The sequence below is a fragment of the Hylobates moloch genome, unplaced genomic scaffold (genome assembly GCF_009828535.3).
Source record: "Hylobates moloch isolate HMO894 unplaced genomic scaffold, HMol_V3 SCAFFOLD_22, whole genome shotgun sequence".
In the NCBI taxonomy this organism is placed as follows: domain Eukaryota; kingdom Metazoa; phylum Chordata; class Mammalia; order Primates; family Hylobatidae; genus Hylobates; species Hylobates moloch.
This window is the reverse complement of record NW_026652297.1, coordinates 30,215,417-30,359,595: the sequence shown is the minus strand read 5'-3', so window position 1 is coordinate 30,359,595 and position 144,179 is coordinate 30,215,417. Positions and strand designations below refer to the sequence as shown.

Below are 144,179 nucleotides of genomic sequence, written 5' to 3'. Positions count from 1 at the left end.
AGCTCCATGAGACTATGTCCATCTTATTCACTGCTATATCCACAGCACCTAGTTAGTGGCTGGCACTTATCTGATGAAGTAATACACTTGGGAATACTTGTATTATAGATGGTTCTTGAATCCACGGGCTTCAAAGAATGTACGATACAAAAAGACAAAGTAGACTAGGGCAAAACTCTGGGAAATAGCAACATTTAGAGGGCACAAAAAGAGGAGTCTAAAAAGGTAACTGAAGGCTGGGGATGGTGGCTCATGCCTGTAATCCCAGCACTTTGGAAGGCCGAGGCAGGCAGAACACCTAAAGTCAGAAGTTCAAGACCAGCTTGACCAACGTGGTTGAAACCCCGTCTCTACAAAAATACAAAAATTTGCCAGGCATGATGGCAGGTGCCTGTAATCCCAGATACTCAGGATGCAGAGGCAGGAGAATCACTTGAACCTGAGAGGTGGAGGTTGTAGTGAGCTGAGATCGTGCCATTGCAATTTAGGCTGGGCAACAGAGTAAGACTCCATCTTGAAAAACATAAAAATAAAAAAAAAGAAAAAGGTAACTGAGAATGCACAATTAGAGAAGCAGAAGAGAGGCTAGGCATGGTAACTCACACTGTAATCCCAACACTTTGGGAGGCCAAGGCAGGAGGATGGCTTGAGGCCAGGAGTTCCAGGATGCAGTGAGTTATGAATGTGCCACTGCTCTCCAGCCTGGGTGACACAGCAAGACCCTGTCTAAAAAGAAAGAATATAAGAAAAAGGATAATTTAATGTTGATTTTCCTGACTAGGTAGTAGTGGAAACCAAAACCCAGGTGGAGGAATTCACTTGGAAGAGGAAGGGAAGCAAAAGGTAGAATGGGGAGAAGACAGTGGAAAGGCAGAAACACAAGATTAATGGCGCTCTCCCCGAAGATTTCCAGTTTCTTTTTTATGAAATTGGAAGTAAAATCATCTGCTGAGATGAAGAGTGAGGCAACTGGATAGAAAGCTTTATTCATCCGATAAATATTTACTGCGCCGAGCACTATTTCGAGTACATAGAATTCAGTAATGGACAAAGCAGACAAAGGCCCCTGCCACTGTGGAGCTCGTATCCCAAGGTGGGAAGACAAATAATCTACAATGAATATGATAAGCAAGTGAATTACATAGAATGCTAGAAGGTTGTGAGTACTTTGAGCGAATAGAGGGTGAAGGGAATGAAGAGCTCTGGTGGGGAGGATGTAGAGGGAAGGCTGCAATGTCAAATGACAAGGTAAAGAGAGGCTTCATGTGTAAGCAAATATTTGAAGATGGTGGAGGAGTCAGCCAGATGGCTATCTGGAGAAAGTATTTGAGGAGGAAGGAATAGCCAGCACAAAAGTCCTCAGGTGAGAGCGTATTGGATATTGTGTAAGTTTCCTATTGCTGATGCAGCAAATTACTGTCAACTTTGTCCTTGAAAACAACACAAATTTATTCTCCTATTAAGTTCTGGAAGCCAAAAGTTCACAAGGTTAAAGTTGAGGTGTCATCAATGCTGGACTTTTTGTGGAGGCTGCAGGGGACAATCTGTTTCTTTGCCTCTTCCAGCTTGGAGAGGCTGCCTGCAATTCCTGGCTCACGGCCCCTCCTTGTACCACTCCAACCTCTTGCTTCCATTCTCACACCTGCTACTTCCTCTTCCATAGTCCAGTCTCCCTTGGTCTTCCCCTTATTGGAACACTTACATTAGTGCTTATCAGGCCAATCCAGCATAATCTCCCTATCTCAAAACCAGGTCCTTCATTTAATCATATCTGCACAAAGTCCCTTTTGACACATGAGGTAATATTCACCGGCTCCAGGGATTAGGTCCTGAATATATTTGAGAACCACTCTTCAGTCTACCACAGCTCATCTCCTGAACCTTAAAGATTCACAACCAGCCAATATGCAAAATACATTCACCTCTTCCCAACATCTCAATGAATTATGGCATCAATTCAAAGACCAAAATTTCATCTAAACTTTATCTGTTCAAAAATCTCAAATGTCATTATTTAAATCAAGGCTGGTAACATTGAGGTCAAGGTATGATATGAGCTGTGTCTCTCAGACCATTTGATATTTCCTGCTTAACCACTGAATTATTTTTGTTTACTTCAACCCTCAGCAAAAATAATACTATATATTTGTACAATACCTAACACAATTTTAAGCATGGTCATATCCATGACCTACTTTGATTCATATAGCATTGTGATATAGGGAGGGTATTATTAATAGTCCTGATTTACCAAGTGCAGATATTTGGCCCAGAAAGAATTGAGTGACTTATACAACGTCACCTGTAAGGTGTTAAAAGAGTGGAGCAGAAGTCAGGTCTCCTGTCTCCTAATCTAGTGTTTATTTTACATTTTAGTTTTTAGTTATTTATATATATTTTACAGAATATCCCATCCTGGGCAACATAACAAAAAAATTAAAAAATTTTTCTCTACAAAAAAATTTTAAAAATTAGCCAGGTGTGGTGGCACATGCCTATAATCCCAGGCTACTTGGGAGGCTGAGACAGGAGAATAAGCTTGAGCCTAGGAATTTAAGGCTGCAGGGAGCTATGATCACACCACTGCACTCCAGCCTGGGTGACAGAAAAAAAAAAAAAGAATATCAAGTTTATAAGATACTTTATTAAATATTTAAATCATCTAACTCACGTATAGGTAAGACTCTGGGTATGATCAATCCTTGTGCAAAATCCTCTCCATCTATGGACCTGTGAAATTAGAAAACAAATTATCTGCTCTGCAAATACAATGATGGAACAGGATGCCAGTTGCAGCTATTCCCATTCAAAGCAGGACAAAATGAAAGGAAAAAATATCACTGGTCCTAAACAATCCTGAAATCCAGCAAGGCAAACTCCATTAGTTTTCAAGGCTAGTGAATAATTCTCTGTGGCCAGAAGCTCCACCCTCTGGGCCCAAGGTTCTACCTTCTGGGCCATCCTTCCTTTTTCAGAAAAGATCGTATTTGTTTGTGGCTGAGAAGTTTTATCAACTTGTTCAGCCTGTAGAATAATGGGAGTTCTACAGCTTTCTTTCATTCGGTCCTCTGTTTCAGCCCTCTCTTTCAATTCAGTGTTTCTGCTGTTATAAATTCTCAAAAGCCTTGTGGGTCTACTATGTATATCATGGAAATCCACTCCATTAGACCAAAGACTCCTTCATGGCTTTCACCTGATAATCTCATCATTATTCCTGCCTTCCGCTGAGATGGCTAAGGGGACCTATGAATCATATGCCTAATCTCTTCAGAGTCCTCTTTATGACTGAATATTCTGAATTTTCATCCACTCCAGGCACTAGCAAAAAGCTGTCCAGCCACACCCTTGGCCTTCTTCCAGAGCACAGCTTTCCTGACAGTGAATCTCATTTTAGCATCTTTTGCAATCTGGATAGGCTGAGGGTTTCCTAAATCCTGAAGTCCTGTTCCTTTTTGATTAACAGTTCTTAATTAGCTGGGCATGGTTGTGCATGCCTGTAGTCCCAGCTACTTGGGAGGCTGAGGCAGAAGAATCTCTTCAACCCAGGAGGTGGAGGTTGCATTGAGCCAAGATCATGCCATTGCACTCCAGCCTGGGCGACAAAGTGAGATTCCGTCTCAAAACAAAACAACAACAACAATAAAAACAGTTCTTCCCTCAATTGATCTCTTTCCTCTCACATTTTACTATAAGCAGCAAAAAGAAACCAGGCTATGCTTTCAACACCCTGCTTGGAAATTTCCTCAGCTAAATGTCCAAATACATTGTTTAAAAGTTCTGCTTTCCATATACCTGTAGAACACAATTCAGCTCAGCATTTTGGCCACTATCTAACAAAGATCTCCTTTCCTCCTGTTTTCAAAAATATATTCCCTGTTTCATTCTGGGTCTTCACAGTTAGCATATTTTTTTTGTTTCTTAATTATTATTTTTCTTTTTAAAAAATTATTCGTCTTTACTTCAAGACAGTAGGTTAACGTCTTTAATGTCCATACTTCTACAAACCATCTGTTTGACAATTTAGGTAACCTCTAAGACAATTTAGGCCTTCTCTCGTGTGATCCCCACTTCCTTCTGACCCCTCAGAGAGTCTTTTAACATCCATATTTCTCCTAAGAGTCTGTAAGGCAATTTAGACTTTTTAATTTATTTTTTCTTTTTTAGAGACAGGGTCTCTCTCTGTCACCCAAGCTGGTGTGTAGTGGCGCAATCATGGCTCATTGCAGCCTTGAACTCCTGGGTTGAAAGAATCCTTCTACCTTAGCCTCCTAACATGTTGGGATCACAGGTGTGAGCCACCACACCCGGCCCCAATTTAGACTTTTTCAATCATGCTTCTCAGAGTTCTTCCAGCCTCTCATTAACTGCCCAATTCTAAAGCCACTTTCACATGTTTAAGTATTTGTTACAGTAGCACTTCACTTTCAGGTACAAAAATCTATGTTGGGGTTCAATCAGAGAAACAGCATCAGTGGGAGATATATATTAAGAAATTTGTTGCAAGGAATTAGCATATGTGATTGTGAAGGCTGCTAGGAAAGTCCAATATTTGTAAGGCAGGCCAACAGGAAGGGCAGGCTAGAATTCTGATGTATGAGCTGAAGCTCTAGTTTGCAGAAAAGCCTCAGTTCTGCTCGTTAGGCCTTTCAACTGACTGAAGCAGGCCTGTTAAGATTAGCTGGAGGCTGGGTGTGATGGCTCACACCTGTAATCCCAGCACTTTGGGAGGCTGAGGCAGGCAGATCACCTGAGGTCAGGAGCTCCAGACCAGCCTAGCCAACATGGTGAAAACCCATCTCTACTAAAAGTACAAAAATTATTTGGGTGTGGTGTTGTGCACGCCTGTAATCCCAGCTACTCAGGAGGCTGAGACATGAGAATCACTTGAACCTAGGAGGCAGAGGTTGCAGTGAGCCAAGATCCCAAGATCACGCCACTGCACTCCAGCCTGGGCAACAGAGAGAGACTCTGTCTCAAAAAAAAAAAAAAAGAAAAAAAGATTATCTGGAATTATCTGCCTTACTTAAAGTCAGCTGATTATGGGCTTTAATTACATCTACAAAATACCTTCGTAACAACACCTAGGTTAGTGTTTGATGGAATAACTAGAGACTGTAGCATAGTCAAGTTGTCACACAAACTGACCATCACAGATCCATTCTAGATTTAGCAGGGAGGCCAGTGAGGCTGGACAGGTGTGAGTAACTGTGACAGCAATAGGAGGTGGGGTCAGAGAAACAATGGAGGGCCTGCAATGTAGGGTGTTGTAGGCCATTGAGGAGAATGAAAAAGGTTTGAAATCATTAATTCAGAGAATTCAGCCCTGTTAGGGCTGAAAAAAATATAAATCTAGAGTCTACCAATCTATATGATAATGCTATTTTCTTTAGAAATTCAGTAGTCCAAGTTTAAGCAAGATGAAGTCAGATACTCAAATTGACCTATAATCCTAGTGCTTTGGAACGTCAATCCAGGTTTTTTTAGGGAGGATATAACAACAACAACAAAAAAGGAAATGTGAGCAAAGAAGTTAATTGGCAAGTGTGTTAGTCTGTTCTCATGCTGCTAATAAAGATATACCTGAGACTCGGTAATTTATAAAGAAAAAGAGGTTTAATGGATTCAGTTCCACATGGCTGGCGAGGCCTCCCAATCATGGTGGAAGGTGAAAGATACGTCTTACATGGCAGCAGGCAAGAGAGAGAATGAGACCCAAGTGAAAGGGGAAACCCCTTATAAATCTATCAGATCTTGTGAGACTTGTTCACAACCTCGAGAACACTATGGGGGAAACCACCACTATCATTCAATTATCTCCCCCCAGGTCCTTCCCACAACATGTGGGAATTAGGAGAGCTAATGTTCAAGATGAGATTTCTGTGGGGACATAGCCCAACCATATCAGCAAGAGAAATGTGGAAACAATGAATCAAAAAGCCTAAGTTGGGTAGAAAATAAGGTGAAGACTGGATAGGGAAGAGCTTAGCCTCAAGGGATTAAGGGTCAATAACAATAGACCACAGGGTCAAGAAACATGTGGGACAGGCGTGAGTGCATGAGGGAGCTGCAACATTAAGAGGCCCTGTTTGATGGAGGGCATGTCTACACTTATTGTTTTGGTGATGGACAGTTATGTGTTATGATAAAGTACATGGTATGTTTGTGAAAAGGGTTGCTGGGGACCAGCAGAGATAATGTCACAGTGATGAGCAGGACTTAGAGTGGAAGGTAGGAGCCGGAGCCCCATGCCAGTGACTTCCCTAAATGAAGGATATTTTTCAGGCCGACGTGGGTGGCTGTAACAGGAGGGAGAGACCTATGGCAAAAACTGGAGGAAAGCAGAGATTTTCTGCCCACCTTCGGGCATGCATGGAGTGAGAAAATGAAAAGGACCCATTTGAGATGGCTCCTGGGAGGAAGCAGTGTCCAGAGGAGCCAGCCCGGTTTCAGCTCAGGCCTGGCAACAGAGGAGCCTTCAGTGAAAAGGTTGAGGATGCTGAGAATCTGTTTACTATGGGACCAGTGGAAGGCTTGGAAAGAGAGCAGTGAGAAGGTGAGTCGGAGAAAAGCAAGCAGAGAGCTAGAAGCAGAGAGAAAGTGGTAACCAAGGGTAACAGGGAAGGGGAGGCATGATGGACTCGGTGGTGGTGGGTTTTCTAAAGGGCCATGTCACAGCAGCCTCCTGTTGAGTGAGCACAGGGACACTCAGGCCTGGAGTCTTGCAGAGCCTGGATGGATTCCACTGGCAGGAGAGGACTAGTCTGCAGGATAAGTAGATTCTAACCTCACTAGAAGAGAACAGCAATCATCAAAGCTGAAGACAGGGGTCTCAGTCAGCAGCACCATACGGTTCTGCATGGTAGAATGTAAGGATATGTGGAACCCCTCATGCCTGTAATCCCAGTATTTTGGGAGGCTGATGCTGGAGGATTACTTGAGCCAGGAGTTTGAGGCTAGCCTGAGCAACATAGTGAGACCCCATCTCTACAAAAATTTTAAAGAAATAGTCAGGCATGATGCTGCATGCCTGTAGTCCCAACTACTTGGGAGGATGGGGCAGGAGGATCACTTGACCCCGGGAGGTCGAGGCTGCAGTGAGCTATGATTGTACCACTGCATTCCAGCCTGGGCGACAGAGCAAGACGCTGTCTCAAAATAAAATAAGATGTAGAACCCCATATATAAGGCTGACTACTTGGAAATGATATTGTGGGTCCCTCAAGGGTGAAGGTCAATGAAAAAAAACAGTCCCAGTAGATAAACTATGGGACAAAGCCATATTTATAAATACACATGTATATTTTTATACTTCTGTTTGGATGCTATCAATACTAGCATATAAATGAAAGTTGAAGCTATGAATATCTAGGAGGAAAAGTGCCATCCAGGGATGTCATGTAGAATAACAATAATAATAGCAAGTATTTATTGAGCATTTCCTCCATGACAGTCATTGATCTGGCACTTGACATGTATTAACTCAGTTAATCAAACAATTCTATGAGTAGGTATTGATATTTTGCCCATTCAGATGATGCTGCAAAATTTATAAATGATGGTGCTAGGGTTGAAATCCAAAGCCCACATTCTTAATGCCAATCTTATACTACCAAAAAAGGTAAGAAAATTGAGGATATAACCCTGGAAAACATCAATAACTAAGAATACACTGCCGGCCAGATGTGATGGCTCACACCTGTAATCCCAACACTTTGAGAGTCCAAGGTGGGCAGATCCCTCAAGCCCAGGAGTTTGAGATGAGCCTGGGCAACATGGCGAAACTTTGTCTCCACAAAAAAAAAAAAAAAAATTTAGCCGGGCATGGTAGCACACACCCATAATCCCAGCTACTCGGGAGGCTGAAGTGGGAGGATCACCTGAGCCTGGGGAGGTTGAGGCTGCAGTGAAACATGATTCCACCTCTCCACTCCAGCCTGGGCAACAGAGTGACACTCTGTCTCAAAAGATAATAATAATAATAATACTGCAGATGAAATGTAGAAGTGTACATGATTGGGCTACATATCTAATGGATCCTAAATATCGTATTGAAAGTTCATTTTATGATAAGTTCCTGACAGTATCTTGTTTTCTTGCTTTTTTTCTTTTCGACACAGTCTCTCTCTGTCGCCCAGGCTGGAGTGCAGTGGTGCCATCTCGGCTCACACTGCAAGCTCCGCCTCCCGGGTTCACGCCATTCTCCTGCCTCAGCCTCCCAAGTAGCTGGGACTACAGGTGCCCACCACCACGCCCGGCTAATTTTTTGTATTTTTAGTAGATACAGGGTTTCACTGTGTTAGCCAGGATGGTCTCGATCTCCTGACCTCGTGATCCGCCCGCCTCGGCCTCCCAAATTGCTGGGATTACAGGCATGAGCCGCTGCATCTGGCCGTTTTCTTGCTTTTGAGTCTTGTTTTTTTTTTTTTTAAAAAAAAAAAAAAAAAATGGGTTCAATTTGGTTGGGTTTCAATTAATGAAAGTTTTGTTGTATCTGCTTAATGGGTTAATAAAAGCAACTTTAGCACTGGGAAAACTTCCTCTGGTCTTTCTGCATTCCCACAAGAAACTTTTATTTAAAAAATAATAATCACCATAATAATAATTTTTCTTGTTTTCCAAAGTGGACTCCTTGGACTCTACTGACTAGAGCAGTTACTGACGAAGGATCAGAGGTGAATTTTAGTTCTCCTGGGTTATGAACAGTGACATGGGACTTAAGAAAAACCTTCATCCAATTTTTTTCCAAATTAAATCAAGAGCATTGATAATTAGTTTCTATCAAAGACATCTAGAGGGAAATGAAAGAACAGAAAAAGCCATAAGCTGCCTTTACTTGTTCATTAATATTTGCTCCCAAATGCAGGTCAAATAAACCACACTCCCAGTTTTAAATGAGTCGCTTTAAAGTTGATGAATTATTTTTCTCTTTGGATTTATACCACCCGTTGTGGCTAATTATTCCCACTACATTCTCTTCTTCTACTTGAGGTTTTGGTCAAACAAAGAAAACAAAGCTCGGCTCCCTAGAAATTGAACTCCGTTTTGTTTTAAAATTTTCTCTTACTGCATATGCAATCCCATGTGGAATACTGAGATAACTGTTTTCACAATCAGCACTCCTGGCTCTAACAGTCAGTGAGGTCAACTGATTTTATGGCTTTCAGAATCTCCTAAACAGAAAAATGAGTTAGGAGGTTAAAGCCTGTAGGAGCTGCAAATGCACATTCGCCTGTAACCATCACTATGCTAATTTTTCTCAGTTGGGCTTCTTTTTACTCTACTGTGCCCCAGTTTGCTCATATGTAAGATAAGCATGGCCAGGCTTGGTGGCTCACACCTGTAATCCCAGCACTTTGGGAGGCCAAGGTAGGCAAATCACTTGAGGTCAGGAGTTCAAGACCAGCCTGGCCAATATGATGAAACCCCATCTCTACTAAAAATACAAATAAATTAGCCCGGTGTGGTGGTGCACACCTGTAGTCCCAGCTACTGAGGCAGAAGAATCTCTTGAACTCAGGAGGCAGAGGTTGCAGTGAGCCAAGATTGTGCCACTGCACTCCAGACTGGGGACAGGGCGAAACTCCATCTCAAAACAAAACAAAACAATACAAAAGAACACTGTAGCAGAGACAGCTAGCTGGCCACTAAAATTCATGCTTCCCCTCCCCTAGTGCAGAGTTATTGCTGAGAAGTAACTGTTCGGCCAAGAACATCTCCTCACCCCCACTGTATCCAAGTGGAACCATACAACTAGTTGTCACCAGTAGAAAGTGGATGGAGTTTTGTAGCCCTAACTCTTCAGAGAGCAGGTGTTCACTCCCACCAGCCCAATTGTCCCATAGAACTGATGCTTATGGTTCCTTTTGAACAAACAGAAATTGACCCTTCCAGTCTTAACATTTGAAAAAGTTACATTGATTTTACCTGAGTTCCTTTCATATGAAACCCACTATCAGGCCTCCCAGATAGTAGCAAAGAGTTGAAACGTAGCAGATCACTGCCTCTGGACAATGAGATGCTAGATCATCCTTCATGACTGCCTAAGCAACCACCTGCTTCCTGTTGACTGACTCCTTTTCCTTACCTCTCCCTAATTCTTGTTTTCCTGCGTGTACTATGTTTCTTCCCTGCTATACAAACCCCTGATTTTAGTTGGGCAAGGAGATGGTTTGAGACTGATCTGCCATCTCCTCCTCTGTAGCACCCAATTAAAGCCTTCTTCCCTAGCAATGCTTGTTGTCTCAGTGATTGGATTTCTGTGCAGTGAGCAATAGGAACTAGACTGAACTCCACCATTTTGGTAACAGTAACAGAGACTAGATTTACCATCACACATGAACACCAAAACACCAGATTATATATATGAAGTGATGATTCTCAAGAAAACAAAGAGTGGGTGATGCCTGCCTGATGGAAAACAAATGAGATGAGCCTTGTGTTAGCCCAAACTTATTGCCTGGAGAAGGTTTCTGATCTTCAGCATGGGGAGGGGGAATCCAGGAAGATCCCTGTCCTCCCCTTGAATTCAGGAAATGGAGCTGGAAGTCTGGGAAAGCCAAAGCAGTTAGAGTTCACAGAGCAGAGTACCAGAGAAGTGAGAGCTGCAAAGAGAGTGAACTCTGGAGACCTGCAGAGGGTCCCCATTGAGTATTCAGATGAATATTGTGTGAGTAAACTACCTGAGCTTAGGACATGAGCCACTCAAAAGGATTAGAGGGAACAATACCCAGAGCATACACAAGGCCAGAAATAATGATCTTCTGATATGGTTTGGATCTGTGTCCCCACCCAAATCTTGTGTCAAACTCTAATCCCCAGTGTTGGAGGTGGGGCCTGGTGGGGGTGATTAAATCGTGAGGGTGGAGTTCTCATGAATGATTTAGCACCATCCTCTTGGTGCTGTTCTCATAATAGTGAGTTATCACATGATCTGGTCACTTTAAAGTGTGTAGCACCTTTCCCCTCACTCTCTTTCTTGCACCTGCTCCTGCCATGTAAGACTCACCTTCTGCCATGTTTGTAAATTTCCTGAGGCCTCCCCAGAAATCAAGCAGTTACCAGCATCATGCTTCCTGTATAACCTGCAAAACTATGAGCCAATTAAACCTCTTTCCTTTATAAATTACCCAGTCTCAGCTGGGCACAGTGGCTCACACCTATAATCCCACATTTTGGGAGGCTGAGGCAGGAGGATTGCTTGAGCTTGGGAGTTCAAGACCAGCCTGGGCAACATGGTGAAACCCCGTCTCTACAAAGAATACAAAAATAAGCCAGGCATGCGCCTGTAGTCCCAGCTACTAGGGAGATTGAGGAGGGAGGATCCCTTGAGTATAGGAGGCAGAGACTCCTGGCGTAACACAAAGTAATGTAAAATTCAAAAATGTCTGGCATCCAATAAAAAGTTGTAAGGCATGCAAAGTAGAAATATACAAGCAATAATGAGGAGAAAAGACTATTAAAACTGACTCATAACTGACATAGATGCTAGTATCAGTAGAGAGGGTGTACTGGGTCCCCCAGCAGTGCCGACCCACCGGCACTGCACTCGATTTCTCACCGGACCTTAGCTGCCTCCCCGCGGGCAGGGCTGGGGATCTGCAGCCCGCCATGCCTGAGCCTCCCACTCCCTCCATGGGCTCCTGTGCGGCCCGAGCCTCCCCGACGAGCGCCACCCCCTGCTCCACAGCACCCAGTCCCATCGACCACCCAAGGGCTGAGGAGTGCGAGCGCACGACGTGGGACTGGCAGGCAGCTCCACCTGCAGCCCTGGTGCGGGATCCACTGGGTGAAGCCAGCTGGGCTCCTGAGTCTGGTGGAGATGTGGAGAACCTTTATGTCTAGCTCAGGGATTGTAAATACACCAATCAGCACCCTGTGCCTAGCTCGAGGTTCGTGAGTGCACCAATCGACACTCTGTGTCTGGCTGCTCTGGTGGGGCCTTGGAGAACCTTTGTGTTGATACTCTAACTGATCTGATGGGGACGTGGAGAACTTCTATGTCTAGCTCAGGGATGGTAAACGCACCAATCAGCGCCCTGTCAGAACAGACCACTCAGCTCTACCAATCAGCAGGACGTGGGTGGGGCCAGATAAGAGAATAAAAGCAGGCTGCCAGAGCCAGCAGTGACAATCCGCTTGGGTCCCCTTCCACACTGTAGGAGCTTTGTTCTTTCGCTCTTTGCAATAAATCTTGCTACTGCTCACTCTTTGGGTCCACACTGCCTTTATGAGCTGTAACACTCACCGCGAAGGTCTGCAGCTTCACTCCTGAAGCCAACGAGACCACGAGCCCACCGGGAGGAACGAACAACTCCAGATGCGCCGCCTTAAGAGCTGTAACACTCACCGTGAAGGTCTGCAGCTTCACTCCTGAGCCAGCGAGACCACGAACCCACCAGAAGGAAGAAACTCCGAACACATCCGAACATTAGAAGGAACAAACTCCGGACACGCCGCCTTTAGAACTGTAACACTCACCACGAGGGTCTGCGGCTTCATTCTTGAAGTCAGTGAGACCAAGAACCCACCAATTCCAGACACACTTCCATTCCTTAGATTTCCAGGACTTTAAGAAGGTGGTAGATGAGAAGATGGGGGAAACGTATCTTGCCCTAGTATAACCACCTAAACTTCATGAGTAGTTGGATAACTCTCCTTAATAAATATTAATAAAAAGTACTTTAAGAATCAATTGAAATAAGAACATACCTTCATCCAGGGAAATAACTCCCTCAGTCATTGGAAGCTACGCCCAGATAGCATTCAAAACTCAGCCTTGGCCTTGGTTATCTGAAGCAGCACTTTCTCTGTTATCCCTTTGATTAAGAAGGTCCCCTCACTACCTACAGGCATTTGAGGTATACCCTTATCTGGCCAACCTCACCTCCCATTACTTCTAAAGGGAACCCTAATGAGACTGATTCTGTCTCAGATCCCTCAAATATACTAGGCTACTTTCCAACTGTCAAGGTTTTTCTTGAGTTGATCGCCCTGTCTGAAATTTTCATTTTTCTCTCTCTTCCCAAATTCTCTGAATTGTTTTTGTTTTGAGAGATGATTCGTGCTCTGTTACTCAGACTAGAGTGCAGTGGCATGATCATAGCTCACTGAAGCCTCAAACTGTTGGTCTCAAGTGCTCCTCCCACCTCAGCCTCCAGGACTTCAAGAAGGGAGTGGGTGAGAAGAAGGGGGAAACAGTGTTGGGATTACGGACATGAGCCACTGCACCCAGCACAAATTCCTTAGACGCTTTTTTTTTTTTTTGAGATGGAGTCTTGCTCTGTTGCCCAGGCTGGAGTGCAGTGGTGCCATCTCAGCTCACCACAAGCTCCACCTCTGGGGTTCACACCATTCTCCTGCCTCAGCCTCGTGAGTACAGTCACCTGCCACCAAGCCCAGATAAATTTTTTGTATTTTTAGTAGAGACAGGGTTTCACCATGTTAGCCAGGATGGTCTCGATCTCCTGACCTCATGATCCACCTGCCTTGGCCTCCCAAAGTGCTGGGATTACACGCGTGAACCAACGTACCCGGCCTCCTTAGACTCTTAAAAGCCCTAGCTTGTCCACGTCCTCCCTCTAGGCGTTGACTGTTGGCACCACACATTTTACTATTTATTCACATGATCCCACTTGATCATCACCTTATTGAAGAGAAAGACTACAATATCCTCAGTGAATCAGAAGGACTAATTTTCTTTTTTTCTTTTTTTTTTTTAAGATGGTGTTTTGCTCTTGTTGCCCAAGCTGGAGTGCAGTGGCATGATCTCAGCTCATTGCAACCTCTGCCTCTTGGGTTCTAGCAATTCTCCTGCCTCAGCCTCCTGAGTAGCTGGGATTACAGGCATGCGCCATCAAGCTCGGCTAATTTTTTGTATTTTTAGTAGAAACAGGGTTTCACCATATTAGCCAGGCTGGTCTCGAACTTCTGACCTCAGGTGATCTGCCCACCTAGGTCTCCCAAAATGCTGGGATTACAAGCGTGAGCCACCACGCCCAGCCAGAAGGACTAATTTTTATATCCCCGGTGCTTATCATAATTCCTGTCATATCGTAGTCCTTAATATTTGCTAGTCAAATAATGATTATTTAACTTTTAAATAGAAAGTGTCTTGGAGGAAAACATAGTGTGGTAAGAACAAACTTGGTTCTAAACAGTTCTGTTGCAGCCTCAAATTATAAAACTTCCCAAGTCAAGCATGGTGGCCTGTGCGTGTAGTCCCAGCTACTTGGGAGGCTGATGGGGGAGGACTGCTTGAACCCAGGAGTTTGAGGCTGCAGGGAGCTGTGATCCCATCACTGCACTCCAGCCTGGGCAACACAGCGAGACCCTATCTCTAAAAAAACTGATAAATCAGCCAGGCGCGGTGGCTCATGCCAGTAATCCCAGCACGTTGGGAGGCCGAGGCGGGTGGATCACGAGGTCAGGAGATCGAGACCATCCTGGCCAACACAGTGAAACCTCGTCTCTACTAAAAAAAATACAAAAAATTAGCTGGGCGTGGTGGTGGGCACCTGTAGTCAAAGCTACTTGGGAGGTTGAGGCAGGAGAATGGCGTGAACCCGGGAGGTGGAGCTTGCAGTGAGCTGAGATTGTGCCACTGCACTCCAGCCTGGGCAACAGAGCAAGCCTCTGTCTCAAAAAAACAAAACAAAACAAAACAAAACAAAACAAAACTGATAAATCAGGCCAGTCACAGTGGCTCACGCCTGAAATCCCAGCACTTTGGGAGGCTGAGGCAGGCAGATCACTTGAGGTCAGGAGTTCAAAACCAGCCTGGGCAACATGGCAAAACTCTGTCTCTACTAAAAATACAAAAATTAGCCAGGTGTGGTGGCATGCACCTGTAGTCCCAGCTACGCGGGGGGCTGAGGCAGGAGAATCACTTGAACCCAGGAGACAGAGGTTGCAGTGAGCCAAGATTGTGCCACTGCACACCAGGGGTGACAGAGTGAGACCCTGTCTAGAAAAAAACACACATACACACAGAAAATGAAACAAAAAATTGATAAATTAGTAAAAAGTTTTAAACCTCCCAAACCTTAGTTTCCTTCTGGACAACACAGGCACACAACCTCACCATGTATACCACACCCAAACACATACATATTTGTCGCCTTTACTATGGAATGCCCTTACAAGGCCATGTGATAAGTGCAAAGCAACTCTATATTTTTGCAGAAGAGTTGGTGGACTTGCACTGATATGGCAAAGAGAGAGATGGCCATGGAGGAAAGGGACAGGTCAAAAGGGAGAATCGAGTCTGGGGGAAAGGTTTTCAATAATGCAGCACGGCTTCATTGAAAAGAACTGGATCCGTTCTGGTGCTCCAGGAAGGAGACGCCAGGATAAAATTAGCAGTTTCCGAGATTTATCCGAGAAATACCGTGAAGGGTAAAAGAGACAGGGAGCAGGAGGAGGCAGGGAGAGGCTTCTGACATCTGTGAAAAGAGTGACGAGGGGAAGGAGGTTTGGACAGGAAGGGCCTCAGGCTGCAATGCCGGGGGAAAGACAGCATCAGAGACAGCTCCCTGGGGGACATGGCATCTAATGCAAGACCTGATGGACAACTTAGAGGCTGGCCGCTGGCAGGGGCAGGGTGTGGCAGCAGGAAGCAGACAGCAGAGCAGCAGTCCTAAAGGAAGGAACGGTGTCCCATGGCCAGGTGACAAAAGAGATTGCGGCCAGGAATTGAAAAAAAGATTAGTAAGGATGAAGTGCAAGCAACTTGGAGTGCGAGAGCCTGCCATGTTCCAGGTACAATCAACATCCTGTGTCAGGTAAAAGATACGTGCAAATGCTAGTTTGGGGAGAGAGGTAGGCAGGACCACGTTATGCTGGGCCCTGTGAGCCATGTTCAGGAGTCTTGACCTCTGGACTGGGGACAAAGGGAGCCCCTTTGCAGGCTGTGAGCAGAGCAACAAAGATGACCCAAACATCCCTGGCCTTGGTAGCCTCTCCGATGTAGTGGCAGGGTGGAGAGGGTGGCTAGAGGCTGGGTGTCCTTCCCTAGAGCACAGATGAGTGACGTGGGACACATCAGCTCCAGCGTCGGTACAAACCTCAGGTACACACCGGGCCTCACTTCTGCTTAGCCCCTACTTAGGCTGCCACTCTCTTAAATGTTGGTGACCTCCAGTAGCTCTGGCACCACTCTCCTCCCTAGAACAGAAGCTGCCATCTCCATGATGGTATTGAAAGTGGAGGAGTAAGGACAGAAAGGTTGCTTTCCCCTGCGACACTTCATCTTCAGTGTGGATAGGGTCTTTTAAGCCTCCAGCTCAGCTAAGACCAGGTGGTGACTGTCATCAAAGCCATGCTTGGCCGGGCGCGGTGGCTCACGCCTGTAATCCCAGCACTTTGGGAGGTTGAGGCAGGTGGATCATGAGGTCAGGAGATCGAAACCATCTTGGTTAACACGATGAAACCTTGTCTCTACTAAAAATGCAAAAAAATTAGCCGAGTATGGTGGCGGGCGCCTGTAATCCCAGCTACTCAGGAGGCTGAGGCAGGAGAATGGCATGAACCCAGGAGGCGGAGCTTGCAGTGAGCCGAGATAGCGCCACTGCAGGCCGGCCTGGGCGGAAGAGCAAGACTCTGTCTCAAAAAAAAAAAAAAAAAAAGCCATACTAATGCACTGAGGATAACAGAAGGGTGCTCCGACACAGACGGAGTTAGAACAGGTGCTGTAGGTAGCTGTGCTCCAAATCCACAGGCTGACCTGTCCTCAGTGATCGCTACACGCCCAGCAGCCAGCCGGGCTCACAGTCTGTTGAACTGGGCCGGCCATCTCCTCTCCCACCTGTGGAGCTAGAGGGACCTCTGGCATCCCTCCTTCCCATGGAGACTCATGTCCTCAATTCCCCATCTCCTTTGCTCCCCAGTACCATTCACATCTTCCTTTTTTACCCTTGGATCTGTCCCCTTGCTGGGTGATTGATCATAGTTAGGAATTTTCACCCTTAGGGAAAACTCTGCCACACACGTGTCTCACTCAATTTTTAGTTTCTTTTTATTTTTTATTTTTGGCTGGAGTGCAGTGGTGTGATCTTGGCTCACTGCAACCTCTCCCTCCCGAGTTCAAGCAATTCTCCTGCCTCAGCCTCCCGAGTAGCCGGGATTACAGGCACCCGCCACCATGCCCGGCTAATTTTTGTATTTTTAGTAGAGATAGTGTTTCACCATGTTGACCAGGCTGCTCTCGAACTCCTGACCTTCAGTGATCCGCTAGCCTTGGCCTCCCAAAGTGCTTGGATTACAGGTGTGAGCCACTGTGCCTGGCCATGTGTTTCACTCTAATCTCCCCCTGCCTGTAGGAGCCAGGTAATCCACTCCCAGTACGCTGTTGATGGGCTGCATCCCTGCACCTGCAATAACATTCCTGTGGGGCTTCGAAGGTTGAGTGTTGAGTGCCCAGTCTGGGTCATCTCAGGTTCCCCCTGCCACCAGCGTGATCTGGGCTTGCCCCAGTCGTGGACTGAGGAATGGCTTTATCAAGAACCACTATCAGTTTTGGCAAGAGGACTATCTAAATCCATGTATAAGGAAAAAATTTTCCCTAATAAAAAAAATAATCTCTGGAGATACAACTTTGCCTACAAAGAAGAAAGCATAGCTTATCTTCTTAGAACCTTTAGTTTGTTTGAAAACTATCCTTTCCAAGAAGACAAGGATTGTTAGACTACATATGCAAAACCAACTTTCCACTGAGCTGGTCTTCCCACAATCAAGAAATATTTGTCCTGAAGTTCTTTCAAGACTCCATCTTTTAAATTAATTTTTTCATCAAAGTTTCCAAGATCCCAAGACTAATTCTTTGCCAGGGCTCAAGTTCACAGTATCTATACTTGTCTTTTCCCAACTTACACTGCAGCAGCGTGTGCAAAAAGGAAATATTTCTAAACCAGCAGTCTAAGATGGGAAACTGCCCACCCACAGCAATCCCGAGGGATCACAGCCTGTATCGTATTATATGATACACACGCGCACACTCACACACACACATAGATAATATAATATGATAAACACATATTATACATAATCTACAATATAGCACACCATGAATGTTTATCCCTGACTTATAAACAGTTGAAATATTAACACCCCGTGCCTATGAATGGCTGCCTGGCCTATGTCCCTGTTCTCCTAAGACATCACCCCAAAGTCCTTGCTCTTAATAGTAACATTAGGGTCCCCCTACACAACATTTATAACAGCAGATAAAATAGGAATTTAACAGCTACAGGTGAACCTATACCATTTGAATGAAAGCATCCTTGAACCTATACACATATTAATACTAGAGATATGTGGTAATTACCTGCATTCCACATTGTAAATAGTTTCTGGGGAACATCCATTTTGTGTTCTTTCATTTTATTATTATTATCATTATTTTGAGACAGTCTCACTCTGTCGCCCAGGATGGAGTGCAGTGACGCAATCTCGGCTCACTGCAACCTCTGCTTCCCAGGTTCAAGCGATTCTCGTGCCTCAGCCTCCCTAATAGCTGGCACTGCAGGCTCCATTTTGTGTTCTAAGTGACTAACTTTCAACACGACCCTTACGTCCTTTAATATGCTTGCAATATACTGTATCCTGTAACAGTCCAAAAAATGTTTTATCTCTATACTTTCTTGTGACATAAATAGCAGGCAGATTGCTAGCTCCATTTTACAGATGAAAAATGTGGGGCTTAGAGAGCAAATGAAACAAAACAAACTCTCCAGAGGCCCAGAACAGAGTTTTCTTCTGCTAAGCAACCCTGTCTCGCCAGCACAAACCAATCTTCCAGATAAATAAATAAGAACCAGAAGAGAGAAAAGGGGAGCAAACCTTGCCCAGAAGACAGCATGTCATCTCCATCGCCCAGCCCTGCAGACTCTGGAGTTTTAACATTTATTCATAAATGTAGAAGCCTGCTTTGGCCAGTTGGTATGGTCAGTGACTGTGCTACGACAGAGGAAGAAGAGAAACACAAAACTCAAAAGGATGTTTTGACTGTGCTATGCTTCTATCAATCAACCAAGAACTTCCTTGCTGGAAATGAAGTATCCAAACTCCTAAATTTTCCCTCCTGTGTCCCAACCCTGCCAGCTCTGGGGAGAGGCTACCATGTGCTTGGGACAATTTGCCTCGTATCCCCCCTCACTGGGCTACGCTGAGTTAGAACTCCCTAACTTCTACCCTGCTCCATTCCATTATTTCTTAATAATGCACTCCAGGCGTTCTGTTTCAGGCTAGTATTTACACGGCTATGAGGGTTAGAACCAGGCCCAGCTATTACCAGTGAATGCGGTGACATTAATATGAGTAAATGCAGGAAAAGGGATGAAATAAAACATATCCTATTGAAGGAAATGAGCGCTCCTTAAGAAAGGAAAACACACATAGGAAAAGACACGGGCATATCAGAATACAAATAGGGCCCTTGGGAACAGTGGATTCCACAGGCATGATGTTATTGAAGTATTTGATACTAGAGTAAGCACCTGCAGATATGAATTACATCCTTGTTCAGACCACTAACATTAGAGTACTGACATCTCAGGAAGCGCCTATGTTATATTTCAAATCCCCCTGCCTGCTGCATAAATATCCAATAAATCAATCAGTGATAAAGGACGCTAGCTAAAAGGCTTATAAAGCTGAACAAGCTGCCTCTCCCTCCTTAGAGAGACTGCCACCCTTAATTTACTGGGGGTTTCCCTAGTCACTCACATCTCCAGCCTTTGGACACAGAGAAGGTGAGATGGGGGATTAACACCTTCAGTGCTGGGTTGGGGGAAGAGCAACAGGTTGGCCATCTGGGGATGTTTCCCCAAAGTGGGCATCAGCTTTGAGGGGGCAGATAGAATTTCCTGGTGTCTTTCAGGAATTACGAACATCCACCCTCCTCACCACCTTCTTAACGTGGTTGCCATATTTATGAAATGAAAGAAAAACATTTCTTTCTCTTTGAGGAGAGACAGAATCGTGGGCCGTGTTCATTTTATTTGGTCATAATAACGTGTCTTTTATATATATTAAAGGCAGGTTTTCTAATAATTGTTTCGTAAGTGGAAAATCAGAGGCATAATAGAAATCTTCATGACTTTCCCAAGTAAATAAGAAACAACATGAAATCTCTAGTCAAACATAGTCAAACAGAATGGGTGATTAAAATATTGATCTGTGACTGCACTCCAGCCTGGGCGACAGAACGAGACTCCGTCTCAAAAAAACAAAACAAAACAAAACAAAAAAAAAACATTGATCTGTGACACATTTAAAAAAAAAAACAAGAAAGAAAATGTGGCAACTCTAATAATGGTTATCTGTGGGTAGCAGAATTGGGGGAGTTTTGACTTCTTTCCTGCATTTCCCAAATATTCTACAACACTATTGTGTGGGGGGTTAATTTTATGTGTTAACTTCGGAAGGCCCCAGAGTGCCCAGATATTTGGTTAAACATTATTCTGGGAGTGTCTGTGAAGGTGTTTTTGGATGTGATTAACATGTGAATGGGTAGGCGGAGGAAAGCAGGTTGCCCTCATTCAGTTCAGTTGAAGGCCTGAATAGAAGAAAAAGCCTGGGTAAGAAGGAGTCTCTCCACCTCAACATCTTCAAGCTGGGACATCAATCTTCTCCTCCCTTCAGATTCACGTTGGAACGTGCACCATCGGCTCTTATGGGTCTCCACTTGCCAACTACAGATGTTGGAAATTCTCAGTGTCCATAATCATGTAAACTAATTCCTTATAATAAATCTCTTCATATGTTCATATCTCCTGTTGTTTCTATTTCTCTGGAATCCATGGCATGCAGTTGTGTTCCATGTTCATTTTATTTGCTTATAATAACAGTACATTTTATATATTCAAGGCAGTTTTCTAATAATTGTTTTGTAAGTGGAAAATCAGAGGCATATGGAAATATTTGTGACTTTCCCACAACTAGTTTTGCATTTACATACTTACTACCAACTTTATTTCTATAGTTAGAAAATCATTTTTAGGCTGGGCACAGTAGCCCCACCAGTAACCCTAGCACTTTGGAAAGCTGAGGTGAAGGATTGCTTAAGCCTGGGAGTTTGAGACCAGCCTGGGCAACATAGCAAGACCCAGTCTCTACAAAAAAACAAACAAACAAAATAGCCAGGTATGGTGGAACATGCCTGTGGTCCCAGGTACTTGGGAGGCTGAGGTGGGAGGATTGTTTGAGCCCAGGAGGTCAAGGCGGCTGTGAGCCGTGATCGCACCACTGCACTTCAGCCTGGGTGACAGAGTGAAACCCTGTCTCAAGAAAAGAAAAAGAAAATAATTTTTTAAAATTACCTACACAAATTTAAGAAGAACCATGTACTATGCAAAGAAAATCTGACAGAATTAATCCCACTGCAAACATTCATATTTCATTTCAGGTTTAATTTTGATATTTATTGTTACTGCATAAATCTTAAAGCACCTGGAGAGTATTAACCTAAATATTATTTACAAAACATCACTCAAAGCTTTTACTAGTTTTGGGAGCATATTTTTTGTGTTTAAAAGTTTTGCATTGGATATGAAATCAGTTTTAATTATATACCAACATTATTTTTCTTTAGTGATTTTTAAATCAATAATAACAAAAGTCTTAGCTTTGTTCTGAAAACAGGTGGGTTTCAACAAAAATTTATGCACACTGCATGGTAGTAAGCTGCATGGACAATAAAAATGACAATAATGAACATCTGTTTTAGGCCTACCAAGTATTGTATTAATTATTATCTTATCAATTATTTAATGATTATCTTATTTAGAGAACCTCTCGTGTCTCAGGTACATCAGCTCCATTTTACAGTGGAGGAAGCGGCAGAGGGCAGAGGTTCCGTGACTAGCCAAAGGTTATCTGGGCTAGCAGGTAGCAGCACTTCAATCCAGGCCTCTACTTCTAAATCTTAAGCTCTCTCCTATGGTGTGTGACTGGTCCCCCTGCCTGAAGAGCTTGCTGTCAAGATGAGATGAATATGCAGGAAACACAGAAGAGCACATGATGAAGCATTAAATCTGAGTGGTATTTTTATCGACTTTCATCAATTATAGCAAGTCTCATCTGACTTGCTCCATTTTGAAAACTCAAGTTCAAAGTTGGGAAATAACTCACCCACGTAGTTAGTGGCAGCTCCAGAAAGAGAATCCTGGACTGATGGCTTATGTTCCAAATGAGGCAGAAACACAGACAGAGCTGCAGCCCAAGACGCTGTGTTGTGAGGAGGGCCAAGCAAAGGCCGTCCCTGGCTCTGCCCAGATGTTCGGGAACAACAGAATGTAATGATTCAGGGGGGAAAAGCTTTTGTTTGATTGTTGACTTTTATTAAGCCTTTATGAAATCAGTGATTCTCTTCAGAGTCCTCAGCACCATTGGGTTTTTTTTTTCTACATAGAATGCCAAGAACCGGATGTTCTTTAATAAATAACTTCTTACTCAGGATCATGCAGAATGGGACTGAGGGAGGGGAAGGGAAGGAGGATGGTGGGAAGAGTGGGGAACGATCAGGAAGGGAGAGAAAAAGCAGCAAAGAAGGAAAAGAAAAAGAGAAAAAAATATCAGTTTTTTTGCCCAATTCAAATTTGTGTTTATTATAATTAGCCACTTTTCATGAGAATCTCCTAAGGGTCAGGGTCTATCCTAGGTGCTTAACTTACATTATTTAAGTCTCACAATAAAACCTTGAAAGGTAGGCGCTGTTGTTATTTCAGACAATGAATTTTAAATTAACTTGCTCAGGTCACACAGTTAAGTGGTGGAGCTGGGATCCCAATCAGTCTGACCCCAGATCCCAAGTGCTGAACCTCTATAGAGAACTGTTTCCCCATTCAGGCTCCAAATATTCCCAGGTGCTCTCTCAACTTGGCCAAACAATCCTAATTGGTGGCTTCTAAGTTACTTGGAGTTCTTGCTTTTTTTTTTTTTTTTTTTTTTTTTTGATGGAGTCTTGCTCTGTCACCCAGGCTGGAGTGCAGTGGCACCAGCTTGACTCACTGCAACCTCCACCTCCTGGGTTCAAGTGATTCACCTGCCTCAGCCTCCTGGGTAGCTGTGACTACAGGCGCATACCACGCCCAGCGAATTTTTCTATTTTTTTAGTAGAGATGGGGTTTCACCATGTTGGCCAGGCTGGCCTTGAACTCCTGTCCACAAATTGTCCACCCGCCTCGGCCTCCCAAAGTGCTGGATTACAGGTGGGAACCACCACGCCTGGCCGTAGTTCTTTAACTATTAAAGTGCATCATCTAGAATTAAGATTATTTTCCCATTGAATTTTAATGCAACTGATAGCCAAGGCCACTGATTCAAGCACAGGATTTTATTTAAGTAGAATTAATGCTGGTTCTAAAAGGGATCTGCTAGAATTCTTCGGTACTAAAAATCTCTAGGATTTTTTATATAGATATAAATATATCTAGGAAGGGATAGACATAAAAATATCTAGGAAAGGATCTTGCACCCCAACGCATTATGTTGTGTTTGTTGTTCTCTTTGCTTAGGCAGAAGACAATGGAGCCAGGCTACATTTAGCTGGGACATAAGAAAACAAGTTGACATCTCTCGATTGCTCCTAGAATCTCGGAGCAGAGCCAGATGCTTGAACACAGATGACATGTCCTGGTTCTAAAGCGAAGTTTAACCATCCAAGCTGTTAACAATATCCTCAGCATTTCCTGGGAAAATAAACCTTCGTTTTAAAAATAAACCTGACTAAAGGTATCTGAAGACAAAAGGCTTGGTTCCCAGCCAGCAGCAAAATGTGCAAAAGGATTACAATTGTTTTGAAATGAAGTTCTGAAGAGCGCTTCAGAATTAGAAAGAACCGTGAAAACCAAACCCCTGCAGCTCAGGCCACAGAAGTACGTGACAGTTTAGTGGCAATGAGCACACACTTACTCAGGAGCCCCAGTAGAGCTGATTCTTGTTTTCCTTAAATAGTTTTCTCTCTTTTTTTTAATTGAGATGGAGTCTCGCTCTGTCGCCAAGGCTGGAGTGCAATGGCGCGATCTCGGCTTACCGCAATCTCTGCCGCCCAGGTTCAAGCGATTCTCCTGCCTCAAGCCTCCTGAGTAGCTGGGATTACAGGCACCCTCCACCACTCCCGGCTAATTTTTGTATTTTTAGTAGAGATGGGGCTACCCCACGTAGGCCAGGCTGGTCTTGAACTCCTGACCTCAGGTGATCCGCCCACCTCGCCCTCCCAAAGTGCTGGGATTATGGCATGAGCCACCGTGCCCAACCAGTTTTCTCATTTTTATAGCAGAATGTGGTTGCCAATCTATTAGGCAAGAAAGGGCACCATTTTTACTAGAGTGAATTGGGTTCAAATCCCAGTTCACCACTTCACTGAAGTCCTCTGGGCAGTTTACTAACTTCCTTGAGTCTTAGTTGCTATGTTCTGCAAAGTGGAGCTACTAATCTGCTGCTTCACTGGGCTGTTGAGAGAAGTCAACAGAATATTTTTCAGATAATATTATATGCACTATGCTGGGCACATAATATGCATTCAGTAAACTTTACTTTGATCGTAATGTGAATTTGAGTTAGAGAAACACCGTGGAACTGCTTCAAGTACTTTCACTGTAATAACTGCAATAATTACAATACCTTAAATAAGTAATCAGCTTAAGCAGGTCATCTCTTATTTTTAGGAAATATACACTGAAGTTTTTTTGTTTTGTTTTGTTTTGAGACTCACTGTGTTGCCCAGGCTGGAGTACAGTGATGGGATCTCAGCTCACTGCAACCTCTGCCTCTGAGTTCAAGTGATTCTTCTGCCTCAGCAAGTAGCTGGGATTACAGGCATGTGGAACCATGCATGGCTAATTTTTGTAGTTTTAGTAGAGATGGGGTTTCACCATGTTGCCCAGGCTGGTCTTGAACTCCTGACCTCAAGTGATCTGCTTGCCTCAATCTTCCAAAATGCTGGGATTACAGGCTTGAGCCACCATGCCCAGCCTGAAGTATTTAGGGGTAAAAAGGTATCATGTCTACAACTTTACTTAAATTGTTCAGAAAAATCCATATATCTAGCTAGATATGTGGAGAGAAAGAGAGAAAGCAAATAAAGTAAAATGCTAATATTTGGGGAATCTTTTTGTACTATTCCTGTAACTTTTCTTGAAGGATAAAATTATGTCAAAATAAGAGGTAAAAAATTAATGTAACCTTATTGCATTCCTGTCACATACCAAATACCGAACAAGGAACTTTACATACATTATCACCACATAATTCAACACCCACAATAATTGTAAGAGAAAAATACTACGACTATCCTCATTTTACAGATGTGACAATTGAGGTTCAGGGAAGTTAAATAAATTAGCAAACACCACAGTAACTGAGGCACTGAGATTTACACTTAGGTCTAACTTAAGATCCCACACTCTCAACTCACAGAAGTCCCATTGGTTACTATTTCAAAAGGATTAAGCAGGAAGTCCCAGCCAGAGGAATCAGGCAAGAGAAAGAAATAAAACACATCCAAATAGGAAAAGAAGAGGTCACACTATCTCTCTTCACAGAGGCAAATCAAGAATGCAATCCCATTTCCAATAGCCACACACACAAAATAGAGTCTCTATGAATACATCTAACCAAGTAGGTGAAAGATCTCTACAAGGAGAACTTAAAAACACTGCTGAAAGAAATCACAGATGACACAAACAAATGGAAAAATTCCATGCTCATGGATTAAAAGAATCAATATCATTAAAGTGGCCACACTACCCAAAACAATATACAGATTCAACACTATTCCTATCAAACTACCATTGTTATTTTTCACAGAACTAGAAAAGGCTATTCTAAAATTCACATGGAACCAAAAAAGAGCCCGAATAGTCAAAGCAATCCTAAGCAAAAAGAATAAAGTGGGAGGCATCACATCACCCAACTTCAATCTATACTATATATAAGGTTACAGTAACCCAAATAGCATGGTACTGGTACAAAAACAGACACATAGACCACTGGAACAGAGTAGAGAACCCCGAAATAAAGCTGCATGCCTATGGTCATCTGATCTTCAATAAAGTTGACAGAAATAAGCAATGGAGAAAGGACTTCCTACTCAATAAATGGTGCTGGGATAGCTGGCCAGCCATAGGCAGAAGAATGAAACTGGAACCCTACTTTTCACTGTATACAAAAATTAACTCAAGATGGATTAAAGATTTAAATGTAAGATCTCAAACTATAAGAATCCTAGAAGAAAACTTACAAAACACCATTCTAGACATCAGCCTTGGCAAAGAATTTATAACAAAGCCCTCAAAAGCAATTACAAAAATGGACAAGTGGGACCTAATCAAACTAAAGAGCTTCTGTACAGCAAAAGAAACTATCAACAGAGTAAACAACCAACCTACAGAATGGGAAAAAAAATTCACAAACCATGCATCCAACAAAGGTCTCATATCCAGAATCTATAAAGAACTTTTATTATACTTTAAGTTCTGGGGAACATGTGCAGACGTGCAGTTTTGTTACATAGGTATCCATGTGCCATGGTGGTTTGCTGCACCCATCAACCTGTCATCTACATTAGGTATTTTTCCTAATGCTATCCCTCCCCTAGCCCCCCAACCCCTGACAGGCCCCAGTGTGTGATGTTCCCCTCCCTATGTCCATGTGTTCTCATTGTTCAACTACTACTTCTGAGTGAGAACATGTGGTGTTTGGTTTTCTATTCTTGTGTTAATTTGCTGAGAATGACGGTTTCCAGCTTCATCCATGTCCTGGCGAAGGACATGAACTCATCCTTTTTTATGGCTGCATAGTATTCCATGGTGTATATATGCCACATTTTCTTTATCCAGTCTATCACTGATGGGCATTTGGGTTGGTTCCAAGTCTTCGCTATTGTGAACAGTGCCACAATAAACATACATGTGCATGTGTCTTTATAGTAGAATGATTTATAATCCTTTGGGTGTATAGCCAGTAATGAGATTGCTGGGTCAAATGGTATTTCTAGTTCTAGATCCTTGAGGGGTCGCCACACTGTCTTCCACAACCGTTGACCTAATTTACACTCCCACCAACAGTGTAAAAGTGTTCCTATTTCTCCACATCTTCTCCAGCATCTGTTCTTTCCTGACTTTTTAATGATCGCCATTCTAACTGGCAAGAGATGGTATCTCATTGTGGTTTTGATTTGCATTTCTCTAATGACCAGTGATGATGAGCTTTTCTTCATATATTTGTTGGCCGCATAAATGTCTTCTCTTGAGAAATGCCTGTTCATATCCTTTGCCCACTTTTTGATGTGGTTGTTTGTTTTATTCTTGTAAATTTGTTTAAGTTCCTTGTAGATTTTGGATATTAGCCCTTTGTCAGATGGATAGATCGCAAAAATTTTCTCCCCTTCTATAAGTTGCCTGTTCACTCTGATGGTAGTTTCTTTTGCTGTGCAGAAGCTCAGTAGATCCCATTTGTTAATTTTGGCTTTTGTTGCCATTGCTTTTGGTGTTTTAGTCATGAAGTCTTTGCCCATGCCTATGTCCTGAATGGTATAGCCTAGGTTTTCTTCTAGGGTTTTTATGGTTTTAGGTCTTACGTTTAAGTATTTAATACATCTTGAGTTAATTTTTGTATAAGGTATAAGGAAGGGGTCCAGTTTCAGTTTTCTGCATATGGCTAGCCAGTTTTCCCAACACCATTTATTAAATACTATTTATTAAATAGGGAATCCTTTCCCCATTGCTTGTTTTTGTCAGGTTTGTCAAAGATCAGCTGGTTGTAGATAAGTGGTGTTATTTCTGAAGCCTCTGTTCTGTTCTATTGGTCTATATATCTGTTTTGGTTACTGTATGTTACCTGATGTTTTAGTTACTGTAGCCTTGTAGTATAGTTTGAAGTCAGGTAGCATGATGCCTCCAGCTTTGTTCTTTTTGCTTAGGATTGTGTTGGCTATGAGGGCTGCTTTTTGGTTCCATATGAAATTTAAAGTAGTTTTTTCTAATTCTGTGAAGAAAGTCAATGGTAGCTTGATGGGGATAGCATTGAATCTATCTATAAATTACTTTGGGCAGTATGGCCATTTTCGTGATATTGATTCTTCCTATCCATGAGCATGGAATGTTTTTCCATTTGTTTGTGTCCTCTCTTATTTCCTTGAGCAGTGGTTTGTAGTTCTCCTTGAAGAGGTCCTTCACATCCCTTGTAAGTTGTATTCCTAGGTATTTTATTCTCTTTGTAGCAGTTGTAAATGGGAGTTCACTCATGATTTGGCTCTCTATCTATTATTGGTGTATAGGAATGCTTGTGATTTTTGTACATTGATTTTGTATCCTGAGACTTTGCTGAAGTTGCTTATCAGCTTAGGAAGATTTTGGGGTATTCCTAAATATACAATCATGTCATGGGGTTTCCTAAATATACAATCATGTCATCTGCAAACAGACACAATTTGACTTCCTCTGTTCCTATTTGAATACGCTTTATTTATTTCTCTTGCCCGATCGCCCTGGCCAGAACTTCCAATACTATGTTGAATAGGAGCTGTGAGAGAGGGTGGTTTTCAAAGGGAATGCTTGTCTTGTGGTGGTTTTCAAAGGGAATGCTTCCAGCTTTTGCCCATTCAGTATGATATTGGCTGTGGGTTCGTCACAAATAGCTCTTTATTATTTTGAGATATGTCCCATCAATACCTAGTTTATTGTGAGTTTTTAGCATGAAGGGTGTTAAATTTTATCAAAGGCCTTTTCTGCATCTGTTGAGATAATCATGTGATTTTTGTCATTGGATTTTATGTGATGTTTATGTGATGGATTATGTTTATTGATTTGGATATGTTGAACCAGGCTTGCAACCCAGGGATGAAGCCGATTTGGTGGATAAGCTTTTTAATGTGCTGCTGGATTTGGTTTGCCAGTATTTTATTGAGGATTTTCGCATCGGTGTTCATCAGGAAAACTGGCCTGAAATTTTTTTTTTTTTTTTTTTTTTTGAGATGGAGTCTTGTTCTGTTGCCCAGGCTGGAGTGCAGTGGCGTGATCTCGGCTCACTGTAAGCTCCACTTCCCGGGTTCACTCCATTCTCCTGCCTCAGCGTCCCGAGTAGCTGGGACTACAGGCGCACACCGCCACGTCCAGCTAATTTTTTGTATTTTTAGTAGAGATGGGGTTTCACCATGTTAGCCAGGGTGGTCTTGATCCCCTGACCTTGTAATCCTCCGGCCTTGGCCTCCCAAAGTGCTGGGATTACAGGCGTGAGCCACCGCACCTGGCCACCTGAAATTCTTTTGTTGTTGTGTCTCTGCCAGGTTTTGGTATCAAGATGATGCTGGCCTCATAAAATGAGTTGGGGAGGAGTCTCTCTTTTTCTATTGTTTGGAACAGTTTCAGAAGGAATGGTACCAGCTCCTCTTTGTACTTCTGGTAGAATTCGGCTGGGAATCTGTCTAGTTCTGGGCTTTTTTGTTTTTTTTTTTTTTGGTTGGTAGGCTATTAATTACTGCCTCAACTTCAGAACTTGTTATTGGTCTATTCAGTGATTTGACGTCTTCCTGGTTTAGTCTTGGAAGGTTGTATACGTACAGGAATTTATCCATTTCTTCTAGATTTTCTAGTTTATTTGAGTAGAGGTGTTTATAGTATTCTCTGATGGTAGTTTGTATTTCTGTGGGATCAGTGGTAATATCCCCTGTATCTTTTTTATTGTGTCTATTTGATTCTTCTCTATTTTCTTCCTTATTAGTCTGGCTAGCAGTCTATCTATTTTGTTAATCTTTTCAAAAAACCAGCTCCTGGATTCATAGATTTTTTTGAAGGTTTTTTTTGGTCTCTATCTCCTTCAATTCTGCTCTAAGTTATTTCTTGTCTCCTGGTAGCTTTTGAATTTGTTTGCTCTTGCTTCTCTAGTTCTTTTTTTTTTTTTTTTTTGAGATGGTGTCTTGCTCTGTCACCCAGGCTGGAGGGCAGTGGCGTGGTCTCGGTTCACTGCAAGCTCTGCCTCCCGAGTTCTCACTATTCTCCTGCCTCAGCCTCCTGAGTAGCTGGGACTACAGGCACCCGCCACCACGACCAGCTAATTTTTTGTATTTTTAGTAGAGACGGGGTTTCACCATGTTAGCCAGGATGGTCTCAATCTCCTGACCTCGTGATCTGCCCACCTCAGCCTCCCAAAGTGCTGGGATTACAGGTGTGAGCCACTGTGCCTGGACTCCTTCTCTAGTTCTTTTAATTGTGATGTTAGGGTGTCAATTTGAGATCTTTCCTGCCTTCTCTTGTGGGCATTTAGTGCTATTTCTGCCTTAATTTCATGATCCGCCCACCTCAGCCTCCCAAAGTGCTGGGATTACAGGTGTGAGCCACTGCGCCTGGCCTCCTTCTCTAGTTCTTTTGTGATTTAGGGTGTCAATTTTAGATCTTTCCTGCCTTCTCCTGTGGGCATTTAGTGCTATTTCTGCCTTTATTTCATTATTTACCCAGTAGTCATTCAGGAGCAGGTTGTTCAGTTTCCATGTAGTTGTGCAGTTTTGAGTAAATTTCTTAATCCTGAGTTCTAATTTGATTGCACTGTGGTCTGAGAGACTGTTTGTTACGATTTCCATTCTTTTGCATTTGCTGAGGAGTGTTTTACTTCCAATTATATGGTCAATTTTAGAATAAGTGTGAGGTGATTATGAGAAGAATGTATATTCTGTTTATTTGGGGTGGAGAGTTCTGTAGATGTCTATTAGGTCTGCTTGGTCCAGAGCTGAGTTCAAGTCCTGAATAGTCTTGTTAATTTTCTGTCTCGTTGATCTGTCTAATATTGACAGTGGGGTGTTAAAGTCTCCCACTATTATTGTGTGGGAGTCTAAGTTTCTTTGTAGGTCTCTAAGAATTTGCTATGTGAATCTGGGTGCTCCTATATTGGGTGCATATATATTTAGGATAGTTAGCTCTTCCTGTTGCATTGATCCCTTTACCACTAGGTAATGCCCTTCTTTGTCTTTTTTTTTATCTTTGTTGGTTTAAAGTCTCTTTTATCAGAGACTAGGATTGCAACCCCTGCTTCTTTTTATTTTTTGCTTTCCATTTCCTTGGTAAATATTCCTCCATCCCTTTATTTTGAGCCTATGTGTGTCTCTTCACGTGAGATGGGTCTCCTGAATACAGCACACTGATGGGTCTTGACTCTTTATCCAATTTCCCAGTCTGTGTCTTTTAATTGGGGCATTTAGCCTGTTCACATTTAAGGTTAATATTGTTATGTGTGAATTTGATCTGGTCATTATCATGCTACCTGGTTGTTTTGACCATTAGTTAATGCAGTTTCTTCATAGTATTGATGGTCTGTACAATTTGGTATGTTTTTGCAGTGGTTGGTACCAGTTTTTCTTTTCCATATTTAGTGCTTCCTTCAGGAGCTCTTGTAAGGCAGGCCTGGTGGTGACAAAATCTCTCAGCATCTGCTTTTCTGTAAAGGATTTTATTTATCCTTTGCTTATGAAGCTTAGTTTGGCTGCATATGAAATTCTGGGTTGAAAATTCTTTTCTTTATGAATGTTGAATATTGGCCCCCATTCTCTTCTGGCTTGCAGGGTTTCTGCAGGGAGATCTGCTGTTAGTCTGATGGGCTTCCCTTTGTGGGTAACCCGACCTTTCTCTCTGGCTGTCCTTAATATTTTTTCCTTCATTTTGACCTTGGCGAATCTGATGATTATGTGTCTTGGGGTTGCTCTTCTTGAGGAGTATCTTTGTGGTGTTCTCTGTGTTTCCTGAATTTGAATGTTGGCCTGTCTTGCTAGGCTGGGGAAGTTTTCCTGTATAACATCCTGAAGAGTGTTTTCCAACTTGGTTCCATTCTCCTCGTCACTTTCAGGTACAATCAAACGTAGGTTTGGTCTTCACATAGCCCCGTATTTCTTGAAGGCTTTTCTCATTTCCTTTAATTCTTTTTCTCTAATCTTGTCTTCATGCTTTATTTCATTAAGTTGATCTTTAATCTCTGATATCCTTTCTTCCACTTGATCAATTTGGCTATTGATATTTGTGTACGCTTTGTGAAGTTCTCATGCTGTATTTTTCATCTCCATCAGGTCATTTATGTTCCTCTCTAAACTGGCTATTCCAGTTAGCAATTCCTCTAACCTTTTTCAAGGTCCTTAGCTTCCTTGCATTGGGTTAGAACATGCTTCTTCAGTTTGGAGGAGTTTGTTATTAGCCACCTTCTGAAGCCTACTTCTCTCAATTTGTCAAACTCATTCTCTGTCTAATTTTGTTCCCTTGCTGTAGAGGACCTGTAATTCTTTGGAGGAGAAGAGGCATTCTGGTTTTTGGAATTTTCAGCCTTTTTGCGCTGGTTTTTCCTCATTGTCGTGGATTTATCTACCTTTGGTCTTTTATGTTGGTGACCTTCAGACGGGGTTTTTGAGTGGATGTTCTTTTTGTTGATGTTGATGCTATTCCTTTCTGTTTGTTAGTTTTCCTTCTAACAGTCAGGCCCCTCTGCTGCAGGTCTGCTGGAGTTTGCTTGATATCCACTCCAGACACTGTTTGCCTGGGTATCACCAGCAGAAGTTGCAGAACAGCAAAGATTGCTGCCTGTTCCTTCCTCTGGAAACTTGGTCCCAGAGGGCCACCTGCCAGATGCCGCCTGGAGTGCTCCTGTATGAAGTGTCTGCTGACGCCTGCTGGGAGGTGTCTCCCAGTCAGGATGAATGGGGGTCAGGGACCCACTTGAGAAGGCAGTCTGTCCCTTAGTAGAGCTTGAGTGCTGTGCTGGGAGATCTGCTGCTCTCCTCAGAGCTGGCAGGCAGGAACATTTAAGTCTGCTGAAGCTGCATCCACAGCCACCTGTTTCCCCAGGCGCTCTGTCCCACGGAGATGGGAGTTTTATTTATAAGCCCCTGATGGGGCTGCTGCCTTTCTTTCAGAGATGCCCTGCCCAGAGAGGAGGAATCTACAGAGGCAGTCTGGCTACAGTGGCTTTGCAGCACTAGGGTGGGCTCCACCCAGTTTGAACTTCGAGGCAGCTTTGTTTAAACTGTGAGGGGAAAACCACCTATTCAATCCTCAGTAATGGTGGACACCCATCCCCCCACCAAGCTCCAGCATCCCAGGTTGACTTCGGACTGCTGTGCTCCAGCGAGAATTTCAAGCCAGTAGATCTTAGCTTGCTGGGCTCTGTAGGGGTGGGATCTGCTGAGCAAGACCACTTGGCTCCCTGGCTTCAGCCCTCTTTCCAGGTGAGTGAACGGTTCTATCTCGCTGGCATTCCAGGCACCACTGGGGTACAAAAAAAAGAACTCCTGCAGCTAGCTTGGTGTCTGCCCAAAAGGCTGCCCAGTTTTGTGCTTGAAACCCAGGGCCCTGGTGGTATAGGCACCTGAGGGAATCTCCTGGTCTGCAGGTTGTGAAGACCATGGGAAAAGCATAGTATCTGGGCCTGAGTGCACCGTTCCTCATGGCACAGTCCCTCACTGCTTCCTTTGGCTAGGGGAAGGTCTACAACCCCTTGCACTTCCTAAGTGAGGCAACGCCACACCCTGCTTCGGTTCACCCTCCATGGGCTGCATCCACTGTCTAACCAGTCCCAGTGGGATGAACCTCAGTTGGAAATGCAGAAATCACCCACCTTCTGCATTGCTCTCACTCAGAGCTGTAGACTGGAGCTGTTCCTATTCAGCCATCTTGCCAGCCATCACATCATTTTGTAATTTTTTTTTTTTTTTTTTTTTTGAGACGGAGTCTCGCTCTGTCACCCAGGCTGGAGTGCAGTGGCGCAATCTCGGCTCACTGCAAGCTCCACCTCCTGGGTTCACGCCATTCTCCTGCCTCAGCCTCTCCGAGTAGCTGGGACTACAGGTGTCCGCCACTACGCCCGGCTAATTTTATTTTTTTTTGTATTTTTAGTAGAGACGGGGTTTCACCGTGGTCTTGATCTCCTGACCTCGTGATCCGCCCGCCTCAGCCTCCCAAAGTGCTGGGATTACAAGTGTGAGCCACCGCGCCCAGCTATTTTGTAATTTTATATAATGGCCAAGTACTGCAAATCCAAACTACAAGTACAAAACAAGATATCTTGAAATTTTATAATTTGATGTTTTACTGTCACGGGAACATTTGCAAGTGAAATGGGGTATAAGTGAAATAAAAGTTTTTTATTCATTTATTTTATATGTTTACATTTATTTATTCTATTTATTCTATTTATTTATTTATTTATTTATTTATTTATTTATTTATTTATTTATTTATTTATTTTGAGATGGAGTCTCGCTCTGTTGCCCAGGCTGGAGTGTTTGTTTGTTTGTTTATTTATTTATTTACTTTGAGATGGAGTCTCGCTCTATTGCCCAGGCTGGAGTGCAGTGGTGTGATCTCAGCTCACTGGAAGCTCCTCCCCCTGGGTTCACACCATTCTCCTGCATCAGTCTCCTGAGTAACTGGGACCACAGGTGCCCACCACCACACCCAGCTAATTTTTTGTATTTTTAGTGGAGACGGGGTTTCACCGTGTTAACCAGGATGGTCTCAATCTCTAGATCGAGAAACCCCGTCTCTACTAAAAATACAAAAAAAAAAAAAAGAGCCAGGCTCAAACCATCTTCCCACCTCAGCCTCCAGAATAGCTAGGACTACAGGTGCATGCCACCATGCCCAGCTAATTTTTGTATTTTTTTCATAGAGATAGGATCTCACTATGTTGTCCAAGCTGGTCTTGAGCTCCTAGGCTCAAGTGATACTCCTGCCTTGGCCTCCCAAAGTGTTGGGATTACAGGTGTGAACCACCACACTCAGCCAAGATACATTTTTTAAATCATTGATTCTTTGGAAAACCTATTGGGGAAAGGAGGGTAGCTTTCCCTAGGTTTGGAAGTTAACTCCTACAGGAGGAGATTCCCATTCTCTCCCCAAAATTTCTTTGTAGAACTAGAGCAGGGAGCTGGAGAAATCCCTTAACAAGTCTCACAACTTCAGCATACCAACTACAATTATGTTCTACTCACCACTGGTAATTAGTTATCACTTAATAAACATTTCTTTTGGCGCTTGCTGTCCTAAGCCCCCAACACAGGACCTGTGCCAGTTTCCCCGCCAGACCTCCCAACAGAAATGCCAATAGCTTCCCAGAGTACAGACCTGTCTCTTCCTGGAATTAAGGTGCCCAGGATGGAGGGAGGGCTGTTAAACTCGGATTATCCCTACAACTGTCCTAAGAACAGGGTAAGACTTTCTGACAGAAGCTGTTCTTTTACCAGACTCTAGAGAGAACTTCCTGGCAATCTTCTTGTCATTTGCTGACACACACACCTGACCTCTCCTGCCAAGCCATAGGTAGACATACTTTGGGTGTGAAACTGATTTAATAGTCCCATAGACTAAACATAGAAATTGACCCTTCTGGTCTTATTTTTTGAGATGGAGTCTCACTCTGTCACCCAGGCTGCAGCAGTGGCATAATCTCAGCTCACTGCAACCTCCGCCTCCCGGGTTCAAGAGATTCTCCTGCCTCAGCTTCCTGAGCAGCTGGGATTACAGGTGTGTGCCACCATGCCCAGCTAATTTTTGTACTTTTAGTAGAGACGGGGTTTCACCATGTTGGCCAGGCTGGTCTCAAACTCCTGATGTCAGGTGATCCACCCACCTCATCTTCCCAAAGTGCTGGGATTACAGGTGTGAGCCACTGGGCCCAGCCAACCCTTCTGGTCTCAAAGCTTAAAACATGCATTTGTTTTATCTGAGTTTCTTCCTTAGGAAGTGACCTTCAGGTTTCTCAAAAAAGTATCAAAGAAGTGAAACTCATCAGATCACCACATCTACACAATGAGATGCTGGACCCCTCATTCATCCTGATTGCTTCCTTGCCCCTCCCTAGTTCCTGTTTTCTTACATATTGTTTCATTTCTTCCCAGCTATATAAACTCTTAGTTTTAGCTGGTCAGGGAGATGGATTTGAGACTGAGCTCCCATCTCCTTGGCTGTAGCACCCGATTAAAGCCTTCTTCCTTGGCAACAATCATCTCCGTGATTGGCTTTTAGTGCAGTGAGTAGCAGGACCTAGACTCAACCCCTGATGTTTTGGTAACATGGTGAAAAGATCCATGGATGGTATTTGATTTCCACGGCTAGGGACAAGTTAGAACAAGGCTATGGATAGGCTGATGTAAATTTTTAGCCAAAACTAGTGTATTCAATAGAGGATGACACAAAAAATGACCTTGCTAGATCCATATAACCTCCTCACAATGTGATCAAGACAAATCTAAATTAGGAGTAAGGAGTGCAGTGGGCTCTGCAGTAGTTGACATGTGTGTACTAATGGGATGGATTCCTTTGGAAGAAATGCAGGATGAGGCTATGGCTTAAGGACAGGAGAGTGACTGGAAGGGGAAACACATCCCTCCAATGGAGCCAAGACATGGTCATTGTATCTCCAATCACGTGGCGAGGGCGGCTCTCCATTTCTGAGGACATTGGCACGTCTTGCACAGAGCTCTTATCTTTCTGGATGAGACTCGATTCTCCTCTTTCACAGCCTCCAAATCATTGCCTCTCCAGGTAAAGCATTTTCATCAAAGGAGAATCAACTTGAGGGGAAGACAGACTCCTAATTCCAGCTCAGCCACTGACCAGCTCTGAGACCTTGGGCAGGTCACATGACCTCTTAAAAGTCTCAGCTTCCAGCTGGGTGTAGTGCCTCATGCCTTTAGTCCCACTTTGGAAGGCTGAGGCAGAATTGTTTGAGGGCAGGAGTTTGAGATCAGCCTGGGCAACATAGCAAGACCCACATCTCTACAAAAAGTTTTAAAAAGCTAGCTGGCTATGGTGGCACATGCCTGTAGTCCTAGCTACCTCGGAGGCTGAGGTAGGAGGAATATTTGAGTCCAGGAGTTTAAGGCTACAGTGAGCTATGATCCTGCCACTGCACTCCAGCCTGGGCAACAGAGTGAGACCCTGTCTCTTAAAAAAAAAAAAAAGTCTCAGCTCCTTATCAGTAATGTGGGTGTGATAATGAAGTCACATAAAATGAGGACATGTGGAAGAACACCTGCTGCAGTGATGACATTGTGGATGAACAACACAATGGAATATTTTTCATCTTTTGGTTACCCTGTGATCAAGGGAATAGGTATCTATAGCAAGGCATAGGATGCTGGTCTGATGAAAACAAACACAGAATATCTGTGTTATTTTCATAGAGGTCCCATAAAGGAGGCATTACTAATATTCCCATTTTACAGATGAAGTAACTGAGGCTCATACTTTTGTGGTTTTAAGCACATTACTTTTAAAAACTGATTTTGAAATAATGATGGATTCACGGGAAATTGCAAAAAACAGCAGAGGCCCCGTGTACCCTTCATCCAATTTCCTCGCTCATTGCACCTCCCTTGACTAGAGTCCAACAGGGGCTTTCCATTTCCTCACCTGCACACCTCAGAAAAGGAGCTGGCCTCCCGGAGGCTGACTCAGGGGCCTGGTTGGAGCCACTGGAGGGCTTTTATTAGGACAGAGGAATAGATTTCAGTGAGCTGGGGAGCTGTGCTAATATTCCCATTTGAGACTTGTAAGACAAGACAACGCTGAGACTGGCTAACATTGTGAGAATGCTCCTGCCTCCACGAAGGAAATCAGCCCTACCAATTCAACGATCCTGCCAAAGGAGACAGCAAACTCGCCCCCCGGCCCTTCAATCTGTTAGCCAGGCGCTGGACACCGGCAAGCTGCCAGTCACTAGATGGGCATTTGGTGATGAAAGTTTCGTCACTTTCATTGCTTAGTCCCTCCTGCTTCTCAGCTCTTCCCTCCAAGTGACCACTATCCGCTGCCAGCAGACGCATACAGCCAGTTCTCCTGGGTCTCTTCTCCACTCCAGCTTGTGAACTTGGAAAAGCAAACAGCTCCCACATTTCTTACTGCACTGTTTATTTGATGGGCGTTATTTCATCAGTCATTAACATCTTTCTCTGAGAACCAGTTCCCAAGAAAGAGGAACTCGAGCCTCTTCTCCAGCATGGATGCTGCATAAGGAGCCATGCCATCTGCAAGACCTTGGTGATCCCTTCCAAACATTCGACAAGTGTTGCCCCTTTCCTGATGGCCGTGATACCCCAGTAGCCCCCTTCCCTTCTCCCTACTCATTTGGGGGTCGGGGGACACCCTTTTGCGGCTGCTGCGTTCTAACCTGCCCCGGGGTCTGGTGTCCTGCCCCGGCTCCTGAAACCGCGGAAGGGAGGGTAATGGCAAAAAACAAAGAATACTTGTATTCCTTAAAAAAATAAAGAAGAAATGTTCTCTTTGACCCCCAGTAAAACAAAAACCCTTACAGAAAAAAGCACCCTGCTCGGCTGCAAGAAGGTGAAAGTTTAAATGTGGACAGAGTAGTAATATATAAGCAGTTTCTTAGTTTTCTGATGGGAATACTTAACAACCTAAGTATGTTTCCCCAAGAGGTCATCTATTATATTTTGTCCAATTTCTTCCTCCAAGAACTGAATCAATTCATGATGTAATGCCCAAGGGAGAACAATCTTCTGGAAACAGAGTATCTTTCTGGGGACAAGGTTGAGGAAAACATCTTAATATTGTTACAGCTTTTGGCCCTGTGGAAACAGGCTTTGCTTGTGGATGGTAGAGTGAGAGGGAAAGGCAGGAAAAGTCAAAGGGACACACGCCTCACAAGTGCTGGGATATGGCTAGGATTGTTATCTTCTCTTGGAGAAATATAGGGTAGAAATCCACCCAGACATTTATAGGACAGCTCTAGGGCACTGGGCACAAACCTTAGGGACTGAACTGAGAATGCTCCTTAGACAGAGTGCTGACACTGGAAGGCAGACACAGTGCTGACCTTCTAGGCTATTCACTTTTTTAGAGACAGCATCTTGCTGTCTTGCCCAGGCTGGAGTGCAGTCGTGCAATCATAGCTCACTGCAGCATCCAATTCCCGGGCTCAGGGATCCTTCTGCCTCAGCCTCCCGAGTTTCTGGAACTACAGGAGTGTGCCATCACATCTGGTCTATTTTTGTATTTTTAGTGGAGATGAAATTTTGCCATGTTGCCCAGGCTGGTCTCAAACTCCTGCCTCAGCCTCTCAAATTGCTGGGATTAAGACAGGCATGAGCCACTATGCCTGGCTGACTTCTGCTTTAAGCAGTGCTGCTTCTGTCTTCTTCCTGCCCCCAACCCCTCCCACACCCCAAATATGAAAAGAACATGTATGTCAACATTCATCATTCAGTTAATTTTAAGAAAACAGATGCAACTTTGGATTATTTGAGATTCTGGATGGCTTCAAAACTCTGTTGTGGGTCACTTTCACTGGATCCCCAACTAGAATTTGAAAGACCAGCCAACAAGAATCCAAATGGCCTGACATCCTCAAGCATGGGAAGGGGAGACAGCTGCAAGTTGGAGGTGGCGGCTGAGGCAGGGAAATAAACCACAAGCTGAGGGTCAGAGGTCTCCAGCCTTTCCCAGCGTGGCCATGGCCCGCTCCTCCAAGCACTTCCCTCTGGCTCATTCATAAAAATGGAAGCAATAGCACATCTCCCTCTGTGCTTCCAGAAGCAGGAAGATCTGACAATACCTTAGAAGGATGTTTTATATGTTTACTGTAGTGTGAATTGCACACACACACAAAAAAAGGCGGGGGGAGATAAAGTCTAGATTAAGCGTTATAAGGGGGGTGGGATATTTATTTAAAGGAAAGCCGGTTGTTTCTGTCTCTGAGGGGAAAGAAAGCCACAGTGGGACTTGTTTAAGAGTCTCCAATTTGACTGGAGAAGGTAAATTGTTTTTAAATCCGAAAATTTTATTTAGGTTTAAAGGGATCCCTTCAGCTGTCACAAGGTTAAAAAATAGTAAGGCAGAACTTGGATAAACCAAAGTGTTCAATTAGTCCTTTTACCCAAAGAAAGAACTCTATGGCCTACCACATTTAAGTTTGAAGACTAAGAACTTAAAGCAACATTTACAAGTTGAAAAGGGACCTGCTTTTCCCCCCAAGACTCTAGTGCCTCCTCCCTCACATTTACATTCGCCTCTTGACAGCCTGAGCCACGGATCTTGGCAATACCCACGTACCCACTCATGACAAACTACAAAACACTCAACACGCACTGCTTGAAACTCTTTATATGCCCAGGATGTACCGTCAGGCTGGTTTACGGGAATATCATTGGACCTCACAGTGCTTGGGAAGAGGTTATCTTTCCACTGCCATGCAGTGCTTCTGAGATGCAAGACGTGGGCCATTTCATCTGCTGTGTTTATTAGATGGAAAAAAGTAGAAGCCAACAGAATTTCCAGTTATTTCCACTCACACAGGTGTCTAATATTGTTCAGCAAAACTTCAATGAAGGCTAGAATTTTATATTTCAACGGGATGACCAACGGTGAAGTCTTTGCTACCATTATGCGAGGCGGGCTGCCTGGCTTACAATTTGTTTCCCGTATTTCTTGGTTAAGACACAAACCGAGAGCCAGCTGGTTATAGGCAACCATATGACCAATAATAAATATATTTTGTCAGGGTCATGAAGCACAATGGCACATTACAAAATGAATCATCTTGATGGTGCAGAATATGTTCTCCCCGCAGATCCAAAGCAGGGAATACTTAACAGCCTAAGTGAGGGGGGTTGGAGTCAGTAAACAACGCGGGGGGTTGCATCATAAAGGAGCCATTGATGCTTCCGAGAGTGGAGGCCTTGGGGACAGTAGAAGGCTCCTGTCAAGGGGGTTTTGGTGCATATTCGCTGTGTCTGATATTCCTAGAATTCTCAGATTCTTAGTGGTCTCTAAATGTTTAAATACTTAAATTCAAGCATTTATCACTCTTTGGGGACCTCGGTAGAATTTATTTACATTTGGAGTTACTATTATCAGAGAGTTCATTTAAAGAATATTCGCAAAAAGTAGTCTATTTAAAAGTATTACCACAAATGCAATTCCTTAAGACAAATCTCCAACTTTTAAGAAAGAATGCCACCTGCAAGCTGTAAATATGTGCATTAATTTTTCCCCATAGTATTTGCTTTGGCTGTGACCTATCCGAATACTCAGTTGAACAAGGGCTAAAAATTGTCAAACCGAATTCTTGCTTGAGAGCTGAACTCTTAACTACAGCCAGTTTGAGAGAAACACACATCCAGGTTTAGGGAATATGTTTTGTTTGTTTTGGCTATGACATAGGGCAGAACAGTTTCCATCCCTTCGAATGCATTCAAGAGAGTTTGAAATATTGCACAATAGAAGTCATTCATTATATCTGTCTCCTTTCCCTTCCAAAAACAAAAATGGCTGCCCAGTTCCAAATCTGCACAGGGGGCAGGAAGAAGGGAGGCAGAGGGTCACTGGAAATCACCCAAGACTAACACCAGGTTTTTCAGGTTTGAGTCAGGGAATACTTCTGCAATCTTCATTCCCAGCGTTTACTTAAAAAAGAAAAGACAAGACTGGCTGCTTTATTGATTATTGCTCTGTTGTGAACAATTAGAAAATGGACACACTGTATTTTGTACAAACGTTAGGCAGAAAATCTTACATTTTACTTTCGAGTGATTGGCATCCAAACTAAATGTACTTGAACTGAAAAAATCCCATTTTACTCATCTTCTCTATAACGTTTCAACTGTTTGACCCCCATTTTATACTGAAAAATTATTCCCATGTTTGAATCAGACACAGGGATGAACCTAATTTTGCAAGCACCTGCTACTTAGCAGTTATGTGATGTGAAAAAAGAAGAAATTATTGACATTTACTTCCTTGTTTACCAACAAGGACCTGGGATATCAGAACACTGGGAATGCAGTTTGCTTTTCAAAAGCAAAAGAAATGCCAGTATCAGATCACTGTATTTGACATTATAAAATATTATCAAAGTGGAAGAATTTTTAAAGCAAACTTTAAGACAGTGAATAAACCATGAGAATAAATTATTAGATATAGCAAATATGTTACCTTTAAATTCCGAGCTTAAAAATTCACAAACATACACTTAAGAATTTGCAACTTCAAAAACTTAAGATAATTTGACATTTCTTCAATTACATCTAAAACCAAAATGTCAGCTGTTTGCATCCCTGAAGGCAACTTATTATCACAGAACATAAATCAAGATAGTCAATTTGTATGCCTAGGATAAATGAGAAAAAAGACTTAGTCAGCTCTCCAGGTGGTCACCGGAAATTTTGTGATGAAATCCCAACTTACCCCTTAGAAAATGCAAACCTGTATTCTTCTTTAATATAAATGCTCATTTATTTTCTCTTTTCGTGTAAGAGATATAACGCTTAAAAAGTATCGAAAAAAAGTGGTTTCAGAAAATATTTGCTTCTCAATTGCCTAGAAATTTCTAAAAACCTTTCTAATATATCTTTAAGGTCATATCAAAATCAGGCTAAGTATGATCTTGGTTGAAGATGTGGAACAAAAATATGTATCAGTTGAAAGGCAGTAATTACTTATCTTCTCATTTAAGCTATGTTACTTGCAGTCTGTAACACAATTTCATAAACAGAAAAGCAGCAAAGAATATGCAAAAATGAACACACCTGCACAATATTAGACAAACTGGAAACTATTAGGCCACAGTACATTAGTAATTAACCATTCTAGAGCTAAGTCAAGGCTATGCAATAATCTTCAAATAAATTTAAGACACCCCAAAAGGGGGATGTACAATTATTTGCTGTAATTTAATCCCAATTCCACTCACTTGGTCTAGGACTCCAAACCCAGAGTGAAACCCTTTAGACACACTACAAAGACACCCAATAGTATGAGACAGAAATGCCTAAGCAATTGAGAACAGAGCAGGTTTCTTTAAAATTTTAGGTACAATTCACAACTTGTAGTCCAGTTTCAAATCCATGCTTTTCCAGATGTATTTATAGGTTAGAATTTAATGAAAGTTAAAAAATACTTAAAAGAAAAACATGAGATGAAGCCAGCCTGTATCACCTAGTCTGTTTAATGAATAATGAAATTATTGAATAATAATCAAAGGAGATTTGGAACGGGATGTGCCTTTTGGGTCCCCATTCCTCTAAAACTCCTATTAGTGAATTTGGCTCCAGCATCACTTATTCTGGAAAGAAACTAAACTTGCGTGATCTGAAAGTTGATACCCCCTGGAGGGCTGACAGGTCGGGGTATTTCTTTTTTTATCATACCCTGTATTGTAATTTTGTCCCCTTACAGAAAGAAAACTGAGCATCTTGAAAGTAATTATATTTAGAAATTAATGCCTGGCACATAGTAGTTGTTGAATAAATGGCTGGCAAATTATTTTATTAATGAGTCCATTATCTGCCTACCTAGAATGAGCTGGTGCAGGAAAATTTTCCTACATTAGGAAACAATTCTCAAATGCTAAGGTTACTGAATAAGGACAGTGACATTTATTATTTATTTATTTGAGAAAGGGTCTCGCTCTGTCACTCAGGCTGGAGTGCAGTGGCACGAACATGGCTCACTGTAGCCTCAACTTCCTGGGCTCTAACGATCCTCCCTACCTCAGCCTCCAGAGTAGCTGAAACCAACCATGCTCAGCTAATTTAAAATTTTTTTTTTTTTTTGTAGAGGTAGGGTCTTATCGTGTTGCCCAGGCTGGTCTCAAACTCCTGGGCTCAAGCCATCCTCCTGCCTTGGACTCCCAAAGTGCTGGGATTACAAGTGTAAGCCACCATGCCTGGCTAATTTTTATACTAAATCAAACTATAATACAAACTTCAATTTATGAAAATAAATGAGTCATGCTTATTAGACAATTTTTAGCAAATTGAATTCTGAACCTTATTTTAATTCACCTTTTCTTACTGCTATACAGAGTACAGTGTCCAGAGAGAATTACTTCTTGATGACTGAATCTTTCAGTAACTTAGCATCAAATTTTAAATCATAAACTATAGTAAACTAGTTTCTAGAGGACTAGGCTGAACGCAGAGGCACCCAGAGAAGTTAGCTTCCTCGTTGTTTCCTTCTCTGATAGCCTGCCATTGCTGGCTTCGCTTCTTGCACCCAAATGGTACTACAAGTCTGGGTATAACTGAATGCCCCAGACAGATGTGGCTGGTCAACCTTTTGCTTCTTCTGGCCTCCTCTCTACCCTCCAAAAAAACCCATAAACTATGATTTTAAAAAATCCAAAACTTTCTTATATAGTCACGGTGGCATGGTATTGGTAGAAAAATAGACATACAGATGAACAGAATAATGTCCAGAAATAGATCTACACATATAAGGTCAAATAATTTTAACAGAGGTGCTGATGTAATTCAATGAGAAATGGTTAATCTTTTCAACAAATGGTGTTGAATGATTTCCATTAAAAATAAATAACCCACCTTCATCTTACACAAGAAAATTAATGTGGATCTAACACTTAAGTGAGAGCTAAAACTATACAACTGGAAGAACACACAGGGGAAAATCTTTGTGCCTTTGAGTTAGGCAAAGATTTCTTAGCTAGGACACAAAAAGCATGAACCATTAAAGTAAAAACAAGGTAAACTGGACTTCATCAAAATGAAAATCTATTCTTCAAAAGACATTGCTAAGCAAACAAAAAGACAAGCCACAGAATGGGAAAAAATATCTTAAGAGACATATCCAACAAAGGATGTGTATCCAAATGTACAGATTCTTTTAACTCAATAATAGTAAGACAGTAACAGCAACAACAAACATGGGCAAGAAATTTGGATAGACATCGCAACAAGGAAGATATAAAGATGGCAAATAAGCATAGGAAAGATGTTCAATATCATTAGTCATTAAAGAAATAAATCAAAACCCATGAGAAACTACTGCACACATCCTAGAATGGCTAAAATGAAAAAAGGCTAACAATACCAGAGGCTGGTGAAGATGTGGAACAAAACAACGTGTTGCCAGTGGAAATGCAAAATCATGCAGCCACTATGGAAAAGTTTGGCAGTTTCCTAAAAAGGTAAACATATATTAATACTACCACCATACAGTCCAGGAACCCTACCACTAGATATTTATGCAAGATAAATTAAAACATGTGACTATAAAAAAGGATCCATATGTGAATGGTTACAGCAGCTTTATTCATAACAGCCCCAAACCAGAAATAATCCAAATATCCATCAAGTGATAAACTGATAAACAAGTTTTGGTACATCTATCAAATGGAATAAACAAGTATCAGCAATAAACAAGTATCAACTACTTACGGCATGCAAGCATGGGGGAATCTCAAAAGCATTATGCTAAGCTAAAGACACAAAGGGGTATATATTGTATGATCTCATTTGTATGACATTCTGGAGAAGACAGAACTGTTAACACTAGAAATCAGCTGAGCAGTTGTGAAGACCTGGGGTTGGCAGGTAGAAAATTGACTACAAAGAGGTAGGAGGAATTTTGGGGTAACAGAAATGTCCTATTACTTGATTGTGGCACTGGTTACATGGCTGTATAAATTTGCCAAAATTCTGGATGCTTTAAAAATGCGAACTTCACTGTGGGTTAATTATACCTCAATAAACTTGACTTTGAAAGGTAGCTCTTTCAATCTAAAGCATGAACCAGGTATAATTAATCATTCTGTCCTCCATATGCCAGATCTAAGGCCCACCCTCAATTCTGCAGCTTAAGTGGAAGTAGAGGCAGTAGTGACAGAAGATGGAAGCAAAATGGCATTAAGTAGTAGGAAGAGAAAATGAGAGGGAGAAAGAAGGCAAGGATGCCAAAATATGTGTAAGGGGAATGTGCCAGTTAAGATCCACAGAAGAGAACGTAATCATTTTAATTTCAAGGAATTTATCTTACAGATATTTTCAACAAGCCCAATATGGCTTTGTATTTGCTACATTTACTGCTATAATTGCAAAAGCTGGAGATAACTGACATTCATCCATTAGTAAAGAGATGACCACCTTCATTACAGATGTTCAAGGTATATGAGGGGGTTAAGTGCCGGGCGCGGTGGCTCACGCTTGTAATCCCAGCACTTTGGGAGGCCGAGGCGGGCGGATCACGAGGTCAGGAGATCGAAACCACGGTGAAACCCCGTCTCTACTAAAAATACAAAAAATTAGCCGGGCATGGTGGCGGGCGCCTGTAGTCTGAGCTACTCGGAGAGGCTGAGGCAGGAGAATGGCGTGAACCCGGGAGGCGGAGCTTGCAGTGAGCCGAGACTGCGCCACTGCACTCCAGCCTGGGGGACAGAGCGAGACTCCGCCTCAAAAAAAAAAAAAAAAGACTGAAGTAGCAGCACTAGGGCTGTCCATAAAAAGACTAAAGGATACTCCTGGCATTTTGTTGAATTAAAAAACCAAGTGGCAGAATGGCACATATGGTGATCCTGTTAGAAAACAACAAAACCATGCACACATGTTTATACGGGAAAGGTCTGAAAGGTGCATGCCAGGTGTTAAGTGCTTGCAGAGAGAGCTGCAGAGAGGAGGGTGTGGCTGGATGACACCTGTGTGGAATGGAAGATAGATGCCATATTTCCATTTTTAAATTCTGTACAGTTCTGTGTTTTTCAACTGATACATACTACTTACGTAAGAAAAATGAGTAAAAATAGAGGGCCACACAGGCAACAGCCATTAGGTTATGCACAGAGAAGGAAAAACTTCAGAGGTTGTGCTGCCATCTTCTGGAACAAACAAGAATCTACAGGAACAGAAACACGATGGAAGAACGTCAAGGGTTAGTTACCTAAGTGAAAAACCACGGCAGGAAAAAAAACCATTTTGAAGCCAAGCTTTTGATTTAACCATGAATGAAAACAAATTGGAAAACAACAACAACAAAAAACAAAACAAAAAACAAGAATGACCAACTACAGAAATTATTAATGTTTTACACATCTTGTACAAATGAGACCTGGTAGATAAAACTGCATCTAACTTGCATTGATTTTTTTTTGGAAAAATGCCTATTTGTTATTGACAAATGTCAACAAAATGTTTACAGTGAAACATTTTGAAACTAACGGTGTGTTTACATTTTTAACTGCTGCTAGAAAAAGAGAACATTTCACATTTGAAAAACCATGCCCAAATCACAGATTGGAAATGTTTCCCTCATTCTCATTAGCACTTTTTGAGAAATAAAACAAAGCATGTGAAATTTTAAAAATTAAAATACAATTGAGATCATATATCATCACAGAAAACAGGGAGTGAAATAACAATCAATAGTTGTTGGTCTTCATATTAGACAAGGTAGAAATGCAAAACAATTTTATTAGGTTTCTGAAAGTTTTCTTTTAAAATCAGCAAAACGAAAAAGCTTCAAAGAAGCTAATTCATTCATTTTTTGGGGGGTAGGGGGAGTGGTGAGCTTGTTTTTAGTGGTAGCAATTTGCCAACCACACCAAACTAGAAATGGAAAAAAAAAAATCTATAAATAATTTACATGTAAAGATAAAAGAATTTTAAAAACAATCCACCCTTGAGCAGAAGAAATTGGGGATCACTTTGAGTGTTAATGTAAAATACATTAGTCTTTAGCAGCGGGAGTTCCAGACCTGCCGGTGCCAAGAAGGTAACAAATAGTCTCTATGTAAGAAGGGGGAAATGGGTGCCCAGCGGGAGCTTTCTTCCCTGCTGTGTTATTTATAGAGAGCTCTATTTGTTAACATGTTTCTGCTATCATGGAGAGGGAGAGTTTAATGATTTAAAGGATTTCAAAGACAATTGTTTAATGATATAATGATTTATGTGCATTCATAAATTCCAGATATATAGCAATGTAGTTTTTCAAACTGCTATCACCAAAACAGCCATAGGAGATGTTGCAAAAGCTAGAGAAACCAAGTCAAGTGCCACATATTATATAAAAAAAAAAAAAAAAAAGACCCGCTGGAAAACTCAGCGTTAAGAAATCAGTGACCTACTGCCACACTTCAGGTTAGCAAACTAATTTTATCAGTGAGTTTTTGGTTTTCAAAACTTTTAATGGAAAACTGTGAATTAAGTCCCAAACTGCCTGTGACTAATTAGAATAGTCTGAGAGCCCAGTCTTTAACTGAGCTGCTATATTTTCACAAAAAAAAAAAAAAAAAAAATCCTCCCCGCCAACACACAACAAAATATATAGGAATCTTGTTTAAAGGAATGAATAGTTTCACATCAGAGTTATTTCTAAATTATATATTCATTTATAATGATGAATTTGTAAGATTGTGGTTATTGAAAGAATTTTCTGAAATTTCTTGTTTAGGATTTAACCTATTAAAATAAAAATCTCATTTGAGACAGATAAAACAAGCCATCAAATCTTCTCTTAAATTTAACCAAAAGGAAAACAAGTTTTGTAATTTCAACTTTTGTTACTTAAATTTATAGCCAGGTTTCTTTTTCTAAAGAAAAATACATATCTCACCTGCTTTAAGTCTTCAAGTTTATATTTCCTTCAGTTTTCATAAAGTTCTATTAGCTCTATCAATTTATCTTTTGTGGGGGGAAAAAAAGAAAAACAAACAAACAAGAAACAAACCTATTATCCAGATAAAATCAGCCAATTCTAAAAGATGCTTCTAATAACACAGTCTAAAACTTCAGTGGTAAATATATACTTAAAAATATATATGCTAAAAAAAAGTCTAAAAATTGAGACATGTCTTCTTGGGCCTAAAAATAACCCTTTTAGCAAAGTAGTAATAAAGCATTTACTCTCTGGCGGAAGAAGAATATATTTAATAGAATGTTTTCTATCTGAATGATGAAGAAATTTATTTCTACATAAAAGTAGGTTCAACTCATTGAGTTTATTAGGAACTTTTGAAACACCGAGGTTGAACAGAGAATGGGAACTAGACAGATCATTTCAGCATGGATGGTTACTTTCCCTCTTGCCACAGGCTGTGCAGGAAATGTCAACTACTGCTTTCTTTCTCCATTATGTTCAATGCTTTCCAAGGCAGTCAGAGAGCTCTCTCCCTTACCATTAAGAGAGGATCTTCTCCGGTAGCCTTTGAACTGGGAAGTGGCTTTAGTATTTGAAAGTGTAGATATACAAAAGCTCTTCCTCCTCTTAGCAGGTTCATGGGAAGAACCAGAAGCAGGGCCCTGGCTATTTTCTGGATCTGAGACGGGAGGTGCCATCTGCGGTTTTTGTCTGGAGGACACAGTTTCTTTTCTGGGAGACATACTTTCAAATCCACTGCTGTCAAATGTACATATTGTTCTTCTTTTGGCTTTTTGGGAAGTGGAAGGAAGTGGAAGTGAAATCCATACAAGCCCTTCGTTTTCTAAATCCTTCTGTAGCCTTGTGCTGCGTCGCACTTTGGTTTCACTATTTCTCCTCTGAAAGGTTTGCTCAATGGCATCAGACAAATCTTTAAACAGTTCAGAATTTTCTAAACTACTTTCTACAGAGCTGCCCACACTGGAGGATGGTGTGTGATTTCCATTGTTTTCCAAACGTAAACTTTGACCATCAGAATAACACATGGAGCGTCTTCTATCTTTCCTGTCTCTGCAACTCACAACACTGCTACTTTCCATGGGTTTTCTTCCCAAATCCTCACTTTGGCTTTTAGATTCCTTCATATTTTCAATTAAGACATCTCTTAAACAATGACAGTCTTTCTGTGAATTAGGCATTAAATGACTGCATTGCAATTTTCCTTCTGCAGCTCCTAAGAGGTCATCCTTTCTTTCACACTTTATGTTTAGATCTGGTGAAATTTTAAAGATTTGACAAAGGTTTTCTGCATTTTGACCAGCAGTAGAAAATTCTTGACCCTGCTGCAGGGTAAGAGCAGGTTTGGGACTATCTGATGCCACACGTTCTTCAGTTACAGAAGCACAAGAAACAGGACTGTCAGTTCCAGGTTTTGGTTCATTTTCACTTTCTGACTTATTTTTTGCTTTTGGAATATTTTTATTTTCATTAATGTTCATTATATTTGTGTTTGGATCTTCATCAGAAGTAGCATTGCCAAGCGATGAGGAACTTTTTATATAAGAGCAGAATTCAGACACATCATATTTATCAAAGTCTTGACGCATATGCAAATCTGGGTCATGAGGCAAAAGATCCTTTCTTCTCACTGGATGTTTAGGAGCCTTCACTTCTTCCAGTTTGCCATTTGAGTTGAAATAACCTATGGGCATGTAAATAGGTTTAAATCTAATTAAAAAGTAACAATGGGAATGAACTTTACATTTATTAAATTATCAGGTGACCTGTTTTGTTTTCGTGTTTTAAGCGTTCACAAGACCCACAAATGTTACACTGTACTTGCCCATCTGTCATTATCCTCCTCCTCTTTTAGTTCTCCCACGATCCACAGGTTAAGAAAATAGGTACTCAATGCATGAATTAATAAAGCATATAACCTCAAACTATGAAAATGAGAATGACATCTGAAACTGCTTCCTCCATTCTAACATCCTTCCCATGCTACAAGGTCCATGAGCATGAGGCAGCAACATTTCCCTGAAAATGAATGACCGCAAATGGGCAACATTATGCTTCTGAAACTTTCTACCAATGTATCCTCCAAAACAGGGGAGGGAAAATTTGGAATTCTGGGGTATTTGAGGACTTATGAGCTAAAACAGCATGCCTAAAGACACTCAGGTCTCATGCCCTTTGTTAAAAATTACTATAAAGTGCAATGTACTCTCAAACAGAACCAGGTTTGTTTCAGTGTTATAAAAATCGATCCTTAATTCCTCAGCCTTTGACTAAATATCCTCCAGGAAGATATGCATGGGTAGTCTTTCATGTGTTTCTGGCACATCAGAGGTGGTGAAACCATCATCAGATTGGTAAGTAACACAGCCCACATGACTTCAGGCTTTAAGAGTTCTAAATCTTAGAACTAACTATTAGATGCTATCTTTTTTGATACCTCAGATGATGTTTTTAAGTGGCCAGTCAAATGAATAAAGTGTTTCAAACAAAATAAAAACTAAAAGATGTATAAAACATAAGGTGAGCCCAAAGTCTAAAAAAAAATGTTTCCATTTAAAAATATATCCATGATTAAGGTACTTAAAATCATGTCACTTTAAGCTAGAGATTAAACAGGTCAGTGTCCACTCAGTGCCAACCAATGTCAGTTGGGCTCTTTAGACAGCTTTAAAAATTGATATTTATGGCTGGGCACAGTGGCTCACGCCTGTAATCCCAGCACTTTGGGAGGCCGAGGCAGGTGGATTACCTGAGGTCAGGAGCTTGAGACCAGCCTGGCCAACATGCTGAAACCCCATCTCTACTAAAAATACAAAATTAGCCAGGCACGGTGGCGCGTGCTTGTAGTCCCAGCTACCTGGGAGGCTGAGGCAGGAGAATTGCTGGAACCCAGGAGGTGGAGGTTGCAGTGAGCCAAGATTGAGCCACTGCACTCCAGCCTAGGCGACAGAGTGAGACTCCATCTCAAAAAACAAACTAACAAACAAACAGATACGTGTTTCGCATAAAATCCAACATACTAGAGAAGGAAGGTAAAGGAGATACAGGGAGAGAGGAAAGGAAAAAGAGAAAGAGAAGATAAAGGAAGGAAGGAGCTGAATTGCTTTAAACCCACGTAGCAGGTGATACCACTGGTTACAGAAAAAAATGCTTTAGGTACTTTAAAAAACAAATTCTCTAATAGGATGCAACATGGAAAATTTTACTACAGTCACTGTTTAAACATCTTTTGAAAAACTCCTGTTAAGAACTAGAGATGTAATGAAAATAAGACTTAGTTTCCACTCTCAAGGAGACTGAAGTTTTAGGGAGCAGGGGAACATACAAAATAGTTCATCATAAAACCAGGTGATGGAAGTATGTTGCAGAGTATTCCTGGAAAAACAGACAGTACAGCAAAATCTTGGAAGATAAGCAACATTAGGTCAGATTAAAAAGAGGTAGAGTGGTGGATGCCCTGTCACAACACAGCCTGTGAGAAAGCATGGCAGGAGAAGAGTGTGAGCCAGGGCGTGTGTGACAGAGGGGTGGCTGTTTATTTAAACACCTGTGCTATCGTAATGTTAAGCAGGACGCAGAAGCCAAGAGTCTATGGTGGCATATACCTCATTCATCCTCAAGTCTATTATCAATCTTGTATGGTTTACCGCAAATAGGAGGCAGGCTATAAATATCTGATGATTGACAAAGGTAGCCATTTAAAAAATGCTTCTACACAAATCAACACCAAATGGACATACATTATCATTTTCAGGCAAGACAGCGTGGCTCATGCCTGTAATCTCAGTACTTTGGGAGGTTGAGGCTGGAAGATTGCTTGAGCCCAAGAGTTCGAGACCAGCCTGGGCAACACAGGGACACCCCATCTCTACTAAAAATTAAAAAAAAAAAAAAAAAAAAGGCTTATTATTTTCAGCAAGATTCAGTCCATTTAAAATTTGGGCATTAGAAACCAGAAACAATTCCAATCCATTTTTTATCTATCCCATATATCGACTGACTTGATAATAAAATAACTTTCAAGGTAATCAAGCTCAATTTATATGTATTATTTTTAGAAAACACTCAGTAGTGCCAACTCTAACAAAACATCATTGTCCTTAACTCATATAAGGTATACATATTACTGAATCATCACCTCGTTGACTTTTTTTGTTTCTTTTTTTTTTAAGAGATGGGGTCTTTCTATGTTGCCCAGGCTGGCCTCAAACTCCTGAACTCAAGCAATCCTTCTGCCTTAGGCTCCTAAATGGTTGGGATCCCAGGCGGGTTCCCCAGCTCTCGATCACTTTCAACGATGGACTACACCACCAAATGGAATTTATTTTCACAAAATTAACAGGATGCACAGACATAATTACTGATATTATATGCAAAATCTTGTGTCTCAGTTTTCCTGGGGAAAGGATCCAGAATTTCCATCAGATTCTGAAAAGGGTCTAAGCCACCTACAAGTTACAAGTGACTGTTTTCTCCACTTGAAATCCTCATGGTAATGTGAGGAAACATTGCTTTTAAATTTACATACTCTTTACATAGTGAATGGGAAAAAAGTGAAAAAAGTAAAATAGCAACGAAGAGGGTGAAGAGAAAAGATAAAATATAACTACCAGGAAAAGGTCAGGATACCTGAAACCAGTCTTCGGATGCTCGGAACTGAAGGTGTCATCTCAGAGACTTCAGGCAGCTCGGGAATAGGACTGAGGAGGGGCTTCTTAGAAGCAATGTCTCTTTCCCCATATAAGGATTTCTGAACACTTTTCTTTCCCTTTCCTTTCTTCTTTCTGCAACTTTTTAAAACCTGAGAAAATGCATTAAAACATTGCAATTGAGAAAGATGTAGCACCATGTAAAATTTTGACCCTTTAACTAGTTATTTTTATTTTATTCTTTTTGAGACAAGGTCTCACTCTGTCATCCAGGCTGTAGTGCAGTGGCACGATCTCGGCTCACTGCAACTTCTGCCCTGGGCTCAAGCAAGCCTCCCATCTCAGCCTCCCAAGTAGCTGGGACCACAGGTGCACACCACCAGGACCGGCTTTTTATTTTGTATTTTTGGTAGAGATGAGGTCTCACCACGTTGCCCAGGCTTGTCTCAAATTCCTGAGCTCAAGCGATCCTCCTGCCTTGGCCTCCCAAAGTGCTGGGATTACAAGTGTGAGCCACGACGCCCAGTCTGACCCTTCAACTTCTATAATATCTTTAATTATTGTTTATATAGTGCTTTATTGAATAGTTAACTTTTATATTTCATTTAAAATTGTAACCATCTAAATCGAGGGTAGGAAGTCAGGTAACTTCCACAAAGTCAAATAAACTACAAAGCAGGATTCAGTTTATAAATTGCATGGTAGCTTTCTACATTTCCACAAGGCACTTGCCAAAACAAGGGCTGGATAAATGAAAAAATATATGAGATGCTTTAGAACTGCATGGATATAATGTCATGAGATATTTGTAAGAAGCACAGAGTTATGATGACTCAGGATTAACCTAGTGTGAGTTATATACTGCAAGCTGTGGGAGACTGCTTTATGCTCCCAGGTTTGGATGAAGAAACAGTAGGTGTGTATGAAAAATATGAAGAAAACACAAAGCTAGCTGAATCTGCAGATCCAAACAACAGATGACTTAATCAAGATTCGGTCAAACAAAATGGATTTTAACAAGCACAAGCAGAAGATGGAAGACAAAGGTCTGACATTAATTGATGGAAAATGTAGGTTTCCATAAAAATTAAAAGTTGCTTAATAATGTCCAGAATGGAGTATTACATTCAATTCTGAGTACTATATGAGCAACTAAGAAATAATGTTTTATGTTTTTTAAAAAGTTTCATATGGAAAAGACTTCGGGGAAATGCTGTACTGAAATACTAGAAAGACAGACTGTTATGGGCGAAAGGAATGAAATATATTCAATGTGACAATGTTGAAGAGAACCAGAACTTAGGGCCAACAGAAAACATATTAACAACACAGGCCAGGTGCGGTGGCTCACGCCTGTAATCCCAGCACTTTGGGAGGCCGAGGTGGGCAGATCACGAGGTCAGGAGATCGAGACCATCCTGGCCAACATGGTGAAACCCATCTCTACTAAAAATACAAAAATTAACTGGGCATGGTGGCGTGCACCTGTAGTCCCAGCTACTCAAGAGGCTGAGGCAGGGGAATTGCATGAACCGGGTAGGCAGAGGTTGCAGTGAGCTGAAATCGCCGCCACTGCACTCCAGCCTGGCGACAGCGAGACTCTGTCTCAAAAACAACAACAACAACAACAACAACAAAGAAAAACACAAACATCCAGAAAGTGGAATTCATTCACACATTTATTGAGACTGCTGTGTGCCAGGTAATAACTTGCCAGGTGTGGGATCTGGAAGAAAGAGGATGTGTTCTTCAAGGAGCTGCTGGTGTAAAGTAAACGAGTTACCATACACACGCACCATGACAGGCTGTGTGAACTGTGAAGATGGGTACCCGGCCTGCAGGAGGTGTTCAAGATCGGCTCCACGGAAAATGTCATGTCTAAGTCAAATCTCAAACAATCAAGGGCTGTTTTGGCCTATTATAGGGGCGATGCAGAAAGGCTTTTCAAAGAGAAGGGAATGCCATGTGCATGAATTCAAAGTGAGACAGCACAGCACAGGTGCAGGGCTGCATGCAGCAAGACACGGCCCATGGATCCATGCAGGAGTGGCAGGAGCAGAGCCCTTGTCACAGTGACTTGAATGAAAGCAATGAAGGCTCACTGCATGGTGACTTTGAGAGTGTCAACATTTGATCTTAAATTTAAGAAAGGTCATTTGGGTGACAGCACAGAATATATAGGTGAAACTAATGGTGAGATTCAAGAGTACAGAAATGGCACAAAACTATGTGCTCCTTGAGAAATCTATAGATATCCTGTGAAAACAAAACATTCCACAGAAAAATAATTTTAGAACTGTACAAGATGAATGTTCCTCCTGGTGATTTACAGTGTACATTTAACATGAAATTCTATGAGAAGTCCACAGTATAAATAATCTCTATACACATTAGGAAAATGCTGGGTTAAGTATTTTTCCAGTAAATATTTTCTTGTAGAACATCTGTTGACATTCCGTGGAACAGTTGGGGAAATGCTGGCTTGGTCAATGAACCCGAAAGCCAAAAGAAAAGAAAAATCTTAACTTGAGGCTCACAGATAAGTTGCAAAAAATAAATCAAAAAAAAAATTGGCCTCTGGTGGCAGATACTTTGCGTTAAAGTCTTGACTCTGTTACTTAACTGTTTTACAACCCTGGGCAAGTCAACTTTCTGTACCTCATTCTCCTCTGCAAAATAGAAATCACAACAGCACACTCCACATAAAGCTGTGGGGAGTATTAAATGAGTTGACATGTGATACAGCTGGTTAATGTAGGGCCTGACCCATGGTAAAAGCTATCTTGTTCTTTCAAATTCTTTTCCATTACTTGAGAGTTAATATGAGGAAAAATATTAAAACTTTATTTTTTTTTAGCCAGGCATGGTGGCACACACATGTAGTCCTAGCTCCTCAGGAGGCTGAGGCGGGAGGACTGCTTGAACACAGGAGGTTGAGGCTGCAGTGAGTTATGATCGCACCATTGCACTCCAGCCTGGGCAACAGAGTGACCCTTTTTAAAAAATAGAAAAAAAAATTTTAATTGACAAAAATTTAATATATGTATGGCATACAACACCATGTTTTGATATATGTATGCACTGTGGAATGATTAAATCAAGCTAATGAGCATATCCATTACCTCATATACTTTTAATTTTTAATATTAAATTACGTTATTAGTATTATTGTAGGGCACAGACCCAGTGTGGTCAGTTAATACACTATGGGCAATGCCACCAGATTATAATCGCCAGAATAGCTTCTGATATATGGGTTAAAAAAAAAAAAGATACCCTCTTTACATGATTTTGGAAATCATGTCCCTGGATCTACAACAGTGCCAAGCACACAGTGGCTACTCCACAAATAATGAATGAATGAATGGTCAAAGAAGTACACTTAAGCTTACATAAAATTTGCTCAACATGATTGAAAGACTAAATTTCTGTTTTTTCATGGTCATGGGCCAAGAGAAGTATATTACCACCCCCCCAAAAAAAAGACAACAATTAAAGCACCTCAGGTCTGTCTGTCCTGAAAATGTATCTGGCAGAGCTGATCTTAGTCATGAGAAGATTTCACCAGCAAAGGCCACAAACTTATCAAAATCTGAATTCACCACAGTACAAAAGCCTTGCTGATAGTATAATAACAGAAGAAGTGGTATATGCTTGGAACCCCTGGGGGAAACCATTTGATCAAGAAATGGTTAGGGTGGATTATGGCTTAGAATAGCCCAAGAACAACTGAAGGGATTGTCCGTAAAGCAATTCTGTTTACTCCAAAATCACTGATTCCTCTTCTCACACAGTGAAAGAGGTCAGGAAGCAGAAGTAAATGTTTATCTTTTGTCTTATTTGCATAATTAAGACTTCTTTAAATTATTTTCAGAGAATAGCTTTAAAATTTTTTTAAAATAATTCAGGCCAGCACGGTGGCTCATGCCCTTAATCCCAACACTTTGGGATGCCGAGGTGGGTGGGTTGCTTGAGCTCAGGTATTCGAGACAAGCCTGGGCAACATGACAAAACCCTGTCTCTACCAAAAACACAAAAATTAGCTGGGTGTGGTGGTGGGCCCTGTACTCCTAGCTACTAGGGAAGCTTGAGGCAGGAGAATCACTTGAGCCTGGGAGGCGGAGGCTGCAGTGAGCTGAGATCGAGCCACTGCACTCCACCTGGGTGACAGAGAGACTCTGTCTCAAAAAAAAAAAAAAACAAAACAAACAAAAACCATTCATGGACATGGCAACAAATCACACCACACAAGAAAGGTTACAGTGATCAAGCACACACTTGCCTGCCCCTGGTGCTTACTTATCTGCTGGCTCCACTTTTAGCTCTTGCAGTTAGCTCCCTCTCTCTGATAAAGGGCTCATACTGCTATATTTTTAACTTTTCATAATGGAAAATTTTAAACACCCAAAAAGTACAGAACCCCATGTATCCATCAGCTAACTTCAACAATTACTAGCCTATAGAAATCATGATTCATTTATACTCCCCTAACCCCAGATTATTTTAAAGCAAATCCCAGACGTTACATCATTTCATCTGAAAATCCTGCAGTGTCTTGAAGAGTTAAAGGTTCTTTTTCTATTAGAGACAATTACAAATATGGTTCAACAATAAAAAGAACTACTGATATACGTAACAACCTGGACAAATCTCCAGAGAATTATGCTGAGCGAAAAACCCAGTGCCCGAGTTACACAGTACATGACTCCATTTGGGTAACCTTTTTGAAATGACAAAACTGTAGGAATGGAGAAAGATTAGTAGTTGCCAGGGGATGAGGCGGGGTTATGGGGTGGGGTTAGGGGTAGGAAATGGATGTAGCTACAAAGGGCCATGGGAGAGCTGTCTATCTCGGCTGTATCAATATCTTGGCTGCAACACTGAACTATGGTTTTGCAAGATGTCACAATTGGGGGAAACTAGGTAAAGGGTACTTGGGATCTCTCTGCATTACTTCTTAGAAGAGTGTGTGTATCCAAAATGATCGCAAAACTTAAAATGTACACCAGGGATAGAGGCTCATGCCTGTAATCCCAGCACTTTGGGAGGCCTGGGGGGGCAGATTACCTGAAGACAGGGGTTTGAGACCGGCCAGGCCAACATAGTGAAACCCCGTCTCTACTAAAAATACAAAAATTAGCTGAGCATGGTGGTGCACACCTGTAGTCCCAGCTACTTGGGAGGCCCAGGCAGAAGAATCACTTGAACCCGGGAGGAGGAGGTTGCAGTGAGCCAAGATCGTGCCACTGCACTCCAGCCTGGGCGACAGAGCGAGACTCCATTCCAACAAAACAAAAAACAAAACAAAACAAAACATAATTCAACAAAACACAAAAACCATGATGGCAATTTTCCCTAGCATCTCCTCAAAGTTCAAATTTCTCCCTTGGCCCATAATTTTTTTCCTAAAACAATTGTTCTAATCAGGACCCCAATAAGATCTCCACACATACCATTTGATTCATGTCTTTTAGTCTCTTTTATTCTATGGCTCCTTCTTTCACTCCCCTTGACATTTATTTGGTGAGTACATTGAGGCATCTTTCCTATAGAATTAGCCAAGTCCTAGATTTGGCTCACTATAGTAGGTGAATCTATGTTCCTGCATGTCCTATAAATTGCTAATTAGATCTAGAAGCTTGATTAGATTCAGTTTTGATGGACAAATTTGAATACAATTGTATAACCAACAAATTAAAAATTGCATATAGTATGGTGGATGAGAGGTTTTGACAGATGTATACATTGGGACATGATTAAACTAACATATCCACCACTTCACATAATTATTTTATGGTAAGAACACTCACAATGTCATCTCTTAGCAATTTTCACATATACATTATTACTTCCTAGTCACCGTGCTGTACAACAGATATCCAGAACTTCCTCATCCTAACTGAAACTTTGTACCCTTGAACCAACATCTCATCCCCCACCACTCAAGCCACTAGCCCCCTGACAACCACCATTCTATTCTTAGCTTCTGTGAGTTTTCTTTTCTTTTTTTTTTTTTTTTTAAAAAAAGATTCCACATGTTAAGAAAGATCTTGTCTCTCTGTGCCTGGGCTCTTTTACTTAACATAACGCCCTTAAGGTCCTTCTATGCTGTCAAAATGACAGGATTTCTTTAAGGCTGAATAGCATTTTTTTGTGTGTGTACACACATATTTTTTCTTTGTCCATTCATCTGCTGATGGATACTTAGCTTGAGTCCATAATTTGGTTATCGCTCTTTGATATACTGATTTCATTTCCTTTGGATACATACCCAGAAGTGGGATTTGCTGGATCATATGTTAGTTCTATTTTTAATTTTTTGAGGAACCCCCGTACTGTTTCCCATAATGGCTTGTGAAGATGGATTATTTGGAGTTACCATGTCATAAACAACTAGAGTCTAGAGACCAGGGGAAAAAAAGCACTTGGGACTCTAAGACTAAACTTAACTACCACCATCACTCACCAGAGTTTACCAGCTCCCCAAAATTTTGCTTAGGGCCAGTGAGTTTTCTTTCTAAATAATATGTAATATTTCTCTTTCTACTAAAAACCCCAACTTTCTTTGTTCTTAGGACATATCAAAGACCACCTCGGTCTGTGTGTATGCCCCAAACTGCAATTACGTTTTCCCAAATACAACACTTTGTTTAGAGATTCAGTTCTATATTTTTAGTTGACTTTGCCAATCAAAACAGGCTGTAGCAATTAACATTCCTATCAACAGTGTACAAAGGGTTCCCTTTTCTCCATATCCTCTCCAACACTTGTAATCTTTCATCTGTTTGATAATAGCCAGTGATATCTCATTGTGGTTTTAATTTGCATTTCCCTGATGATTAGTGATGTTAGCCATTTGCGTGCCTTTTGAGAAATGTCTATTCTGGACCTTTGCCCATTTTTAAATTGGTGTGTTCTTGCTATTGAGCTGTTTTGAGTTTCTTATATATTTTGGCTATTAACCCTTTATCAGATGTGTGGTTTGTAGTTGTAACATCTTCTCCCATTCTATAGGGTGTTTCTTTCCTCTGTTGATTGTTCCTATGTCACATCAGCCTATTATCAAACGTTTTAGCAGCTTTGTTGAGCATTTCTTTTATTAGCTGAAATTCTTCTATAAACAACTTTTCCCTTATCAACTATTTGTTTACCTGAAATAGAGCTCAAATTTTATTTTCCTGTTAACAGAAAAATGAATGGGTATCCTAGCAAGCTTCTAAAGTGTCCATCACTTAAAAAAAAGTAATAAACTTATGTGTTATTTCATGATTGTACTTCCACGCTTTGCAATGCTGATGGGCACATTTGGTCAGTGGAAGTCCCTTCAAGATGGTTTTGTGTCTTTTAACATGACACCAGTAGTTTTTTTTAGCATCCTTCCTTGTACTCTGGTACAGACCCAACCAGGTTCACTTTTTAAATTTGTTGTTGTAAATCCGAAAGCAGCCATTTTACCAAGGGACCTTAACCCCTTTTAACTGGTATGTCTAATGACAATCTATGCACCAGGGATCTCATGAATTTTAAGCTGGATAGAGATGGACAATTCTTTTAAATGGAAAATGAGTTTCTACTCTTATTTCCAATTCAAATTTAGTCTTACAAAGTTTTAAATTTGTTGAATTTAAAAATTTATCTTTTGTCTCTTAGTGAACATCTTCTTAGGAAAAAATTGCTTATTTGCTTTATTCTAAATTTGGTGCTTCTATTGAGTATTTCATACCGTTTATAATTTCTTTGCAGTTATTTTTGTCCTTAAGATTTATCCCCCTTATAGGGCCAGGCGCAGTGGCTCTCGCCTGTAATCCCAGCACTTTGGGAGGCCAAGGTGGGCAGATCACGAGGTCAGCAAATCGAGACCATCCTGGCTAACATGGTGAAACCCAGTCTCTACTAAAAAATAAAAAATAAAAATTTAGCCAGGCATGGTGGCGGGTGCCTGTAGTCCTAGCTACTCAGGAGGCTGAGGCAGGAGAATGGCATGAACCCGGGAGGCAGGGTTTGCAGTGAGCCGAGATCACGCCACTGTACTCTAGCCTGGGTGACAGAGTGAGACTCGGTCTCAAAAAAAACAACAACAAGATTTATCCCCCTTATATTCAAATTTCTAGGTTTGAAAAAATTCTTAATGAGGTTAAGCCACCAACTTGACGTAGTAAGATTAATTTGTCAAATTTTGCTTTCACTTTTTAGAGATTGTTCTCTTTCTACTAGTTTTAATTTTGTTTCATAGTCAGGTAAAACATTTAAATGGTCTCACAATCAAAACTGAAAAATAGTAGACACTTAACAAAGTCTAGCTTGCATTCACATTCTCTCCTGTCTCCTCCCTTCTCCCTATAGCCAGTTTTTTATTTCTCTTTGGTTTATTCTTCAATTTAAAAATCAAAACTATATGTGTGTGTGTACTCTACTTTCTTAGACAAAGGGTAATGTATTCGTTTGTAAGGCTACTGTAATAAAATGTCACAAACTAGGTAGTTCAAACAACAGAAACTAATTTTCTCCCAGTTCTGGAGGCTGGCAGTGTAAGACCAGGGTGTTGGCAGGGCTGGTGTCTCTTGGGGCCTCTCTCCTTGGCCTTCAGATGGCCACCTTCTTGCTGTGTCCTCACATGGTCATTTCTCAATGCACACGCGTCCCTGGTGTCCCTATGTAGGTCCGAATTTCCTCCTCTTATAAGAACACCAGTCAGAGTGGATTAGGACCCACCCTATGGATCTCATTTTAACTTAATAACTATTTTGAAGACCAAATCTCCAAATACAGTCACATTCTGAGATCCTGGGAGTTAGGACTTCAATATATAAATTTGGGAGGGGACACAATTCAGTGGTTGACCACATATATTGTTTTATAACATGCTTTTTTCATTTTAACAATAAACACAGTCATCCCTTAGTATCTGTAGGGGAATTGGTTCCAGGACCTCCTGTGGATATCAAAAATCTGCAGATACTCAAGTCCCCGACATAAAATGGCACAGTATTTGCATACAGCCTATGCAAACTTCCTTTTACAGCATTATACTGTAAAAATACAGCATAATAACTATGCTTTAAAGCATCTCTAGATGACTTAACACTGAATACAATATAAATGCTACATAGTTAATATGCTGTATTTTAAAATTTGTATTTTTTTAAATTATTGTATTATTGGGTTTTTCTGAATTTTTTTTTTTAATAATATATTAAGAAAATACAGATGGGGTTGTGCTATGTTGACCAGGCTGGTCTCACACTCCTGGCCTCAAGCAATCCTCCAATATCAGCCTCCCAAAGTGCTGAGATTACAGATGTGAGCCACCTCGCCCAGCCCTGAGTGTTTTTGATTCAACCAACCACAGATGCTGGACCAGAGTATATAGAGGGCCATCTGTGTCCCCTTGGCATCACTGCATAGAAGTGTATGGAAGTTCTCTTCACAACTTTTTACAGCTCCCTAATATTCGCTTTATGGAAACACCACAGTTTTTTCAACAAGTCTCATATTGATAAGCATATGGTTTGCTTTTAGTCTTTTGCTTTACAAAGAATGCTGCAATAAATAAACATATATTTTTGTATTTTGATCAGTGGATCTTTCAGATGGATTCCTAGAAATAGGCCTGTTGGGTCAAAGGATAAATGAGTATTTAATTTGGCCAGATACTGCCAAATACTCCTCCACAGAGGTCTGCTTTAGCAGAAAATGTGAGTGTGCCTGTTTGCCCCATAGCCTTACCACGTTGAGTATGCTGTCAACTTTCAGATTTTTGGTTATCTAAAAGGTGAGAAATGGCATCTCAATGCACGTTACAGCTGCAATTCTCTTATGATGAAGAAGTCTGAACATTTCCTTCCTGTGCTGAAGGTCATTTTCATTTCAGTTTTGTAAATGTTTTATTATCTTTTGAAGACTGTTCCTTTCTAAGTAACTTAGAAGCTCTTCAAATATTAGTGACATTAATCCTTGGTGTCTGATATGAGTTGCAAATACTTTTCCCAAGCTTGTCCTTTGTCTTTTAAATTTTCTTATGGGAATTTTTTTCCTTACGCATGCTCCATGATGTATGGTTCAAAAGATATCAAATTCACCAATCCTTTGCCCTGTTTCTGGTTTTTGAGTCACACTTTGGGAACTTTCTCCATTTCTGGTTTATAAAGGAATTTACTCTTGAGGATTCTAATGCTACTTCTGGTTGAGAACTGGCATTTAATCTAATTTTAGTTATCTGTCAATGTCTTGCTATGAAAGATGAAAAAACTGCTCATTTAAAACAAAACCTGCCTCTTTTCTATGTTAATTTTGGTTCTTCACTTGGTAAACATTGAACTTTTATATTCCTATTTCTTTTCATTAAATTTTAAAATATATATCTTGAATCTCTCATGATAATGATGATAATGACCACAAAGCTTACTATGGCCAGACACTGTTCTAAGAGTTGAGCATGCATGAATTCATTAAGATTCACGAGCTTCTAACATCCGTTTCCACCAGTTTTACAAACAAACAAACACACAAACAAAACAGGAGTCCAGAATTTTACCCAGCATTGCACTGGAGGGAGGAATGAACTCAGGATTTAAACCCAGGGGTCTGGTCCAGAGTCTGCACTCTTGCCAGCAACACCATTAGCCCCCTTGTTTCTACCTTTTTAACTCTCTTTTCACCTTCTGCTATTAACTACATTTTCCTATCATTAGATTGTTAATACTTACATTGTCCTGCACAACAACCAAGTTGTTAAAAGATTTGTCCTTAGTTGAAAACAAATAGCATCTATATTATTATGACTGCAAACATTTTTCACGGCTCTGCCAAGTACAGCTTTCATACTCTTTTCTTCTCCTCTGGGCCCCTTGAGGGAGATGATTCCTAGCACTATAAAATCTACTTTTCCTTATACTGCATTATTGCTTGAAATCACAGTAATGTTTGCTTCGTATTTATAACTTTTATATAGACTTTTATTTGAAATGGTATATAATTACCAGTTTTTTCGTATGTGACATACCTTTCATTCTTTCAATCACAGGTCTTTTCTGTTTTTTATCTCCGGCTCCTTCTCTCTGCTCAAATTTGGACGGGTTGCTCTTCTGGGCTGGCTGAACAGCTATAACCAGCAATTTCCCTTTGATTGTGCTCTTGTATTGTTAGATCCATTGTGTCCTGAATTCTTAAGCTTAGTTCCTCATTTTGCTAGAGTTTCTCCTCCAGTAGCATCCAGAGAAAAATAACTTTCTGGCTGGGCATGTTGGCTCACGCCTGTAATCCCAGCACTTTGGGAGGCTGGGGTGAGAGAAGTGATTGAGCCCAGGAAGAGTCTGAGACCAGCCTGGGTAACAAGGTGAGACCCCCCACCCCCCGCTGCTTCAAGAAAGTAAAAAAAATTAGCCAGCCGGGCGTGGTGGCTCACGCCTGTAATCCCAGCACTTTGGGGGGCCGAGGAAGGCAGATCATGAGGTCAGGAGTTTGAGACCAGCCTGGCCAACATAGTGAAACCCCATCTTTACTAAAAATACAAAAATTAGCCAGGCATGGTGGTGCGAGCCTGTAGTCCCAGCTAACTGGGAGGCTGAGGCAGGAGAATTGCTTGAACCCAAGAGGTGGAGGTTGTGGTGAGCCAAGATCATGCCACTGCACTACAGCCTGGGCAAGACAGCAAGACTTCATCTCAAAAGAAAACAACAACAACAACAACAAAAAAAACTAGCCAAGCGTGGTGGCGTGCACCTGTAGTCCCAGCTACTCAGGAGGCTGAGGTGGGAGGATCACTTGAGCCTGGGAGGTCAAGCATGCAGTGAGCAGTGACCACAGCACTGCACTAAAGCCTGGGTGAGAGTGAGACCTTCTCTCAAAAAAGAAAAGAAAAAAAGAAACACTCAAATGTCTTTTATTTTTTCCTTCACACTTAATTGAGACTTTGGCTGGGTGTAGAATACTCGGTTGAAATTTTCTTCTAAGCTTTAAATGAACTCTTGTATCATTTTGTAGCTTTCAGGCTATTGTTAGACCTGATGCCACTCTGGTTCTTATTTCTCTGTAGGAAAAGCCCTCTTTCCTCATTATCCTTATTGTTCAGTTTCACAGTTACAGGCCTACCCCCTGGCCCTTCTTCATTGTACCAGGCATTCAGTGGGCGCTTTTAACTTGAAGACTCCTTTCTTCAGTTCTAGGAAATCCTCTTCTTTTATTTGAATAATTTCTTCCATTCTATTTTTGGGAAATCCTCTTCTTTTATTTGGATGACTTCTCCCATTCTATTTTCTCCTTCTTTTTCCTAAGAGTCCTATGATGTCTCCTAGATTCTCTTGTTTCCAGTCTTTCTTTTGCTCTATCTTCTGGGAGACTTTCCTTAACTTTAATTCTTTTGTCCAACTACTAAATTTTATGTTTTGCAATTCCTTTTTCATAGTATCTCCTTACTTTTATGCAGATGATATTTTCTTAAATTGGAGTAGAGTATTTATGTATGTAAAATTTCCTTCTATTCCTTGAATAACCTATTTCTCTGAGGTCGGTTTTTAACCTTATTAACATTGGTCTTTTCTCTTTCATGCTATTTGTTCTATTCAATTGTCTTGTTTCTTATTTAAGATTGGGTAAGTTGGTATATAGGTTTCCTCTGCTTTCCAGCTCAGTCTCTTTCCTGCATGGAAATCCTACCTAGGAACTCGGCATGGGGCAGGGTGGGGCAGAATGCTGGAGTGTCAACTGTCAGGATTTGCATTAGGGCAGGAGCTGGCTGTCAAGATTGTGGGACTTTCCAAATGCCAGAATGAGGGCTTTAATCTAGATGACAACATCTGTTCTGAGCATCAGGGTGGGAGGGGGCTGGTGTGCCGACTGGTGCAAACTGTCCCACATATAGGACTTCAATTCATCTCTCTGTTTTTCAGTACCACCTCTCACTCTCACCATCCATCGTACCTGCCAATTCTGGGCCAGGGTCTCTTGGGATTCCCATGAACAGGCTGGCTCCCAGCTCCTCTCTAGCTCCCTCCTCGCACATTCTGAGCTGTAAATCTTTCCACCTTTTTTTATGTCAGCACGCTCCCATCTGCTTGGTCTTCTAGAAATTCATTGAAGGCTGTCGTCGGTTTCTCAATACCCCTCCTCATCCCTTTCCTCCTCTCATTGCTATTCTAAGTGTATTCCTTTTATTACCTAAATGGTATCAATTCAGCAAGGTCCTGGGAGGGATTGCAGTGAGTTAATGCTCAATCCTTTTTGTACTTTCTGGCCGTAATTTTATATGAATAGGTGTATATTCTTTGTAAGAGTGCTTTAAAATATATATACACAAATACGCGAAGGAAATCAATTTCTAACGTAATAAGTTGTATGTATATTTTTGAATTAATGGTTTTTTTTCAGCAAGATAATCTTTCATCATTTTATCGAGAGTGTGTGACCTTAAAAAAGGGAACTAAAGCAAGAAAACACCCAGTTCCTTCTGGATTTAATGACTTAAGTATATCTGCTATTCAACCAAGAAAAGCAGTCCTTTTTATTTCATGGAGGGGGAAGGAAGTTTATGGAATGTTTTGGGTGGGTGTATAGATTGATAAGTTTAGTTTTAGAAATGCTGATTATGACACAGCATGGTTAAAGACAGATGTCTAGTACGTAGTTGAACACAGATTTATAGATCAGGAAGTTTTGGTCTTCATATATGGTCATTGACCATGCTGTGTATGAAATTACCCAGAAAATAAACAATTTACAAGGGCAAAGAAGAGAATTCTGGAAAATAAAAACACTTAACAATGGGGGACAAACCTTAGGCAGAGACTGTACAGGAGTGTTCCATCATGTCAAATGCTAAGATGTCCATTAAGAACAGGACTGAAAAGTATGCAGTGGCTTTAGTATTAAAAATGAAGTGAAGCGGCAAAGTGGTGAAGAAGAAGGCCAGATGTCAGTGAATGTGTGGTAGTACTACCCCCAACTCCCGTGTGAGTGTCTCTAGGGGCTATGTCAGATGAAAGAGAGGATAACTCAGTCAGACTGGAAATTTTGCTGGATGGATGAGGTGGAAGGAAAAGGATCCAGAATTGAGATTCCTGACAAGAGTTGGAAATAGTTCACTCAGTTCAGGATGAAGAGGGAAACATGAACTTAAGGTATATCTGAAAGCTTAGCAGTAAAGAAGGAATTCCAGAGTAAGGGAGTGAGTAGACCGGGTGGACAGGAAGTTGGGGGTCAGAGAATGAGCACTACTACACGTGCGAAGGTGTTAGGCAGTAACAAGTTGTAAGAATGGCAGCAAGAGTGAGTAGGTGGCTTCGGAGTGTGGAGTCCAGATCACTGAGCTGGAGAAGGAAAAGGAACTGGGTTAAGGTGTTAAATTGGCTAACCACATCGACTGTAAGGGTATCTGAGACAACCACAAGTGTTAAGAAAGACTGAGAGCTAGTTTCTAAATTTTTCCTTAAATTTAAGGAAAAATTTGATTCAGCAACTGGAAGAAGAGAATCTACAAAGTAGCAAGCGGCACACTCATCCCTGCCTAAAAAAATCAGGATTCCCAATAGGGTAATATGTTGGGGTAGATTCAAAGATGAGAATTAATTTCAGGTTTGAGTGCCTACTAATTTACTGTGCAGGAAGTACGCAACACAAGAAGATGAAGAAGATGCAAAAGTGTCCCTTAGGTAATTCAGAGTTAAGTATATAACCTCCCCCACCCCATTCTACTCCACGATAAGATTACATTAATAATCTTGGTCCAAAGTCAACTGGAAAAAAATGTGTTTCTATATTTTCCTAATTATGCAATAAGGAAACATACCACTTCTACTTTTTATTATATCTTTAAACACCTGCTTACCTGATTCTTCTTAGGAAGTGCTCTCTTTGTACACTTTGTTTCTTGAGACTTCCTCCTATTAATTTTCTTTTCTTTACAAGGCTGAACTTCTGTATTCAATAAGTTGCAAACACTCTCTTCTACAACACTGACTGATTGCTATAAAGAAAGTGTAAAGTGAGGATACCATAAAGCACAAGCAATTACATGTTAATGTGCAGCTCTCACTCTTGTGCTTCCCAGGACGCTTCTACCACTTTAGATCCCATTTATTCTGAATTCACAAACCTTATTAAAAGCACTTTGATGAAAATTGGTGGAAATAGTAATTACCAATATCTGAACTATCAAATGCAGACCCAGAAGTATACATACATTACCCAATTATATTAGGGAAGAAAGAAAAAACAGCTTAAGAATTTGTTCATTTATTCATTCATCAACTACTCATTAAGAACCTACAATTTAGCACCTAACTACTGGGTTATGGGGAAAAAAATCATGAATTTTTAGATTATCTAGGTTTGAATCCTGGATTTAACATCCAACCCTGTAAGCCAAATACCCCATGAGAGCATATGTTTATACTTTATGATGTTATAAACAAAAATCCAAATTTTATCTAATTTAACAAACTAGCAAAAGACATGCATTCAATGGGAGTTACGCTTATATATAACTCCCAGTTGAAACCAAGTGTTAAAAAACAGACTGAAGCACAATTTAAAAAAGGTTATACCTATATCATTTTCTGGTTCTGTTAATTACATGCTGATCTTCTCCACTTTCACCTCAACGAAATTCATAAAATCATACAGATCCCAAACAAATTTCGTTAACTTCCATGTTAACACAGCTCTGAAAGTATCTTTTTAGATTTTTCTTCTAATAGAATTAAAATCAAATCAGAAACACACTATCACCTTATAGGTTACATGCTAGGTAGGATAAAGTATTAGTTTTTTTTTTTTTTTGAGACGGAGTCTCGCTTTGTCGCCCAGGCTGGAGTGCAGTGGCGCCATCTTGGCTCCCTGCAAGCTCCGCCTCCCGAGTTCACGCCATTCTCCTGCCTCAGCCTCCCTAGTAGCTGGAACTACAGGAGCCTATCACCACGTCCAGCTAATATTTTTTGTATTTTTAGTAGAGATGGGGTTTTACCGTGTTAGCCAGAATGGTCTCAATCTCCTGACCTCATGATCCGCCTGCCTTGGCCTCCCAAAGCGTTGGGATTACAGGCGTGAACCACGGTGCCTGGCCAAAGTATTAATTCTTAATGACACTGATTAAACTAAGATTTCACCCATTATCATTTGGCCATGAAAACAGAAAAGTATATTGCACGATTTAAAAACAAATACATTGTACCAAACACAAACACTTACATTTCTTCTGCTAGAAGTCCTTGTTATTCTACCAACTTTATGAGAGGATATTTTCTCATGGTTATTTGAAGAACTAAAGGTATCAGTGCCTGATAAACAAGACAAAAGCTGAATCAGGGTACGAAACCAAAAACTGTAACGTACATCTTCTTTTGTAAACGCTGTGTTTAGGATATCCACCTTTAATACCATATCTAAACAAAAAAAAGAGGAGCCAAGCAGCAGAAATTTTGAAATCCAATTTTTTTTTTTCATTTTAAAAAACTTTAAGCTTACTGGATACTCAGAAACTTTCACCACTTTCCCTGGTGATTGCTTAACATATTACCAAGCTAAGATAGCAGAATAAATCACATTACAATAAATGCATGTATTTTCATGAACGTCCATTTATTCCACAATACATTTTGTATAATGAAATCACAATAAAGGACATTAAGATAACCATGAAAATACTTGTTTTAAATTTTATTTAAAGTGTAGGATAGGAAAATTTTATCACTTTTTTTTTTGCAGATGGAGTCTCACTCTGTCATCCAGGCTGGAGTGCAGTGGTGCAATCTCAGCTCACTGCAACCTCCATCTCCCCGGTTCAAGTGATTCTCCTGCCTCAGCCTCTTGAGTAGCTGAGATTATAGGCACCCGCTACCATGCCTGGCTAATTTTTTTTTTTTTTTTGCATTTGCAGTAGAGACCAGGTTTCACCATGTTGGCCAGGCTGGTCCCGAACTCCTGACCTCAAGTGATCCGCCTGCCACAGCCTCCCAAAGTGCTGGGATTACAGGCATGAGCCACTGTGCCCGGCAGATGACTTTTAATGATATAAATGGAAGGTGGTATAATGTGTTTAAGGGTATGGGCTTTGGAATGTGATAGACTGTGGTTCACATTTTAGCTCTAACTTAGTAACGCATGGTTTGGAGTCTACTAGGTTTGGTTTGTGTCAACAAGAAGCCATTAAAGGGTTTCTGCCAGGGAAGACACCTGAAAAAAAGTGCCCGTCCCATGACATCTGCCAGCTAAGTCCTGGTTTGTCAGAAAAGCTGGGAGTAATCTGTTGCTTTGTCATAATCATAAAAAATCCAGAGACCTTGGAAAGCACATGTTCTAAAAATGCCACATTAATGTTGAGGAAAAAGTCTGGATATTTAAGAATGATCCTTACATCCAGATGTCAGTTCTGTAAACTGTGAACAGCAGTTTGTCATTGATACTTAAGAGTTGAGAGGCTAACTCCACTGCTTCTAGCAACTAGCAAAATGGGGATTCCATCTGAGGAAGTGAATTCTGGGTGATTATGAAGTATGAGGCTTGGAATGGAAGAGGCATAGATGAATAGCTTCATGTCAGCTTTCCAATACTGTTAGGTTTTTTTAAACCAAGTATATATTGTGGTAACAAATATGAAATTTTTAAAAGAAAATAAAAGTCAACATATACACATATAAAAAATGACATCTGTGATTTTAAGATAAACAAGGTACTACCTGAAAGGGTCTCAGAGATTGATGACTTATTAGGAGAACTCAGAACGGCAAATGATACTTGAAGTGGTTCTATGTTTTCCTAAACAAAGGAAAAAAGAGTAGAAGTTAGATATCTTTAAAGGCAGTGAATATATAATGTGCCCAAAAGAAGAGTAAGAATTTATTTTGGTAGGAGAAACTATAATAAGCATAAAGATGGGTAATCAGTAAAAGATTTTAAAAGTCAAAGCAAAACAAATATATTGAATAGAAAAATATATGTATATCATTTACCAATCATGTTTGTAATTAAATGTTTACTAACTGCAATCCATCAAACTACCAAGAAAATTTGTAAGTGAAAGTACACATAATGATCTGATGCTAAATTTCTAAGTCCTAGAAAGAAAATTTAAAAATTCATTCATAAACACAATCTAACATCATAATACTATTCAGGGAACTCCAGGGTAAGATGGCAATATAAATACAGACAGCAAATCTTTTCCACATAATTGCTGGTAAGATATTTATTAACTGTTCATTTTGCATAGACAACATGTGTCAGTTTGAAGAAATTCTCTTTTATTACCATTTTGCTCAGAGGTTTTGTTTTTTAAATGAGAAATGGATACTAGACTTTGTTAAATGATTTTTCTGCATCTACTCAGATGATCATATTTGTGTCTTAGTCTTTTAACAAGGCGAATTACACTGATTGTTTTTCAAACATTAAACAACTTTGCAGCCCAAGGCTAAATCTCACATGGTTATGATGTATTATCTTTTTATATATTGCTATGTTTACAAGAATACTGAACCGTAGTTTTCTTCTCTTGTAATGCCTGTCTGATTTTAGCACCAGGTTAATGCCGAAATCACAATGCTGACATCAATTAACCTACCCCTTCAATTTGTGGAAAAATATGTGTAGAATTAGTATTTTAACTTGCTCAAATGTTTGGTAGTATTCATCAGTAAAATCATCAAAAACTAGCCAGGCATGGTGATGTGTGCCCATAGTCCCAGCTACTCGGGAGGCTAAGATGGGAGGATATGGGAGGATAGCTTGAGCCTGGGAGGTTGAGGCTGCAGTGACCCAGGATCGCATCACTGCACTCCAGCTTGGGTGACAGAGTAAGACACTATCTCAAAAAAAAAAAAAAATCATCTATACCTAGAGTTTTCTTTGTGGGAAGGTTTTAACTAAAATTTAAATTTCTTAAGTTGATATACGGCTATTGAGGTAATTTGTTTCACCTTTAGAGAGTTTAGGTAGTTTGTGTCTTCCAAGGAATGTATCCAGTTTACCTAAGTTGTTAAATTCATTGGCATAAATCTGTTCAGTATGTACAAGGAGTCAGGGAAGTATTATTTGTAATGGGGAAAAACTCATAAAAACCTACATACAAAATAGATTAATTTAAACCATGGCATATCATTTAGTCTATCTCATTATTTCAAAGCATAGTTAATGCTCATGCAAAGCAGGTGAAGCCTGATGAAAATACAGGCAAGCTTGTTCCACGCTTTTCATACTTACAAGATTCTCCCCCTTGTCATCAAAATCTGGTTGAGGTAGTGGCTCAGCAACAGGTGACTGCTCAAGCAGCAGGGAACTGAGACCACTCAAGTCCTTTTTACAAACAGGTGTCCCTCCTTTACGCAATGGAGTATTTGCTGGCAAAGACTCATCAAACACTTCCGGGCTTAAGTCCTCTCCAAAAGTAACTCTCTTCCTCTTCCTCATTTTTAGAAAGGGCGGTGCTTCAAAATTTTCTTCATCTTCTATAATTAGATAATAAATGAGAGTAACTTAAAAATTAAGCTATATTTCTTATCTAAAAGGCATATACTAGAATCTTTTAGTGTGATCATATTCAGCTATTATTTGTATAATAGTAAAGCAAAGCTACAAAATAATTGTTGGTAGAGCAAATTCAAAATGGAGAAGATAAGCACATTTCCAATTAAAATATGGTAACAGATTTCCAAGTAAAAATTTGCATATCTTAAACATTTATAAAATTGAAATATAAATTTTCTTTACAAATTCCACCACTAAGTAAAAATGGATCCATGAAATGGACAGACCAATTCTGAGGCTCTCCAAGGAGATTCTATCCCTCTCAACTGTTCATTCACGTGTTATTTCAGAAGCACTAAGGCACTATAGATCATTGAAAATTTCATCTATTATACTAGTTTTATTAACAAGAAAATGATATCCTCAAGCTTAAAAACAAATATTAATTTCTTACCTGCTTCTTTATCTTTGCAACAGTTTGGGAGATTTGAGATTAAGCTCGGATGAGTCCCGTCATCATCACAGAGGTTGTTACAGTGTTCCTAAACAGAATAAACATCAATGAATAATTTTACATATAGAAATACACAGACGTCGTCATTAAGAACAGCAGTTTTGAAATTCTGTCAACTGCAGATAGATACTCCAGTATTAAAGATTACCTGTATTTTCAATAATTGTTCTGACTCAAAACCATGATATCAGGCACAAATCATAACTATGTCCCCTAGATACTACTTTAGAAAACAGAATTTTAGGGCAAAATTAAAGCACAGAAATCAATAAACGTGGGTCAAATTCATTCAATGTTTGATCTAGCAAATAAAGCTAAGGAAAACGTGAGTAGCTAGAATAATGCATATGGTCATCGCTCGGTATCTATGGGAGATTAGTTTCAGGGCCCCTGAAGATACCAAAATCCATGGATGCTCAAGTCCCTTTTATATAATGGCATAGTATTTACATACAACCTGAGTACATCCTCCCGTATACTTTAAACAATACTTACAATACCTAATACAATGTAAATGTCATGCAAAAGAATACTTTTTATTTATTTATTTATTTTTGAGACAAGGTCTGACTCTATCACCCAGGCTGGAGTGCAGCGGTGCAATCTCAGGTCACTGCAACCTGTCACCCGGGTCCAAGCCATTCTCCCACCTCAGCCTCCCGAGTAGCTGGGACTACAGGTGGGCACTACCACACCCAGCTAATTTTTGTATTTTTTTGTAGAGGTGAGGTTTCGCCATGTTGCCCAGGCTGGTCTTGAACCCATGAGCTCAAGCAGTCCGTGTGCCTCGGCCTCCCAAAGTGCTGGGATTACAGCTGTGAGCCACTGTGCCCAACCTAAAAGAATACTTTTAAATGGCACTGTTATATGGTATTGTTAATATGTATGGTATGATGCTGTTATATGTTATTGTTTTTATGTGTTTTGTGACTTTTTTTCCCTGATAGTTTTTGATCTGTGGTTGGTTCAATCTATGGATGCAGAACCAACGGATTTGAAGGTTACAAGTACCATATATGGTGTCAGATGAGGAAAACTATGTAAATGATCTCAGATAGAAGAACTGCATTAAAACAAGAAAAAAGCCAACAGTTAAATGGTATAACATCGTGTTCTGTATTTTAAACATGGCAACCACACCTATTCTTAGTATTTAAATCTTTTTACATTACTATATTCTTGAGGAAGAAACAAGGAAAGAAGGTAGCAGTTGTCCCCGTGTGTTTCTCCAAATAAAGAATACAGTGTAGGCAAGTTAGGAAAGAAGGGATATTGTAAGCCCTGTAGAAAAAGACAGAACAAGCCTAAACACAGGGCCCCTGGAGCTCAGCAGGAGACAGCCAGGCCTGCAGACTGGATCAAAGTTCCCTCTTAATCACCACCTACTCATCCGGCCTCAACCTAAACCTCTGACCAGTCCTTGTTATCAAGAATTCCTCATTTTCTCCTGTACATCCAATTCTAAGAACATACCTGCTCTAAGAACTAGTCCTGCCCCAAACAAATCTCCTTCATCTGTCTCTCAAGTCAGTTCATTTTTCCGACCAGGAAAATGTAGATACCAATATTGCAAAATAAGTTAACTTACACAACAAAGCTCATGTTTACTTTTAGGTTTATTTTTAACTAAAACAATCAGAAAAGTCAGCAAACAACTCACATTTTATATGCCTCCTAATTTTTGCCATCTTAGTATAAAGATCATTAGTTGTAAATGTTTTCTTTTTTCTTTTGGAGATAGAGTCTCGCTCTGTTGCCCAGGCTGGAGTGCAGGGGCACAATCTCCGCCCACTGAAAGCTCTGCCCCCTGGGTTCACGCCATTCTCCTGCCCCAGCCTCCCGAGTAGCTGGGACTACAGGTGCCCACCACCACGCCTGGCTAATTTTTTGTATTTTTAGTAGAGACAGCATTTCACTGTGTCAGCCAGGATGGTCTCTATCTCCTGACCTCGTGATCCACCTGCCTCGGCCTCCCAAAGTGCTGGGATTACAGACGTGAGCCACCACGCCCGGACAGTTGTAAATGTTTTCATATGATTCTAATGACAAGACTTAATATTTGTTGTGTCATATTGTTAGAAAGTAAGAGTTCCATGGATCATTCAGATGTTAAGTCTTTTTTGAGGAGAAGATATGAACAAGCAGTGCTGTGTGTATTACAGATCCAAATCAGTTTTTTTTTTTTTTTTGTCCCAGACTGGCTGGTCTCAAACTCCTGGGCTCAAGCGATCCTTCAGTCTTCAGTCTTGGCCTTCCAAAGTCACAGGATTACAGGTGTGAGCTATTGTACCTGGCCCCAAATCAGCTCTTTAAACAAAATTGTTAAAGCTTCATAAATAGCAATTGACCATCAATGATCCATGTAAATAGAAGGTAATTTAGTTCCTTTTGGCTTCAGAACAGATCAGAACAGGCTTGTAGGCATACTTGTATGTTAAAACGCTTATGGTTTGAAAAAAAGATTTGTATTTCTGAGGTGCCAGACACTCGTGGTGATTTTGTATTATCCCATTTAATGCTCAAATTACTCTAAAAGTAGTTACTAACTTTACATTTTTATAGATAAGGAAACCAGGCAGAGAAAGGTCAAATAATTTGCTCAGTGATTACATTTCCAAGTCAAGATCTGAAACTTGGCATTTTGACTTCTGAGGCTAAGCTCTCAACCTCTCATGGACTGACAGCCTGTCATGGATTTTAACAGCAGACTTATCTGGGTTCACTTAACAACCTACAAGCCTAAGTGTATGTCGAACAGGTCCTATACCTTTCTTGGAGCACTACTGCTGTATATATATGCCAGAACTGTCAACAGAAACTACTCAATAAATGCCAGCTAGTTCCCATCAACTTCCTCTTTCCTCATATTGACTGAGCTTAGAGAAAAAAGGATGGCTATAAGAAGTACTTTTAAGACTAAATATTTTGGGTGGAATGATCAGTTTAACAGATTGATTATGATTAAGTAATTAATATCACTTATATAATTATATAAAATGAATAACATATTATTATGTTAGTGCAATAAGATTATGTAAGATTATGACCCTTTATAAACTACAGTCTACTTATATTAAATTCGGCATACTATATACTATACTTAATTTTTTAAAAATAAGAACAAAAAGAAACTACACCCAGTGTTGTTAATAAGAAAAGATGAGGAAAAAAATTTACGGTAAGACAAGTAAGACATTTCCTTTTTAACTAGCATGATATATGACATTTCAAGGGTATTACTTTGAACCAAAATGCATTTTCATCCATTTGCGTTAGGAAATTTAACTCTCTTCTTACCTGTAAGCTGTCTAGACACATCTTAACAGAGGGTTTCTTCAGTACAGAACGAAGTACAAAGGTCTTGGGGGTGGGATGGTCCCTCCTGCACGCTGGAGTAGCTGGTGACCTGACATCAGGGACTGTGTCTGAGCTCACTTCTGCTGTGAAAGTGTCAGGCGAAACAGCATCACTTGATCCTTTGCCCACTACACAGTCAGCAGCCTTCAGTGCTTCAAGATAAACATGTAAACTTGAGAGGCAGAAGATCTCTTAAATCTGTTTGTTCTAGACCAAAAATATAGTGTGTATTTGCAAAGATAATTACATGCTATGAAGAAATTCAAACCTAACATAACCTGATTAGGCAGTAACATCTGGGATTTCATTTGTAAAGAGAAAAGGAGGTAAAGAAGCAGCATCGGTCAGTTTTTACCTCAAATCTGACTACGAAGGGTAAAGTGGGTATGGGGATTTGGCTCCCCAGGAAATCTCTGAGTCAGAGGTTGAAAGAAGGTATCATGAGTCAGCTATAGGCTATTAGCGTGCCTCTACTCATGACACCTACTACTTGGACCATAAAAACTAATCTGAGCCAAGCATTGACTAATAAGCAATTTTATTGCTAGAGTCACAGGCATTTCAACATCCGAGGGCGGCAGGAATGAGAAAAGAAAGATCATTACACCAAGCTACAAACACACTGTATGTGCCCCAAACAGGCGTGGCTTTTCTTCCCATTGCCTTATGATTAAGTGATCCATTTAACAAATACATGATGTGACAGGCACTCCTCTGGGTGCTGAAGAAGTAAAGATGAGCAAACCCCCTCAACCAGCACGGAATAAGCAGGGATTATAAAATCTCACAGCAGGGAGGAGGGAGAGGGAAGGAATGATGGCTATGGAGGGTAACATGAGGATCCTCAGGACAGAACCATGCTGTGGCTTGGCTGTACTGTGCTCACATGAATCCACATATGATAAAATCATACGGACTAAACATACACAAAAGTGTGTGCATGTAAACTGGTGAAATCTGAAAACAAGTTGGTGGATTGTAGCAATGTCAATTTCCTGGTTGTGATATTAATATTTGTAGCTATGCAACATATCACTACTGGGGGAAACTAGGTGAAGGGAATACTGGATTTCTTTATATTATTTCTTACAACTAGATAGCAAATTTATAGTTATTTCAAATAAAAAGTTAAAATATATACATGTACACACAACAAGTAGTTAATATATGCTATTAAGGAAAATAATGTAACAAGAGAGGAATACAGTATGATAAGCTGAAAGGAAGTGCTACTGCTTTGGGTAAACAGAGAGCTCCTGAGCAGACACCTGAACAGAACAAGGTGAACCACACATAGATCTAGGGATGGACACTATGCACATGAAGCCGAGTGCAAAGACCTGAGGTAAAGATGTACCTGGCATAGCAGAGGCCCAGTAAGGCTGCTGTGGCTGGAACAGTGGGCATGGACAAGAGAGCTGAGAAATAAGCTGAGAGCAAAGGTTAAGAACCAGGCCAGGGAAGGCCTAGTAGAAATAATATGGTCTTTGGCTACTTCTCTAAGCATAACAGGAAATCGATGAAAGATTTTAAGGACGGCAGTGAGATATTGTGACTTACATTTTAAAACCAGTGCTCTGGCTACTGTGTGAAAAACTGTAACAGGGGATTGGGGAAAGAGGGGAAGCAGGAAAACCACTTCAGAGGATACATCTAACAATCCAGGCAGGAGATGGTAATGGCCTGGACCACACTGATAGGAATGCAAAAAGTGAGAAGTGGGTGGACATCTGACATGTTTTGAAGACCAATAGCATTTATCAATGCGATTACAAGTTTCATCTGAAAAAGGGAGGTATCAGTTGGGTGCAGTGGCTCACATCTGTAATCCCAGCACTTTGGGAGACCAAGGTAGAATGGAAGGATCGCTTGAGCCCAGGAGTTGGAGACCAGCCTGGGCAACATAGTAGGATCCTGTACCTACCAAAAAAAAATTAGCTGGGCATGGTGGTGCGCACCTGTGTTCCCAGCTACTTGGAAGGCTGAGGCAAGAGGACTCCTAGAGCCCAGGAGGTTGAGGCTGCAGTGAGCCAAGATCACACCACTGCACTCCAGCCTGCGTGACAGCGAGACTCTGACTTAAGAAGAAAAAAAAGGAAAAGAAAAAGAAAGGTATCAAGTTAAGTCCAATATTTGAGATACAGCAATGAGGTGAATGAGAGTGTCATTTACTAAGATGAGGAAAACGGAGATGAGCAGGTTGGTGAAGGAAAAAATCATCAAGACCTATTTGACTATGTTCAGTTTGAGATGTTTATTAGGCATTCAAGTGAAGGTCATGAAAGGGAGCTGGGTACTTAATTCAAGAATTCTGGGAAAAGGCCACGGGCAACTATTTTAATTTGAAGTCAACAGCATGTGATAATGTCTGAAGTCACCTAGAAAGAGTTCACATTGGGTACCCTTTATCCAAAATGCTTGGGATCAGAAGTGTTTCAGATTACAAATTTTTTTCAGATTTTGAAATATTTGCATTCTACTTACCAGTCAAGCATCTCTAACCTGAAAATCCAGAAATGCTCCAATAACCATCTCCTTTGAGTGTCATGTTTGCACTCAAAAAGTTTCAGAATTTGGATTTTTGGCTTAGGGATGCTCAACCTGTATATAGAGAAAAAAGGTCCAAGCACTGCACATGAAGGTCGAGGGGGGGCATACAAATATTTGAAGGTCGGGATGGAAGAAGAGGAGCAAAGAAAATACACAAAGAGGAAATGGTCAGTGATACACGGGAAAATGAGAATGACACCCTGAAACCCAGTGAGGAAAATGCTTCTCACAGGAGGGCCTGGTTATAGATGTCTATATCCGTCCATAGTGCTGCTAAGACATCAAGGAAAGGAATGTGTTGAGTCTGACTACCACTGGGATGGCAGCCAGGAGATGGCTGGACAACAAGGCCTATTTGGAGCTGGATCAAGAAAGAATGGGAGACAAGGAGACAGAGTGTGGCCTTCTCTTAAAAGTTTTGCCTAGGCCGGGCGCGGTGGCTCACGCCTGTAATCCCAGCACTTTGCGAGGCGAGGCGGGCGGATCACGAGGTCAGGAGATCGAGACCATCATGGCTAACACAGTGAAACCCCGTCTCTACTAAAAATACAAAAAATTAGCCGGGCGAGGTGGCGGCCGCCTGTAGTCCCAGCTACTCAGGGAGGCTGAGGCAGGAGAATGGCGTGAACCCCGGGGGGCGGAGCCTGCAGTGAGCCGAGATCGCGCCATTGCACTCCAGCCTGGGCGACAGCGAGACTCTGTCTCAAAAAAAAAAAAAAAAAAAAAAAAAAAAGTTTTGCCTAAAGGAGAGTAAAGAAATGGTGTTCTAGCTAGAAGGCAATCCTGGGGCAAAGGGAAGTTTAAGATGGGATATTTTACAGCATCTTGTAGCTGAATAAGAAAAGTTAACAATTCAGAAAAGAGAAGAGACAACCCAGACACAAGGTCCTTAGAAAGAGAAGGAGCAATGGGAATCAGTCCATAAAAAAGAGGGTAGAGGCCAGGCGTGGTGGCTCACGCCTGTAATTCCAGCACTTTGGGAGGCCAAGGTGGGCAGATCACCAGATGTTAGGAGTTTGAGACCAGCCTGGCCAACATGGTGAGACAGCATCTCTACTAAAAATACAAAAATTAGCCGGGTGTGGTGGCGGGCGCCTGTAGTCCCAGCTACTCAGGAGGGCTGGGGCAGGAGAATCACTTGAACCCGGGAGGCAGAGGTTGCAGTGAGCTGGGGCCGCGCCATTGCGCGAGACTCCATCTCAAAAAACAAAAAGACAAAAAAGAGGCTGGCCCTAGGTAAGAACATTGCGGCCCTTTTGAAAGAGGAGCAAAGGTAGATACACACATAGAGAGACGCAGGAGGGCTTAGGGGTGAGAGGACCAAGACCTTTGCTCCCAAAATCTCTTATTTTCTCAATGGTACAGGAAGCAGGAACTGCAAAACGATACCAGGGAACTTTCTCTCAGATCACTCATGAGTAGAGCTGCTAGGTTTGGCAAATAAAGATGCAGGGGCCCAGTTAAATCTGAATTATATCTAATTCCTTACATATGTGTACTCTGATATAAAACAAAAACACTGGAGTGACGTGGGGGGAGATAGTGGAGTAAGAGTTCTGTGGCTTCATTCCCTGTTCCCAGAGAAATCCAGTGAGCAACTATCCGCCGGCAAAAATAACATTCTGAATATCCCAGAATTTGGGATTGAGGTTGACACACTTCCTTGGACCCCAGAATGGAGAAAAGCCACAAACAAGTGGTAAGAAACTTTTCTGTTTGACTATGCTGCCCTTCTCCCAACTGGCACAGTGCCACACACAGAGAATTCCCGTGGACCCACAGTTTCTAAAGTGGGAAGAGTGAGTGGGAAGCAGACGTTTGGCTTCCCCACCATTCTGGGATACTTCGCAGGAACTGCACTCCTGTCTCGTCTCCAGGAAACACTGGGAGTACTGGCAAGGCTGGACCACTGGGGGTCAGGTAAAAACAAAAAACGTGGGATGGGGATCACAGCCACCAGAGAGCAAATTCTGGTGGCTTCCTGCATTCCAGCTAACAGAGATGCCACACCAGAGAAACCAGCCAGCAGTATTAAGCTGCAGGAAACATGGTTAGTGGGTCTTCCAGGTTAAAATCCCTGTCCAGCTTCCCCACACAGCCTGGGTGCTCCCATTAGGTCTTCCCCAGGTCGAGAGGCAACTGTAGGTCAGTGATTGCCCACAGAGGAAATATCTGGCCCCATCTAACCCTAGCTGTAAAGATGTGAGCCAACTAAGTTCTGGTGCTTGCATTAAATGTTTGCATTCCTTTTTTTTTTTTTTTGAGATGAAGTCTTGCTGTCGCCCAGGCTCCAGGGCAGTGGTGCAATCTCGGCTCACTGCAACCTCCGCCTCCTGGGTTCAAGCAATTCTCCTGCCTCAGCCTCCTGAGTAGCTGGGATTACAGGCAGACGCCACCATGCCTGACTAATTTTTGTATTTTTAGTAGAGCCGGGAGTCCACCATATTGGTCAGGCTGGTCTCGAACTCCTGACCTTGTGATCTGCCTGCCTCAGCCTCCTGAAGTGCTGGGATTACAGGCATGAGCCACTACACCCAGCCCAAATATTTGCATTCTACTTACCAGTCAAGCATCTCTAACCTGAAAATCCAGAAATGCTCCAATAACCATCTCCTTTGAGCATCATGTTGACAATCAAAAATTTTCAGAGTTTGGATTTTGGCTTAGGGGGAGCAACTGTAGGTCAGCAATTACCCATGAAAGGTACATCTGGGCCTACCCAATCCTAGCAGTGGAAAGGTGATCAAACTAAGCCCTTGTGCTGTCACTAAGTCTTCTCCAAGCCAGGCTGTGTCAGTGATTACCTGTGGAAGGAGCATCTGTCCCTGCTCAACCCCAGGGGCAGAGAAGTGACTCTACCAAATCTCAGTACTCTGCTTAACCCTACCCTGGGCTGGGAGGCAAGCCCAAATCCACACACATCTGTGCAGTACAGCCTCAGGCCCTGCCCACCCTATGGGGCCAAGCAACAACCTCAAGCAGCCTCAGAGCCCATCACATGGTTCTGCCCAACTACAGATTCCAAACAATAGTACTGACCAGCCAAGGAAGACAACCTGCAAATCTGCCAAATCAGAGACAATCACAGAGCCCAGAGAGCAGCTCTACCTGACTGAAGGCAGAGTCTAGCCAGTGATCTTACTAGACCATGGAGGACAGCTAGCAATATCATTTGACTTCAGAGCACAGGAAGCAACCAGAGAACCTGACACCAAAATACAAAGGATCACAAGCAACTACTATGAATAATTAAATGCCAACAAATTGGATAAAAGAAATGGATCATGAACAAATAGAAAATCTCAAAAGACCAATAGTGAGTGAGAAGATGACTTAGTAATAAAAATCTCCCACCAAAAGAAAAGCCCAGGACCAGATGGCTTTATTGCTGACTTCCATCAAACATTTAAAGAACTGACTAGTTTTCTCAAACACTTTCAAAACAAATAAAAGTAGAGAAAATACTTCCAAATACTTCCTTGTCATTTTACAAGGTTAGCAATACCCTGCTACATGTAAGAAAATTATACACCAATATCCCTGGTGAACAAAGATGCAAAAATCCTCCATAAAATATTAGCAAACCTAATTCAGGAACACATTAAAAGACTCATTCACCATGATCGAATTAGATTTATCCCTGGGATGCAAGGATGGTTCAACATATGCAAATCTATGTGATACATGACATAAAGAAGATGAAAAATAGAAATCATATGATCACCATTTTCTGTGTGTTTTCTTAACCAGATCATTGTGAAATTATTCATAATTATTCTTTGGCCCTCTGCCCAGAAACCTCTTTTTGTATCTGACAATTGCTGAGATTTGGGGAAAGGAGCAAGTCAGAATAGAAATTAGTACTCCTCTCCTTGAATTAGGATTATAGTCTCAAAGAAGCTACCGTAAGGCATTCGTGGTGCTCTGAGCAGTGTTTTGTGTGTGTGTTTTAAACTGGTAGGAAACTGGATGCATATTTATAAAAATAAAAAACTGGAAGAAATGAAAAAAACATATATCAGAAATAGCCTGGCTTCAAATTTTAAGCATGGACAAATTCTGTCTCTGGATTATATTATGAAGCTCTTATGTGAAACATGTTTCTTTGTAATGAAAACCACGTTGGAGATGTTTAGTAATCATATTCTGTTATGGTCCCAAGACTACTAAGGAAATGCCTTTGTACTTTAGGGAAATACTTTTGGCATTTTATTATAAAGACAGAAAAACTGAGATGTAGCCCCTCTCCTGGAAGGGCTGATTTTGAATAACTGCTCATATGATGCACATGTACTGATTACTGCCTATTTTAATAAACACTCTTGAAAAATGAAAAAAAAAGATGAAAAATAAAAACCATATGATCACCTCAATAGATGGAGAAAAAGCATTTGACAAAATTAACACAATATCACAATAAAAATTCTCAGACTAGGAATAGAATGTTCTTCAACACAATAAAGTACATGACGAACCTGTCACTAACATCATTCTTGTCAATGAAAAGCGTCCATTAATGGGTGAATGGATAAAGAAAACACGGTATATATACACACAGCCGAATACTATTTAACCCTAAAAGCGAGGAGACTCTCATTTGCAACAATATGAATGAATCTGGAAGAGATTTTGCTAAGTGAAATAAGCGAGGCACAAAAGAAAAAAACCACATGATTTCACGTACATGAGGAATCTAACAAAGTTGAATTTATAGAAGTAAAGAGTTGAATAGTGGTTACCAGAGGCTGTAGAAGTGGTGAGGAAGGAAATGGGGAGTTGTTGATCAAAGAATACAAGGTTTCAAATAGACAAGTGGAATCAGTTTTGAGATCTATTGCACAACAGTGTCTATAGTCAATATTAGTGTATTACATATTTCAAAATGAGAGTAATTTTCAAATGTCTCACCATAAAAAGAATGACAGGTAAGTGAAGTGAGGGACATATTAGCCTGATTTAATCATGCCACATTGTATAAATATATCAAAATATCATATTATTCCCCATAAATATATAGTTATGGTTTGTCATTCAAAAATAGTAATAAATGTAAGAAAAACAAAATAATTACATGACACACTATAAAATTATCTGTTGAAAACATAAATTATATGTATCTAAATTTTGAAATGAAATAAAGGAAGGAGTGTTGGATATTTTAAGAGAAAAATAAGGTGTGAAAGTGTGTGGATTAAGAAACAGCACCGTCCAGGCGTGGTGGCTCATGCCTGTAATCCCAGTACTTTGGGAGGCCAAGGCAGGTGGGTCACGTGAGGTCAGGAGTTCAAGATCAGCCTGGCCAACATGGTGAAACCCTGTCTCTACAAAAATACAAAAATCAGCAAGGCATGGTGGTGGGTACCTGTAATCCCAGCTACTCGGGAGGCTGAGGTGGGAGAATGGCTTGAACCCGGAAGCAGAGGTTGCAGTGAGTTGAGATTGCGCTATGGCACTCCAGCCTGGGTGACACAGCAAGACTCCATCTCAAAAAAAATAAAAAAAAAAAAAAAAAAAAAAAAAACACAACAGCCATTTGAGGAAAAAAAAAAAAAAAAAAAAAAAAAAAAAAAATTGAGGCTATCAGCATACCAAATATTAGCAGCTCTGGGGCAGGTGCAGAGAAGGCAGGGAGAGTCGCTGAGTTGGATTTCTGGCTACATAGGTAAAACAGAGGAAGCAGAGGGGGTAAAGGAGATTAGAGGTATCATGCAGGTCTCCCTAAGCTCCCCCTTAACAAAGGGACATTTGATTCCATCTTAGAACATCTTTTTATTCTTCCTGAAGGTGCACTGTCTGGGGTGCCACCAAAAAACAATGCAGTTTAAAATACAGAAATCAACACCAGACTCCTTTCATCAAGGCCCCATCTACTATGGTAGATCTATTCTTCCCTGTTTAATTACAATATTTCTGAGTACAGCTTCATGGCATGCCTAAATAAAATTTTGGCCTGTGTGATTTCAACATTTCACATTGTAGAGTGAGGTGTTTAGTATGATGACAACTGTTAATCGCCACACTTCATACAATCTATAATCACTGTCGCAGAGAATCTGTCACTCCTACGCAAAGTCCCGTAAGAGCAAAGCAAAAAGAATTGTTAAGAAACCGTTGGGTCGGGCACAGTGGCAAATCCCAGCACTTTGGGAGGCTGAGATGGGTGGATCATGAGGTCAGGAGTTCAAGACCAGCCTGGCCAAGATGGTGAAACCCCGTTTCAACTGAAAATACCAAAAACTCAGCTGGGCGTGGTGGCGGGTGCCTGTAATTCTAGCTACTTGGGAGGCCAAGGCAGAGAATTGCTTGAATCCAGGAGGCAGAGGTTGCAGTGAGCCGAGATTGCGCCACTGCACTCCAGCCTGGTCAACAGAGTGAGACTCTGTCTCAAAAATAAGAACAAGAAAAAGAAAAAAGAAACCACTAAAGGCAAGAACACCTTATTCCATCACGGTAACAAACTCGCAACCTTGCCCTGTGCAGGGGGACCATGCAGGCGGACATCCACCCATTTATCTTATGATTAAAATTAAAAGTCAGAGCAGATGCTCACTACAAAAATGCTAAAGAAGTTCTTTTTCAGGTTGAAGCAAAATAAGACAGAGAAACTCCGATCTTTAGGAAAAAATGAAGAACATAAGAAATGGTATATCTGGGTAAATATAAAAGACTATTTTTCCCCTCTTAACCTGTTTAAATACATATAACTCTTTTGGCTGGGCACAGTGGCTCACGCCTGTAATCCCAGGACTTTAGGAGGCCAAGACGGGTGGATTGCTGAAGGCAAGGAGTTGAAGCCCAGCCTGACCAATATGGCAAAACCCCATCTCTACTAAAAACATAAAAATTAGCTGGGCATGGTGGTGCATGCCTATAATCCCAGCTACTCAGGAGGCTGGAACACAAGAATGGCTTGAACCCGGGAGGGGGAGGTTGCAGTGAGCCGAGATTGTACCACTGCACTCCAGCCTGGGTAACAGAGTAAGAAACCGCCTTAAAAAAAAAAAAGAAAAACAAAGCACATACAACTGTTTAATCCAAAAACAACATCTTGTGGGGCTTAAAATGAAATAAATGTGTATCTGTAAAGGATCATAAAAGCCATGGCTGGAAAGGAGAGGAAATTGATCTTTAGAGTTTGTAGTTTCTGTATTTTATGTGAAATTGTATAACAGCAACTAACCAGACTATGAAAGATTACACAGCAATAATTAGGAATAGAAAACATATGATAAAATGACAGATGTGAATAAAACCATGTTAAGTAATTACCTGAAAAGTTAATAGGTGAAATATTCCAATTACAATAAATTTTCAGAATGGATTAAAAAAACACAAGATCCAATTATATGCCCATAAGAGTTTTACTTTAAAGATCCAAGTAGAAAAAAAGTCAATCTAAACCCTTGCTAGTAATGTTCACTCAGTACAAGCATACTGATTTTGAGAAAGAATAATTTTTACATCCTGGTAAAACTCTTTTTACATGCTTAAAAACAAATAAAAATATTACAAGTAGTGTTTCTCTAACAAAGAATACTTGTTAATATGTTCATAGGTGCTACCTCTTTATACTAAATTCCATGAGCTTAGAAATACTTCACTAATTCTTATTGATGGTAGCTTAAAAAAGAGAGTATCTCTCATATAACAAGAATTTGGAAGCATTTCTACTAGGCCATGAGCTCCTAAAAAGTAGGAAACAATTTCAGTTCCCCCAAATTTTAGCAAATAGGTACACTAATCATAAATGTCTATGAATCGGGCAACTGGCCATGTACTAAGAAAATATTACTTACCATTTGAAGTCTCTGTGAGCTCTGAAAGGGGAAGAGACTTTTCAACTAAAAATCCAGACTGTGTTGAACCAAGTTTAGATGGTATCTTGGGGAAAAATTGAAAGAGTATTACATTTTATTACTTAGAGTACTACTAATGCCTTTTTGAAGATCTGAGTAAACATTATGGATTACCTGGAAATCTGATGTTCAATCAGTCACCTTCATTATCTCATAAACTCAAAGTGTACAGGAATCTAACAATGAAGTATTCATACTAATTGCATCCTAAACATCCCACAAATCAACTTTTAATTCCCCAGGAAAAGTTAAAAGGATATATTTTTGTTGTTATAGCCTAGACAGCTGTATCATCTGCAATTCTTTAGAGAAAATTCTCAAAATAAAGAAAAGTTTATATAATTATTAATCAAACGCCACACGATATCAATACCTGGGATATGAAAAACATTAAAGGCTAGGATAGAAAACACAGTCACATTAATTCAGAAATAATATCTGAATCATGATGTATGTTCAAACAATTAATCAAAGTTCTGATAACAAACAATTATTCTTGCTTCTGTCCGGTGGGGATTTCACATCAACCTGAAAAGGGCGGAGGGAGCCGAGATTACAGGCGACTGAAATACAAAGCAAACCCACTGGAGCCTGAAGAATCTCTAATAACTATCAAATCTTTGTTCTGCCAGTCCACATAAAACGAATAGGACGAGCACTGGATCTAAGAGACAGAGAAGGTGCAGAAAGAGTTTCAACTGTAATGGTGTTAGGTTATCTCCTCTCACAAAGAACACGAGGAGCTACTGTGTCAAACCAGAACTAGGAGCATGAAGCAAGAAAAGTCTGTCATGAGAGACCAGCTCTCCGTTCACGCGTGCGCGCAGGTCAACTGATCTTCAGTAGTAGTATTTTTCTCCTAATATTGCCTTTTGATTGTCTTGACAGGGTTTAGGTAGTTATAAGCCACAAAAATCCCTAGAGCTACTTGAAAGAAGTGAGCAGAGCAAAGGAGAAATTGCTGAATGGCACCCTGATTTCCATCAGAAGGAAAGCAGTCAGGGGCAGGCATAAGTGCAAGACTCCCAGGCCTGTGGAGTACACCCCACACAGAATCTCCACCTGATCCACCAGCTTCACTGAAGCCATCTGCTTATACCCTGCTCCCCAGTAGAAAAAATACTGCCTGAGGGCAGGACTTTAACTTCCTCCCTTCTTGGAGCATCACCCCCTAGAATACCTCACATGCAGAAGATCCCAGGGCTTATTCACTTTGTAAGGTTAGTAGTCAAAAGTGAGATCGCTATCCAAACTGTTTCTAATAAGCGATAAATAGCAGCAACCATAAAATTAACAGGTAGGAAATACACACACACACACACACACACACACACACACACACAGACACACACACACCCCACAGCTACCACAGGGCAGAACAAGGTACTAAAATTGAAGAACAGCACTGACAGCCTTAAAACTGCCTATGCAGAAAACCAAAACTTCATTTTCCTATGCGTAAAGTAAGTGAATTACCTCAGAAAGATCTGCAGAAGTTTCAACTGCACATACTCTGTCTGTATCAGTATTGAATATCTGGAGACCAATTACTTTTCCTTCAGCATCCGTTAGATTTTCTTCAGAGTCTCTCTGATAGGATATTCTCCGACGTTTGGAGGACAACACTGCAGGGAACCCAGAATGCTGGCAAGCGCTGAGACCCTCCTTTCTGGCTATAAACACAAAATAAAAACAACACAGGCATAAATGTTTTCATATATATTATACATTTTTTTTTTCTTTTTTTTTTTGAGATGGAGTTTCACTCTTGTGGCCCAGGCTGGAGTACAATGGTGTGATCTCAGCTCACTGCAACCTCCACCTTCTGGGCTCAAGTGATTCTCCTGCCTCAGCCTCTCAAATAGCTGAGATTACAGGCTCACGCCACCATGCCCGGCTAATCTTCGTATATTTAGTAGAGATGGGGTTTCACCACGTTGGTCAGGCTGGTCTGAACTCCTGACCTCAGGTGATCCACCCACCTCAGCCTCTCAAAGTGCTGGGATTACAGGCATGAGCCACCATGCCCAGCTATTGTGCATCATAATTTTAGTAAAATCTAGTGCTTGAGTCTGAATTATCAATGAAAAGAAAAATCTACCACACTTTATTCCAAAAAAAAATAAATCTAACTGAAAGGAATGAAAAAATGCCTATTGAAAAGATAATAATACATTTATATTATTAGAATTAAGTTTTTTCAGACCTTAAAACAAAGATATACTAAAATACTTTTGCATGTCTAATATGGTACCTCACGCTTTTTAAATGTATGATGACATCTGTTATTTTAAAATATGTGGTTATGTTCTAATACTCTGTATGACTTTATGAAAAAGACAACCAAAACGTGCCTCAGTTTTTTTCTAGCTAAAAAAAGGGAATTGTCTGCAGAATTATAATGATGTAAATAAATTTTAAAACCCAGGAAAAAACTGAAACAATAAGTGAGTCACAAACTACAAATATAAATCGGTACATCTGAATGGGTCACGCACTCTAGAGGTAGATGAGGGGAACTTGTCTTGGGCTAACAGAGCAATCCTCATGGGAGGTGCTGAAATGCACTTAAAGATGGTTCAAGAATTCAAAACAAAATCATTTGAAACCTTAGCGTGTAAAGTACCAGAGAATGGTTATAATAATTACAGTAAGACCAAGATTTTGTCACATTCTGGTATCTGAAATGCTTTGTGATTGAAAAAAACAAAAACGACTGAAAAAACAACCAAATGAATTACAATCTAAGAGTGAAAGAATATAGCAGATTATCAGATTGGATATATTTGTGTGTATAGTTTTTTTGTTTTTTTTTTTTTTGAAAGGGAGTCTCACTTCTTTGCCCAGGCTTGAGTGCAATGGCACGATCTGGGATCACTGCAACCTCCACCTCCCTGGTTCGAGTGATTCTCCTGCCTCAGCCTCCCCAGTAGCTGGGATTACAGGCATGTGCCATCACACCTGGCTAATTTTTGTATTTTTAGTAGAGACAGGGTTTCACGACATTGGCCAGGCTGGTCTCAAACTCCTGACCTCAAGTGATCCTCCCGCCTCAGCCTCCCAAAGTGCTGGAATTAAAGGTATGAGCCACCGCGTCTGGCTGGATATATTTGTTTTTAACATCAGGGTTCGGTGTTTGGTACTCATATAAAATTTATATGAATTTATTTCATTTATTAAATGCTTGCCAAGCTTAATAATAATCCTGTAAAAATCAAGATTTGTAAACTCAAATTTGCCACAAGCTGTATAGTAAAGGTGAAATGAGCTAATTATCTCTGACATTTTAAAACTTAAAATTTAATTGCAACCATGTGGAAATGTAGGATTAGGAATGCCTGATAACAGGTTTTTTTTCCAAGAGAAACCAGAAATCCATATTTTTGTGTGAAATGTCCCAAATTTTTAATGTTAGTCTCACTTTATAAATTACCTGTGTTCTGAAAAGATTGGCTTCACACTTAATCATTTCATATCTCAGAAGCTTGTCTTTATAAATATTGAAGTCAAAACTGAATGAATTATTTCTACTCACTCAAGTCTGTCATCTCGGACTCTCTTCCTGCTTCTGAGAATTCTAGACAGCCGGTCATTTTCTCATTTTCCTTTATGGAGTGAAAAGCTGACTGGAAGGCCGATATTCGTTCTCTTAAAGAGTTAACATTTCGATACAGTGCAGGGCTGCCCTGTGAAAGTACAAAACATACAAGGAGTATTATAATCAATTCATACTTTCTACATTCTAGGCCTACAGCCATTGAATCCAAAATTAAAATACAGTACACATACGCTTTTTGAAGATCAGAGGTAAGGAGTTAGTGTGGCAGAGCTTCTTCACCCTGGAATTACACATTTTCAGTTTGAATAAGGAAATTTAACACAAAAATGTTGAGAGGCCAGCCTAAGATTATATGGAAGGTGCCAAAAAAACATTGCGCTCTGGGATGGTGCAACAAAGAAGGGACAGGAGGAACCTGTCTATTTGCAATTTTTACCAAATGTTGTGCTGGATGTATCCATAGGAAGCCATATGCATGGTGCCTGTGTCACAGGTAAGTCTCAGCATATCTCCTTCAGTCCAAGCCTGTGTCACAGGTAAGTCTCAGCATATCTCCTTCAGTCCAAGCTGTTTCTACTCAGCACCGGTCTACACATGCCCTCCAGCCCAGGGGCCAGAACGAGACACAGAAGTTCCATACATGCTCAGATACCACACTTGCATTGCTCTCTTTTTTGGCCCCTCCCAGCTAATTTTCCTGATTGTATGGGACCTGGAGAATATTTCTTGCTCAGGGTTGAAAGCCAGCCATTCTCTTAAAATACAAAGTTTGATGGTATAAGCACAGAAGCTCTCTGGAAACCCCGTTAACAGGGTTCCAGCCAAAGACTGATAAAATGAAATTTATATTAGTAGGGACAGAAGTGCCAGATAAAGACGAGTAATATAAAAATTGAGAGTTCCCTTTACATCAAAGATAAATTACAAATGAAATTCTCTATCTAGATTTTTTTTTTATTACTTGGACTACTAACATTTCCACTGATATGAAGTTTGCGGCAATTCTTAAAAATTATACCAATGGGCAAATAGTAAAAATTACCTCCCTTTAAGATATCATACAGAGTAGACTGGGCACGGTGGCTCATGCATGTAATCCCAGCATTTTAAGAGGCCAAGGTGGGAGGATCACTTGAGGTCAAGAGTTCCAGACCAGCCTGGCTAACATGGTGAAACCCTGTCTCTACTAAAAATACAAAAATTAAACAGGCGTGATGGCACATGCCTGTAATCTCAGCTGCGTGGGTGGCTGAGGTGGGAGAATCGCTTGAACCTGGGAGGTAGAGGTTGCAACGAGCCGAGATCATGCCACTGTACTTCAGGCTGCGTAACGGAGCAAGACTTGGTCTCAGAAAACATATATATATCATAGGAGGAAAAGCAGTTCATATCGTGAAGCCATGTTTGATGGTGATCTGTTCACACGTTTGATTCTCTTCCCAGTTAAATATAAAGCAAATTCTCTATTACATAATAAGAGAACATTTTACACTGAAATATGCTTGATGACATAAACATTCATGACATAAACAGCAATAATATTAAAAAAAGGCCTGCAGTCAATTCATCTAATAGAACGATAGGGAAAAGATGATCTCAAATTCATACAATTTACTTTGAACATGCTTTTTTTGTACTCATATTTGAACATGGTAGGGGCAGATTTAATATCCTAGGAACATGCAGCACTTTGAAATGCTGCTTAAAAAAAAAATTTAAGTTTCTCTAGTCAAAATTGTTTTTTCTCTATTTTCTACTGGAGAAGGAGAACAATGTTTACATACAAAGCAAATGAAACATCCAAAATATACTGCTTTTTTGATGTTTTTGTCTTAGGAATTGTGTCAGTCAGTCAACAACCTTCCTTCCATGCACCACAAACTGTTCGAGGGGCTCAGGATCTAGGGAAAATTACTTTATTTTTATTTGAGACAGGGTCTCGCTCTATCAGCCAGGCTGGAGTACAGTGGCACAATCACAGCTCACTGCAGCCTCGATATCTTGGGCTCAAACGATCCTCCAACTTCAGCCTCTCAAATAGCTTGGACTACAGGCATGTGCCACCACACCCAGATAATTTTTAAAATTTTTTTGTAGAGACAGAGTTTGGTCATGTTGCCCAGGCTGGTCTCAAACTCCTGGCTTCAAATGATCCTCCCTCCTTTGCTTCTCAAAGTGCTGGGATTACAGTGTGATCCACCATACCTGGCCAGGGAAATTACTGTCTAGAGTGAAATTCTGAAAACATATAAATGTAGTTACAGGTAAAAGACGTGCTATTGAGAAGAAATATCAGTAATGTGGCTAAGTCCCTAAGTGCTGGTTTAGCTAGAATCAGGACAGACCTTTATCTTTAGTAAAATCTGAGTTGAAGCCAAAACAATGAGAAAGAGGTCTAAGGGAAGACGTCACAGGAGGGAGGTACTCTCCAAGAACAAGGGCCAATGCCTCGAATGGAAACAGGATGGGGCAGAAAGGCCAGCGTGCCCTTTGAGTGGAAAGAGATGGGGAGAGACTAGAGTGGGCATACGAAGGCATCAGGAAGGGGTGTAGGTTTAATTCAAGGGATCGCAGGAGGCCATGGGAAGATTCTGAGCAGCCAGGTGAATGATTCGATTTCTACTTTACATGAGTGCCTCTCCTGACTGCTCTGTGGGATAGCCAATGGATCAGGGAGAACATAGGAGGCTGCTGCCAGCACGACACACGTACAACATTAAGGTCCTTTTTTTTTTAATCAGTAGAAGGAGTACACTTTAAATTAATGATACAAAGTCTATAGTAAATGTATAAACCAGGAACAGTCATTCATTATCACTATCAAGTATTATGTATTGTAGGTAACCTTTTGTGCTAGATTTTAATACAACTGGCAGCACTGTAGAACTGTTTGCACCAGCATCACCACAAACGCGTGAGCAATGCATTGTTTTGTGATGTTATGTGAGCTATATCACCAGACCTTAGAAATTTTTCGGCTCCATTATCATCTCATGAGACCACCATTGTATATTTAGTCCATCATTGAACAAAATGTCATTATGTAGCACAAGACTGTATCTGACTTTTTAGGGGGATGTACTATTTTAATAAAAATTTGAAAAAACAGCTAAATATATCCCCATCAGCAGATAAATAATCTACTCCTCTCCACAAGGTTGTCCCAAATACATTTTGTCCAGGAGACCCTTGCCCCTATACATCAACACACAGTAGTCATGAAAAAATCAGTAACTTAGAGATAAGCTCTTAAAAAGGTAGTAGTGCCTCACCTCATAGAAAATTAGATCTTAACTAGAAAAAAAAATTGAGAAGTAAAATAAAAAGCTCTTCTAGAAAGCTATTTCTTTTTTTTTTTTTTTGAGACAGAGTCTCACTGTTGCCCAGGCTGGAGTGCAGTGGCACAATTTTGGCTCACTGCAGGCTCCACCCCCAGGGGTTCACGCCATTCTCCTGCCTCAGCCTCCCAAGTAGCTGGGACTACAGGCGCCCGCCACCTCGCCCGGCTAAGTTTTTGTATTTTTAGTAGAGACAGGGTTTCACTGTGTTAGCTAGGATGGTCTCGATCTCCTGACCTTGTGATCCGCCCACCTCGGCCTCCCAAAGTGCTGGGATTACAGGCATGAGCCACCACGCCCGGCCTAGAAAACTATTTCTATCCAGGGTCTCATAACTCTTAAAAATACCCTCGTTTGGGTTGAGCACTGTGGCACACACCTGTAACCCCAGCACTTTGATAGGTATTGCTTAAGGTCAGGAGTTCAAAACAAGCCTGGGCAACATAGTGAGGCCCCATCTCTACAAAAAAAATTTTTATAATTAGCCCATTGCTGTAGCACATGCCTATAGTTCCAGCTACTTAGAAAACTAAAGTGGGAGGATTCCTTGAGCCCAGGAGCTCATTGCTGCAGTGAGCTATGATTGCACCACTGCATTCCAGCCTGGGCAACTGAGATCCTGTCTCTAAAACAAAGCAAACAAAGAAAAATCACCCATGGTCAACATCATCATTTAGGCTAACTGCTTTTTTTTTTTTTTTTTTTTTTTTTGAGACAGTCTCACTCTGGTGCCCAGACTGGAATACAGTGGCATGATCTTGGCTCAATGCAACCTCTGCCTCTCAGTTTCAAGCAATTCTAGTGCCTCAGCCTCCGAGCAGCTGGAATTACAGGCACCTGCCACCACACCCGGCTAATTTTCGTATTTTTAGTAGAGATGGGGTTTCACCATGTTGGCCAGGCTGGTCTCGAACTCCTGACCTCAAGTGATCTGCCTGTCTCGGCCTCCCAGAGTACTGGGATTATAGGCGTGAGCCACCGCGCCCGGCTGCTAACTGCGCATTCTCTAAAACACAGAGAACATCTCTCTCCAGATTTAAAACAGAGCAGATGCACTAGAAGGTATAAAGAAAGCACAAAAGCTTCATTAACAGAATTCACGACAGAACTTAGAAGAAAATCATACCTGGGAAGGAGAATCTTGTGCCAAAGGAGATTTCCTAGCATTCTTTATATTTTGCTGCCGAGCGATGAAACGAATCAGATGGTTTGTTTCAGGAGAGCCCCGAGCACCGACTGCAGAACGTCGTCTGGATTTTTTAAGGTAGGATGATGACTTTCCTGTAATGAAACTCTCTTATAAATTGGAACAAAACAAGGCAATCGTCAGTAACCACGTCCAATACTCGTGATGTACCAGCCTGAGAGAGAAAACATGATAAACATGTGCTACAGAAAGCTCAGTGGAGAGTTACTGGCACAGTCATTCATATACAATCAGTGGAAGAGGAATCTTTGTTTTGTCTGCTGACTTAGTCCATGCTCCTAGAACAGTGCCTGGTACATAGAACAGTTATTAAAAGTTGCTGAATAAATACATGAACACGTTTTAAGTTTTCATTTTTGTTTCATATTTCCTACACACAGATGGCTTTTGCTTTTGACTCAGTATTTTTCTTTTTCTAAATAAGTCAGTTTTATCCCCAACAACTGAAAGGTAAGATCTCCATCTAGGGACATGCAGTCTCAGGTTCTTAATTCAAGATGATTGTGTTTCTTTCTGATACCTACCATCAGCACTACCCTGAATTTTGGACATATGCCTAAGCACACAAAATGAATCCAGCTTTTTAAAGGTCTAAGAGTGATGTTCTTGAGAATGAAAGTTAGGTGGCGTACCACTTTCGCCTTGTCTTATGTATTACCTGGTCTAGTGCCCTGTGATATTCAAGACTTCCATTATCCTCCAATTCTAAATGCTATTCTCTGATCCAATTCCATTCTCATATAGTATTTCCTTCTTTTCCATCTAAGTCAGACTTCACAGGTAAACTTCATTTCTACTGCTCGAAGGACATTAGCTGGAATCAATCTTCTGTTTGTGGGTTTTTTTTTTTTTTTTTTTTTGAGACAGAGTTTCACTCTTGTTGCCCAGGCTGGAGTGCAACGGTGTGATCTCGACTCACGGTAACCTCCGCCTCCCGGGTTCAAGGGATTCTCCTGCCTCGAACTCCTGAGTAGCTGGGATTACAGGCATGCGCCACCATGCCCGGCTAATTTTGTATTTTTAGTAGAGACGAGGTTTCTCTATGTTGGTCAGGCTGGTCTCGAACTGCTGACCTCCGGTTATCCGCCTGCCTCGGCCTCCCAAAGTGCTGGGATTACAGGTGTGAGCCACTGAGCCCAACCCTGTTTGTGATTTTTAAAGGAGGATTACATCCTGATCTTTCAGTATTATATTTTCTTAATTGCTCTTAAACTTTCTCTTATTTTTGCCATAAATGAAAACAAAATGCATTATTACTATTCATATCATACACCCTCCTGTATCCCAGGTGACAGGTCAAAAAGTGACTCACACACACATTATTTTCTAGTATTGGCATCAAGCACGACTCTGACTTGGGAACATTATCATGCTGGATGCCCTGCGATTCCGTGATCCCTGCTATGCTAAATGAACTGTGCATGTGCACAGAAGTCTCCCTGAAGAAGCAAGTTTGCAGAGTAGGCAATTTAGGTACCTAAAATATGACAGTACGTATAAACAAATAAAGCTGAGTTATATTAAAGTTATTTTTAAACTTGAAAAGCATTACAATAGAATGACAACTTTTCTTACCTGCAGAGTTCCTAACAAAGCTTTCAGGTGTAATTCCCAATTGCTCTACGGTTACTGTGGAAAAGTTCAAAGGTGATTTAAAAGTATCTGGTGTGCAAGGATTAGGAGGTAATTCGGCATGCTTCTGAGGAGTCACAATCTTCCCAGTTCCCAAAATGAAAGAGGCATTTCCTGAAACGCACGACATATTGTAGGGGTGAAGACAACTCTCTGTCTAAACCTTCAACTTCACAAGGAGGCAGCAGATCATCACATACCAGCATTATTCATTGCAGTCTCCTTGGTTTCAGGGGGCTCGTCTTTTGAACTGGCATCCATCTAAGAGGTGAAGAAAAACAATGAAAAATAACCCCACCAGCAAGATGAATGTGATTCGATCACAAACCTCATTCAGGACTGAATTGCAATACAGTCCATACTGGCATAGAAACACACGTCATAGGTTTCATTTTTTATTTCAATTTCTGTGGGTATACAGTAGATGTATATATTTATGGGGTACGTGAAATATTTTGATACAGGCATACAATTCGTAATAATCAAAGTAAATGAGATAGCCATCATCTCAAATATTTATCCTTTTTGTTATAGAAAAATCCAATTATACTTTGTTATTTTTAAATGCACAATTAAGTTATGGACCGTCACCCTGTTGTGCTGGCAAATACTAATCTTATTCATTCTATGTTTTTCTACCTATTAACCATCTCCACTTCCTTCCCACCCATCCCCAATACACTTCCCAGCCTGTGTAACCATTCCTCTACTCTAAGCGCGTACTTTTAAAGCCAAATTAAACAGAAAGAAATGGAGGAAACTGCTGTTCAGGCACCAAAGCAGACCCCAAAGGATAAGCCATGGCTTTTCGACCATAGCGAAAACCTGAATCATAAGGGTACCCCTCTCAAGACGCAGCTCTGTCCATTTCCAGAAATTCTCTCAGCAGGTCTGGATGCACCCCGGCTCACCCAGAGCAGCTCCTGACAGGAGTACTAACTCTGTGCTGCAGGGTAAGCCGAACAAACTCCCTAGAAACGCCCCGGAGAAGCAGCCCCGTGGCAGCGCGGCTGCAATTCTACCTCTCACGCCGCACCTGAAGGCCCCCCAGGCAGACAGGCTTACTCCCAGAGCCCCGTGGCAGGCGAGCGTCGCGTTGGCCGCTCCTTCCAGACCCCGGCTCCTCTGTCCGGAAGGGCTCTCCTGGCAAAGCACCCGCAGCCGGGAGCCGCTCTCCGAATCCGGAGCCCGGGGTCCCGGCAACCGACCCGGACTCACAGCCCGCGCTGTACCTGGTCTGCGCTCTGCTCGGCCGCCTCCTCCACCCGCCTTCTCCGCCCGCCGCCCGATTCAAATCCCCGACCCCGCCTCTCGGTGCCGAACTTACTCTACGAATCACTCCGCCACCGCCCCCCTTCTCCAGTCCGCGCACACTCCGAGGGCTCCCAGGACTTTCCGTTGGAACAGGAGTGGCTTCCTGGGCTCGGAGAGGGGCCACCGCGAGCTGCAGTCAACCGGCTGACTACAGACACCTGGTACGGACTTGTGACCGCGGGGACTACCTTCCAGGAGAGTCTCGCGGAGTAACGCTTCTGTTAGCTCTTTAACTCCGCCTCCCACCTTTCTATTGGATGCTGCAAACTTCGAAAAGACTCATTCAACCAATCCTAACAGAGCGACGAGCTGGCTCTTACCCAATCAGTCCGTCCCTACCGCAGCCGTTTCCTCGCTGGGCCGGCTTGTGGGCGGGGATAACGCGGGAGGAGGGGCTGACTGGTGCTTGAGTCCCTTTCAGCGCTCCACCTTCTTTCCGTAGACCCCGCCCTCGTATGCATATGAGCGCTACCTACACTTGAGGGTGCGCCTGCTCAGTAACGCTGGAAGCCGCCGTCCGGCTCCAGGAGCCCCTCTGATTGGCTGATGCCCCTTCCCGTCTACTAGCCTTTAGCGTCTCTTCCCTCCCTCAGTCCCGGCTAGGTTAGCCAGAGCCCGCCCGATACTGGGTGCTGATTGGCTGGACTCTGTCCGGTGACGCGGGTTGGTTGGTACGGCAGAGTGTCAGTCTCGGAGAGGTGGGGGAAGGGCCCCAGGCAGGCTGAGGAGCCTAGGGGCGGGGTGGGAAGGAGGACCGGCCGAACCCTGGGTGTGGGACAGAGTGGGTGTGTGTGGTGTGTCCCCAAGGGCAGGAAGGTGGCGAAGGGAGGCGAATCCGAGTGGGTGGAGGGAGGGGAAGGGCGGGAGGAGAAAAAGGTGGGAGGAGGACCAGGTGGGAGGGTGGCGGCTCACTCAGGACCCAGCGGGGGCAGCGCGATGAGGCGGGTGACCCTGTTCCTGAACGGCAGCCCCAAGAACGGAAAGGTAACGGGGGCGTGAGGGGGCGCGGCGGGCCGGGGGTCGGGGCGAGGGCGGACGGTGCGGAACCGGCTGGCGGGGCAGCGGTGAAGTTGGGTAGAGGGGCTGGGAGGTGGGCGTGCGCTGGCTGAGGGCGCTCGGGGACAACACAGGGTCCCCGCGGCCTCCTCCCGACCCTCAGGACCCCCGTGCCCGAGCCTGCCCTTCAGTGCCTCAGCTGCCTGGGGGCCGGCGCGGGTCGGGCCGGGGGCTCCGGGGCTCCCGGATGCGCGATGTGGGGGGCGCGGGGACGGGGGCGCGGGGAGGGCCGCGGTCACCTGGGCGCCCGAGCGGTCGCGTCTCTTCCCGCCTCTCCCCGAGACCCCGCTCCCGCCTGCGGGAGGAGGCGCGCCGGCTCCCATGCTGAGTAATGGTCTGCTCGGAAAGTGGCGGCGAGCACCAGAGCCTGTGGAGATGGGTCAGGGAGACAGAAGTAAACTGCCCGTAGATAAACAAAATCTTCTCCCATCCGAGGTCGAAGACAGGATTTTTAAAATGGGGGCATTTTCTTGTTGATTTTTGCCTTCCTCTCTGAGATGCCTCAAGCCCCCACGCCCCACCGCCGCCAAACTTCTCTGTACTCTTTTTATTATTTTGCCTTATTTTGATTCCCTAGAGGACGGGTACAGCAGACCCAAAAGGGATCGATTTGACAGTCGCCTTTGCTGTGTTAGGCCTTTGCGGAGGGTGTGGTGCTAAATGTTCTTCCAGCGCTGGAGCAAGCCAAAACGAATTCTCTTCCTTCCCAGCCTCTTGCCCCACCCATGAAAGTTGTTCTGCTCCTTTGGGAAATTTTGACTGTTCGAGGCAGACATTTATTGCGTTGCTAAAAGATACCTAGAAGTAACTCAGCCTTTAGCAGTCTAAGGTAAAGGTAAATGGGTCTCGCTGTGTTGGTTGCCAGAATACTCTGCTGCCTGCACATTCGGGGAACACTGTAAATTTTTAAACAGTGAAATTGTCCAGTGGCATTAAAAATGGCTTTCCGATTATTCAGTGTAGAGTAAACATGCTCTGAAAATTCGAACCAGAGTGTGGTTTGTTGGCTATAATTTTGTGTTCTTCTGGTGTTAGAGATTTAATACTCATTTAAAAACAGAATTGGTATAAATTCAGTTCTTGAGTTATCATGAATGCTACCCCGAAAATATGTTCACGAAGTTTACATTTCTCATCACTATTAACTTTTTCTAAACCTGTTCTGTAGTTAGCTACTACCTATTATCTAAAACTTATGTTGTTACTCTAAGAAAGATTTAGTATATTCAAAATTGGTAATATTTCTCAAAAACAAACTTCTGATTGACCTTTTTAATGCAGTATCTCTGCTATGTTACTCATGGAAGACAAATATTTAAACCTAGTCATAAATATTTTTGCTCTAAATCTCTCCCAAATCCACTCAATTTGGTTGTCAAAAATTAACTGAGTTGGTCATTCCATATTGTTGTTCACACGGATTTTTTTTTTAAGCTATCTAGTTTTGACTAGATTAGATTCTTGGATTTAAATTTTATTTACTTTAAAAATATTCTGCTAGAGAATCTCAGAAGATTGGGGAAAATGCATCTCAAATAATTAAATATAAATATGTTTATGTTACAACGTAAAAATCCAAACTGGAGAGCACTAGATAAAAAGAAACAAAGCCATGATCTTCACTACTCAGCTGATGAACATATTCTAAGACGTTGGCAGTGTTTTCTCTCCTTTCAGTTGATTAAAAAAATTTATAATTACTCTTATTTGACAAAAGAGCTGCATAATACATAACAGCTTGCATTTTTATATATAAAGTAACTAATTGGATTGGCATGATCATGACTTGAATGTTCATTAAGAATAAGCTGGGGAAAAGTGCTACTCAAATAGAATAGAATTTGATTTCCCATCCACCAGTTGGAATATCTGTACCGCTTACTTTATCTCCTTCACCTCGCTTCTGCTTTTGTTTCTTGGTTATAAGAATAATCTCTGTTTTTTCAAATAAGTTTCCCTCTCATAGCTTGTTTAGTAGTTACCAGACTGTGAGACTATGAAGCCTGGGGAAGGGCGTGGAGAGGCACATAATTCTTCCAAGGTGCTGTGTTATATGCTCGCCAGGAATTGTCTGTGTATTGAATGAATGTAACTGGTGGTGAACGTATTTGACGTTGGAGAGAGGGCTATGCATTCTCTAAACTGTGGTTTCCAGAGTGAGATGACAGACCGCAGACAGTGTCCAAGACGATTTATTGGAGGTCAGGAAGAAATATACCTTTTGTTTATATCTTACACTTAAAAATATAAAATAATGTGAAAACTTGATTTTTCGGATCTAGAAAGACACAGGTGCCTCCAGTCACTGAATATTCAGCTGGTCTCAGGTCTCCTGTAAGAAAGGACGGCCTTTGCATGTGAAAAGGTTAATAGTGTCTTCTTCACTGATTGGTTGTCATTGACATTGTGATATGGAAGCTTATAAATGGCACATTAAGATTTATATCTAGTTTTAACCAAATTAACCCTCACCAAAATGCCGAGTGATCTTAAAGGATTATTTCAAAGAAACTGCAGCTTGAAGACAATATTAATTATGCAAGCACAAGTAAACAATGAGGAAATGGCAGAAGCTGCCACTTCTCCTAGTATGTATAAACCATGAGACTAAAAAAAGAGTGGGTCTCTTTGGACCTGAGAAGTTGAAACAGTGCTGAGTTTTAAAGAAGAATATTTGAAGTCCTATTTATTAATTGCTATTACTAATCAGCCTCTCCCTAACTGTATGTTATTCTTTGAAATATTCGCCATTGATAGGATGAGTCATCCTAGTTAGCAAGATATTTAGAAATACTTTCTAGGGCATGAAGGCAAATGGTTTCAGATTTTTTTCTTTTCTGAGTTTTTGGTTTTTGTTTGTTTTTTACTTTTATTTATTTTTTATTTGTTTATTTGTTTTTTTGAGACGGAGTTTTGCTCTTCTGCCCAGGCTGGAGTGAAGTGGCGTGATCTCAGCTCACTGCAACCTCTGCCCCCCTCCAGGTTCAAGCGATTCTCCTAACTCAGTCTCTTGCGTAGATGGGATTACAGGCGCTTGCTACCATGCCCTGCTAATTTTTGTATTTTTAGTAGAGATGGGTTTCACCATGTTGGCCAGGCTGATCCTGAGCTCTTGACCTCATGTAATCCACCTGCCTTAGCCTCCTAAAGTGCTAGGATTACAGGCATGAGCCACCATGCCCGGCTTACTTTAATATTTAAAGTCAATCCTGTATTTGGCAGAATTTCACTAAATTTAACGGTAAATATTTAGGAGATTCTTACTGGCTAATTCATAGTCTAAGTCACTGAAAGTCCTCATCATTTGGGAAAACATGTACTTTCTAACAGTGGAATATAGTTCGTAAATACATAAATATACAGATGTTTGAGTACATGCCCAAAAGTATGTTACCACTGGGGTGTGTGGTCAGAAACATTTGAAGGCCTTAGTTCTAATCGCTGGAATCTTTGGTTTAAATTTTGAGGGGTTTTCTTGTTGTTTTTTAAAACTGCTCCAAAAGAGTCAGTTATGTTGTACCTGTCATGCTTTTTCCATGTGCCTCAACATTTTCGTTATTCTTTTTAATATTCCCTGTAAGAGTTGGTATTAAGGAAATTGAAACAGGGACTTGCACATCTGAATGCAGTGTGTGGCTTCTGAGCAACTTAAACTTAATGTCAGTGCACTTTCTATACGTCTTGAACACAGAGTGCTTTTTTTACTTCAGAATATTCAGTAATGAGCTGTGCAAGTCCTAGGCCTTTTGTATACTGATTAATTCATCATTCATTCATTCTTTCATTCATTCAGTGAACACTTAGTAAATGCCTTCTGAGTATGTGGCATCGTGCGCCAAACGTGGCAAACAGGATAGGAAATACTTTCATTCTGTACCGTGTTTTTATTCTGGGTCCAAGAAATAACTTTTCTTCAGGTTTTGGTATTAGGTCAGAAACATGTTGTTGGGAGCAGGCACAATGGCTCATGCCTGTAATCTCAGCACTTTGAGAGGCTGAGGTGGGAGGATTGCTTGAGTTCAGGAGTTCAAGACCAGCTTGGGCAACATAGTGAGATCCCATCTCTAAAACAACAACAACAACAAAGAATGAAAAAGAAATATGTTGTTAGTAGTAAGTATCCAAATTTGAATCCATTACGTTGTTTGAGTTGGAGAAAGGTGAAAATGTATGTGAACCTCTGCCTCTGAAGGCTAAACATTAATAAGAACCTAGTGAGGGCCCACTTTTTAAGCTTGAACATTTCTTAATATATTTGATACATAGAAAAGAATACAATGACGAATATACGTAAAAATTAAGAGGAACATAATATAGCAAATATCTGTAAATCTGCCAGATAACCCAAGAAGTAGCATGTTATCAATAACATAATGTGTTCATCCACTTTCCTGTTCCCGTTTTGTTTTTCCCTTTGCTGTGTGTTTTTAAATCAATAGTTTTGTCACGTATATATGCATAACTAAATTACCTTTTTTTTTTTTTTGAGTCGGAGTCTCACTGTGTCGCCCAGTTTGGAGTGCAATGGCACAATCTCTGGCTCCGTACAACCTCTGCCTCCCGGGTTCAAGCAATTCTCCTGCCTCAGCCTCCCAAGTAGCTGGGATTACAGGCGCCCGCCATCACGCCCGGCTATTTTTGTGTTTTTAGTAGAGACAGGGTTTCACCGTATTGGCCAGGCTGGTCTCAAAACTCCTGACCTCGTGATCCGCCCGCCTCGGCCTCCCAAAGTGCTGGAATTACAGGCTTGAGCTACCGTGCCCAGCCCTCACCTTTTTTTTTTTTGAGACAGAGTCTCCCACTGTCACCCAGGCTAGAGTGCAGTGGTGCGATCTTGGCTCTCTGCAACCTCTGCCTCCTGGGTTCAAGCGATTCTCCTGCCTCAGCCTCCTGAGTAGCTGGAATTACAGGTGCGTGCCACCACTCCCGGCTAATTTTTGTATTTTTAGTAGAGATAGGGTTTCACCATGTTGGTCAGGCTGGTCTCGGCTGACCTCCTGATCTGCCCGCCTCGGCCGCCCAAAGTACTGGGATAAGGCGTGAGCCACTGTGCCTAGCCACTAAGTTATATTTTTAAAAAATCAGCTTCGGGACATACTGTATCTCAAATTGATATTATACTGTATATAGTTTTTTGTGGAGACAATGTCTTCCTATATTGCCAGGACTGGTCTCAAACTCCTGGCCTCAAGCAGTCCTCCTTCCTCAGTCTCCCAAGGTGCTGCGACTACAGGCATGAGCCATCATGCCAGGCCAGTCCTTGCTTTTTTCATTCAGTGTAATTCTCTTCCAACCATAATATCTGACATAGTGATAATTTATTCATTTTTACTGCTTTATTAAAGTACATGTTATACAAATACTACCATGATATTCCTGTCAGTGGACATTAGGTTGTTTATTTTCTTTATATTTTGTTTTTAAATTGACAGTGCTGTCATGAATATTTCTGTACATGTATCCTGGTGCACAGCAGCAAGCATTTTTCTAGGGAGGTAGTTCTCAAACTTTAGCATGCATCAGAGTCACTTGGAGGAGGAGGAGAACTTGAGAAAACTGCTGGACTTCATCCTCAAAGGTTAATACTCAGTAGGTCTGGGGTGGGGTAGGAACGTACGTTTTTAATTTGCAGGTGAAATGTGGTTCAGATGCTGCAGGTGACAGGATCACACATTTGAGAACCACCACTCTAAGGTGTAGACACATAGTTGTAATTATTGGGTGTTAGAATATGTAAATATTCAGTTTTGCAAAATAATGCCAGATTGTTTTTCAAAGTCATTGCAGTAATTTATATTCCCACCACCATTGCATAAATCTTCCCTGTTGGTCCACATCCATTCCAACACTTGATATTATCAGTATTTTCCATTTTAAATATTTTTTTTCACCTTAAGAGTTAATTATCTCATTTTTTAAAAATTATCTCATCTTTTAAAGAATAAGATCATGTAAATATTTAAAATGTATTTGACTAAAAGTATAGGTAGAGAAAATTGAGTTCTATATTTAGTTACTAATGGTGATTAGTGGTTTTGTTGGGTAAATCAGCCTGCATAAATTCAACAATTTATGTGTATTGTGTATTGCATAATGCACAATAAATACTTGTATATTTATCATAACAACTTTTTGCAAATTAATTTTTTTATTGGACCTTTTGGATCCAGGCAGACAGCCAGATTAGAAAATATTTAGTGATATGGTAAATTGTTTTTGATACTTTATTAGGATTGATTTAAGTGGCAATAAAAGTTGAATTCAAATACACAAATACTTGTGTATTTATTGTGTATTATGTAATAAATCTTGTGGGTATAAAAGAAAAAATATATGACTTGCATGTGCAGGTTTTAATTTTTAAATTTAAATAATATAGATTACAATTTGAAAATGGTGTTTAAAGGCAAATTAAAACTAGCCAATCCTACTAGGCATGGTATTCTATTTACTCTCCAACTCATAGACAGCTTTCACTTGTCATGGGATCTGAAATTTAAAAATAATTGACTCTGAACAGTAGTATGATACAGACATCATGAACTTTAATAGACATGCTTCTCAATAAATGTAAAATGCTTCTATTCTTAGGGCCTAAGTTATTAAAGTAGATAATCACAGTGACATGGAAACATCAGGCCCACATGGTGGAGATAACATATACAAAGCAAATGACCTTCGTAAGCACTATCATTTTATGATTTATTTGGCTCAGTATGAGGACAAAAACAATCTTAGTATATACTACCTGGAGCTTATGTCCATGATATACAAGATTTTTATTGTTCCTCTTTCTCAAAAGAGTTATATAAAGAAGAATGCATGTGCCAATCTGTTTGCAACTTTCTCAGTAACTTAATCATCTTTTCCATATGTATGACAAATTTATGTTGATATATATATTTTAAAACCTGGTTTCTAATTAGTTTAAAATACAGAGATTTTGAATATTTGAATATTAGTATTGCAACATAACTCCTTTTTATTTGTTTGGTATTGTTAGTATGTGTGAATGATTAGTTGGAAAACAAATGTCAAGAATAGCCCTCCAAGTGAAAACAAGTATATTGGCCCAACTTAAGGGAAATTTTCAAATTTCTAGAACTATAAGATTCTTTGTATTAATTTTAATTCTGTTTTATCTAATTGACCACCCTTTGGTTATTTCACTTAAAGGAAATTGTTAACTGCCTGATCGCAAACTGCTAAAATAATTTTATGTATAGAACTAGTATCTGGAGCTATGGAGACCTTAAAATAAATTAAAACTTTCCCCCCTTATTACAAAAGTAATATAGGTTCATTGTAACAAATTTGGAAAACAAACAAAATAAAACAAACTTAGCAGGGCATGGTGGCTCACGCCTATAATCCCAGCACTTTGGGAGTCTGAGGCGGTTGGATCACGAGGTCAAGAGATCGACACCCTCCTGGCCAACATGGTGAAACCCCGTCTCTACTAAAAATACAAAAATTAGCTGGGCGTGGTGGCACGTTTTTACCATGTTGGCCAGGCTGGTCTTGAACTCCTGACCTCAGGTGATCCACCCATCTTGGCCTCCCAGAAAGTGCCGGCCATTACAGGCGTGAGCCACCATGCCTAGACTGCTTTAGAATTGCATTTATACTGTGTATTTTTTTACCCTAATGACAGTGTAAGAGACTTAAATGAATATGACTGTCACACAAAAAAGGTGTGTCCTACTTCAACACTCAACTTTCAAGAAATATTTATCAAAGACCTGCTGTAAGCCAGGTAATGCACCATTTGAACCTATGGCGGTTGTTAGTAGAACAGCTCAGGAATGTACTTCTTTAGTGCTGCTTATCAGCTTTACCAAGGGATAATTGGTCACCTCTATTCACAGAATTCATAACAACTTTTTGCAAATTAATTTTTTTTATTGGACCTTTAGGATCCAGGCAGACAGCCAGATTAGAAAATATTTAGTGATATGGTAAATTGTTTTTGATACTTTATTAGGATCGATTTAAGTGGCAATAAAAGTTGAATTCAATTTATACCTAGACTGTGCTCCTTAGTAGTTTTACAGCCTACAAGGAAATACCTATTGTACTTTGATTGCCTTGAAAATAGTCCTTGCCAAGCAGTATGCATGGTTTTTTTCTATCGTCTGGTCACATTTGACTTCAGTGGGGAAGAAACGGAAGATGGCAACATCCCAACCCTCTAAATAAAACAACAAACGGGTCTTGAGTTGTATTTCATCAGTTTGTTACTTTGGGTTCCTATATCATGGGAAAGCCTAATGGAATTAAAATAGGTGTTTTTTTTTTCTTCATTTTTTTTTCTGCTCTTTAGAATAGCACTGTCTAATAGAACTACTGAGATGATGGAAATTTGTGCTATTCAATATGGTAACCACTAGCCAGTGTGGCAGTTGAGCACTTGAAATGTGGCCAGTGTGACTGAACTGCATTTTAACTTTTAATTTTAATAGATTAAAATTTAAATAGACTCATGAAGCTAGTGGCTTCCACACTGGACAGCACAGCTTTAAAACATGGCAGGTGGCCTTTATTTTCATCGGAAGACAACTGATCCACAGAAAAACCAAGTCAATCATATGGAAGTAGATGACAGTTCAAGTTAGTGTATTTTGAATAAGTCATATAAGATCTTAAGCTATAATATTACATTAAGTATTAAGCATAATACAGGCAGGTGCATTCAACTTGCATCTATTTTTTGGTATGGCCAAGAGAGAACAGTGAAAGAGATGCTGAGAGAGAAAGTTGATGTTAGGGCAAGGAGGGGATATCAGGCAAAAGAAAGCAATACTGAGATATAAGAGCCAGAGGTAAATAAGAGGGAAAAGAAAAATTTAGAAAATTCTTTGTATGATGGCAATTATGCCAAGAACATTGAATTGGGAAAGAAGTGCCTGTGATTCTTACCCTCCTCTCATAGCACCTTCTGACTGCAGAAGTTGTTTTGCATCTGCTTTGGTCAATCTCTTGCTCCTTTGCATGTTTGCTTCTCTCTTCTCTGTCTTTACTCTCTTCATGCTCTCTGCCTTAACACAACCCCAGCTTTGCCGTGTGCAATGCCCTAGGTACTATATTTTGCTTCCGTTTGTCCCAGGAATGTATATAATGCAATTACAGAATTCCTCACTGTGTTGCAGAGGTGAACAATCATAGGAAATATGGGGGACATATTTTACTCAGGCTTTGTTTTTTTTTTTTTTTCTTTGGAGAAGGAGTCTCACTCCGTCACCCAGGCTGGAGTGTGTTGGTGTGGTCTCAGCTAACTGCAACCTCTGCCTCCCGGGTTGAAGCAATTCTCCTGCCTCAGCCTCTCGAGTAGCTGGGACTACAGGCGCATGCTACCACACCCGACTAATTTTTTGTATTTTAGTAGAGATGGGGTTTCACTGTGTTGCCCAAGCTGGTCTCGAACTCCTGAGCTCAAGCAATCCACCCTCCTCAGCCTTCCATAGTGCAGGGATTACAGGCGTAAGCCACCGCGCCCAGCCCTACTCAGGCTTTAATTATTTATGACAAGCCTGCTGTGTGTAGGACACTGTGCCAAGTGCTTTGCGTTTTTTTTATTGTGATAAAAGATGGAACAAAATTTATTATTTTAACCATTTTTTAAATGTGTAATTCATTGACATTGTTTACATTCACAATGTGTGTAACCATCACCACGGTTTATTTCCAGTACTTGGTCATCATCCCAAACAGAAATTGTACCCATTAAGAAATAACTCTCCATTCCTATCTATGCCTTGGTAACCTTTATTCTGCTTTCTTTCTGTATGAATTTGCCTGTTTGGGGTACTTTCATGTGAGTGGTATCATAGAATATTTATCCTTTTGTGACTGGCTTACTTCATTTAGCATACTGTCAGAAAGGTTCATCCATGTTGCAGCATGTGTCAGAATTCATGTCTCTTCTCTTCTTGCTTTCCTTTCCTTTTCCTTTCCTTTCCTTTTCTCTTTTCTTTTCTTTTTCCTTTCCTTTTTTCTTTTCCGTCCCATCATGTCCAGGCTGGAGTGCAGTGGCGTGATCTTGGCTCACTGCAGCCTTGAATTGGCATGCTTAGGTGATCCTCCCACCTCGGCCTCCCAAGAAGCTAAGACTACAGGCATGTGCCTCCATGCTCGGCTACTTTTTGTACTTTTTTGTAGAGACCGTGTTTCACCATGTTGGCCAGGCAGGTCTCGAACTCCTGGGCTCAAGCGATCCACCTGCCACAGCGTCTCAAAGTGCTGGGATTACAGTCATGAGCCACTGTACCTGACCTCATTGTTTCTTATTGCTGAATAATATTCCATTGTGTGTGTGTGTATATATATATATACACCATATTTTATTTATGCAATTACCTGCTTATAGACACTTGGGTTGTGCATTATTTTTTATAATGCACTTGGTTCCGCTTAAATTTTTCTTGCCTTCAATACTTTCCAAAATGCCCCAGCACTCTTCTGGCTTTCATCCTTCTGATCCAAGAGAAAAAAGTTAGAATCTGAGTACTCTGCTTTTGAAAAACTGCAATGTTGAAAAACTGCAACATAGGAAAAACTCCTATGTTGTCGAGCAGCTTTTTCCATGTCCTCCATTTACTTTATTTAACTAGAAACTGTCCACTGTATTCCAGTCACTAGTGGACAGAGGACCAGCCTTAGTGCTCACTTCATATGGCATCTTGACATAATAATCTTGGGACATCCATGAGCTAGCTGACTGTGCTTCGTGTTTAGCTCTTCACCTACTTATTTTTCTTTTTTGGGGGGTGAGACAGAGCCTTGCTTGGTCATACAGGCTGGAGTGCAGTGGTGCAACGTTGGCTCGCTGCAACCTCTGCCTCCCGGGTTCAAGCAATTCTCATGCCTCAGCCTCTGGAGTAGCTACAGGCATGCGCCAGCACACCTAGCTGATTTTTGTATTTTAGTAAAGACGGGGTTTCTCCATGTTGGCCTGGCTGGTCTCAAACTCCAGGCCTTTAAGTGTTCTGCCCGTCTCAGCCTCACAAAGTGCTGGGATTACAGGCATGAACCACTGTGCCCGACCCTTACCTAGTTTTTATTCCTAACTTTCAGAGGTCATAACTGATAATGGTGCAACTGTACAACTCAGCCACTGGGAACCCATAGTTACAGTTAGGACCAGGGCACAAAATTCACTTACATGTAGAAATTCTCAGCACCCTGCTTAAACAGTTGCATGTATCTTGCACATATATCAGACTGCTTGATTCACAGCAGGACAGATCAATTTATTGTCACCCAACTGTTTGCTCTATTCTTAATGTTAGGTGCTAAAATCTGGCTTGGTTAATGAAGAATTAAATAAATGAGGTGGGAAGTTATCTGTCCTCTGGTAGTTGATGTCGTTAATGATATAATAAACAGCACCAGCACACTCCTATTCTAAGGATGAACCATTCAAATAAATAAATAATAAAAGGACAACATAATAGGGACTTACTAGGTCTCAGGCACTTTGCTAAGCTCTTATGCATGAACTCATCTCATAATACCTTCTGAAGTAGGTGCTACTATTTTCTTCATTTCTAGTTAAAGCAACAGAAGCATCAATAGATTGACTCAAGTTGACAGCTAGAAAATGTCACACTCTAGATCGAAGTGTAGGTCTATCTTACTTCACAACTGGAGCGCTATTTAACACATCTTAGGATTGTAGATTGTTTTGATCAGAGATGATTTCTTATGTTCTAGTTTAGGAGTCGGCAATATTAGGCACCAAGTGAATAAATGAGTCATGGAAGAAAAGAGGGCACTGTTAAGAACCTCTTGAAGTCTCCTTTTATATGATAATCTTTTTAGCACTGTTCTAGTGTGGTGGTTTATAACTTGTGGGGGATAACATTTATTAAATAAATTGTTCATATTAATCTGGTGTGTTTACAGGTGGTTGCTGTATATGGAACTTTATCTGATTTGCTTTCTGTGGCCAGCAGTAAACTCGGCATAAAAGCCACCAGTGTGTATAATGGGAAAGGTGGACTGATTGATGATATTGCTTTGATCAGGTAACTTCACCTTTTTATAAGTTGTCAACAGTGTGCCTCAACTTCTTGGTGCTATGCTGTTTCCCTTAAGCAGTAGTTTAATCACTGTTAAGAATACAGGATTTTGGCAAGTGATTACCTAGAATTTGCTCTTTGGAATTTAAATCATTTGGGCTTAAGGTGTGTTGATCAGCTAGAAAACCCTTAGTACATTTCAGTATACTGATAGTCTTTCTGCATCGTTCATATATGGCTATGAGGAGTTTCTTCTTTGTGGTACTAGAGAAGGATCTAGTAAGACATGCAGTTTTTAACATTAAAAATCTAATTGATCTCTTCACTTCTATATGCACCTGCTTGTTAATCATTTCCTAAGAATGCTTTGCATTTTATAATCATTACAAAGGCCAGATTTTGTAAAAACCTTATAAATATGATAGAATTCTAAGTAGTGATATCACCAGTGATCCACCATAATTATAGGCTTATGTTTGTTCCTTAAATATCCCAGGCAGATTTATCTCTTTAAAACAAGTGTGTAGTTCACCTTACCTCATCTTCACGAGGTCAGAGAATTTTGGAGCAGGAAGATGCTTAACAAAGAAGATGGTAAAGGGAACACTAATTAAGTATTGACTATGCCACTTATGTTATCATTGCTTTGCCTGAGTTATACCATTTAATTGGCAAAGCATGAGTTTTTTTTATCGGTGATGTAAAGATAATGATGCTTTAACTTATAATAATATACAAAGTCTCTGTATAAATCCAGATCAAAATGGCCTTTCAATATAATATACTGCTTTACAGTTAATCAGTTCTAGACCCTTCATTTTACAGATGAGGAAACGAATTACCTGTGAAGCTGAGGACTCACTCAGGTCATACAGCTAGTTGGGTTTTGTTAATGAAAACAGATTTTTATACTAATCTGAAAAAGTAAACTGGCATGGTGAACAAGTAGGAAATACTATACACTACATTTTAAATCCAAATAAATTAGGATAATTTCTTAGTTTTTCAGTATGTATCTCCCAGCTTCTTTCACTTTCTAAGGAAAACTGAGTCACATTGTTGGACGATGATCCTCATCAACCTAACTTCCTTCTTAACAAACACAAACTCTGCTTCTTAGAAAAATTTAACGTGTCCTGTGATGTCCTATAGGAAATAAAAACTTCTACAATGGAAGGTTATAACTGAAGCCTTCTGAGCTATAAAATGTCTGTTTATTCGTTTTTGCTTCACAATACAGTATCTAGTATAATGGGTTGAGGAAGAGGATGTGCACTGATTGTCCAGAATTGTCGGTTACATGCAGCCATTTACATTTGAGTGTATGGTGGATGTGTAGTGGGTAAACACTGACAGTAGAGTTACTTCCAGCTATATTTTTCCTAGATTTAATATGACAGTTTATTTCATCTCCAAAGCACACAACAGCTGATGATTTAGGGGTAAAAAATGTAAAGAAAAAAAGAAGAGTTGGCTGTGACTTTAATCTATCCTTTGAGCATAATTATTCATTCTCAATTGATAAGAAAGCTGAACTCACATCATTTGTGTAGGGGGATTTTTTTCCCCCCATTTCAAAAGTACTTTCATGTGCAAGATCTTATTTTTGAATTTAAATTCAAAGACAGTTAAGTTCAAGGGGTTAAACAAAGCATTGGAAACTTAGCTTCTTTGCAGTCTAGATTGATAGCAAAACCTATTGTCTATATAATTCTAAGGAATAGTTCCTATAAGCAACAGATAATTAATGTGATTTTTAGATTTTGATGGTAGCTTTTTAAATTTTGATTTCCCCAGGGATGATGATGTTTTGTTTGTTTGTGAAGGAGAGCCATTTATTGGTAAGTGACTTTAAAAGCCAATTTTATCTGCCAAAAAAAAAAAAAAAAAAGATGGATGGCAATTATTTTAAATGGGGCTATTAAGCTTAAACATTAAAAATGATCTTATGGCTGTATTCACATCTTCACACTTTTTGATTCTGCATTGGGTGTGTTAAAGTAAATTTTTTACTATATGATCGTAGTTTATTATGGATGCCTCGTCTTTTACATGCCTTTAAAATGCTCTGGAGGTGTACATATTCATTAACTGTAACATAGTAAGGTAGTTTTGATTTTAGAAACAATTGTTTTGTTTCAAAATTTTTTCTTTGATAGTGAATGTCAAAATTTTTCTACGTGTTGTATTACATATTTGTGAGTAAATATTGCTTGCATAAGTAGTGTTTGACAGTATTTCACGGTGATCAGATCAGCCAAAAAATGACTTGGTATCAACCACACACACAGGTGTGCACACACACTACCCTTTGATTTGGAAGAAAGCTTATAGTTGTGTATCTCAAAAGAAAAGGCCAAAAGGAAGATAAAGTATTTGATTTATTTGGATCCATATAGTCAACACTCTGAATATTTAAGTATTTTTTAAAGCATCATACTAATTGCATTTGGTGAGTGGAAGTAGTTCTCAGGATTGTTGCACAGGCCATTGTCAACTTAGCAGTAAGTGCATACTCTTGTCTGTCTGTCTCTACCTTAAAACTGTAAGCAAGAACTTCTCATCTTCTTTTATCCATTGGTCTAACAGTGATTGGCAGGCAATGGTCACTTAATTGGTCCACTGCATACAAACACAATAAAAAATGATCAAGTAAGGTTTTTTTAATTGTTATTAACTCATGGATTTAAAAATATTTGGTATATTTTCATCCTCTGCATTTATTGATGTTCAGATGGTCTTAATTTTTCACCACTGGAAATCTCTTCAGGTCTTTTTAACAAACCTTGTTGGATTTTATAGCTTTCTTATTATCTGGAATAACAGGTATTATCTGGAATAAAGGTATCTTAAAACCTTTTCCTGTCTCAGACCTGGATCAACATTTTTCCAACAAGCCTTGATTTTTTTTAGTGGGAAGTGTCATTCCAAGACAAATCTGGGTGCTAGGGAGGCTCTTCGCTATTGGGTTCATTATTGTTGCTATGCCTTTTGGTGGACAGAATTGAAAATATATAGGTAGAGATAAAATTTGTATATAATATATGTTATAGGATAAAGTTTATATGTCATATATAACAAAATATGGATAGATGAAATAACTCATGGGTTCATAGTAATACTTAAAGTTTATATTAAGGATTATAAGGTTTTTACTTACCCTCTTCTGTCTTACATCTGTGTCTCCTTTTTCTATATCATTAATCCTGACTTTCAGGGACATGGGGACTAATAGAATTATAATGTCACATAATTACTCATTTACTTTACCCCATATATGAACACATCTAAAAATGTCAGAGTAACAAACTCAATACTTTCAGTACCAATATAATTACTAAAAACAGTTAAATGTTTTTCATATGCTAAATCCTTTCTCCCCTTACTTAAAAATAATGGTATTGTTTCTGAATTGTCAGAACATATAGCCATTGTATGTTATACTGTCTCCCTTTATACACTCATTTAGTTTTACTTCTTCAAGTGTACACTTACCTCCAATCCTTTTGTTATGTTTCCAGTAGTTATCTGAAACTTGTTCTCTAGTAGATTTCTCTGCAAGAAACTATGAGAACAATATTCTGTGACATCTTCCAATGGCAAGATGCCATTGCCATCCACCATCTTTATATAATTTTGGTATAAAATTATATGTCAAAGCTTATTAAATTATAAACTTTAGTATGTGTAATTTGTTCTATGTTAATTATACCTCAGTGAAGCTATTGAAAAATCCTTGGTTCACGTTATTTTTCTTTGAATATCTTAAATATGTTACTGCATTTTATTCTGGCTTGAGGTGTTGGTTTCAAAAAATCTGATCTTTCTTATGTGATTATTTTTCATAGATCACCCAAAGGATATTTCTCCTCACAGTAATTTTAGTAGAATATTTATTGGTGTTCTGAGTTGTTCTGGATTGGTTTTCTCAGTCTGTAATGGATCCTTTCAATATATAGTTTCAAGTGTATGTATTTTAAAATTTCAGCACAGTTTTCTTGAAGTTTACATTTTTATTTTGTTCACTTTGATTTGATTTCCTTCTTTCAGGACTCTATTGTATGTAGGGTGGATCATTTACACTTGTCTTTTATGTTTGAAACTTTCTTTTCCTTTCTTTTTATTTATTTTTTTGAGACAGGGCCTCACTTCGTCACTCAGGCTGTAGTGCGGTGGTATGATCTTGGCTCACTACAGCTTCAACCTCCTGGGTTCAAGTGATCCTCCTGCCTCAGCCCCCTACCAGTAGCTGGGACTGCAGATGTGTGCTACCATGCCCGGATAATTTTTTTGTATTTTTTGTAGAGATGGGGTTTTGGGGTTTTGCCCCGTTGCCCAGGCTGGTATCGAACTCCTGAGCTCAAGCAATCCACCCACCTCGGCCTCCCAGAGGATTATAGGCATGAGCCACCACGTCTGGCCATTTCTTTTTAATTTTTCAAGCTACTCTCTTTTTTACCTTTTCTTTTCCTTAAGTCATTGTCTATTGTGTTTAATCACTCTTGTATTTCTTTTGCTTTAGTCTTTAAAAATCATTTTTCTTTTATTTCTAATTCTCTTGGGAGTTCTTGCTACTCATTTCTGAATTTTTAAATCCTGGTTTATATTATTGTTTTATACCTTGTATAAACTTTTAGCATGTTTTGGAATATTAGATTATAATTTTGATCTATTTTGTGGGTATTTCTGGCATGTTTTCATTATCTATAAGGACATAATTATTATTTTAACACTTGTATTACATTTGATCAGTCCTTTTGTATTGCTTATTTTTATATGAAGTTAGTTTTTCTTAACTTGAAAAGAGGGCTGACAGGACAGTTTTTCTAATTTTATGGCTCTAGAGTTCCTTTTCTGTTGTTTTTGTGAAGTGTTAAAAATATACAGAACTCATTTTCTGGTATATTCTGGTCTATTAGACCTCTTAACTTTCGTCTGGAGTCCTTTTTTTTTTTTTTTTTTTTTTTTTTTTTTGTCTCTGTTGTCTTTGTTGCATTCAACTTGGATTATTTTCCCAGCATCTTATCAGTATGGGGCTTTGTCCATAGAAGGGAGTTTTGGCCATTTGGTTTTAAGAGTTTATTTTTAGCCCTATCAGATCTTACTGCAGACTACTTGCATCACCCACTTTTGGGGTGATCTCAATCTGTTGTTCTCAGCTAGACTTATTAAGCAATGAAGTCAGTATCTATGGATGGCTTTGACATTCATGGGTTCATCATATACCCTGTTGCTTCTCTCTGCTTTTTCTTTCACAGGCGCTGAAAGCATGCTGCACTTATAGCTGTTGGTATTGGTGGGACTACCTTATCACCTAGTGTTGTTTTAGATGCAGTCTGTGGGTTTGGGTATTGCTGTCCTAGTAGCTCTGGTATGCTTTTATTATGTGTGTATTCAGTTTAAAAAATTATGCCATTACCATCTTCCCAGAATCCCCAATCTTAATATTTGTATTATTTTCTACATGTCATCTCTAGATCCTCAGACAGATTCTAAGCCTCCCGAGGGATTGTTAGGATTCCACACAGACTGGCTGACATTAAATGTTGGAGGGCGGTACTTTACCACTACACGGTAGGTGTGTATGTATGTGTGTTAGAGAGAAAGAGAATGCAAAAGAAGCACTGTGTACCCTTTGTTCTTCAATTTGCTGATTTCCTTAAAAGATACTCAAATGCTGCTTAAATATACTATGTGATCTGAAACCATTTTTCATAACTTTTTTTGAAGAAAAAAGTAAAAACATGGTTCATTCCAGAGAGAGCATAAAAGGCATCACTTCAGTGTTTTAGAACATGCTTTTTAGCTATTGAGTAATAAACACACAATATAAGTAAAAATTAACACTACTGAAATTTGTAGAGACTACAACTGCTTTTATTAAAGGGCAGAAAAATGTAAGCTTGGAAGATGAAGAATATTATTCTGTAATAGTTTGCTTACAGGATAGACAGACAAGTATTTAAAGCAAAGGAAATTAAAACAATGTTTAAATCAAAGGAAGTACCCTATTAGAAGGGATCTGATAAATGGCAACTTACTGCACGTTTTTGTTTCCCAGCGTTACTCCTACCAGGTTGTAGCATGCATCTTTTTGAGAGAGCAGCTGGGATCGAGTATACTCTTGACTTAAATATGTTTGTTTATAAAGACAAATGGAGAAATCAATTTTTTTCCCTGAATTCTTAGGAGCACTTTAGTGAATAAAGAACCTGACAGTATGCTGGCCCACATGTTCAAGGACAAAGGTGAGTGTAACACATTGTTTTCACATTTCATCTTACCTGTTTTGTATCTGTGCTGACTTTATAACTCCTGACCTTCTGTACTTACTAATTATGTCAGTTTTTAAGAGTAAAAACTTATATTTAGCAATTTTTTCCTCATACATTTCTGACTTTATTTTTTGTTTACGGGGGGCTTTATTATAATGGTAACACAGGTGTCTGGGGAAATAAGCAAGATCATAGAGGAGCTTTCTTAATTGACCGAAGTCCTGAGTACTTTGAACCCATTCTTAACTACTTGCGTCATGGACAGCTCATTGTAAATGATGGCATTAATTTATTGGGTGAGTTTATGTAGACTTTCAATATAATTATGTAACTACTCACATTTTTGTAAGTTTAAGATTTTAACTTTGTTTCACTCAGTAACAGTATATTTCCATAAAGTAAAAGTATATATTTTTTCTATTTTTTAAACTAGATGTTTTCACATGTATATGAGTGATACAGGTGTAGAAATAGATTTAGGCACGGGCAGGTGGTCCTTCAGGTAGGTAGTCTTTGTACATATAGGTAAATATCTAAGCCATACACATCAACTTTATATTCTAAATTGATTTACATTCTATCACAAGTGACTTTAAAGGGTTTTGTTGTTTCCCAAATTGAATTAAGAATGTAACTTGGCTCCAAGTTCTGGATATTCCCCACATGATGTGAGAACTAGAGTAGTCAAGAGGGCAAATCATGGCTTGCAATCATAATTCTCAATTAGAGTCTTGATTCTACAACTTGCTAACTTAGGGAGACTAACTTGGGGAAAATTTCTCTGAGTCATATTGGAAAAATGAGTGTTAAAAGCACTCTCGACCCTATCTACATCACAAGATTTTTGTGAAGGTTCATGGAGGTGATGTAGACAAAAGCCCTTATAAAACACTGGTTGCACATTTGGAAGCTAATAGGCCTCCAAGTGACTGAAGGTGATGTGATGTTAGTACTTGAGGAATGGTAGGCAGTGGCAAGTTTGAGGTCACATGCCTGTCAGCTTCAGCAGATCATTGCCATGTGCAAAGTGGACAGACGTAGAGTGCCAGAACCTTGGTTTTTAAAGAAAACCTGGGTATCTAAAATTTTATGTGACGTGTTTTTATTTTGAAAACATTACATGCTGAACACATCAGAATCAGCCTGAGGACTGCTGGCTTACAGTTTCTGTAGTGAAATACAAAACACCCATTAACTTTTAGTGTTGCTATAACAAACTTTATATTCCCTTGAACATGTACCTATTGCAAAAAAAAAAAAAAAAGATATTATTTGACCCTTTTAGCTAGTTCTATAACTTTATAACTAAATTCTTGTTGCTTTCTATTTCTCCCATTTTAATTTTTCTTCAAATTATTGATAGCATTTTGTATCCTACTTGCCTAGAAAATAACGTCAGAAATATATTTATCCATGCTGTGCCACACATCTGCAAACCAAGCTATTACCAAGATTTGCTAGTTTTTTTCTTTTTATTTCTCAACCATTTCTTTTATTTGTTCAAGTGTTCAAAAAGCAGAGCTCTCTGCTGGATTCATTTTATGAAGCATTATTTTTAGTTAGTACAGTTTCCATCCAAACTCTTTACATTGCCTACAGGTTGCCCCAAGTAATTATACGCTTTAAAACAATCTACAGTAATTTCACTAACACCAAAAAGTAGTGAGTGGCAGAGCTGGGATTCAAATCCAAATTTTTTTTTTTTTTGAGACAGAGTCTTGTCTGTCACCCAGGCTGGAGTACAATGGCGTGATCTCTGCTCACTGCAACCTGTGCCTCCTGGGTTCCAGTGATTCTCCTGCCTTAACTTCCCAAGTAGCTGGGATTACAGGCACACACCATGATGCCCAGCTAATATTTGTTTTTTTGTTTGTTTGTTTGTTTTGTTGTTGTTTTTTGACACGGAGTCTCGCTCTGTTTCTGAGGCCGGAGTGCAGTGGCATGATCACGGCTCACTGCAAGCTCCGCCTCCCGGGTTCATGCCATTCTCCTGCCTCAGCCTCCCGAGTAGCTGGGACTACAGGCGCCTGCCACCATGCCTGGCTAATTTTTTGTATTTTTAGTAGAGACAGGGTTTCACCATGTGTTGGCCAGGCTGGTCTTGAACTCCTGACCTCAAGTGATCCACCCACCTCAGCCTCCCAAAGTGCTGGGATTACAGATGTGAGCCCGGCCTGTCTTTTGTATTTCTATGGCTTCTCTGGATGTTTTAAAGGTTTAATTCTAAACCTAGAATTAGAAACGTATCCTGGCTGCATTCCCTAAGAGTTCTGCTTTACTTAGATCTTGGCAAATTGAGAGCATGGCCCACAAGAACCTCTTTTATAATATGTTGAGTTTCCACCAGGGATATATATCCGACCAGAATGGCATAATCTTTGGATGCCTCTTGAAGGGGAATGTGGACCCTGTATGCCAGAGTGGTAGCCCGATGCTGTACCTTGGATGGCGTTTGTTTTACAATTGGATTATTGACCATAGAGTTTGGTCTTCACAGAAAAGATTGTATTATTCTTCCTAAATAACTGCTTGTGGTTTTCTATATCTACTTACCTTTATTAGGTTGTAAATGTTTGAAGGGAGTATGTCTGATACTTTCTTTGTAATTCTAGAGTTCTAAGTAGTTTTTTATTGAGTTGACAGCCAACTGATCGAGGTCTTCTCATTTGAAAGATAATGGAACCCAAATGTATTCCCACACATTCTGATGATGTTTATTAACAGATTAGAATAAGTAAACATACCAAGTCATGTAAAGGATGTACTTTTTTTTTTTTTTTTTTTTTGAGACAGAGTCTTCCTGTCGCCAAGGCTGGAGTGCAGTGGCGCGATCTGGGCTCACTGCAGGCTCCACCCGCCGGGGTTCACGCCATTCTCCTGCCTCAGCCCCCCGAGGAGTAGCTGGGACTACAGGCGCCCGCCACTTCACCCGGCTAATTTTTTGTGTTTTTAGTAGAGACGGGGTTTCACTGTGTTAGCCAGGATGGTCTTGATCTCCTGACCTCATGATCTGCCCGCCTCGGCCTCCCAAAGTGCTGGGATTACAGGCATGAGCCACCGCGCCCGGCCAGGATGTACATTTTTTTTTACCAAGTTAAAGTAAATGATAAATGAAAGCTCTTTTAGTATTTACAAATATTTTTAAAATTTATTCTCCTATAAGACAGATTTCTGAATTGTACTTCTGACTTTTTTGTACTTTTTAAACTTTTATTCATTTCCATCATTTTCTGATTCAGTATGTAAAAGATACTTGTGGCAAACCTGTACTGCTCCATTTAAAAAGGCAATTAAATGTTAAGATTATGTGAACTAATCATATTTTACTAAATTCAAAATGAATGTAATACATTCACTAAATTAGGTTGTTTCAGAATTATTTTTGTTCTGATAGGTGTGTTAGAAGAAGCAAGATTTTTTGGTATTGACTCATTGATTGAACACCTAGAAGTGGCAATAAAGGTAAACCTGTTTTTACATTAGCCAGTGTTACATTTATTGTAGCTATCTCCCAAAAGACTCCACTAATTTCTTAATATCTTTTTCAAGAATTCCCAACCACCGGAGGATCATTCACCAATATCCCGAAAGGAATTTGTCCGATTTTTGCTAGCAACTCCAACCAAGTCAGAACTGCGATGCCAGGTAATTAGCAGACTTTTACATTAATTATTTCTATCAGCAAATCTATGAATAAAATTTTACATTCTTCTAGTGTTTTGGGATTATCTTGCTTCATTTTTCTTTTACATGCAAGATCTAATTTAATTATGAGTCATAGCATTGATTTAGTTCTGAAATGGTTAACCAAAAAGAGATGCAATAATAGCCTTTTTAAATTGTCTAATTATACCTCATGCAGCAGTTTATGAATAATGCATAGAAATTGCAGCAGTTTTTTAAAAGTCAGTATTTGTACATTTGCAATATACGGGCTGATCAGTTGCAGGTACTTTACTTATGTGTACTATCGCATTTTCAGATTGTAAAGACCACAGTACTCATTTTTGCCTAATAAACGGTTTTGAATTATTGAATTAATAAAATAATTTAAATGTAATTAGGTTTAAATACTTATTAGCAGGTATAGGACTAACAGGGATCCCTCTTTAGTAACGTCTATGCATAAATGAATTATAGCCAGGCTATATTCTAATGTATATATTGATAGAGTTTCTTTTATGAGGAACCTATTTAAGGATACTTATGTATCTAAGTTCCATTTTATCATGTTTTGTAATAAACTCCAAGTGACTGAACTGCCAATTGCTTCTAAAAAAATCTTGGTGGTTAGCTATAGTAATTAAATGTAATACAAACAGACGATTTAGTTCTGGTGACAGTTTGTGCTTTTTTATTTCAGGGTTTGAACTTCAGTGGTGCTGATCTTTCTCGTTTGGACCTTCGATACATTAACTTCAAAATGGCCAATTTAAGCCGCTGTAATCTTGCACATGCAAATCTTTGCTGTGCAAATCTTGAACGAGCTGATCTCTCTGGATCAGTGCTTGACGTAAGTATCATTTTAGGCTACAAGAGAAAATTAAATGTTTAGTCTATTGAACAGTCTCAAAGAGCCTTTGAGAGAAGAATTATAACTATCTTTTACTGGAGCTTTTACTTGAAAACAGATAATTTATTATGTTGATATAAGACTAAAGGTCTGAAAGTGAAATGAATTTGGTTTTACAGGTTTGATATCCTTTATTAAACAGACCTGAAAGGCTTAGCAACTAATAAGAAATTAAATCTCGGAATTAGTTCTTGATCTCCTCAATATACTGTACTTTGTTTATCAGGACTCATATTTTCAGCAAATTATAAAGGTAAAGCTGAAAGGAACCTTGAAATCTATTCAACCTCATTTCTGGAATGGGAAAATGTTATTGCTCAAGAAGTATTTGACAGATATTTTGAAATAAACATGGTATGCATCAGTTTGTGGAAGTTAACATCTCAGTGGCTTTTTTCCCTCTCTCTACATATATGCGTATATTTATATATATGTATATGTATGTATTTATAACAGTTATCTGTGTTTATTTGAAGTTAGAGGATATATGCAGACCAACAGTGAAATCTATTAATTTTTAACAACTTTAAGTTCCTTACCACCAAGGCCCATTTCTGTATGTCTTTTGAATTAATACCATCTTGCTTTTGGTAGTCATTTATTGAATTACTCTAACTTGAGTTTTACTCATTAGCTGCAGCTTACATGAAGCTGTGTATCAGAGCTGGTAACAAAATCTACCAAATATGCATTTTAGTTACTTTCACTGTTCTTATTCTGTCTTACCATGAAGGGTCAGGTTAGTAGCAAAACAGGAAAAAGACTAACATCAAAAAAACATTTGAAGGACCTAGTCTTTAAATAGTGAAATGTCGAGAGGCATCTTTGTGTTAAGGACAAAAAAAAAAGATGTTTGTCAAAAACTCTTTGAGATAAATGAACATAATTTAAAACTCTTGGCTGCATGTGGTGGGTCATGCCTGTAAACCCAGCACTTTGGGAGGCAGAGGCAGGCAGATCACTTGAGGTCAAGACCATCCTAGCCAACATGGCGAAACCCCGTCTCTACTAAAAATACAAAAATTAGCCAGGCGTGGTGGTACATGCCTGTAATCCAAGCTACTCAGGAGGCTGAGGCACGAGAATCACTTGAACTTGGGAGGCAGAGGTTGCAGTGAGCTGAGATAGCACCACTGCACTCCATCCTGGGTGATGGAGTGAAACTTTGTCTCAAACAAAACAAAACAAAAAAATAAAGTCTTAAAACATATATTTTCTACCATTTTACTCTCTGTCCTGCATTATGCATTGTGATGTGCCTGCTCAGGGTTGATAATGTTTAGCCATGGTTGGTGCAGAAAGACCCAACCAGCATCTTGTTAGTGTTTTCTAACTAAATAATGCCTTTAAATGCTGGCTTTTGTATTCTGACCTCTGACTTGAAGGCAGTAGTAGCATCTTAGAATATCAAGAATTTCACTTAGAACATTAAGATTCCTACAGTAATAAGAAAATCCATACCCCTAACAAGTCTATGCCTTCCTTACCCATACATTTTGACTGTTTCATTGTCATGCATAGGTATGTTTATAAAAATAGAGATAGAGATGTCATAGTTCTGACTCTCCCAACTTCTTTATCTGAACCGTTATGTTTCATGTAAAATGAGCATGCTATTGTTAATTTGCATTTTTTTTAAAAAACAAACAGTTCTTTAAAAAATTTTTTCTTTCAAATGTTCCCAGTTCTTACTGCGTTTAATTAGAAAAGCCTTTATTGTAAACAGAAAATAATTGATTATGGGTGTGTTGAGTTGAGCCTTTTCCCCTTTTCTATTTTTTTTCTTTTACTGTTTGAGCTAATTTGAACAAAATTATGAACCTTACAACCAGGACTTTTCTCTTTTCTTTGCAGTGTGCAAATCTCCAGGGAGTCAAGATGCTCTGTTCTAATGCAGAAGGAGCATCCCTGAAACTGTGTAATTTTGAGGATCCTTCTGGTCTTAAAGCCAATTTAGAAGGTGAGATCCTTTCTGTAAATACCTATTCTATGGAGGAAGCAGGCTGTAAAGGAAAAATCCCTGGAAAATAATTGTTAAGGGTGAAACAGGATAGCTGTAGGGGATAGGTTTCTTCTGTCATCATATTTGGAGAACTTCCAAAGTGGTAAGAAACCTCCATTTGGTTTCAGTCAAATGCTAATCAAAACTGAGGTCTCAGAAAAAATAAAGCCTCAAATATTTAATAAGGTTTTAGTTGGAAAATTAAATATCAACATCTTAAACTTTCAAATGGAATAAAATATTCTTACACTGACCAAAAGGAAAAATTTCATTTGCATAAAGCCAGGGAGTTTTTAAAAATCATTTTTAGATTTAATGTATTGTTTCTTAATTTGTTATTTGTGACTGATCACTTTGTTTACTTGTATATTTAGGAGACTACTTAACTCCCTTATCATAAACCTGTAGAGGCATATTATGAAAGTGCTAACCATCATAAGACAGAACTAAATTTCTTCCCTCAAAAGTATTGTGAAAGCATTCTTTCATCAGTAAACTGTTTATATATATAAATTTGTTGAGAGACAAGATTTTAGATTAATTTCCAAAAGTTAAAAGAGGCCCCCATTAAGTCATCTTGCAGTTTTGTTGAAGGTAGATAACTATATTTTTAAGTTAAACTACTGCCAGAATGTGTTCACTGTAGGTGCTAATCTGAAAGGTGTGGATATGGAAGGAAGTCAGATGACAGGAATTAACCTGAGAGTGGCTACCTTAAAAAATGCAAAGTTGAAGAACTGTAACCTCAGAGGAGCAACTCTGGCAGGAACTGATTTAGAGGTGAGTTCACCAACATTTTAAGAATTTTTATTACTCTAGACTTACTAAGCATCTCATGCAAAATTTATTGAAATCAAAACAAAGTAGTTGGCTGGTAAAACTGGATTGGAAGACTCATCTGACATTTAGTCTAAGTTGATTTCATTTCTCTCCTTTTCCTTGAGTTTTTCTCAAGTAAATAAGTTTGATAGATGCGTTATCTAATGTATTGCATTTTCCATAAAATTTAATTCCGAACAGAATTAAATGGGCTAGATTACTTCTTAAACTACTTGAGAAATTTAAATGATATCCAGGTTTGAAATCAGGTTCAGGAAAAGTCTATTTGAAATTGGAACCATATGTTTTTGGTTTTCAGCTTGAGATTATAATTTTGCTTAGTCATCTTTTTCAAAGAATTGTATTTGTATGTCTTCTTAATTTGCCAGTTTAGCTAGCCGACTTGATAGCTGTTGATAGGTCTACATCAGCACTATCCAATAGCACTTTGTGCAGGAGGGACATGTTCTATATCTGTGCTGTTCAGTATAGTAGCTACCACCCATATATAGCTATGGAGCACTTGAGATTTGGCTAGTGCAGATGAGAAATTGATTTTTAAGTTTTATTTAATTTTAATTCATTTAAATTTAAGTAGCCACATGTGGCTGGTAGCTATGAAATCTGGTATAAATTGGATAGCAGAGAACGGTATGTCAAAATTTAGCTTGCTGTTAATGTTTTTTCTTAATATTTTTGCTTAGATCTCTTGATAGCTCTCAGTAGCAGAGTAGCAGGCCCCTTTCAACTTCAAGGCAAAAAGAATTGGCCTAACTATAATCCTATCATGAGCACAATTATTTATTATTTGTTACATTGCTTTCACTTAAGATTATATTTTTTTCCTTGGTTTTAGTAATGTGTACTCAGTGTGGCCTAGCAGCAAAAGCCTCCCTTTCTCTAACTGATTACAAAGACTGATCAGGTTGACTATTGAGAGGGGAGAGCTACTGACATTTGTTCTCCTAACAGGTTACATTTAGTCACCCTTCTCTCTAACCATTGTCCCCTATCATATCCAGGGACTTAACTGGAATCTCTATCTTACCGCTCCGTGATCTCAAGACAAATTAAGAAACAGCTTCAAATTGCGGTGGTTACACTATTCTGTACATCTGTCAACACTCCTTGTATTATATACATACCTTTGGGGCTTTAAAAAGAAGGGCAGTTCCTTGCTATAAAAATACCAGGGCTAGGGAATGGAAAAATCTATTACACAATTTGATTAAGTAAAATCTTTTCAGATTAAAAAAAAAATAGTCTTCCCCCCATCTCATTCCTTTTGTTGTTGTTGTTCTTGGATCATAGTAAAATTGTTTTGATAATATTTATTACCTTGGGGCCAGGTGCAGTGGCTCATGCCTGTAACCCCAGCACTTTGGGAGGCCAAGGTGGGCGAATCACTTGAGGTCAGGAGTTTGAGACCAGCCTGGCCAACATGGTGAAACCCCGTCTCTACTAAAAATACAAAAAATTAGCCAGGCATGGTGGTGAGCGCCTATAACCCCAGCTACTCGGGAAGCTGAAGCAGGAGAATCGCTCGAATCCCGGAGGTGGAGGTTGCAGTGAGCCGAGATTGCACTCTAGCCTGGGCAACAAGAGCAAAACAACTCCGTTTCAAAAAAAAATTGTGTGTGTGTGTGTGTGTGTGTGTATTTATTTATTATGTTGGAATCCATTCTGTATTTTAAATCAGTGGTCCCCAACCTTTTTGGCACCAGGGACTGGTTTTGTGGAAGAAAATATTTTCACAGATCAGAGTCAGGGGCTGGTTTTGGGATGATTCAAGTGCGTTACATTTATTGTGCACTTTATTTCTACTAGTATTACATTGTAATATATAATGAAATAATTATATAACTTACCATAATGTAGAATCAGTGGGAGCCCTGAGTTTGTTTTCTTGCAACTAGACAGTCGCATCTGGGGGTGTTGGAGACAGTGACAGATCATCAGGCATTAGATTCTCATAAGGAGTACCCCACCTAGATCCCTCACATGTGCAGTTCACAATAGGGTTCACTCTCCTGTGTGAATCTAATGCCCCTGCTGATCTGACAGGAGGTGGAGCTTAGGCTGTAACTTGAGCCATACAGGGACTGGCTGTAAATACAGATGAAGCTTCATCTACTGGTGACCTCCCGCCGTGTGGCCTGATTCTTAACAGGCCATGGACCAGTATCAGTTTGTGGCCCAGGGGTTGGGGACCCCTGTTTTCAGTGTCTCATTATAAAATATGCAAGAACAAGGACATGCTTCCTCTTTAACCTTTGTTTATACATATTTATGGTGATCAGCCTGAACATTAACTAGAGGTAACAAATACAGATAGAAGAACATCTTAATTTAGGGTGGTGTATCATCAGTTTTCCGGAAATTAACTGAGTTTTATTCTATAAGAACATTTTCCTAATCTGCCCCAGAGATCGTTTTGAGCAGAAACAGATAAGGCCTGAAATCTGCACATGAATTACCTGAATATTGTTTTCATCTTGCAGAATTGTGATCTGTCTGGGTGTGATCTTCAAGAAGCCAACCTGAGAGGGTCCAACGTGAAGGGAGCTATATTTGAAGAGATGCTGACACCACTACACATGTCACAAAGTGTCAGATGAGAATTTTAGGGGCTGGAGGAAGATGTAAAAGATGAAAATGTTTTCCTTATCACTTTTCTTTCTCCACCCACTCAGTTGTCTAGAAGAAATAACACTGTAAGGAAATTTAAAAAAAACATTTAGAGGATTATGCTTGTTTTGAGCGGTGCATAAGGGAAAAAACTGACTTTTTTTCCATATTCTGATTTTTAACAGAAAAGCACTCATTTAATAGATGTAGGGAAACTAGATATTGCTGCCTTTTGAACGGGGTAGGGGGGTTTACCTGGTTTTATGACCAGGAATAGTATCTATTATATTTGCTTTTAAGTAGGCATGATGTGGAAATACCATCTTGGTTTGAGATGCATTTGAGGATTTTAATTTATGGAAAGCACAACATATGCAATTATATTTATTGAATTCCTAGATGCAGTATGGATATTTAAATTGTTAAAACTTTATGAAAACTTGGAAAAGGTTGTTCAGGTTTATAAATAGCTTTAGTGATGCCTCCCCTCTTTAAATACCTGTCACACCGTATGAATATGGTGAGATCAGACTCCCTAAGACTCTTTTCAGGTTCATTTTTATAACGTTTACTTTTTAGGACAGAACAGTAGCTAAATTAAAGTAATATCCAGTTCTTACTGGTTGAGACAGAGTGGAAAGAAAGACATTGTTGTACATCACTGTCATTCCAAAGGTACAGTGGAACTCTGGATGGAGGAATAACTTACCTATCACTACAACACTTATAAATGAGAATTTCTCAGAATTTCATTCTAGGCAAGTTCCACTCAACACCAGACCAAGCAATTCTATCTATTTACACTGTTAGCCTAGTTTTCTCATACAGTCATCACAAGCATAGTAAGATACTTCAAAACCAAAAAAACCAAGGTGCATCATTAATATTCATTTAATTCAAATACCAAATAGTTTACACAGGGCCAGCTTAGAAATAGATACTAAATCCAGAGCTACTGCAATCAAAGCTTATATGAGTGAATATGGTAGAGTTGCCTGCTAAAAGGCAATGTAATATAACTGCAGCTAGAACCCTACAGTGGGGAATGAGGAATTTTAAACACACATTTGATTACAGCCACCAAAAAAATAGATGTAAAGTAAAAATAAAGGCATTTGGCTGGTCCAAGATGTAATATCAATCATCAGTCAGCACCTGTGATTCTTTTACTTATATTTTTTGTGGTTTTTTTTTTTAAAACAAATTTTAGCCCAATTTTCTTGAGTCGTTATGTCTCTGCAGCAGCAGAGGAAGGGCCTGTACCTCCCTACCAATGACCTGGTGTCCTTATTTTCTACCCCAAGAGCAGGGATATTAGCTGTGTCCAAATGGGTTCTGAATTCTACAGACTCATCAACATGAGGCAAGGAATCATTGAAAACCACCTGTGTCTCCTTTGGGAGAATGACATATCTTTAGTATTTACGTAGCTTATTCTTCTATATCTACATATGCAAAGCTTTCCTTAACAGTAAAGGGTACATATGCATAGTGGGAGGAGATCAGACCTTTACAAGTGAAGGAAAGCAACTTCAGAAATGAATTATTTTCTTTGCTTTATTGTTTTTACCAAGACAGAGAAGTATTGTATTGAGAGATAATCTATTTTCATAATCAATATGTGCCTAAATTATATTTAAATCATTTCACTCTGTACTATATTTTCAGGAATTACAGAATGTGTTATTCATTCACTTAAAGGTACCTCTGTAGAAATAACCTAAAACTGCAGAAGGATCTGAAAGATCTAAACATGGTGTGCTTAGAAACTGCAGATTTTAGATCTAATGTATACTGCATTAATAAACGATATAAAGTGTTGAAAAGGAGTTTCTTCTCTTCCTTTTGAAAATCATCACTTTCTGTATTTTGCTTACATTTCTTCAATATATGTTGACAACCAGCCGTGTGGTTCTGGGTAGCAAAGGAAATACGGTATAACTTAATTTGTTATGGATTAGTCTTTTTGAAAGTACCATTAAAGTAAATTTATTTCTTTAAACATGATTATTTTTATCATTCTTTTAAAAATACACCATGCTAACAACACAAACCTTACGAATTCTGAACAAAAGACTGCCTCCCCAATAATTCATTTAATTTGTTTGTGTTAAATTCATCACTCTTTAGGTGATTGATGAATATTACCAGTTAGCTTTATTAGACTGGATAAATATTATGCCCCAAGACATTTTTTGCCTGATAACTAGGATAGAGGATTTTAAGGAGGGAGGAAACCATTAAAATAGTAAAACTTCCATTAACCCTAGAGATGAAACATGTCTGTACACATAGGTAAAAATACAGTTGTTGGGATGACAGGAAAAAAGATTTAAATCAAAATTAAACTAGCTGGATTATCTGCATTAATAAAATTTGGTACTCAAGTAATACTATCTATTGTAAGCAGTACTATCTATTGTAGTCTAGTTCTTTCAACTATAGTCTCAAGGAAATTCTAGTAGAAAATGTTGTAAATTCATTATTCTTACGAAGGGTTCAATCATAAATCAAGACTTGGAATATTTTCTCCATTTCATTTTATGACTCTTATGTGTACTGTAAATCTGCCCTATGTCAACTTTAAATCATCTTTAATATGTGAAAAAAACTTAGAATTGCACTAAGTCCCCAAGGAAGAATTACCTTTAAAATTAAAAGGTTCATTACTACAAAGAAAAGTGGTTACATTATTTCAGTATAAAGCACCTTATCCAAGGATTAATTCTCTGAAACCCTTTTACAGCCTGATTAGACATGTCAGCAGGAGTTAACCTTAAGTGCTTCCTGCTGAGATTTTACATTAGAGCAAGAAAAGATTTTTTTCATCTGTCATTTCAGTGAGATTATGAAATCATCGCTATAATAATTTCAAGGTGTTTTGATGTTGATGAAGCAGTTTTTTTCTCTAAAGCCATTCTTTCAAATTTAGAAAAAATATGACAACTATAAAATCCAATTATTTAAACCCAATTTATTATATTTAACTTTTTGGTAAATTGACCTAACCATGGAATCCTTAAATGGTTTTAAGTTTGTCATTCAATATCAAAAACTCATTAATTGCATAGTGGCTTGATAACCTATTTGGTGCTATAGAAAGTAAGACAAAACAAAGTTGACTCTTGCCTTGAGATCTGTGTGACCTAAGACAATGTTAATGGAGACTTTAAGGACAACAGCATATTGGATGAATTCATAGACCATATTTGTGATGGTTAATACTGAATATTAATTTGATTGGATCGAAGCATGCAAAGTATTGATCCTGGGTGTGTCTGTAAAGGTGTCCCCAAAGGAAATTAACATTTGAGTCAGTGGGCTGGGGAAGGCAGACCCACCCTTAATCTGGGTGGGCACCATCTAATCAGCTGCCAGCAAGTATAAAGCAGGCAGAAAAACGTGAAAAGTCTAGATGGGCCTAGCCTCCCAGCCTACATCCTTCTCCTGTGCTGAATGCTTCCTGCCCTCGAACATTGGACTCCAAGTTCTTCAGCTTTGGGACTCAGACTGGCTTTCCTTGCTCCTCAGCTTGCAGACGGCCTACTGTGGGACCTTGGGATCATGTGAGTTAATACTTAATAAACCCTCCTGTGTGTGTGTGTGTGTATGTGTGTGTGTGTGTATGTGTGTGTGTGTGTGTGTGTATTCTGTCCCTCTAGAGAATGCTGAGTAATACAGTATTGCTGTGTTCATCTTAATAATTTCAAAGCATTTTTCAAAAATTTAATCCCAACTGTTAGAAATAACCTACAAGAAATCCAGTGAGGCCTACCTAACCAGAGATAAGTGATTTACCTGACAATATGCATCACAAGTCTTAACTCTCATTTCATTAGTCCTATCCAGAGACCACATTTTCTGCTTAAGCAATACTTAGATGCACATCTCTCAGCAAACACAAATCAATTGGACAATTTAAACTAGCACTATTCAACCATAATGAACTCTTGTTGAAAAACAGTCTGTCCCTACTTGTATATTGTAGTGAGATGAGATTCCACTCTTTATGTCAGAATGGCACTTACATGAGTCAAAGTGTCTAAATGAAATAATTTAAATGGAACAAAGTCAAATACTTATGTTTTATTTTTAAATTATCCTGTATTTGCAGTTATACTTTAAAGTGTACTCCCTTCTCTATCCTATCATGAGGACTGGACAGCCTCCACAGAGATGGCTGGACAAAGCAAGGGAATTTACTTAGGTAAGACACCATTTCTCTTTACTCTGAAATACCTGCAAATGTAGTTATTCCCGAGGAGACTGTGCAATGACTGATGGGTTTAGCATCCTACATGAGGGGAAATTGCCATTCCCAGCTGTAAAATGAACAAATATCCAGTTATTTTTTTTAGCCATCTTATAGCTTAGCTAATATAACAGGATTTACAGCCAATTATACATGAAAGTTTAATTCTGTGTCAGATAAAGCATATCTTTGATGCAGAAATAGAGGCAGCATTAGGCCTTACCTGGTTAAAAGGTTTTTGCTTTCTATTCATTCGTTCGTTCATTCATTCATTCATTCAAACCTATACTTACTGAATGCTGACTAAATGCCGGGGGGTTATTAAGAGAGATTTAAATAAGATGGGATCTTTGACTATTACAGGTTTCAGCCTAGGGGTAAATTAGGGGAAGACAACCATGTATTCAAATTAATTAAGAGTAATGGTTTTGTGTGTGTGTGTGTGTGTGTGCGTGTGTGTGTGTATGTGTGTTTTACATGCTTGTCCTGTGTAAATAACATGTCCACAGTTGGCACCTCTGGGGTGGAACATCTATAAACTTTAGGTAATGATACCCACTTTGCACGGCTATTGTAGTGAGTGCTCTTATACATTTGCTATTTATTAAATAACTATTATTTCTCATCTTTCTGTTCCCATTGCCGGTAACAGTGATTTGCATATTTAACTCAATAAGCATCTACTGACATGAGTTGATCTGTTGATGTAAGTCTGCTCAATACGGTCTTGCTCTCGGTATATGTTTCTTGCCTTTTTGATGCTTTAGAAGGCTTTCAAGGTAAGTCAAGCAGGGAACCTGATGGGTAGATGAGGGAATTTTCAAACACACAACTGTCTGATTTAGGGTCCTACATGAACTTGGTATATAGTGTCACTTATTTATAAATCAGATTTTTAAAATTGGAAGCAACTCTGTGATCATCTAGTCCATGTAGTCTACAACCTTCCTTTTACAAATGAAGAATCCAAGGGCCAGAAGCTCCCAGACATCCTGACTCAATGTCCTATATTTGTTGCATAGCCTCCTTTGTGGAAGTTATGTATGCATTTGACTTCACTTAATCTAAGACATCTATTTTCCTTGAACTCTTGATAGGTCTGCTGGTTTCCTCAAGGGAATCCAATCTAGCTGGATTTTAATCTCTTTGAATTGTGTCCTCAGCTATAAAAGTTTTAGCTGAGGTTTTAATGGCTGCACTTAAGTAAATCTAACAGATGTACCAGGGGGTGTTCCAATTACATACACCATTAAAGGGCTTTATGTGAGGATTTTTAAAAATCACCATTAAAAAAAAAAGCCTAGTCCATGTGCAGTATAATTTACCAGCAGGAAAGATTTCAATGTCCTGGAAAAATTCCCTATAAAAAGGAAGATAGGAAAACAGAAAAGTCACAGTACTCAACCTACTTCAAGGGAAGCTTGGGATCTTTTTGGCTCTCTGCCTCTAAACAGGTAAAAGGCTTTGTATTATTTCTAACACGAGTTTTTCTTTTTTAGATTGCATGCTATTGTATGTCTACAGGGCATTTGACAGCCCAAGGGCTAAATCCAGGTGTGACGGTATCTAATGATGTCCTGTCCTTCACTGTCCTTGCCATCACCAGCCACAGAGATCCAGGCTTTGGGGAATCCCACAGCTTATCGACCAGTGTTTGATTTAGTCTTTAGCCTCTTTCCCATCAAGTGAAAATTAACTTGGAGACACATTTCATTAGAAAATTAGAGGCCCCCTTGGCTAGGAAGGCATCTGGTCTGGGACTAACTACTTTGAACAGTGTTGAGTCCTCTCTCCCACAGATGGTTCAGCCAGCAGTAATGCTAGGAAGACTGAAGGATAAATAGAAAAATGTCATTAGTACCATGGGGTAGCCATTTAATGTCAAGCAATTTTATATTAGCCAGAGATTCCTAGTAGGAGCTACTTTTCTTAACAGATGGCTCAGTTCTCTTTATCTCAGGAATGAAAGAGTTGAAGACCAATCAACAACAGGGGAAATGTTAAAGCAAAATGATGAACTCGATAAGGGATGAATTATGGGGTTTGGATAACCAAACAATAAAAATAAAAGTATAGACTATTTTAGTACTAAAAAGGTCCTGAACGTGTGAGCTTAAGTACTCATTTTGTCCCCAGTGGCTAAGAAACTCAAGGCAAGCCAGCAGGTGTCTCTGAGTTTCAGTGTCTGTGTGTAAAAACTGACTCTGACTTCCGTCTTCTGCAGGGTTAGTGATACAGATGCTAGCTTTTTCACTAAAGAGGTCTTTTAGTTTCTACTCAACCTTGTCTGGATCTAATTTGATTGTGCATTCATGTACCTTAGAATGGAGCCAGTTCCAAAACTCCTAGCTGGCCTTATTCTGCTGACTTTGTGCGTGGAAGGCTGTTCCAGCCAGCACTGGTCCTATGGACTGCGCCCTGGAGGAAAGAGAGATGCTGAAAATTTGATTGATTCTTTCCAAGAGGTAAGTTTCTCTCACCTTCAAAATAAGACATAGTGATTTGATTCAATTTAACTATATTAAACATTAAGGATAGCCCCAATGGCAATATTCTATGATGTTGCACCCTAGATACTCCAGGTGAGATAAGGCACTTACAGAGTAGAAGTCCCATTCCTACTTTCAGTTCAGACAGGGACTAAACAAAGAGCTGGAAAAATTCCAAAATAATATATTAACAGCAACAAGTGTGAGATAGCACATCATACTCTGAGTGTATGGGATTGCTAAAGGAATTAGAAACAATGGGATAGGGTCAAGGTCTGTATCAGAAGATGATTCTTTGGGATTTGGAAAAAAACATTAGAACTTCGTATTTTTTTTCCTCATTTCATCTTTTAAAAATATCTATGATATTAGATCAGTACATTTTTATAATTTATAAATGAGTATCCTTATCAAGGATGCATGCCCTCTAATTTCTTTTTACTGATAGGGGCATTTAAGCAAAGTTGGAGACTGGTAGAATACAGGAATTAGCAAACTCAAGATGATAAAATAATGTAGTAGAAAACATGCTGATTTAATGTCATATAGATTAGATTATAGGACTGGCACCAACACTAACGTGAGGTACTTGCTTTTTTGCTTTTTGGGGTTATTTTCTAAGACAAGGTCTCGCTGTGTTATCTAGGCTGGAATTTAGCGGCACGATCACAGCTCACTACAGCCTTGACCTCTTGGGCTCAAGTGATCCTCCCACCTCAGCCATCTGCACAGCTGGGACCACAGGCATGCACTATCACACCCAACTAATTTTTAAAATTTTTTATAGAGATGGGGTTTCCCTATGTTGCCCAGGCTGGTCTCGAACTCCTGGGCTCAAGGGATCCTCCCACCTTGGCCTCCCAAAGTGCCGGGAGGATTTTTATTTATAAAATATGACCACTCATCAGGGTCATATAAGGAAAGAAGCCATCTATGTTAGCTGATTAACCTGAAAAATAACCTATGGCTGAGAATGGGAAAATTTTTAAATCATTTCATTATCATTGGAAGGAATTATCTATTTTTTGAGAAATAATAAAGATAATTTAGTATTAAAGAAGACCCAGAATCTGAAGCCTCTTCTCTGCAGGTTATACATGAAGCAAATCTCATTGAACTATAACGTATTTAGTAAAACCTAGAAAATAAAAACCAACCCTTTTTATAACTATAAACTCTTGGGGTTTTTTTGCTTTTTCTTTTTTTGGGTATACTGACTCTCATGAGATGCAAAGTGCCTCCCTCTTTTCATCTTTAAGGGGAAAATATGATATCTTCTTGCTGTCTCCATTATCTCCAGATCCCCATGCCATTCTGTAGAAATGTCAGATGGCAGATCTGTGTCCTTAAAGTCCCTATGCTAATCCTGCAACTTTCCTAATCCCCCTCAGCCCCACATCCCCCTTGACCCCACTCTCCACAATTTTTTGGTGGAAATGGAAAACACCATTTCATTTCTTTATCTCCATCTCAAAGCATCACATTCTTTCTTCAGATAGTCAAAGAGGTTGGTCAACTGGCAGAAACCCAACACTTCGAATGCACCATGCAGCAGCCACGTTCTCCCCTTCGAGACCTGAAAGGAGCTCTGGTAAGTTAAAGTGATCATAATATGATCATAGCACAGAGCTCTAGAGGTGGATAAGCCTTTGGGGATCACTTAGGACAGCTACCTCCCAGCTACTGCGGGGCTTACATTCCTGACCCCTCTGTTACTGTGGTAGGACTGTGTTTCATGACAATCCCAGTTGGTGGTTAGACAGCACTAGGGGCTGAAACGTTTTTTTGGTTGTTTTTTCTGAAGTTGAATTGAAATCTCTCGGTAGCTTTTATCTGTTAATCCTGGTTCTAGCTTTTGGGATAACCAACAAAACAAATTTCTTCCCACTGCTGCATTTCAGTTCTTCAAGTAAAATCACCAAACCCCCTAGACTACTCCACTCCAGGCTACTCCACAGCCCTCCACCTGATCCTGCAACTGTACTTTATCTTACATGGTTTTCCAGAACCCTGGGGAATATAGACATGACAAACACTGCTGTAGATGGGGTTTTTTTTTTTCTCCTTTGGAATGAAAAATGCCAAACTACTAAATTTATAGAGAGTGATGGATTTGATTTCCAGTTTCCTGATAGGACTATAACCACCTCCAAATTCTGCCCCCCCAAAATGGAAATACACTAATCATACTAGGTTTTTGATGAAAAAGTATAAAGAATTGAATGTATAAATTGAATCTTTAAAAAAATTATTTGCTGAGACAGGATCTTCTTGCTCTGTTCCCCAGGCTAGAGTGCAATGGTGCAATCAATGCTCACCACAGCCTCAACCTCCCAGGCTCAAGCAATTCTCAAGACTAGAGTAGCCTCCCTAGTAGCTGGTACTATAAGCACTTGCCACCACACCCAGCTGATTTTATTTTTTAATTTTTTGTAGAGACAGGGTCTATGTTGCCCAGGCTGGTCTTGAACTCCCAGCCTCAAGATCCTCCCAAAGTGCTGGGATTAAAGGTGCAAGCCACTGTGCCTGACTTAAGTTGAATCTTGGATTCAATGTTGATATTCTCTGATCTCTATTGTCCACTTATTTGCAGCAATCAGAAGGCATTACAGTTAACGATCAGTTATGCCTAAGAGCTGGGAAAGCCCAAATAAATCATATATAAAAATAAGCTGTAATTTTAATTGTCTACAGTGACTTCAACTTAATATACCCACAAAACAAAGAAAAAAGTGGGCAGACATCGTTATTTCCTTTTTCTTTTTTTTTTTTTTTTTTGGAGATGGAGTCTCCCTCTGTTGCCAGGCTGGAGTGCAGTGGCGCAATCCCGGCTCAATGCAACCTCCATATCCTGGGTTCAAGCGATTCTCCTGACTCAGCCTCCTGAGTAGCTGAGATTACCAGGCATACGCCACCACACCGGGCTACTTTTTGTATTTTCAGTAGAGATGGGGTTTCACCATGTTGGCCAGGATGGTCTCGATCCCTTAACCTTGTGATCCGCCCACCTCGGCCTCCCAAAGTGCTGGGATTACAGGCATGAGCCACCACGCCCGGCTTCCTTTCTTTTTCTAATCTTGCTTACTGCATTACAAAAATGGCAAGCAGTGAAATTTGTCAAACGTGACATTATGAAGAAATTGAAACAAAGGCTGGTTTAATAGCAAAGTAATTGACCAGACTTTTTTTTCACTTCCTTCCTCACAACTCATCCTGAAACTATTAACATAGATTTTATGTATATTAAGTAGCTTAAAAAGACCCAATCGGCCAGGCACAGTGGCTCATGCCTGTAATCGTAGCACTTTGGGAAGCCGAGGTAAGTGGATCACTTGAGGCCAGGAGTTCAAGACCAGCCTGGCCAACATGGTGAAACCCTATCTCTACTAAAACTATAAAAATTAGCCAGATGTGGTGATGCATGCCTGCAATCCCAACTACTAGAGAGGCTGAGGCACGAGAATCATTTGAACCTGGAAGGTGGAGGTTGCCATGAGCTGAGATCACACTACTGCACTCCAGCCTGGGTGAAAGAGCGAGGTTCTGTCTCAAAAAAAACAAAAAACAAAAAAACAACAAACCCAATTTATCATGTCTCCCTAGCACTAACTAGAGTACAAAATCAAACAGACCAATTCCTTCTAGACTGATGTTTTAGAAATTAAAATGTCAAAAATGTAATGAAATTCAGCTGGTAAAGTCAGTCTTGATATATTTGTTATGTATTTTTCAGGAAAGTCTGATTGAAGAGGAAACCGGGCAGAAGAAGATTTAAATCCACGGGGCCAGAAGGAGTGACCGTTACTAACATGACTTAAGTATAATTCTGACATTGAAAATTTATAACCCATTAAATACCTGTAAATTGACTGAATTTCAGAAATCCTTACACCAAGTTGCGCATATTCCATAATAAAGTGCTGTGTTGTGAATGAAGTGGCATACCTGTTAAATCTTTCTCCACCTCAGAACTCCGGGGGAAGGGGCACTGTAAGCCCACCAAAGGGAGTCCTCCATGTGTGTATACAGGTGGCAGATGGGAGGGCAGATGAGATAAAGTGTCTGTTGTTGACAAAAGGGATCTGAGGCTCTCCAGCACCCATACCCTGCATCTACCCACAAGCAGAACAGCCACATACTGGTCCAGCCAGAAAAAGCTGATTCAGCACCAGTTTCTATGGGATTATAACTTTACCTTCCACCACACTCTTCAGAAGTTGAGGTGGGGCCATGGCCAAGGCTTTCTCCCACTTGGAAAGAAGTTCCCCCCCTTGATTGTCTCCAAACCCTATGAAAGTTTACTGGAACCCAAGTGAGGCCTGGGGGTAAGGAGAGGGGGCCTCCAAGGACTCCTAGTCCAGTGCTCCTTCTGGTCCCACACAATCTATCCAAGTGGTGCACAATGAGGGTTGGGACTGAGACCTAAAAAATAATAGAGTGTTCATCTGCTTGATCTGTTTGGTTTTCTTTTAAGAAACACAATGGAGTACAGACAGACTGTTGGAGACGGGACTCTATTGCTCCTATGTCCGCTGGTCAGATAGCATTGCCACCATTCTTTCTCCAAAAAGACCAGGGACAGGCTTTGTGCTACATATGTACACAGATATTTTTACTAACCATCATAAGAACGTTGGATTGTAGTTAGTATTGCCTTTGCTTTAAAATGAGGAAACTGGGGCTCAGAGAGTTTAAGAGACCCAGCCATGTTTGGTTCCATGTTCACTATTCTAGTATTGCCCTATGATGAGCAGCCAACAGAACTGGACTTTGGAGGCTGGGTTATTTTGTCCATTGGAGCTGAAACAGGAAACTAGGGTTCATAGGTCAATGTAGATTTAGCAATGACTAATCCTCCATAAGGCCCCAGACACTATGACATTGATGTTCTCATTTAGCCACATACTTCCAAGTGGCTATGAGACCACTGGAAAAAAAACAAATTTCAGATAGCTTGCCCAATGTCTCAGTAACAAACTGACCTGTCAAAGATCTAAGCCCTTTTTCCTCTTTTAATCAAATGAACTCGCCTCCCTACCCCCTACCCTGCTCCCTCAAAAAAGGAAAGACTTACGCTAAGAAATTTGAACAGGGGTGAGAAACATCCCGTCGGGGAAAACCGCCTCTTTTTAATACAAATATTTGCTACTGCACAATGACAGATTTCCCAAATACCTCCATTGGAAGAGTCTCTGAAGTGTAATCAAATAATTTCTTCACTCCATCTTTAATAAAGATGCTGATGTGATAAAGGCAATGATGTGATCCACAATCTGCTTTATGAAACAAAAGCAAAACTGCATTATTTCATTAATCAATACATGTGAACAAGATGAGAGGCTTCCATTAGGCAATTACCCAGTGACTATTTTTTTTTAATGAAAACAGTATATAATCTTCACATTACTTAACACATTAACAAAAAGCAACACACCCACTTAACTTACACATCCTGCACGAAGCATCAGATTTCCTTAGCCAAAGTTTGTCTTTGGGACAATTTCTTGAGGGCCAGCTGCAGGCCTCCCTTGAATGGGATAAAAAGATGCTCATCCAACTGCCTGATGCTGATGTTAGAGGCTTTCAGGAGGTACCCTTGATTCTCAAATGGCCCAAATAACTAAGGGGAAGGGGAGAGTGAAAATGGCCACTTTGGAGCTAAGCATGGTGGCTCACACCAGTAGTTCCAGCTACTTAGGAGGCTGAGGCATAAGGATTGCTTGAGCCCAGTTAGAGGCTGCAGTAAGCCATGATTGCAACACTGACTTTAGCCTGGACAACAGAGTGAGACCCCATTTTGAAAATGAAAATGGCTTCCTTATAAAAATCATAAACACTTCACTGAATCTTAAGACTAACTCATCAATGCAGCTTTAAGAAAAAAATCCTAAGCCTTTCATAATAAAGGGTAGGGAAACATATCAAATGACACATTTAATGAGATGAGTTCTCAAATGTATATGGCTTTAAATGATCAAGTAGTAAAAAGAATGGTTCAAAAATAGATCATTTTAGCAAAACTTTTAGAAGTTGCAGTAGCTTACAGATGACTGGAAAAAAGCCAAGAATCACTGCATAAGATAATAGCACTTGGATCTTGACAGAGGAAGACACTTTATAGTATTTCTCTATGGGGATCCTAGAGCCAAATGATTACCCAGATCTGTCAATTTAGTATTTAGGGCCCAAATGCTGTGGTGTTTTCAAGAAGCGTGATTCTTACAAATCATATGAACACAGTGAAGCATTATTGCTTCTAAAAAGCAAAGCACTGGAACACTTTTTTTTTTTTTTTTTTTTTTTTTTTGAGATAGGGTTTCTGTCACCCAGGCTTTAGTGCAGTGGCATAATTAAAGCTTACTGCAGCCTTGACCTCCTGGGCTCAAGCGATTCTCCCACCTCAGCCTCCCAAGTAGCTGGGACTACAGGCACGCACCACCATGTCTAGCTAATTTTTTTTTATTTTTTGTAGAGATGGGGCCTCTGTTGCTCCTGCTAGAGTGCAGTAAGATGATCACGGGTCACTGCAGGCTTGACTTCCAGGGCTCAAACGATCCTCCTACCTCAGCCTCCCAAGTAGCTGGGACTACAGACATGCATCACTGTGCCTGGCTAATTTCTTTAAATTTTTTGTGGAAACAGAGTCTTACTCTGTCACTCAGGCTGGAGTGCAGTGGCATGATCAGGGCTTACTGTTGCCTCTACCTCCTGGGCTTAGGCAATCCTCCTGCCTTGGCCTCCTAAAGTGCTGAGATTATAGGCTTGAGCCACAGCTCCTGGACAGAACACTTTCTTGGGGGAAAAATAAAAATCGTAAGCATAAGCTCAGGACTAAACAGTGGTGCTAATACAAGTGTGACTGCCCCTTCCCTCTCTCCAACTTGACCCACCACCAGCAGGGATTTTATGAAACACATCTTAAATACCAATTTTCTAAAGTCTCATTTCCTTTATGTGGTGGTTTTCCAACCTTGGTCTAGCATTGGAATAACATGGGAGGGATTTTAAAGAAATATAGATGCCTGGATCTTACTCCCCACCCTCAGAAATTCTGATGTAATTGGTCTGGGAATGGCCTCTCCCCAGGTAATACAAACATTCAACCATTTTAGAACCAGTTCCTATCCTTTTCATGTAAGTTATTAGATATCCCCTTTAACCTTTTTATTTCTCTCTTTACCTGTCTAAATGTCTATGGGAAATGGGAAAGAAACAGAACCTATGTACATTAAATGAATTGCTATCAGAAAATTGTCAGCCTAGATAGAAAAAAAAAAATAGAAGGGTGAAAAGAACCAAGTGGTTTGTAATTTTTATTTCTGGGCAAAGATGACTCCAGGACCCCACAGTGCAGGTTTAACCTAACAGGACCTGTACGGAAACAAGCCAGAAAAATGCTAGGTGTGATGTGTCATGAAGGAGGCATGGATAAGGAAAAACTGCAAAGTTCAGGAATGATTTCATCAACATATGGGCAATAATAAACTAAACACACAATAAACTTTAAAATACATTTCCATTTTTAATTTAAAAAATAAATAACAGCAAATCTGAACAAAATTTTCCTACTTCAATGTACATCTTCCTAACTGTCCATGTGTGAAACCCAGATAGCAACAGAATCATGGCAAAGGCATTTTTGACAAAGTTTAGGTAAACAACTCACAAAATATGGCTAACAGTAGATGAGTTTGGACATCTGATACTGCAGACCAGCCTTGGCTAGATACTAGGCGTCAGAGTGAAATCATGAATTTCCTTTTGTATATTAGAATTGATGGTCCAACTCTCAACCCACCAAACAGAAACTTACCTTTTCCAATTTAATTGTAAAAGCCAGACATATCACTGAATGAAGGTATCTAAGGAAGTGATATTTATCAACTTCCCAAATGATATAGAGAAGGAAAGCATAATTATTAAAATGAATCTAAAGTCTAGATACAGTGGGCCAGGCTGGTGAAGCCTTAGACTACTATGGAAATGACATTGTTTATAAGATGTTGCACAAATTATGGTAATCTGTGTCAATATTTCAATGTGTGCTGGATTATTACTGACATATTCATAATTTTAATGTCCACAAATCTTTTTATCTTAATAGCCAGGGTATAGCAGGGTCAAAGCACCACTTGGGATGATAAATGGGACAAGTATAGTCCACGGACCTCAAAGCCTTTGTACAGAAAACTAGTTTCCTTCATATCCTCCCCCTCTTTTTGTTTACCTAGAATAAAAGCAGCTAGGGCTGAAGGAATTCTAAACCTCAGGTAGCTTCAAAATTTAAAAAAAAAAAAAAAGACAGGCCCAGGGACTGACCACAAACTGGCTTGTTAAAAGGTGCACAATCTTTATAGCCTTGTTTTGTGTTGATGGTGGGGCTTTTCTCCCCTTTTCATTATACCTGAGAAGTATGAGAAAGGAAGCCACAAATTTGAAGGGCCTTCTAAATACCTTTCACAAAATGGCGCCATGGGCATGTGGGAACTTTCTGGGGTGCTGAAAACAGTGTATGTCTATATCTTAGAGGCAGGGATGTGGGCAGATAGCTATGTGAAAATTGCCCATCTGCATGGCTAAGATTTGTGCACTTAACTGTACGTGAGTTCCATCTAAATTTTAAAAAATGCCAGTGATATTGGGGCAACTAGAGGAGAAGGACTCTTCCAGCTTGGAAAGAGTAAACAAAGGTAAGTTGCTGTCTCAAAGCCTGCTTTACATCTTGTTTTACATTATGAATTTGCAGTGTGGCTATAGTTTCTAATGGGTTTCCCTGGCAGGAGAAAATGACTGCAATTCTGGAATCAGTGGGTTAAGGTGGAGGAGGAGGAAGCAACCCATGGCCCAGCAGTCTTCTTTAGGGTTTCATTTTCATCTGGTACCACTCCCTTTCCAATCCTACAGCACACCAGATGAACTGTCTTTGTATACTGGGGCTGTTTCCATTGAACACACTCAACTGCTACATCCGAAGGGGCTAGTACCATGACTGGCATTCCATAAGAACTTGATATATGTTGAATAAAACAATTCTTTAAAAAAAAATCTTAAAGCAAGACAAGTCACTAGAACAGAGAAAGAGAGGAAATAAAGATTTAAAAACACCTCGAACCATATACTAGTATTCACAAAAGTTGTGACAATTTTAGGGATAATTTCAATGTCTTTCAATACTCCAGAGAGTTCTTAGCAAGAAAAATAAAGACCAATTCTTTCTCTTTTTTCCTCCTTGCTCCTTATCTCTTTTTATTTAATGGAATCATGAGGTGTTTCTTTGCAGTCAACCTCTGACTTCAGGACACATTATTTATGAATTCTGTCAAATGTGACTCTTCCTACCCAACAGCTTCCCTAAAAAATGAACCTTCCATCGTCCGCTGTAATCTCTTAGCCACAATACTACCGGGAATCCCTTTTGTTCAGGCAGGAGAGAGCTATTATTTCCATTAAGGTGGAAAGGGAATCATATGGAATATATTCTATTAAAAAGAGAAGGTATCCAGACAGTGATGTATCCTATCTTCCCAGCCTCTGCTCAAATGACCAGGCTGTGGGACTCATTTCTACTGCTCCGGAAGGAGAGCCTTGAGGGTTTTTTTTTTGTTTTTTTTTTTTTTTTGGTGACCCAGTTTTATATCTTTCTATTTTAATGGCAGCCCAGCAAGTAGAGTGTGGCACACAAATCCCCTCTAGCTGTTCTGCTGGGTGACTTCTCAGAAGTCGTGCCAGGCTCTAGGTAAGCCCCTACATATCCTTTCTGTTGCCTCCTCCTTTCTCTACAGCTTGAGTTCTTTCCATTTAAAATCCTCTTGAGTTCTTATTAAGTTTGTCTCTAGTCATAAATAATCATGTAAAAGACTTCAAAGGAAACCACCATTTGGAGAAGGGCTGTATGTGCAGAACTAACTTGCACTCACATTCCCAACTATCTTGCAAGAAAAAAAAAAGTATCAGTAATGCTCTTAGAGAGTTCCAGTTCCTACTCAGGCCTAGCAGAGAAAAGCAAGGACCATCAGGTGAGTACCTCTTCTTTCCCATATTTCATCTCATTGAAACCTCACAACAACCCATGCAGGAGGCATTATCCCCATTCTGGAAGATGAGAAAATGAAAACCCGGGTAATTTCAAATAATTTGTGTGAGTTTGCAAAGTTAACAGATGTCATAACTGGGATTTGAAACCAAATGGGTTTAATTCCACCAAATGGGTTTAATTCCAAAGCCCATGATTTTTCCATGCTAGCACACTGCAGGTTTTCCTGGGTG

At 40.2% G+C, this 144,179-nt stretch overlaps 4 protein-coding genes and 1 long non-coding RNA gene across 15 annotated transcripts in view; 2 read left to right on the top strand and 3 right to left on the bottom strand.

Annotated features, from left to right (window-relative positions):
• Positions 1-46,204: 46,204 nt before the first annotated feature.
• CDCA2 (cell division cycle associated 2) lies at positions 46,205-98,683 on the bottom strand. 10 transcript variants are annotated; one of them, XM_058433423.1, is made up of 17 exons: positions 97,813-98,683; positions 96,686-96,746; positions 96,429-96,599; positions 94,773-94,942; positions 90,285-90,435; positions 88,226-88,422; positions 86,690-86,774; positions 76,284-76,495; positions 72,927-73,014; positions 72,209-72,453; positions 70,687-70,765; positions 69,200-69,288; positions 67,839-67,976; positions 52,998-53,169; positions 48,889-50,052; positions 48,327-48,394; positions 46,205-46,610 (listed from the first exon to the last, which is right to left on the bottom strand). In XM_058433423.1, exons 2-16 carry the CDS (start codon positions 96,744-96,746, stop codon positions 48,357-48,359), a joined length of 3,060 nt encoding a protein of 1,019 aa, XP_058289406.1. In that variant the 5' UTR covers positions 97,813-98,683; the 3' UTR covers positions 46,205-46,610; positions 48,327-48,356. The 10 variants fall into 10 exon arrangements, with proteins under 10 accessions (XP_058289406.1, XP_058289405.1, XP_032000363.1 ...); XM_058433422.1 differs by lacking the exon at positions 48,327-48,394 and having other exon boundaries at positions 46,206-46,610; XM_032144472.2 differs by lacking the exons at positions 46,205-46,610; positions 48,327-48,394 and having other exon boundaries at positions 48,621-50,052; positions 94,773-94,927; positions 97,508-98,683.
• On the top strand, positions 98,461-127,184 carry KCTD9 (potassium channel tetramerization domain containing 9). Of its 2 annotated transcripts, none has more exons than XM_058433427.1 (12): positions 98,461-98,497; positions 110,810-110,881; positions 112,673-112,716; positions 116,353-116,449; positions 117,065-117,123; positions 117,318-117,446; positions 120,545-120,612; positions 120,700-120,795; positions 121,514-121,663; positions 123,578-123,683; positions 124,372-124,505; positions 127,046-127,184. In XM_058433427.1, the coding sequence occupies exons 5-12, from the start codon at positions 117,096-117,098 to the stop codon at positions 127,160-127,162; spliced, it is 828 nt and encodes a 275-aa protein (XP_058289410.1). In that variant the 5' UTR covers positions 98,461-98,497; positions 110,810-110,881; positions 112,673-112,716; positions 116,353-116,449; positions 117,065-117,095; the 3' UTR covers positions 127,163-127,184. The 2 variants fall into 2 exon arrangements, with proteins under 2 accessions (XP_058289410.1, XP_032000358.1); XM_032144467.2 differs by lacking the exon at positions 98,461-98,497 and adding an exon at positions 98,701-98,783 and having other exon boundaries at positions 110,760-110,881.
• Positions 114,281-127,145, bottom strand: LOC131382273 (uncharacterized). Its single transcript, XR_009211583.1, has 3 exons — positions 127,022-127,145; positions 126,413-126,470; positions 114,281-114,440 (listed from the first exon to the last, which is right to left on the bottom strand). It is a non-coding gene; the product is annotated as an uncharacterized LOC131382273 (long non-coding RNA).
• Positions 127,185-129,355: 2,171 nt separating the features above from the next.
• On the top strand, positions 129,356-137,849 carry GNRH1 (gonadotropin releasing hormone 1). Its single transcript, XM_032144471.2, has 4 exons — positions 129,356-130,738; positions 131,287-133,889; positions 135,409-135,504; positions 137,647-137,849. The coding sequence occupies exons 2-4, from the start codon at positions 133,737-133,739 to the stop codon at positions 137,686-137,688; spliced, it is 291 nt and encodes a 96-aa protein (XP_032000362.1). The 5' UTR covers positions 129,356-130,738; positions 131,287-133,736; the 3' UTR covers positions 137,689-137,849.
• Positions 137,850-141,232: 3,383 nt separating this feature from the next.
• The window catches only part of DOCK5 (dedicator of cytokinesis 5), a 232,639-nt gene continuing 229,692 nt past the window's right edge, over positions 141,233-144,179 (bottom strand). The window contains exon 52 of the mRNA XM_032144465.2: positions 141,233-144,179. This exon is cut by the window's right edge and continues 1,752 nt beyond it. The gene's annotated coding sequence lies outside the window, so the exon portion shown is untranslated.

Excerpts from the sequence above, each read along its gene's own strand:
- CDCA2 (XM_058433417.1), bottom strand. The coding sequence starts at position 96,746 with ATGGATGCCAGTTCAAAAGACGAGCCCCCTGAAACCAAGGAGACTGCA. Across the intron at positions 88,423-90,284 it reads GTCCGAGATGACAGACTTGA|CCAGAAAGGAGGGTCTCAGC; the intron begins GTGAGTAGAAAT and ends TTGTGTTTATAG. Across the intron at positions 76,496-86,689 it reads GCTCACAGAGACTTCAAATG|CACTGAAGGCTGCTGACTGT; the intron begins GTAAGTAATATT and ends TTTATCTTGAAG.
- KCTD9 (XM_032144467.2), top strand. The coding sequence starts at position 98,736 with ATGAGGCGGGTGACCCTGTTCCTGAACGGCAGCCCCAAGAACGGAAAG. Across the intron at positions 116,450-117,064 it reads CGGTACTTTACCACTACACG|GAGCACTTTAGTGAATAAAG; the intron begins GTAGGTGTGTAT and ends CTGAATTCTTAG. Across the intron at positions 117,124-117,317 it reads CCACATGTTCAAGGACAAAG|GTGTCTGGGGAAATAAGCAA; the intron begins GTGAGTGTAACA and ends ATGGTAACACAG.
- GNRH1 (XM_032144471.2), top strand. The coding sequence starts at position 133,737 with ATGTACCTTAGAATGGAGCCAGTTCCAAAACTCCTAGCTGGCCTTATT. Across the intron at positions 133,890-135,408 it reads TGATTGATTCTTTCCAAGAG|ATAGTCAAAGAGGTTGGTCA; the intron begins GTAAGTTTCTCT and ends TTCTTTCTTCAG. Across the intron at positions 135,505-137,646 it reads GAGACCTGAAAGGAGCTCTG|GAAAGTCTGATTGAAGAGGA; the intron begins GTAAGTTAAAGT and ends TGTATTTTTCAG.